Source organism: Nymphaea colorata, chromosome 8 (genome assembly GCF_008831285.2).
Source record: "Nymphaea colorata isolate Beijing-Zhang1983 chromosome 8, ASM883128v2, whole genome shotgun sequence".
Classification (NCBI taxonomy): domain Eukaryota; kingdom Viridiplantae; phylum Streptophyta; class Magnoliopsida; order Nymphaeales; family Nymphaeaceae; genus Nymphaea; species Nymphaea colorata.
This window is the reverse complement of record NC_045145.1, coordinates 16,425,271-16,549,877: the sequence shown is the minus strand read 5'-3', so window position 1 is coordinate 16,549,877 and position 124,607 is coordinate 16,425,271. Positions and strand designations below refer to the sequence as shown.

General features: G+C 39.9%; 9 protein-coding genes and 1 pseudogene across 21 annotated transcripts in view; 3 read left to right on the top strand and 7 right to left on the bottom strand.

The window, feature by feature from the left end:
• The first annotated feature begins 5,726 nt into the window (after positions 1-5,726).
• LOC116258444 (uncharacterized) lies at positions 5,727-7,509 on the top strand (annotated as a pseudogene).
• Positions 7,510-19,104: 11,595 nt separating this feature from the next.
• Positions 19,105-25,491, bottom strand: LOC116259094 (zeaxanthin epoxidase, chloroplastic). Its single transcript, XM_031636728.2, has 16 exons — positions 24,742-25,491; positions 24,469-24,631; positions 23,371-23,445; positions 23,168-23,268; positions 22,941-23,056; positions 22,025-22,236; positions 21,704-21,795; positions 21,452-21,566; positions 21,271-21,374; positions 20,927-20,972; positions 20,776-20,840; positions 20,579-20,668; positions 20,416-20,470; positions 19,880-19,968; positions 19,721-19,808; positions 19,105-19,510 (listed from the first exon to the last, which is right to left on the bottom strand). The coding sequence occupies exons 1-16, from the start codon at positions 25,242-25,244 to the stop codon at positions 19,430-19,432; spliced, it is 1,995 nt and encodes a 664-aa protein (XP_031492588.1). The 5' UTR covers positions 25,245-25,491; the 3' UTR covers positions 19,105-19,429.
• Positions 25,492-37,969: 12,478 nt separating this feature from the next.
• Positions 37,970-43,913, top strand: LOC116258568 (bZIP transcription factor 46). 3 transcript variants are annotated; one of them, XM_031635760.2, is made up of 5 exons: positions 37,970-38,860; positions 39,579-40,727; positions 41,452-41,523; positions 41,638-41,667; positions 43,648-43,913. In XM_031635760.2, the coding sequence occupies exons 1-5, from the start codon at positions 38,702-38,704 to the stop codon at positions 43,720-43,722; spliced, it is 1,485 nt and encodes a 494-aa protein (XP_031491620.1). In that variant the 5' UTR covers positions 37,970-38,701; the 3' UTR covers positions 43,723-43,913. The 3 variants fall into 3 exon arrangements, with proteins under 3 accessions (XP_031491620.1, XP_031491621.1, XP_031491622.1); XM_031635762.2 differs by having other exon boundaries at positions 38,720-38,860; positions 39,409-40,727; XM_031635761.2 differs by having other exon boundaries at positions 38,718-40,727.
• A 1,371-nt stretch (positions 43,914-45,284) lies between these two features.
• LOC116258928 (THO complex subunit 5A) lies at positions 45,285-50,674 on the bottom strand. The gene is made up of 8 exons (XM_031636425.2): positions 50,451-50,674; positions 49,506-49,793; positions 48,536-48,872; positions 48,129-48,466; positions 47,757-48,016; positions 46,796-47,396; positions 46,556-46,714; positions 45,285-46,451 (listed from the first exon to the last, which is right to left on the bottom strand). Exons 1-8 carry the CDS (start codon positions 50,661-50,663, stop codon positions 46,191-46,193), a joined length of 2,457 nt encoding a protein of 818 aa, XP_031492285.1. The 5' UTR covers positions 50,664-50,674; the 3' UTR covers positions 45,285-46,190.
• An 840-nt stretch (positions 50,675-51,514) lies between these two features.
• Positions 51,515-60,418, bottom strand: LOC116258961 (uncharacterized). 4 transcript variants are annotated; one of them, XM_031636495.2, is made up of 11 exons: positions 60,268-60,418; positions 60,071-60,159; positions 59,654-59,739; positions 58,454-59,448; positions 58,127-58,351; positions 57,872-58,056; positions 56,417-56,648; positions 55,574-55,709; positions 53,235-53,329; positions 53,036-53,159; positions 51,515-52,053 (listed from the first exon to the last, which is right to left on the bottom strand). In XM_031636495.2, exons 1-11 carry the CDS (start codon positions 60,345-60,347, stop codon positions 51,991-51,993), a joined length of 2,310 nt encoding a protein of 769 aa, XP_031492355.1. In that variant the 5' UTR covers positions 60,348-60,418; the 3' UTR covers positions 51,515-51,990. The 4 variants fall into 4 exon arrangements, with proteins under 4 accessions (XP_031492355.1, XP_031492357.1, XP_031492358.1 ...); XM_031636497.2 differs by having other exon boundaries at positions 56,417-56,609; XM_031636498.2 differs by lacking the exon at positions 59,654-59,739 and having other exon boundaries at positions 58,454-58,922.
• A 6,122-nt stretch (positions 60,419-66,540) lies between these two features.
• Positions 66,541-73,342, top strand: LOC116259447 (uncharacterized). Of its 2 annotated transcripts, XM_031637275.2 has the most exons (7): positions 66,541-66,795; positions 68,258-68,363; positions 68,578-68,625; positions 69,176-69,808; positions 70,627-70,993; positions 71,599-71,680; positions 72,752-73,342. In XM_031637275.2, the coding sequence occupies exons 1-7, from the start codon at positions 66,607-66,609 to the stop codon at positions 72,962-72,964; spliced, it is 1,638 nt and encodes a 545-aa protein (XP_031493135.1). In that variant the 5' UTR covers positions 66,541-66,606; the 3' UTR covers positions 72,965-73,342. The 2 variants fall into 2 exon arrangements, with proteins under 2 accessions (XP_031493135.1, XP_031493136.1); XM_031637276.2 differs by lacking the exon at positions 68,578-68,625.
• A 1,237-nt stretch (positions 73,343-74,579) lies between these two features.
• LOC116259044 (methylcrotonoyl-CoA carboxylase beta chain, mitochondrial) lies at positions 74,580-83,280 on the bottom strand. Its single transcript, XM_031636642.2, has 10 exons — positions 82,882-83,280; positions 82,613-82,732; positions 81,440-81,874; positions 81,225-81,315; positions 77,254-77,492; positions 76,957-77,121; positions 76,031-76,105; positions 75,626-75,757; positions 75,108-75,164; positions 74,580-75,014 (listed from the first exon to the last, which is right to left on the bottom strand). Exons 1-10 carry the CDS (start codon positions 83,119-83,121, stop codon positions 74,811-74,813), a joined length of 1,758 nt encoding a protein of 585 aa, XP_031492502.1. The 5' UTR covers positions 83,122-83,280; the 3' UTR covers positions 74,580-74,810.
• Positions 83,281-85,371: 2,091 nt separating this feature from the next.
• On the bottom strand, positions 85,372-94,656 carry LOC116258724 (uncharacterized). Of its 5 annotated transcripts, none has more exons than XM_031636064.2 (15): positions 94,403-94,654; positions 94,043-94,131; positions 93,911-93,943; positions 93,726-93,815; positions 92,105-92,170; positions 91,287-91,352; positions 91,074-91,159; positions 90,887-90,932; positions 90,149-90,203; positions 89,209-89,285; positions 88,884-89,019; positions 88,650-88,780; positions 87,289-87,393; positions 86,020-86,160; positions 85,372-85,681 (listed from the first exon to the last, which is right to left on the bottom strand). In XM_031636064.2, exons 3-15 carry the CDS (start codon positions 93,926-93,928, stop codon positions 85,607-85,609), a joined length of 1,092 nt encoding a protein of 363 aa, XP_031491924.1. In that variant the 5' UTR covers positions 93,929-93,943; positions 94,043-94,131; positions 94,403-94,654; the 3' UTR covers positions 85,372-85,606. The 5 variants fall into 5 exon arrangements, with proteins under 5 accessions (XP_031491924.1, XP_031491925.1, XP_031491923.1 ...); XM_031636065.2 differs by having other exon boundaries at positions 94,411-94,654; XM_031636063.2 differs by having other exon boundaries at positions 94,043-94,654.
• A 13,217-nt stretch (positions 94,657-107,873) lies between these two features.
• LOC116259149 (transcription factor HEC2-like) lies at positions 107,874-108,987 on the bottom strand. The gene has a single exon (XM_031636804.2). The coding sequence runs from the start codon at positions 108,984-108,986 to the stop codon at positions 108,117-108,119; it is 870 nt and encodes a 289-aa protein (XP_031492664.2). The 5' UTR covers position 108,987; the 3' UTR covers positions 107,874-108,116.
• Positions 108,988-121,422: 12,435 nt separating this feature from the next.
• The window catches only part of LOC116259707 (probable BOI-related E3 ubiquitin-protein ligase 2), a 4,978-nt gene continuing 1,793 nt past the window's right edge, over positions 121,423-124,607 (bottom strand). For 2 of the 3 annotated variants that reach the window (XM_031637613.2, XM_050079319.1), the window contains 3 exons: positions 123,234-123,331; positions 122,828-123,132; positions 121,423-122,057 (listed from right to left, as the gene is read on the bottom strand). In XM_031637613.2, the coding sequence (XP_031493473.1) occupies positions 121,527-122,057; positions 122,828-123,132; positions 123,234-123,331 (934 nt within the window). In that variant the 3' untranslated portion in view covers positions 121,423-121,526. Of the gene's footprint in view, positions 122,058-122,827; positions 123,133-123,233; positions 123,332-123,479; positions 123,835-124,607 lie in introns of all 3 variants that reach the window. The other variant, XM_031637614.2, reaches the window with a different exon arrangement.

The following is a 124,607-nucleotide window of genomic DNA, read 5'->3' as shown; positions in this document are numbered from 1 at the left end:
CTCACATGTGTATAGAAAAAGAACATCTCATTAAGTTTCTTCATGCCCACTACAAATTAGTTATTTGGGTTTCCTACAAATTGTTTCAACTATAACACCAGCTTGATTTATTGGTTAAAGCAAGATACAACTCATTCAAGATTAGTTGAGTGAACACCAACATGTTAAACTAAGCTGCCAAAACTCTCAACTGAAGAGTAATCTCTCTATTATAGAAGAAAATGATTTAAATGACATAGTTATGCTGTTGTGAGAGCTTGGATAAGGGTTTTTGATTTAAGACCTTCAAGTGGTGAGAGGAAGGTTAAGAAATTGACTAGTGCAGGTGTTCTCATTCATAGGCGGGCAAGGGACTGCCCTATATATCCAGCTTTGCCTTTGAAAGAGAAGGAAGAAACTTGTCCCCACCATTAAAGTGACCAAGGGAGGCTCAAAAAGCTGATCAACTAATTGGATGTCGATATTGAAGTATCGACAAAACTTCAATCCGGCTAATTCGCTTCAGTAAAGCAGATTTCAATGAATTTGAACAGCAATTCGATCTGGCTTCATGTCTTACATCTCACATCTGACTCTAATTGTTATGCAGATAGAGATTGCTGTGGAGTATATATGACAAAACCGATACTTCTAAGTATGAAACTCAATTATTTCTCAACCATATATTTGTTGTTTTTATCAGTGATCATCATCCCCAACCTCCTTGTTCTTGGACATACATATTTTGAAGTGACTGTGGTTTAGACTCTAGATCGGTTCATGAACAAACTCACGAAAGAAATTTCATGTTGAACCGGACGATGTTAAGGCTGCAACTACATGAATGGCGAAAGAGCTCTGCAGTTGTTCAAATCAATGAGGAAGATCCCGAGAAAACAAAAAAATGGGGAATGGCTTCTGTACCTGCGCCTGTTCTTGTCACCGCCCAAACGTGATGAAGCTTCATATACATAGTGCCATGCAATGCGAGGACATGATAATCAATGTCAAACATTTGGTTGTAGTTAAACATTCAATGCTTCTCCGTTGCCATCCTTTCACGACCCCTTTCAGGTCTCACCTTACCAACTTTTCACCGCCTTTCACGTCAGAACCAAGGAAAATCTTTGATATACAAAACCAACTGAACCAGATGTGATTGGGTGGAGAAAATGTGTCCTTTCCTACGTTCTTTTCTTCTCCTCCTTTTCTCCTTCCTTCTTTCAAAATTTTCTGCATATTGGATGAGCATTAAGTTCTGGTGGGTCCTTGCTGTTTCTCTGTAATGCAGTTGGCTGCATTTCCAAAAGCATAGTACGTTACATGTGACAAAATAGCTAATAAAAGTAAAGAACTTTTAGAGAGAGAAAGAGGGAGAGGAGTTTGAAATCACCTCCCCTTTCCCTGCAACATCCACCCATTATTCATTATTCATTATTGTTCTGTCATGGCGTCCATGACACTGCCTTTGGACCTGAGACTTTAATTAATTGTGATTGTTTCACAAAAAAATTGCATTATTTTTCTCTTTAGGAACGAGTACAGGGAAGACTCCACTTTCCAGTGCAACACAACGGATACTACCAATTTTATGATGAAATCATGAGGGCATTTCTTCTTATTTCCATGGATACGCCAAAATAGTCCTTGTGGGTGGGGCTGAGTGTAGGGAACCAGATCAGAGCCAGTTGGCCACAGCGGCCAGACAGAGTTGGTTCAAATTCAAGAGAGATAAATAAATTGTTTAATTAATTAATAAAAAAGGTCTTTCTCAGTGAAAATAAAATAAATGGAAAAAGAAAATGTTAGAAAGAAGGGAGGTGGTGTTTTTTTTTTTTTTGCCGGAAGTCTTGTTCGTTTTAATGTTTACCTAAGGAGAAACCGCTTTCAACATATAAAACCCTCAGTCCATATGTTTTTAAGGTTTTGACTTGCTTCGAGAACCGGGTGGTTCATCATTTAAAATCTTCAACTCCATAATTTAAAACCTTCAACTCCATACTTTTATGCTTTAAGGTTTTGACTTGCGTGAGAAACTGAGTGGACATATTGTCCATCATTTATCATTTAATCTGGGTAAACTTTAATCTGGGTGTTTTGCTTACATCCTTTGCAACTGACATACGAAAAATGACAGTGAGATTTGAACCTCGAATCTTTTAAGTGTGATCCACCTTGCCTCCCTCTTGCACTACACCCGTTGATCCAAAGTATTGCTCTTGATGATTATCAGTTTTACAATAAAGCAGAATTTGCTTGTCCTGAAATTCTGTCGAACAGAAAGACGTACTGAATGGCGATTGTGAAGCTTTTGGGTTCACTTTGGGAGTGACAAGATTCTTCACAGGAAAAGAAGAAATCCATCTTATTTTCTTGCAATTTAGCTGAGATGAAAAAGGTCTTTCCTTCATGAAATTTGAAAATCAAACGAGAGAGAGAGGGAGAGAATTTAGCTCGAAAAAAAAATCTTTCCTCTCGAATTTGAAAATCAAATTACAGAGAGAGAGAGAGAGAGGCTTTTCAGATGAAACCGAGAAATTAAAATTTTCAGATTTGTACAGATTGGAGAAGACTGTCTCGGCAGTTTACTTTCTTAGAAAATTTTACTTGTTCCACGTGTACCCTCGTAGCATGTACGAGGACTCGAGGCCAACATCTTGAAGACAATTTATCTGAACCGGGAGCGTGTGCTAAAGCTGGCATATGAATTTAAATAATGAAACCACACGTTTGATGAGACTTTGTACCAGAATCCCAAAGAACTTTATAAAATTTAAGTCTGTTTATAGCCTGGATCAGAATCTGTAAGGAAATTATCAATAATTTAATGCAAAAATACGTACTAACAGGCCTCTACATGACAAATTCTCTACAGTGGAAGCATATGGGCGATGTCACAACTGATCCTGTGTACAATTTCCTTTTCTATCTATGATATCTGCTATTTCTTGATAATTCATTCCCCTTTCATGGCAACCTTCTTGGTATTCCACCATTCCCATTTTTCCTTTTCCCAGCATATTTCCCGATTCACTATAAAGCACAGGTGAATCGCTTCTCATCCCTTTGTGTTGCTGTCTCTTGTTCACATTCCCTGAAACTCTTCATGGGTATCTTTTTTTTTTTTTCTCATTTTTCCTAATTTCTGGAACATGTACTGAAACAAGCTCAGGAAATCATTCATCTGCAACTGAAGGAAGTGTTTGATGGGAGAGAATAAGTTCATAGCGGACATGCATACATCTCTGTTACCAAACATAGGAAAAAGGTTTTTCCAAAAAATCATTCGCTTCTAGAAAGCATTTTGTACGAAATTTTCTTTCTTTCTTTCTCTCTCGCTCTTTTTCTTCTGCTCCTCACAGCAAAGGTCTGGCTTTTTCTTCAGAAAGACTTTCAAGGCATGTAAGTCAGCAGATCCGACAAGAACAGAAAAAAAATCTTTCTGAAGGACTATTGTATACATCAGCCTCGCGAGTTGAAACTCAAGGTGGGTGTCACTTAGCCAAGCACTGCAGCCTTCTTCGTGGGCAGGAAAGACCTCAAGAGTTTACCAGCAGACATCTCTTAATTCAATTTAGAGAATTCATAGCCCATAACACAAACAAGAAGGAAAATGATTGAAGAACGATGAGGCGTTCATTTGATTATCCGTCCATTTAAAGGAATCTGAAAGTAGGTTTCTGAATCAAGTGGGTTCTGCAAAAGATCTAGATTGGAACAAATTGGAAGCCGACCTGGAAGTGGGTCATTCACAATTTGGTTTCAGAAAATAAGACAATTAAACACCTTGATCGTTCGGACCAATTGCATTCGAATTTGAGATGATTCAAATTGAATCTAACAGTATTGGCTTGCTAGTGGGTTGGATGGAAGCCACTAAAATGTTAATGCTTGTACTTGCAATCATCACTTCGCTTACCTTCAACATTTTCCTTTCCTTTTCTCACTTGCACAGCCAATGAGGGGCTATTGGACCCAACACTATATATATATATATGTGTGTGTGTGATATACTGAAGTTTTTTGTGCTCGTCTTCTCCATCTCAAGAAAATCTTTTAGAGGGAAGCTTCCTCGCAAGATGCCCCACAACCTTTAGGAAGCTTCTTACTTCTTAGGAGGCGTTTTGAGATCCCTTGGCTTTGAGATTCTCGGATTTCCTGTCCAATTAGATCTTTTGTGAATGTGAAACCGAGAAAGCTGTGCAGCTTAAACCAGATTTTGGTTTGATGTGCGATCTAGAACTTGATAAACCTTGGATTTCGGTAGTCATGTAGTGCTGTATCAGATCCCCAGATTTTAAGATCCCAGCTTCTCAAACGCACCACAGTAAACTCCACAGATGCGAGGTGCAGGGCACGTGACACTGCATGTCAGGCGAGACTAAAGAGATTAAAGAATATATATATATATATTTGCTTAGTTTAAATAGTTCTACACTTGGATCATTGGATTGGGTTTCAGTTAAGGTTAGTTTTTTAAAGTTTCTAAACATGCATAAATAACGATTATATCTAGCGAGATTCGAGATTTGAATCGTGTGTTGGTTTAAGAAAATGTTATCCCAATCTCCCTCATCCTTTAAATTAAAGGTTATTTAAAAGATTGGTTGCTTTTGCAAATGCATGCAATGATAGCATGAATCGGCCTAAACTAAACGACCATTAGAATTTAATTTTCATAAGTTATAAAACTTTTATTTTCATTTTTGCAAAATAACGTTATACCGAAGCTTTTCTAAATCCATCTTGAGGGCCGTTTGGCAACAGTGGTGTAACTATTTTATATATCTACTCTAAATATTGATTGGGATACATTTATTAATATTTTGTTATACTATTTGCCCCAATATCAGGTAGGGAGATATGAAATAGTAACATATTGTTACTGTTACCAATCAGCCCGTGAAAATTTAATAGAAAGTCAAACAATTAGAAGAGAATCCGGTTTAGGTCGAGGCCATCGACGTCCATCGAACCAAGTAGCGAGCCCACCTACTACTCCCGGGTCAACTTCCCCTCCGACCTACCCCGAGAAAGGGGAGGCCCGCTTGAGGGGTTATTTCGTAATTGGGCTACCCACGAGTCCACCGCACGAATCACGAATATAACATCGACAAACTTCCCCCGAGAATAAAGCGAACGCCGAAGTGGGTGGTGGCCGCTGAGCATCGAAGGGCATTCCGGTCAGAAAAGAAAGACGCCCGCTAGCGGTCGCCGGTCGGATAAGGATCGGTACCGGAAGAGGTCTGAATCCGAACCCCAACGTTGGGCATCAGCTTCCACAGGTTTGCATGTGGTGCCCGCGGGTCTGAATTGTTCTGGATTTGGGTTTAGATCCAAAAGAGAGTGACCTCAGTACGAATACGGAACTGAAGATCCAAAACGATCCGTCGATATTGGTATCCGTATTTGTCTTACAAAATGTGCTTGGATTTGAAGCCCTTACTATGTTAGTTATGTAAATAAAATATGCGTAGTTTTTCACGTTCTTCGTGGTTGGCCTGATATTTTTAAATGTCTTCTTGATTTCCCAAACCAGATTCCTCGATATATCGCGATATTTTCGTGGACGGGCACTTTTTTTTGGGGGGTCCGGGAACCGGGACTTGTGAAGATCTGCAATATTAATGACCAATCGGGTTCGGATCTTTGAGCAGTTGGTATCCGATCCACTTTTATTCCTAGAAGTGCGCACCTTCTATAAATGCCTTACACACCGTTCTCTGTGCCTTCAGAAGACTCACACTCTCTCTTTTCTGTGTGTGTGAAGAACGGGAGGCGAAGAAGCAAGGGGGAGGTGGAGGAGCGGGGCGGAATCTCCGATCGCCTGTGAAAATCTCTGAAAGCTACAGTTCGAGAGGCCGACTGGGATCATCTTTTATATGTCAGCGATGGTCGACGTAGACCGGAGAACGGCGCTCTCTCACTCGCACGTGGCGGGGCTCCGGCGTCTCTCTGCCCGAGCCAACGGCGCAGGCGGCCCGCCGACGCCGGGACGGGCGGGGCTGGCGTCATTCGCGGAGCTAGCCGGGAAGGTGATCGGGCACCTGCGGAACTCGGGCGTGCCGGTGCAGCCCGGCCTCTCGGGCGACGAGTTCGCGAGGATAGAGGCGGAGCTGGGGTTCACCTTCCCACCGGATCTGCGGGCACTGTTGCAGTGCGGCCTACCGGTAGGCCCGGGATTCCCCGACTGGCGCAACGACGGGGCCCGCCAGCTGCGGATGGCGCTCAACCTTCCGGTCGCCGGAATTTCCTACCAGGTGGCCGCCGGTGCGTTTTGGCTGAAGTCATGGGGCCCGCGCCCGTCCAATCAGGAGGTCGCGGTTCGCACCGCCCGCATGGCCCTTAAGAAGGCGCCTGTCCTCATCCCTCTGTTTGGTCACTGCTACATCCCTTCCGCCCCCTGCCTCGCCGGAAACCCCGTGTTCTTCGTCGATCAAGCCGTCGTCTCCTACTACGGCGTCGACCTCGCAGATTTTTTCGACCGAGAGTCCGTCCACCGCCGTCCGGAGGAGCTACTACGGCGACAGAAGTCTGCTGGCGGCGGTCTGTCGCCGCCGGAGGAGGAAACCTCTGGTTCTGGTGGGACATTAACACGCCACAGCCTCGACGGACGGTACTCGCGCCGAAGGTCGTGGAACCAGTCGGATTCCGGCCAGGAGAGGGCCCCGCGGTGGATCGAGTTCTGGAGTGAGGTGGTCGATCCACGGCGAAACTCTGCAATCGGTTCGCCGGACCGGCTGTTCTCGTTGTCGAAGGTGGACGGAGAGGTCGCAAGGCGACCAGAGAAGCGGCGGGTGCCCCGGTGGGTTCGCGGGTACCTAGGGGAGTTGTCCACCGTCCTGCGGGAGGGAGGGTGGGAGGAAGCGGACATCGAGGATGTGTTCAAGGAGGCGTCATCTCCGACGGTGCCGGGGTTCACGCCGTCGGAGGAAGTGTTCTTCGACAGCCAGGCGGTTCTGGAGGGTCTCCTTCTGAAGGCGGACTACCTCTCCGACTCGTTGAGACGTGCCGGATGGAGCTCTCAGGAGGTCTCGGACGCACTGGGCTTCGACTTCCGGCTCTCGAAACCGAGAAAGCCGGCGAAGAACCTTCCCCAGAGTTCGTCGAGAGAGTCGGGAGATTGGCAGAGTGCGTCGCCATGTCATAAGGAAATGAAGCCATATCCAAACGATTGACTCTGAAACTTAATTGCTCGTTAGCACAGCATTCTACGGGGATAAAAGAAAGGGATGGTGGAAATTTGGTTATTTGTTCTTGTCTTTCCTTCTCTTGGTGGACTCTTCGAGCGCCTTGTATTGAAGGCGCTGCTCATCAGAATACAACAGAAATGGGGACAGGAGGAAAAGGAAGAACAAGGAGTACAGACTTAAAATTGTGCAAATATATGTTTTCAGCATCTACAGATATGTGCACACTTAATGTTAATATATTTGTATATGAAAGGAAAGGTACTTCTCGCACATAGTTCATGTCTCTTCTTTGGTTCGTTTCTGTGCCCTTAACAATGCCGGATTGAGTTTTACATGATGGCTGGATCTTAATTTCTTTCTTTCATCCCTCTCTCTCTCTCTCTCTCTCTCTGTGTTGTTTTTTAGTTCTCTCTGCCAAACAGTACGAGTAATTATCTGTAAAGCTAGTGATTCACGTGTTATTGTTTTACCTTTTTTTTTTTTTTCAAACTCTCTAGGTTAATGGTGCTCACCTATTAGGCACAGGGAAAATTTTAGATAGTGGTGTTGAAGTTTTGCATTGACAGATGCAGAGAGGTAGAAGCCATTGCTTCTTTCTGTTGTACTCTCTCTCTCTCTCTCTCCCTCCTCTGCCTGTCAATGGACAGGGATTCGTTTGCGAGCTGCAACGAAGAAAGATAAGAGATTAGAGATACGGTTGGGGATGCTTGGTGTAGAAGACAAATTTTTCTTGGGGCTCAACTCCATGGTAGAATAATTGTGTTGCCAGTAAATGCACATGGTGTAGAGGTTACCGTTGTTACTAGGCTTAAGGGTTACGAAACCGAGACAAAGAGAGAGAGAGAGAGAGAAGGACAATTAATTAGGAAGCGAACGAAAAATTGATCTTCCAATGGATCCCTTCCTCTCCCTGTTTTTCTTTCTCATGTCCTTCCGAACACATTCAAAACTCATACAGATGTGCCATTTACCAATCGGATCATATGGCTGCATGTAACAAAGTTGTTTTGCATACACAGATCTTTAAAATCTTTTTCTTTTTACAGGAAAGGGTCATCCCTTTATCTTGAAAAAGGGGGTTAAAGCCTTCTGACTTTGTCACTTGTAAAAGACTACATGTCCACGATATTTTTCACTGATTTAGATAGTAGATACTGCTTTTTTAACTAAAACAACTATGATGAGTCCATCTACACAATACCGGAACAAGGTTTCAGGATCTTGTTTACCATTTTCTTAGGAAAAGATTTCCCCGGATGCCGGAACGTACCAAACATGGGATTTTTTACAGATCAACTGAGTTCCGATGCAAACAAGTTGTTGGGCTATAATTTATTACCGTTGGAGAGGGGGTGTCACAGTCGAGGTCGGTAGGAGAATCCAACGCAAGTGGGCCATTCATATGCATCAAGTGAAAGCCCCTAAGCAAAAGGCTATACACAAAAAGGTTCTTTGTACAAAAGTGTACTTCCACAGGTAGGGCTCATAGAGAAGAAAAGTGGAGACCAAGCTAAGCTAACTTAGAGTTGAAGACTGACAAGAAGAAGCATAATAAGGATGCAATCAGAATGCTTAGCCTTTTCTCGCATCTCTCAATACATCCCGTACCTACATACATCCCCATTTAAACTCATCACACACCTGCCAACATGCACGCACACATACACACACATATACACCTGCCAACATGAACGCATGCACACTCACACACACATATACACCTGCCAACATGAACGCATGCACGCTCACATGCTCTCTCTCTCTCTCTCACACACACACACATATGTAAGGTTGTGGATGCTAGTTAAACTTAACCAACCTTGCAAGTTATGGTTGCCTCACATGATGCTTGAGACCAACTTTATTTCTTTCCTCGTTTGATCGTCCAGCTGGTCTTTTTTTGTAGGCACTTGTGGTTTACTTTATAAAAGATATGGACGATAGCTTTTTGAATAGGAAAAGGAATAGCCACTATTCTGTCATCTTCATAATCGATACATGACCTTTTTACCTATTCTTTGAAAAGCGGTACCATAATAAACAAATCAGAAAATTCTAGTCTAAAGCGGTAGTACGGCCTTTTAGCTTAGCCCCAAGAGTGATCCATTTTTTGGAGCTTTGGATCTCTACTACGGTTGGTTACCGGTCCCAGATCTCACAAAAAACGATCCAAAGTAGGTTGCATTCTCAAACCCTTGTAGACTTGGATCCAGACCCAATCCGACTCGAACTTCAAATCCCATTATCGGATACCACGTGACAGTGTCAGCGGCACGGGATCCCCCCGCCGTACTGCCATCTCAGCACCGCCACGTGTTCATCTCAACGGTCTCCGAGACCTCGCCCCTGGAGCGCACCGCCCATGTTGTGGGGCCCAATCCATCGCTCTCGCCCAAATCTCACAATCCGACGTGGCGCCACGTCATCCGCCTCCGCCGGAGAAGGAAGAGGGAGAGGCGACCGTTTCTCGCACGTGCCGGCGCCGCTGTGCCGACTTGAAACTGGATCGCCATCTTCGGGTCGTTCGGAGACCCGAAATCTCTTCCCAACCGCGGCTCCATTTTTTAGGCGTTTCAGTTCGGTGGCTTCATTTATTGCTGATAATTTCAATAGGGCTGCGAAAATTTTCTCCCTTTCAGAGACCTGGCACTTTAGCTTTACTTTTTCCATTTTACCCCCTCCCCAGTCCACCCTTAGGGGTTATGCTAACGGGCTTCATCCAGAGGAATTAATAAAACACCCTTCGGCTCTACGGCTTGACCTGACCGAGCTTTGGCCTGGAGTAGGTAGCCGTAGCCCAGTTGACTTAGACTTTTGGAGCTCAATTTTAAATCTGATCACTTAAAGTGTAAGTCAATTTAGGAATACATAATTTTAAAAAACTTACAGCTAATGCCCTCAATGCCGCTCCGTACAGAAAAGAATCGGCCAATATGTATCGTATCGGCCTCCGACGGATACGATACAAAGCCAATAAGGTTCTTACTTTTTTAAAAAAGAAAATTATATTTGAATTATTTTTAATTTGTGAAATCGACAAATATGATAAGGTGCCATGTTTTACAACATTGCTTACGCCAACGGCTAGAAATAACCAGTCTCACATGCGATGGCTATAAAAATAGCGGATTTATTAATGCGGGATGCTTAAAAAAAAAAGTTTCTTTTTTTACATTTTTTCAAAAATTTCTTTTTATTATTTATTTATTTTAATAAGGATATTTGGTCAATTTTTCATGCGCAGAGTCAGCATTGGGAAAACTTTTTCATGGTGAATAATGACCAGTCTACGATCATCGTGTACTTGACTAACGAGCACATTCATGACCTTATAGAGACCGGACGTCTTACGAGCAAAAATTTAATGTAGCTCATAAATGATCTCTTAACGAAGCTATAAGTCCGCTCACCTTCACTGGCGTATCTTTGACTAATGAAGAGAAAAAAAATCGGAGGAGGGAAAGTGACCAAACCTGCCAAGTTGCACCCACCAACCGGAAATCAACACGATCAGGGCCTGGCTTGTAGCCACAGTCGTCGACATTGAACGGCGAATAAATACCAACCAAGACACAACAAATTAAAACGATAAGTCCTGGTCCAAGTGTTTTACTGGAACTCCTTTTCTACTTGCACTCCATGGTTCAATATATAAATTCATTCGCATTTATTGGTTATGCATTTATATGGTGTTAGTGTTAACTTCCCCCAAATACAACAATGGCAAAGTCCAAAATTGGGGCACATGAAGAAGCTTGGGCTCCACATGACAACTACTACACAAGGAGGCCCATGCCTGCCTTGTCCTAGCTTTTCCTAACACTAGTCCCCCACTTCCCACATCCCCTATCCACAAAATTATCATGCATTATGTTCATGCACAGGCAAGCTGCGCTTTCACTAGCTGGTCCTCCATTTCAATGCCGCTCGCTGTCAAACCTCGCCACCGTCCCCACGAGAATCTGATCTTCGTAGGGTTCTGAGTGCGGCCGAGCCAAAAATTTTTGGTTGAGAGACACTAATATGTGGATCAAGCTTTAAGGCTTTTAGAATACGCCTTAAACCCACCACTGGTTTGGAGTCACGTTACTTGTGTTAAAAGTGACTGATCAAATCATTGTCCAAAAAATGTCTAAATCGGTAAGGTTTTTTTTTTTTTTAAGTTAAAATAATGGAACGTTAGTTGGATCTGGAACTGATTATTTCGGTATCTTCTTTTCTTGATATACCAATCTTAAAAAGGGAAAAAGAAAGATAGGTGCAAGAAAGAGATTAAATAAATTTATAGGTGTGAGAAAGCGAGCGCAAAGAGACCTGATTTTTTCAAGAATCGTAGTAGTTGAATGATGTCTTCGAGTATTTAATTTACATGTATTTCTTTTTTTATTGTTTCAATGCAATGTCATGCTTGATTTACTTCTTCTCCACTTTCAGATTATGCAGTTTATATTTTGTTATTTTCCATGAATTCGCAGGAATTTTTTTTATATATATTAAAGAGCTTCTCATGATTCAAACTTACTCCAGTCCATAATTAAATGGTGAGAATCTTTGAGCAATCCATATCCACTTGCATCAGCTGAATGATTTTGATGCTGCCTTTCTTATTCTACACCTCTTAGTAGACGACTTACTGCATTTGCTTTGGTCGACAATAATGCGGATATATGGATGAATGGCTTTTCATTAATCTTTTTTCCTTTTCTGTAAGACTTTCTTACATAATCACTCACACAATATATATATATATATATATATATATATATATATATATATATATATATATATATATATATATATATATATATATATATATATATATAGAGAGAGAGAGAGAGAGAGAGAGAGAGAGAGAGAGAGAGAGAGAGAGAGAGAGAGAGGGTTGATTTTGATGTCAGTTTAAAAAGTTCGTTTTTGAAGTGACCTTGCTGATAAAGTAGCCTAGAACCTTTCGGTAACAGTAACTGTCAATTGAAGTCCACTTGAATTTTTGCCAGCTGATGGGGACGAAGGCGCAATCGGATTTCTTCTCTCTTTCATAACCCTACTGGCACTCCCAAGACTTGTTGGCAGCACTCGACTACCAGCGCCGCTGGAAGGATAGTGACTATTCCTTTGATTTGCCTTCAACAGCTCCGACCAAGTGACTCGAGGAGCAAGGACCAGCGACCACGGCCCGGCCAAGGTGGTGCCATTTATTAAATACTACGCGCACGCGTGCCACTTTCTGCCTGCCCAATTGCTCCATTTTGAGGGCTTTTCAAGAGACAAAACAAGTTTTTATATAGTTATAAAACTTTCGCTGTTTTTGGGTTGAAATCTTTGCCATGTTTTTTGTAACAGATTTTCAATATTTTTAACCTTCAAGTAACATCTCTCAACAAGTTGATTTCAATATTGTCATCCATTCGCCAAGAATCAACACTTGAAAAGGGTTGAGTGGGTACCGGGGCGGATCCATGACTTTTTTTAGGGACGGACCGAATAGTTCAACTTCTGAATCCAGGTAGAGTTAAATTGAATTTGAATCAATGTAATTTTTTAATTTTTTCAATGTAATTTTTTTTTTCAATTGGTTGTAGTGGAACCATGGCCTAGGTGGCCATCCCCCTCCCTCTGCCCCTAAGTGGGTATTTAGAGTCGAACACATACTTCCCTATTCGGCCCTTCACAATCACTGGGTGACCATGTGGGGGGTTATGTTTTGCATCCATTTAAAATGTTTTTGGTTTTTCTTTTTCAATTTTGTTTAGGAGTTCTTACTTTTTCTTTTGTCATTGAGGTGCCCAAACACTTGGGCGCTTGGGCAATGTTTCTTCGATAATAAGAGCTGATAAAATGAGAATGTATAACAAAATTTAAGGACAAAAGATTTCTTCAACCAAAAGAGAATAACTTTTGTTATCATGAATAGATATGTGCAACTTCTTGCATGATTTTAAGCACCCCTGAATAGATATGTGCAACTTCTTGCATGATTTTAAGCACCCCTCGAAATTACAAAACCAAACACAAACACATAATTTTCAAGTCAAAAAAAGCCAGAAGGCCTCGACAATGACATAATGTGTGAGCACTTGTCTGCATTGGAAACTTATTTTAGCAATATGCTAACGCGAACAATTTCATATGCAAAATTTAGCAACCATAGGTCCATATGACATGGAAATTAGATATTTATATCTACCCTCTTATTTTTGGAATTTTGATTTCAAATGCAGCTTTCGAACTTTTTTTTTCCCCGAAAACTGATCATATGCATGCCCAAAAGTATTGTAATCTAGGCCAAAATGATCTAAAACGTGATGCCGGGGCTTAGTGTTCGGCTAACACATGTGCCGACTGCCCCTTCTATGCCCCTGCTAGTAAGAATGCTCGCAACACGAGCGGAGCTGGGTCAATTTGAACTCGGCTCGAGTGCCTAGAGGCTGCGTTTGAGCTCCGCTCACCTGAAATCTCTAACTGGCAGAAATCTGAAAAGTTTACTTTAAAATTGAATGGATATGCTCAATACCGGAGCTAGGTTTGAAGGCCGCTGCCCACGCCCACCCCTGGAATCATATATTATGGACTAACCTAGACCCATGTTTAACTAGCTCCAGCTACATATGGTGTCCACACCAATCTAAGTCGGTGCTTTGTAACCACTCATCCTCCTAAACAAGATCTCAGTTAATGCTCTTCAATCAAAACTTTTTGGCTCTGCCGCTGGATATGATGAGGTTTGAACCACCAACCTAATCTAATCCGACAAGGTAACCATTGAGATAATATCACATGACTTTTATATATTCTATTTCTACAAGCTTAACCGCGTTTCCTTAACTCAGGTTCGTCATGGTTTCTTAAATGACTTCATTTGGTATCTCAATCTCGACTCATTTTTCCAATGAGTCAAGCTTTTGTCCAGTTGAAGTGGGCGAGGTCAAATTGTGGCTCGACTCGTTGGACACCCTTAATCACAATGTTGGAGGGGAGGGATGTGCAGCCAATCCATATATATATGGCACAGCATCCCCTTGGCCTGCCAGGCCACAACAGGGGAGAGGGTCAGCCCATCGAGCGTCCCCTTGGGGTACCCACATGTATTTTCTATATTTGTTGAAGAGATGCAATTTCATCTAGAGAGAGAGAGAGAGAGAGAGAGAGAGAGAGAGAGAGAGAGAGAGAAAAAACCGATAAAATGAAAATATATAATAAAATTTGGGGACAAAAGGTCCCCTAAATACAAAAACAAAGATGAAATATACAATACAATGCATAGAAAAAGAAGAGAGGTGAGGCAAGAGAGGAAAGACAAAGCGACACAGTCACCCAGCCGCAGATGGACAACGACACCTTAACCGAATGACAAACTAGATACCCCCTGCACAAGACGAGCCACATAATCTGGCGAAGAGGTGCTCCTGAAGACCTTGTTGTTGCGCTCCTCTCAAGTGCGCCACCAAGCAGAAATAAGTCACGACCTCCAAACACTATCCCAGGAAGCAGACATGTAGGGGGAATGACAAAAAAAGGAAAAAAAGACCCTAATTTCAATCCAGTTGACGATAGATCTTTTAAGAAAAATATAAATGAATTAGACAAGAGATGGAGAAAGTGTTACGGTGCACCTAACAAAGTGATGCCAAGACAACAAAAGCATTACGTACATTAAAAATGTAAACCAGGTAAATTTGAAGATTACAAAAATTGATTGGTAACCATACAATCAACTCGACTAATGGCTCAAAACATGTTACATACAAAATTACTTTTCTAAAAAGTAGATATACTTTCATTTAAAGGAATAGCATTACATGTGACACAGATTAGACCTTAAATCAAGTTGATTGATCATTCGCATATTCACTTAATTCATATATATATATATATATATATATATATATATATATATATATATATATATATATGTATGTATCTATGCTGATAATACACAATGGCAGAGACAGAGGGAGAGAGGGATACTTGGTTGTGGGACAATAAAAGTACAGCTGAGCTCCATTATGCCACAGTCATATACTCTTTCATTTAATTTGGGGAAGCGACAGTAAGATTTCTTCCCAGCACAGCAGGGGGTTGCAGTCTCCGTCTAGATGCGTCGGGCATCACTTATTACAAGAATGGGGAACCAGACTGTGCAGCGACTGCAACCCACTTCCTAGCCCCACAACACACACACACACATGGGGTGACAGAGAGAGAGAGTCCCTCGGTTGTGGACAACAAAAGTATAGCTCCACAGAGCCGCAGTCATATACTCCTCGTATGATACAGGGAAGCCACAGTAACACACCCTTCACATAATACAGGGAAGCTTTCTTCTTCCCCATCAGAGAGCTGCAGTCACCAGCTGTGTGTCGGGCATCCCTTTTTATTACAAGAATGGGGGAGCCAGACTGTAACCTATTTTTCTAGCCCACAAATACACTGCTCATAATGCACTGGTCAGATAGAGAGGGAAAGAGTCCCTTGGTCGTAGGACAATCGAAGTACAGCTCCACTGAGCAGCAGTCATACACTCTTCGTGTGATACAGGGAAGCCACAGTCATATTATATACTCTTCATATAATGCAGGGAAGCTTTCTTAATCTTCCCCAGCAGAGGGCTGCAGTCACCAGCTGTGTGTCGGCCATCCCTTCTTATTACAAGAATGGGGGAGCCAGAGTGGATGGTGACTGCAACCCCACTTTTCCATCCCACCATTTTTGTTTTCTGATTCTCATGCACGCTCCTCCTTTGTTTCTGTGTGCCCAATAACTCACAAAAATACTTACCAATATCCTTTCTTTCTTGTGGGCCGTCAGTTGCACTTGTGCATGTGCGAGAGGGGGGCCCCAGAAATTGATGGTCGCTGAGGAAGACGACGCGCCATGTTCCCCCAAGCCCAATCTTCATGGGTTTTGCCATCTTACCAGGGCCTATGATTTTCTTTTGTCATTTTCATTGACCGAATCCAAACAGAGTCATCGGTTTACCATTGAATCCAAATGATTGACTTCATAATTCAGTTGGAAAAATTAAGCTGCATTGGCATATCATCTGTAAGGGTGTGATAGAATTAGGATTCTGCTGTAGAAAAATTGATAAATTCAGTTCTCATTTTCTGTAGATAGTTTAGCTGTACACCTGAGCTTAGGAATCTAAGATAATCCAAGTGAAAAACCTCCAATTAGCTGGTTTGGTAAGGCGCTTGATGTCCCCATCTCCTCCGCCTCAATTTAGCGACAAGGACATATACATCTATCATATCACATGGTTAATCCTTCATTTGCATTCATGGATTTGAACCATAAGACAGAAAGATGACAAAGGGTAGCCCTTGGTTCCCCACTGCAGGTCTTGTTTTATATCAATAATTGGAAATGAAGGATGTTACTTTGCATAACGTATTTGATAATCAGTCATTTGCAGGGCCCAACAAACACACGGCCAAATGCAAGTTGATCATTGGCAGGTGATCCTTATACTCTGCCCAGCTCAAGTCACCAAAAGCAGTCCAACCATGACCCAACTCTATGCCAGTCCACAGTCTCTCTCTCTCTCTCTCACACACACACACACATTTCTGATGGGACTCTATCAATGTCTGGGATCTGCACGTCTGGTGTTGACTGGTTCCTTGGAATCCTGCAGTTCTGGCCATGTTCAGAAAGTGCATGCATCCATGACCCATTAATTTTTTGTTGGCAGCAGTTGGCTGGTAGGTGTGTGCTGTGTATGAATGCAGAAGAAACCATACAACAATTTTTTCTTTTAAATCGCATGAAATGTTCCATCGGTTAGTGAAGCCTCTGCATGAGAGATCCGATTAGAGGAGCAGGGCAAATCAGAAGGAACAGAACTGGTGTTCCATGTGGACGGTCTGGTCGTTTACTACATGATGGATTGTGTGGACAACAAGAAGCGAGGTGATATACAGAGAAGGATGAAGGCACCATTTTTAACAACAGCTAGCTAGACTCATCTTGTCTGGCGTCTTTTTCATAGCTACTAAGTGTTGTTGCGGGGACTGTGGACTACGGGTTTTTTCTAGTTCTCTGTTGTAAACTTCACATTATGCACACTCTCTGCTTAATTTCTGTCTCACCATGGCCAAACTATCGTCGATCGGCCATACCTTTCCTGATTAAATGTTATATCATCTCTCTTTCTCTTTCTCTTTCTCATGTCTGTCAGCATGCACTTTCATGATTTTTTGAGTATTTCTTATGCACTCTTGAAGCCTGGCGGCGCATAGCTAAGTTCATGTACTCAGAAATTTCATTTGTTTTCAAGATCCTAATCAGGGCTGTGATGCCCAAGTGTTTGCTGTACATACTAAAGCGAAGACGCAAAATTTTGTGAACAATGCGGATGGAATGTAAGCACTGGGTTCGGCAATTATGATACTTCCCAACTTTCGGCAATTATGATACATAAAATAACTTTCTATTTGACAGATAATTGTATAAAGTGGAAGATATTTTTAGCCATTGGCATCAAAGCTAGGTTAAAAAAATATATTACGATGGTTTGTGGATTTAGATAATATATACCCATCCCTTTTCTACGATTCAGCAATCCAAGCTTCCATGAAAACCCCCTTTGATTTTGCCAGGAACTTTGAATTCCTTTCATTCAGGCTTGTAAAACGAGCTTCATACTCAGCTGGATAAATTTAACAAGCCTAAATTCGAAGGCATATACAATCAGTTTTTAGTGATTAAATCCTCTTCATTATGAATCCTAATGGGATGTTCAGATTAATCGGATCTGATAAAGAAAACTAAATTGAACTGTCCCCAATCATATTTCCAGGTGAGCGTGAGAAACCCACTGTCTGGCAGAGTGTTGAAGCTCCTAATCAATCTCTTATCATCCTGATTTCCAGAGTTTGGGTTGTGTTTCAACTTGCACATATGTGAATGCATCGGAAGTTGACACCTCTGACATTCAAAATCGAGCCTACCGCCTCTACCCCAAGCCATTGGGTTTACGATTTTGCATCAAAATCCAATTAATGCCCAGTTCAGATCCATTTTCTTGTATTGCCTTTTTCACTTGTGTTATTGCATCCAAGAACCCAACTTTCTGTGAAAGTGAACACGTCGTGTGGGAAAATGATTTCACGGACATTGTAGGAAAGATGTTTTCTTCTCATACGAAAATGTCACCCTTTTGCTAGAAAAGTAGGGGAAGTAACACCTCTTTTAGAATGAAACACATGGAAGAACGACACCAGAGCAAAAGTAAAAGGATTACCATGACACACCCAATTGGATGGTGCTCGACTTTCCTAGTAAATAAGTAAACTTACAAAATCATATTTTAGGTGAGACGGGCTTGAGCAACCTCCTCAACCTGATGGAGTTCAATCAGGGTAAATTCAACTTGAAAAGAAAATATCAGTACGCAATACAGGTTAGTGAACTGTTCAACGTATGCGCTCAGTACTTATAGACAGTTTCTTATCAGAATAAACTGGCTATTCAAATGGAAATCCTAAATATCAATATCCTTAGATAGAGAACACTTCTAACAATATATTCGGTTGACATTCTTAAACAATATATTCACTTGAATGATCCGCCTTTGGATGTACTGCCGACAACCAAAGCCAAGTGATTAGTCTTCAAAGGTTGTGGGATTTTATTTTCTTCTAAGTTTTGGGTAGACCATTGGAAAGCTGGAGTTGAATTCTTGGCATATGTCTAACCATCCTGTAAAATGTCTATACTAAGAACATCATCTCATTGCCTCATTGTCACATCGACGGACAAGCACCTTGAGTATTGAATTCTCAACGCCCTCCAACCTGAAAGCCTTGATCCAATGGACCTAGACAGGCGAGAGGAACCCACTAAACATCTTTAAACGTGCACTGCTTTTGAAGTCTAATGGAATTTCCTAAACAGCCGAGCTAATTGTACATGAAGGAGCAAAAGAAAAGAATTAAAATGTATGCTTTGAAATTTCTGTAACTTAGCTTGTGGTGACACAATGAGCTCTTTAAGGCTCACAATTGCCTGGAATACTGTACAAACATTACAGACTCCCACAGGTTGTAGGGAAGCAAAACAAGCATCCTTCTAACCAACGTTTTCCAATTATGGGGCTTAAGAATCATTTGCAGAAAAATTCTTCCGTTTCCTCCATGCTCAAGTTTTCCTTTACTATGTACGGCAAGGCATGAATATAGAATGCTTTGAAGCTTGAACTAGGGGGTCTTTCTTACAGTTTAATAAACCAGCTTCTCTTTCTTTCAGAGAGATTCTCATACTGTGCTCAGTAACAACTGGTCCTCCGTTTTCCTCTCCACCTGCGAGCCCCTCCATACTTTCACACGGAAGAGCGCCTGCATAGTTGGATACTAGTTTTAAAAGATGGTTGCACTAATTAAATGGGAGACCGCAGTAAATATAGCCCTCTATAGATGCAATGAAGGAGAACATTCTACAGCATCTGATTAGAAGAATCCAGTCATCAGTTTTCATAGGCTCGGACTAGTTAGAAACTGCCATGGAGTTGACAAATAAAAGATGAAGATGCCAAGATATTTCAGTACCTTCCTATCAGAACCAAATTGTATGCTATCAGATGGACGGACACGAACAGGAGAATTTGGCGGCACCCGATAACGTTTCCCCTCAACGCTGAAAGGGAAAGGATATACATGAGTAATGACGGGGATAACCAAACTTTGATTTTGTTACCAGTTACTTACTCAATGATCCATGTACCATGCTGACTCCTCAAATCAGTCAGGTAGAAGGCATTCTCTTTGAATGTGATGCGTGCATGCATTTCAGAGACCTGAAAAAACAAAAGAAGAAAAAGAAGAAGAAAATTATTTAACCAATCACGTTCTATGTTAAGTAGTAGCAATCATTGAAGAACTTGGCGAGTAATTATTTAACTTTTCACAAGTACTATTTTTATATATCATAGAAAAGGGAATTCAATATCCGTAGATAGGCATCCTCATGCTCCCCATATGCATGAGAAAAGCATTTTGGCTAACAGACAAATTAGTGTTCTTAGTCTTCAGTTTCCTAAAGTAAATCATACCATTGCAGCCAAAAACTTTTAACGTGAAATGATGTTATTGTTTGAAGTAGTCTCCAATTTATTGGTTGAACAGCCTTTTTCTTCAAGGAAAAATCAAGGCCTACTACCAAAAACAGTTAATATTACAAACATACTTCAATTTTATGTGTACTAAACTTCAGTTATTGGGAAACAATAGAAGAGAACACTGACCTGTGGAGCACATATTGTTACTGAAGCAACAGATTGGTCAGAATGTGAAGTATTCCTGAAATCGAATGAATCTAAATATCTGAGCTACAAATTACACACAATTTTAAGTAAAATATCATCCAGGCAACTTTAACTTCTGTGCTTATGATTCAACTAGACATACCCAACGATGCAAGGTTTATGCTCATCCCTGCTTAGGCGAATAGGTTGTGGAGACATGTTAGCCCCTTCGCCGCAAGGTAAAAGGTACCATCTGCGTAATCAAGTATAATGACATCAACTTTACCAAAATAAAGAGGCTTTAAATGATTCTAAATCAAATGTAACTCCACAATAAAACCGCATAAATGGAAATCATACTCTCCATTAAGGGCACGTTCTAAAGCGTCATCATCTTCAAACCACTTCCTCAAATGTTCACTTGCCTATGTCATGTTAAAGAAAGATTAGGACATTATGAAATAATGTCATGCATTAATCATAATTCAAAAGATTAGAGGTGCCAAAGTACTTTGTCGGAGATTCTGCAACTTAGTGACCTCCCTTGTAGCTTTGGGCTGCAAAGCAGTTAACTGTCCATCAACCAAGTGTCCCGAGAAAAAGAACAAAAAAATAATTGTTCTAATTCAAGATATGCAACACATGTTCTGATAAGATTTCAAAAAATCTTCTACTTTACATTAAAGTAACCTGTTCATGTACAAAGTTATGCCTTCACCAATCTTAGCAAATGCAGGCTTCATTCCATAGCCATGTTAATAAGGCAATCTATAAAAGCATAACAACGATATATGCACCTTGAATCCATTTCCCTGTTGCATGGCCAAATTTCAAAATTTAGAAGATTTGTCTCACCTATAACCGCCCAAGACCCAGCTCAGCATGAATGGCATTGCAAGCTTGATGAAAACTCTCCCACCCACTCTTCCAGGATGTGGTATTCTCAGGTTGGTTAAAAACTTGAAAAAAGAAAAAGAGTTCAGGTATGTAATTAGATTTCACAAATAATGCTGGCTAATATCACACATGTTCTTACTGATAATGGTCCAAGCCCCACTCCCAGGTATGGCTTGTAAGTAGTTGCCATATTTGCAGCCATACGTGCCATCCCATATATAATAGCAACACGGACCCTTCTTGCTTCCTCATACCTAGCAGTGGTCATGCATCAAGAAGCCACGTTCAGACTAATGCATCGTGCTGCACTAACTACAACTCATGTAAACATAAACAGAAAAAACTTGCGATAGTAAGTGAATCTACACTTTTTACAGGTGGAAGATCTTACCTTTTTAAGGAAGAAGCAATGTCAACTGGCTGGTTGGTTTCACAGCTTTGCTTAAGAGCCTTCTCAAGTTCTAATGCAAGTTGAAAACTATCCTATAAAAGTTCAAAAAAGTCATGTAAGATATCATATGGCAAATTTTCATAGGAGATTGTACAAGATAGAGTAAAACAATGTGATCAGAAAACCATCAATTATAAGCACCTAAAACTTACACAGGAAGACTCAGGAAAGGATGTGAAGGATACTCCAAATTTTTTCATAGACAAACATTATGAGAGAGAAGTACTGGTTCAGAAGAAAACACATATACATGAATTATACCTCAATAGCCATGCATCCTCCCTGACCCAGATTTGGCTGCATAGCATGAATAGAATCACCAAGCAAAGCCACACGACCCTTACTCCAATTAAGAACTGGAACCCTATCATATATGTCACGGCGGAGTATCTCCTCCTCATCTGTTGCAAGGATCAAGTCCACAACTTTGTCACACCAATTCCCAAAAATCTCTAGCAGCCTCTTTTTCTTACCTGCCAAAACAAATGCATTCACCTTCATGAGAATGAAATAAATGATAACTGAATAAGAAGACATTTTGGTAATATTAGTTGAACAACCATGATTACGAAAGTTGAACAGTGTGAGACACATTTGCCTTTTGTGACAATCCCAGGAAACTGCTTATTTACATATTAGTTCACCCTATCTGTTTGCATACTTTATATGCTAATGCCACTTAACCATTTACTTTTTTATATATGGTGCCCCTTCAGGGGACTAAAATTTTTGAACTATAGCTACTGAACCATAAATTCTGGCTCCTCCTCTGTTGCAAGCTCTTTAACTTTGACAGTGTGTACCGTTTAAAATACAGAATATCTGTTCACTAGAACGATAACAAGCATTCCTTACTGCCAGATCACTCTATTAATGCTCCTTTAAAAAAATATTGACTTGTTTACACAACATAAATCATCAGAAGCAGAAACATAATATTCTCTTAAAGAACTACAAAAAGATGTATATACTAGTGATCATACTTATTTTTCTCGAACAAAACAACAATTCTAGGCCATTATATGACGTGATCCTACAATTTCCTGTTCAACATGCTTTGGTCCATAACAATGTTATGCTTGAACTGGAGGAAATGTAAGGAAACCTAAGAGTAAGTATGTGAAATAGCTCTAATTCTGCCAAGCATAGATATAAGAAAAGAAGGAATAAACTTTACCATTGGAAGTGTCAGTGCCACCAGCTGGTTCCTTGTGAAATGCATACCATTGCATCTTTCCAGCACCCACATCTGAGGAAACAAAATACTGTTTGTGACCCAAAAATACACGGTATCTGCAGGAGAAAAAGTGGTCAATATATCAGAGAGAATCTATTTTATCCCGTTACTTTCTGAGATAGAAGAACTGACTTGCCATACCAATACTTCAAGTTCAAGGAACTCACCCCACAGACTCAATATCAGGAGGCACAAAATCTGCAATGCCAGTATAGCACGTGTAGCCAGAGTACATAGCATCTTGGTGTCCAAACAAGATCTTACGCACCTATTCCCAACTGTAATGTTATTACTATGTTATGGAAAGCCAATCATTCTCCATCAGTTCAAACAACCATAAACATCAGAAAATGCATGTAATCTCGACTACCTGAGACCAGATACCATCAGCGCCAACTAAAAGATCCCCTTCATAACGATCACCATTCTCCAGTATTACTGCCACCTAATTTTTTCCACAAAGAAAATGAATCAACTAAATCAAGGGCAGAGAGAAAGAGAAAATCCACTGTGGATTAAAGTAGGAAGGTTTGCCGACTGGAATATATGGTTTCTCAATCAATTTACTATGACTTGAATAGTTGCTTCAAGTCTGAAGCATATAGTTTCATTCTACTCGTCCTATAAAATGAAATGGTCATATGAACAGCAGTTTGCATAACTAAACCGAAATCCACAGAAGCTGGACATATAAATTAGTCTAACTATCCACCAGTACTAGGTAGTTGGATGATAGGACAAATCCTGTTACTAAGCCAGAACAAGGACTAACGTTTTGGACTTGAATATGTTCTGCAGAAAATATGAAAGGCATTTAAAAGAGGCAACACTTCGTTCTGTAAGTCATGCGAGATACAGCAACACGTAACCGCAAGGATGCCAATTTAATGGAATCCGCATCCACTTTCACCGACCAAAGATGCAAGCAACTAACGAGATGAGACCTGAGACCACGTAAGCAAATTTTCTATTCAAGCCCAAGAATTAATAGACCTCTGAAATCGACTGATCATTTTACCAACTTGCTTACATATTGACTAACAAATCCCAGAATTAGAATACCGACAATATTCCCTTAATAACGTTGAACTTAAAATTTTATTATAATAACGACAAAATGCGGTTAATATTTAAAAGCAACGGTCGAATGCATCATTTCAATCCCAACCAGAAAATATCCGTTTAATTTATGTCAAAGTTCCATCTGAACATTCAACATTAAGCGAATGGAACACTTAATTAGCCCATCTACTATCTACGTTGATTCGAAAAACTACACAGAAACACCATCCTCAAATAGAAAGACAAGCACCCAGAACTCCACAGGTACTAAATATGTGGCTTTTACTCTTAAAATGCAAGAAGAGCCCAACAAGGTCCATCCATGATATACTTTCTTAGTTGCAGGTTAGAGATGACAAACTGAATGCAGATAAGCACCAGGACCAAGAAACGTCGAGAATCCTACCTTCTTCCCATCATCCACAAAATCAACAACGTTACTCGCGTTCATGATTAAGTCATCGCCCACTGCGCGAGCCAGGATCTCCTGCAGAGTCATTCTGCTTATGACCCGTGTTACCGGAAGCCCGCGCTCTGCCGCCGGAGTGAAGGTATCGAACTTGATGTACCTGAGGAACAAGAACCCACGTAACATACTCACAGCTTTTATACTGGCCGAACAACACAATAAAAGGACTCGCGAAGGTGGAGCAAAAAAGAAGGCAGCAGGCTTTAGTACCACTCGCCGGAGATCCCATCAACCAAGCCATTGATCCGGTCACCCGTAACGCACGCTTCCCTCATGATCTCGTCGGCCACGTCGGGATCGATGGCCTCCAGTGCCGCTAGGGCATTGCTCTGTATCTGGATCGGCCCTCTATACTTGCCCTCCCCCCTCACCGCGCTCAAGTCCCGCTCGAACACTACGACATCGAATCCCTTTCGTTTAGCGGCGAGAGCGAAGACGAGGCCGCCGATGCCACCGCCAGCAACGAGGACCCGGAGCTTTGGAAGGGTCTGGTTAGCGCGATGCCCATCTCGAGCTGATTCAAGTGGCGGACGATCTACAACCGGAGCAGAAGACAAAGAAGAAGAGGAAGCATGCACACATTTCCGCCTCCCGGCGAGACGGTCCGACTTTCCGGGCTTGTTGGTGAAGAACAATTGGCTTCTGGCAGAGAAAGAGTCAGAGGGCGGCACAGAAGGAAGAAGAGGGGCGAGATACAGAGACTGTGCTGCCATGAGAGACACCTTCCAGATGGAGACTCAAAAACCAAGCAGGAGAAAGACTAGTCCCAGATTGGTTCGACAAAAAACTAACGCAAAACCAGAACCAAGGAATCAAATGAAAGTCAACACAATCATAATTCACGCTCAAAGATTTGCTGGTTCTCTCTCCCGACCTCACTCTCTCCCTAGCTCGCCGTCTGGCAAGGGAACTGGGAAAGCAGCGGAGAGGCAGGATGGCTTTCGGTGCTTAAGTGGACTACGTGGTCCTGTTTCATTGGTTTTGGAGCTTCCACAAAATCGCAGAGGATATGGAAGAGCCACGTGTTTGGTGCCACCGATGGAGAAGAAGACAGAGAGATGAGGCTGAGAATGCCAGTCGCCATGATATTTGCATGCTGGACATGTGGCAACAAAGAAGACCGCCATCCACTCCCCAAACTGTGGGCTCTCTTAGGTGCTTGTGCTTGTGCTTGTCTTGTGGGTACGATTCCAATCGAGCCTCAAATTCTCGACAATTTTAGATGTGGCCTCCCTTTTGTTGAGAACTACCAAACGATGGTCGACCTTTTCAGAGCAAGAGAAAGGGTTACCGTAAGTGCTAAACTGATATTCGAAACCTATCTCACACTACTGATTCAGTGAGGCTGTGAACTGACAAAAGATGTTAATACATTTATCGGAATAAGTGCATAAAAATAATAACGAAAACATTGTGTGGCACATGTCACGTCTTAATATATATATATATATACCATGGCAACTCCCTTTCAATCAATCAATCATCGGAGCTATTTGATTCTCACTGATTTTTGCGACAGTAGTTTGAGAAACAGCGTTTGACCTTCGTGAAAGCAAGGTTCTTTACGCTGTCGATTCAACGAGATACAAGTAAGGAAGTACTCGTGTTTTAGTAAATTAAAAAACCTAATATTTGTTGTCGTTGTTTTTTTTATAAAAGCGAAAAATGCAATTTCAAACTTAAAAAGGGGCAATATCGGAGAACAAAACTATATTCATACAAGTTAGGACACGGACATCGTTTTATAATTTAACTAGGAGTCTTCATACACCAAACATTCTGTCCACGATCAAGCCTATGCTGAAAAACTCAAGAAAGGAAGGCCCATAACGGAATTTTGTATAGAACGTGGACCGACGAACTAAATTCCTTTTAATATGTCAGAATTGTTTATCGTGGATGTGGCGAAGGTGGAGGTGGGGATATTTTCCCCGCGTTCAATTTGTGGTGAGTTTGGTGTTGGTGGCCGCTATGGAAGAGGAGGCGTGGATTTTTCTTCTTTCTGGTCGACGACGAAGGCCCTCCTTCTCCTTGGTCTATATATATATATATATATATATAACAACCCGCCTGGTTGATTTTCATTTTTCTTTGCAGCATGTGGTAAGCATTTGGTTTTCTTTTTATTTAGTAGTGGAAAACTTTCGGTGATGCTTACCTACCGCATTATAGTTATTGATCACGTTATTATCACCAAGATTTGCAGCTACGATCTATGGTTATACTTTAGATATTGCAATCCAAGTAATGCTTTTTCTTTTTGTCCTTCTTTTATCTGACAGTCATCAAAGAATTGATCCGTGTGTACACCAGCAGTCCCTAAACCAAGTGACAAGCTTTCATTTTCACCAACTTCCTCCTCTCTCTCTCTCTCTCTCTCTCGCTCTCAATGGGCAAGCCCAGATATTTGATCTCAAACTTTTTTTTCCCTTAAAAAGGACTATAGACTTGCCACTATGTTATGAGAGAAATGGATACTCGTTATTCTGGTAACGAGAAATCACGTCACCACAGGTAGAGAACAGTCTCACGTAACATCTTTAAGTACAAGTTAGATCTTTTGAATGAAGTAATGAATCTCATAGGGACATTGATAACATTGTTCAAGAAATAGGAGACCGTAGAATGGGCCACCATAACGTACTGCCAAGATTCCAATTAATTTGCCGCCGGCTCACATTGAAGTTTGCATGGGAGTGAGCTGATAAGCAGCCGTTAATCTCTGTTTCAATCTATATCAAACTTTATATGTTCTAAAAATGATGGGCACCAATATGCAACTTGAAACATAGTGAAGACATCATAAAAAGCACCGAAATCAGCCTTAAAAAATGATTGACAAAGGGGAGTGTTGAGTGTGCGTATCAACTCATGGATGTAAGACTAAAGTCTGAACCACGTTAAAAGATTCTGTTGCATTATTCTTCTTTGTTTATGTTTCTCAATGTTATACTAGATCCACATTATGCGGTCTTGCTTCGTACAAGTATTGCAGAGATTCATGGTACTGCATCAAAGCATAGAACCCAAACCAAATGTGATCTTCGCTTTTAGATGTAAGCTTTTGAATATTAAGGAGTTGGTGTATGCAGCAACCCATGTAGTCACGCCACTGGAGACTTTAAATCCGGAAAAGGATGACCACAATCATCTTTGAAGCCTCTGTGTGCATGAGAGAGAGAGAGAGAGAGAGAGAGAGAGAGCCATCTATACTGAGCTTGTTGCATTCATTTCTCCCTAGATCATAGTTAATTTCGTGGTGTCCTTAGTCCTCGGTTTTCTAACTAAATCGTACCGTTGCAGCCAAAAACTGATTAAAAAATCTTTCCGAAACTTTTGAAGTTAATTATTTTTTTCTTGTCAAACGTTTCTTGGTCCTAAATTTATATTCTTCAAAAAGATATTTGAATTTGGTCCGATAATTTAGACAGATATCCTAATTTTCTTTTTGAAAACCAGGTTTGGTCCAAAGGGCCTATCTTAGCAACATTGGTTCAATTTGTTATCGATCGTCGAAACAGAACCAATTTGTCAGCCGGTATGAATTTTTTCCTTCTATTTCAAAGGGCATTGCCGCTGTCATCCTTGAACATTTCTATTGCAAATATTAATGTTCTTCTGCGTTAACTTTCTGGTGTAAAAGGACGTCATATAAGTCAGTAAGGGCAACATTAGGGTGTGTTCGATGATCGAAGTTGATCCAAAATTCCTTTTATGTTGGACTTACAAAATGAACAAACCCCGTTTTTTACTACCATGCAACACAAAGAGGGTTTGAGTATATGGCCAAAACCTCAGGTTTCAAGTTGGATAGGAATAGGGTTCAGCCTCAAATCTTCGGGATCTGAAATCCCCAGTGATTTAGATCTGGCAAATGGCTCCCCTTTCGCGGCGTTTGATAGCCCCAGATTGATCTGAAATCTTACCGTGTATCCCTTTTGAAATCTGAGGTTCTGTCAAACAAGAAATATGAGATCCACAGATTTAAGATCTGTGAAACGCCTGAAATCCGCAGATTTCAAATCGGAGGAGGGAGGAGTCGGATTTCTTTCTTGGATATCAGAGCTGTGTGAAGGCCTTCTGCCCATGATGAACAGTTGTCGGTTGAAACCCTTCATCGGCAAAGAGAGAGAGAGAGAGAGAGAAGTGAGGAGGGAGGCATTGTTGGTGCTATTCTTGGAGGAAGGTTGAGGATCTCCTTGTTCAATTTTAGTGCTAGTGCTTGTAAAGCATTAGTTCAATTCGATGGGGTCTGCACAGCTTCCTGACCCCTTTTGTTCAATCTTGTGGTTACCCAATAGAAGCATCGGCCATTAAAGCCCTCTTATCCATGATGCTATTGTGAGTTCTTATCAGTTTCGCTCAAAGCTGTTCCTCAAAAAGCAAGAAGATAGCTGGAGGAAACTCAAATCTTCCCTTAAAAGTCTTCTCTTTGTTCAATTTGTGTGTCAACATGGAGATGCAAAGGGCATGAGAGTTCTCTGCAGTGAAGAAGCAATAGGCATGGTTATAACTACGCAGAGGTGGTGTCTACCGTCCCCACGATCATGGCAAGAACGCCTTTAACATGTGGGGATTGTCTCTTAACACATGCCATAAACTATGAGGAACACCATGGCAGCCCACATGGATGACCGCTCCTTCGCTTGCTCCTTGCTAGTAGAGATAGAGAAGGAGAGCAGATTGAAACCCTCGACTGGTCGGGGGAAGCTTTCAAAAGAGAGACAGAGATTTAGATGCTCTTTTCACCTGTCAAACTCTAAGATTAGAGGCGCCGTAGATCTTAAAACCTTGGATCTCAAATCCACCTCGGATCTGAAGATAGTATCTTTACAACCAAATTTTAAGGTCAGGTAGGGAATAGCTATTTTTTAAATAAAAAAATGTACAGTTGATCAAATGCAAATGCAAATGCAGAACTCAATCCATCAAAGGGATCGAGTGTGAAATTACGTTGTCATCAAGCCATAACACAGGCGATCGAGATCCAAATCTGATTTTCAGTGGTTGGAACTTAGATCTGTTCTAAAATGGTCTTATGGTTTGAACGTGCACCCTATTTTTTTGGGATCCACGAGACAGACTGCAGAGGTTCGAGGTCTAGTATTCTTTAAGACAAATATGTACATTCGATCATGGTGCTCGGCGGGAAATGACATAAAATACTTACTAAGAACCAAATATCAGCACAATTCTATTTCCCAGACTTACTAAAAACCCAACTTCAACATTTCCCACGAGGATCCAAAATAGAAAACGGACTTAATGATCTTAACAAACGAGGTTAACAACCCATCATTTATATAAAAGAAAAACTGAAGTCTTCAACCCCACCACCATCCCCGTTGGTTCTGGATGGCGTCAAAACCTGGGTTGGATAGTATACACCTGTAAACTGAGTGTCGCAATCTCATCATTTACGGTCTGAAAGAATAGCATCCATGAAAATCAAACCAATCATGTGTTTTCTATATGCCAATTGCTCGATTAGCTATACTACACCTCTTGAAGTGACCAATCTCTTTTATTCTCTTTTATCAAAACATAATACATAATTTTGCGTCCAAGACTAATTGTTCGGATCTCTGATTCTTATATTATGATTCTGAACTAAAAAAATGGACGAATGAAGGAGATGATCAACCAGCCCGCGTTTTATTTGGTGAAGGAAGTGATCAACCTTCTTAGCCAATTCAATCACTCGAAACAAGAGACGTGCACGTCTCGAATTGGCCATAACATCGTGTACGCTTGTCCATGTCTCTGAGAAAAGAGAATTTTCCACTTAAGGGATTGCCCTCTGGCCATGGGCTTCATGTTTTTTTTATCTTATTCGGAAAGCGCTGACTAAAGCTTGATTTCAATGTATTGAAAGAACATAATTTTCAGGTTTATAAAGTTGCCGACCCCACAAGCGAAGAAAGTTATATGTTGTGAGAAATAAAACTTATTTTCATACAATTATGAAAATATCTCCATTACCTTTTTTCAAAATAACAAATATTTTTCCTTGAAACACCGAACACCGGGCCCTGTGCTAGCGTTCGAACAAGCAAGTTGATCTGCCTCATAAGTTGTCAAAAAGTTTTTTTTTTTTTTTAGATTTTAAATAATTTTGAAACTTGAATCACGGTGAGAGAAGCATGTAGAAGCATGGAAAGCATTAATGGATTGAGTGAGGGACTCAACCTTCAGCCGTGCAGCTAAAAACAATGACAGAAAATGTAAAATGGATTTGTCTCGAATATACCAAATACTTGGTCACAATATAGAATCGCATGATGTGACCAAACATTTTCTCTTTCTAAGATTAATGACTTCCACCCACGGCATCATCTATCACTACCGTCCTTCGTAAAGTAGGCGTCCGGAACGGGCGTCCCAGTTATAAAAAGCCGAACATTAATTTGGGGATGATGATGGGTGTCATGTGGTGTGGTTGTTCCGAAAGCAAACAGTCCGTTCTATGTGGCATCATGTGATTGATTCTCCTTCCAGCAAAGTACACAGTGTGACCCAAACTTTATACAAATTCAAACGTATTATTTCGTAAGCCTACGTAAGCCGAGCTTGCAATCCATAGTGGTTTGTTTGGCCTTTGACGGAAGCCAAGCGCATGCCTGACCAGAAAATCAATGTGCCTCCATCGACATTATTGCTTTGTAAGAACTTTTCATGGCTGCCTAGTTCTGCCCTTTGAAGGCAGGTCATAAAAGCTTTATGAGGCGTTTGATAGAGTGAAAAAGTTTCATGGAGCTTTTTTTTTTCTCTTTTCCTTTCAGTCTAACAATCCCGATAAAAGAAATATTTGTCTCACCCATTTAGGGCCAACATCCTTTCCCTGAGCTTTAAACCTTTTGCAACTGTAGGGCTAGTGAAATTTTTTGGAAAACTTTTTGCCAGCCCAAAATATCTCCTTAAGTGCAAACGCGATGTGAGGAAAAAGAAGGATCATGCTAATCAGATACATTGCAATTTGGGTGATCTTTAAGAAGCCGTCAAGAGGCTGTAGAGCATCCCATGATTATAAACATAAAGAAATATTCGTTAGGTTTTTTACGGGGACATTTGGTGTCAGGAACATTGCCTTCTTCGCACTTCAGTGTTTCTACACATGTGGAGTTAGCTGCATAATCGGTGCGTTGGATTAGACTTGGAGCGGTTTGAGACTTGAGGAGGTGGCCCTGCCAGATTCTGCATTCCAGATTTTTGTATTGTTGGTTGGCTTCTGCATGATGGTGATTCCTGTTAGATCCTTATTGAAACGTCCTTGGTTTAATTTTAACTGGAAATTTCTAGTTTATGTTCATGGCCAGTTTCACTTTCTGCTCGTCACGAGAAGGTGCATGTCTCTAGTTTGAGAGTTTGATACTCATCTAGGGAGTGCTGGACGGAAGTTGGCCGGCCAGCGCAGCTCATCAGATTCCGGGAGTGCCGCAAATATATTATCATGTTTGTGACAAGCTGAAAGAAGTTCTAGTTTACAGTGAACTGAAGCTCATGGAAAAGTAAACCCACTCCAATGCATTTCCAAAGAAAAGTTACTATTCCGAGCCCCAAGCTGATCCATGGCTAATTATTTACCAAGCTAAGTTGATACCCACATTAAGGAAATGCATGAACGTGAAACTAGAAGTAGCATGAATCGGATTGAAGTTGATACACCACTGGGGAACTACATGAATATGAGACTACAATTAGAAACCTGTATCATGTTGCTTGATTTTTAATCTACAAGAAATCATGCAAACTAGCTAGAAATAGCACTATGAAGGAAGCAGTTAAGAAATTTCTTCAATATAAACAGTAAGGACATAGTCATGAGCATATTCTTAAGTACATAGAATTATGATCACTTATATGATAGCTCTGGTTCGGAATACCAAGCAAATTATACAAATTGCATGATGGATTACTTCTTTTAGTTGTAAGATAGAGTTAAGATGTTCCTTTTAATTGCAAATTCAATCTACTTGCTCGCTTGTAGCTTACGAAGAGCAATTTATTAACCTAATCGTGAATTTTTCTTTTAGACTGTTGCAATTTGGATTACAAGGCGCAACTGATCAGCTTCCATGGTGCAACAGTATTAGCTGCTACCAGTCAAACGGTGGTGATCACACAAATTCTACGGAGATCTGATCAAGAAGCTTCGTTGTTTTCGTTTGTCAGGAAAGACTTGTTGATTTTCAGAACTGATTAATTTCCTGCTGGATACCAGTCGGTTCCAATCTGACGCTCAACTTATTTAGCTGATCATCAGTGTCTGATCTGTTCACATCGCGAGCGGTGAGTCGCTCCACGCTATGAGATGTTGGCAGCAGCGTTTATTGGGCCAATTGAATATAGAAAGATAGACGTAATTGTCACCATTTACGCGGCATTTATATGATCCACTTTGGGCAGCAACTGAGGTGGAGTGTGAAGTTGACATGCGATTAACATCCAAGTTTTCCGGTAGAACCATAGCCGTCGGCTTTGCCGACCCTAGACTTTCATGCCACATTAAATTCATGCCAGAATCATTCAACAGTAAAAGACCGTTATGAGGGAGAGAGAGCTTTCTTTGTTTAGATTCTTCTACGCGTTGACTCAATATTAATTTTTAACTGATTCTGATTTCAGCTCTACTACCTTCATACTCATTTTTCTCATGAAATTATCTTTTCATGAAAAAAAAAAGTTTAGGGTGTATTTGGATGCATGTTTAAAAAGGTATTTTAGAGGCAAAATGCTGTTTTGCATCCAATATTGCTTTTCTTGACTTGTTTGGGTAGCATGAAAATAGAGTTTTTAAAAAAATTGTTTTTCTTTGTTTTCACAAGAAAAACTACCCCTTTAGGTCATTCATCCAAAACCAATTTTCTTTGCCCACTCAAACATAAAAACGATGTTCTTCGGGTTTTCTGCAAAAATCATTTGTTCAATATGTCATCCAAATGCTACCTTAGTTTTTTTGCTTCCAATATTAGAAAAGGGCATTGCCTTTTTTCGGCCTTGTATCTTAAGGGGACAAGGGGTTGGATGAAACTTTTAGGCGGCAGGATGAAATACTCTTCTTGTTCAACTAAAGATTAAAAGCATGTTTGACAAAAACATTTCCTTTGTATTGTTCAATGGTGTAAACGAACACGGAGCTAAATGTCTCTTTCTTAAAATTTACTTAGTTTTATCTAGAATGATGCCTATGGGCATCTTTGTTTGAGGGCCACTAGACTGTAAGTGAGGTACTTCTCCCTTTTAAGACACAATAAAAACTTCACCAATACACTGAACCTTTGGTGCTGTTTTAAATGAGAAAGGGTGAATACGGAGGTCCTTATTGGCGGAAGACTGAGTTTCATTACTAGGGTTGAGGGACTGAGTTAGGGAACCGCTCTTTATACAAAGAGACAAGAACTTTAATGGAAGGGCCATTATATGACCCCCTGCCTTTGGGACACAAGGCTGTGTTTGATTGGGCAAGAGCCTATATAAGTATTTAATAGGAGGAACTGTATCCATCTTGCATTTGACATTTTATGGAAAGATCTTGATGCGGATGCAAGTGAGACGAGATATCCAGACAAAATTTATTCAACCCAGGCTTTTTTGTTTTTTCTGGCAATCTCATCTTCATTGAGCTTTCTGTGTGTATATATATATATATATATATATATATATATATATATATATATATATATATATATATATATATATATATATATATATATATATATATATATATATATATATATATATATATATATATATTTATTTATTTATTTATTTATTGTTGCAACGACTATTTTTTAGAGGCAGATTTTTGCATCTATATGCTTTGTAGTTTCATAATTTATGTCTTTGGGAATCATATACCGTCCTACATATAACCCTATATGTCCAAGTATCAAACGATATCAACTGTGGTAACCCGATCTAAAGCTGATCTAAATAATTGTGAGTGTACCATAGCTTAATTCTATAGCTAGCTAGCTTCTATTTGTAATTAAAAACTAAGAACAGGAAAACTCTTAAAATTTTTCTCAAAATCATCTTCTCCCACACTGAAATGTTACTACTATTTATAGTTGAGTTGTTGAGCATTTGAAGAGCCGAGCACCAGCCAAACCACAAGCTAGTCCTCTTGTTTAGGGTCATAGGCAAGGGGACCTGGCAGAGGCCTTGGCCCCTTCTCAGATTTTAAAAAATTCAAAAATTTGTATGTGAAGTTAAAAAATTTTAGTTTAACGTATACAAACAATTTGAAAATTTTTATTTTAGCCCTTATTAAAATTTTGAAACTTTAGTGCAACGAAAAATTCTTGGCTTCACCTCCTTTCGTTTACCACCTCTACTTTGAACTTTGCATTATTCTTAAGAGAGAGAGAGAGAGAGAGAGAGACCATCTAACATGGGATCTAGAACTAAGAAAGGTGATATGGCGAAATCAAGGAAGCATCCAATTAATGGCGGACTTGAGGAATTTCATGAAATCCAAACAATACCTCCTAGAAAGACTAAAAAAGCAATTGAAAAAACTTTAAAAAGGTCTATGTCACATGACTTGATAACCGAACTTGGACGTGAGCTTGTCCCACTTTTTCTATGCCAAAAGTAAGTTTCTCCTGATTATAGGCCGGATGTAAGCTATGTTCATTTTGGCTGATTGCATAAAAGCATATAAAATTAGGGTTCCAAACTGTTTAAATTGGGTTGGAATTGATTCGTTGGAGTAAAAAATAACAAACATTCATGACGTCTAACCCATTTATACTCCTACATATAATTCATTAAGGGAATCCCTTTAAGGTGTTGGCCTTCTTGTTAAATGGGCCTCAAATCTACACTTTGGATCTCATATCCACGCTATCCCCTTTCTCTTGTGAGACCTCAAATTCATGCTTTTTTTGTATAAGAGCCGCACAACAGCTACTGACATTCATTGCAAATTCCCTGAAAAACATGGGTGCATCCTGGCTCGAGTATCAGGGGCAGAGCCAAGGTAGGGTGAACTTGGGCTCTGAAAAAATGATATTTCGGCCCTAGTCAAAATTTAGAAACTCTAATTCTGCCCCTCTCATGAAAAATTTCTAGTTCCGCCCCTGCCGAGTATAGAAGAAGTCTACCATGTTTGAACCCATACTAACCTTAATAGTGTTTGACTAAGCTCGAGCTGGTTTTGGTGAAAATTGAGTCAAAACAGACTCATTAAGGCATACATGATTTTTTCGACCCAGACTGACCTGTCCTGACCCAACAGGACCTCACCCAATTTATGTTAATTAAAATTTGGAATTCGAATTTAATTTTGTCAATTGCAATTACATAAACTCTAAGAACTTTTCTTATTAGGGTTGCAAATGGATCCAATGTCTCATTGGAGGGGTTTCGATAATTTCAGTGCTGCTTATGCCTGAAACCAGTCCGACTGGTTACTGATATTTTGGCAGGTCTGGATCCTAACCACCTGCAACCCTACTGTGTGCAAGGACTGAACGGCCAATGTCCCAAAATGGTAAATGAAGATCCCAAAAGTACTTTCTTTGTCTCATTTTTTTGCCTCATAATATTAAGTTTCCCTTTCCTTGCTCCGAATTCTAGGAGCGCTAACTCCTAGATCGATTGCTCATGCTCTAAGTTGGAGACCTCTTCCTATTTTAGTGTCCCTCTCATCAAATGTGCCATTATTTAATCACTTGAAATATTTCTCACACTTTGATATTACATACCATCAATTTTATACTCGTTCTTACTGTTACCTTGTCGCATTACGGGCCAAAAAACTGAGGCGTTCCTGTCATATAACTATTCATTTTCTCCAAGTGTCCCTTGTTTTACTTGATGTCTATCCAGGGAACCAAATGCTGAGAAAAATGCGAGACGAACCCCAAGATTTGCTTTGCAACAAAATCTATGAGGTGCATGTTCAATGAGTAAAAATAAAGAGAAGGAAAAGCCAGAAGAATAAAAGAATAAAGAAATAGTTATGCTATCCTTAATTTTGGCTTTGAATCTTTAGAGAAAACGGGAGTTAATAGCCACTAAATGGATTGTCATGTGGTTGGTTGTTGTGGTTTTCTTTGGGCATCATGGCCCCACATGCAACCGCCCCAACCTTATCTTCTTCTTCACTTGAAAAGTAATGCGACCAAAAGGAAATAATAAATATATAAAGTTCGTCTATGTCCAAGTTTCAAGGCATTGACCTAGATTTCGGTCCCTATGAATGTCTCCCTGCTTGGCATATGAATCTCAGCGCTACCATCATCTTCACCTGCCCCGTCTCTGATCCATATCTGAGTTTTGTTGTCTTCAAGAAACCAACAAAGTTTTACACAATCATTGTGGCAGCTAATTATCATTGTGGGAGCCTCCAAGTGTATAAAGAAAGGTTTCTTAAGGGGGTCTTAATCCATATGATTAATATCCATAAGCATGGTGACGGGTGGTCGATGCGGTACGAGGGGTTGATATGGGTCCCTTAGGAAGTTGTCAGTTGGCTCAAATTAGAACAGATAATCTTCAATACAAGACTAAACTGAAGATTTACAACGTTAGTTGTAAAGCATATCAGTTCCCAGCTATGAAAAATATTTTACCCATAATATGGTAGCTGACCAACTTCCTCACTTCAAAAGTTAAATTACTTTGTTATGGAAAGAAATTGCGTTTGATTATGAGAACCATCGACAAAAGAATGGAAAAGAAAAAAAGATGCGTTTATAGCCCTTTACCAGTTCAAAGGATTGAATTTGATGTCATTAAACAAAAACTAGGCCAGGGGCGAACGTAGGTCACGAAAAGCATACCCACCAAGGAGAAATATTCACACGAGATATGATCTAGATGCGCCCTCTCTACGCATACTTTGGTCCAGGGTTTGCGAGTAATCTGGATTTGACTTGAAGATTTTGTCGATTTCCAGGGTACCGAACCCGATTCCGATCCGAGTTGTGATGCATTTTGCTGTATCGCATCTGATCTGTGGGCGAGGGAGCTTTCTTCCTAAGCATAAATTTTTCGTGTGCCTCTTGGTGTTGGGGAGAAGGCGCCAGCTTTATCATCACTCTGACCGCGGAGAATCGAGATTTTGGATTATAAAGTTCGATAATGGCGTCATAAACAGGAAAGAACTGAGTGGCAGCTCCGAAAAGGGGAGAACAGGTGGGTGGCAATCCTAGAAGAGAAGGTAAAAAAGGTAGAAGACGACAAGCTTTGCAACAATAATTTTTATCTTTGCTGAAGGGTGGAAGGCATGGGCAATGCTCATGGGATTGAATGCGTTGGAGGAGGAGGACACTCTGCAGAATCTGAGTGGCTGCACATCACATCGGAGGGCAAGCAAAGGGGGATGGTTGGTCCAGGTATGACCTTAGAGACCCGTAATTATGGCCATGGTGGTGGTGGGGTTCGAGAGAGAGAGAGAAAAGACGACGATGGTGGGCTCCTTATTAGTGTGGGGGGAGGAGGGATGGGGAAGGGCATCAGAGCACCCAAAAAAATGACCTCTCCCAACATCACCAACAGAGAGACACCTGTCTGATTGCAGAGCCTCCCCGGCAGAGGGACACCATCATTCGCCCTTCCCTCTCTCTCTATCTCACAAATCACGATATTCCGTTTCTGCTCGTCAAGCTCATAGCCGCAGCTCTTTTTCTCCTTCCGGTTGCACCGGATTGCTTCAAGTAATTCATCTGATCTCTCTGTCTCCCTCTGTCTCTTCAAGATTTGAGCTAAACCTCCTCTTTGAATGAGGATTACATGTAACCCGCCTCTGCTTCAGAATCTATCCTTGTCTTTTTCCTCTTGTTAAAACTTAAACCTCTCTCCGAATACTCGATTACTTGAAGCGATTAGTCTGAACCTTAGACCCTCCTTCTACCCTTCCCCGTTTGCTCTTTCAGAGGCCAAGAATTCTTTGTTTGGATTCCTGGCTCCTTTAAGTTAAGACCTGCCCCTCTGTGTCTCCGTCTTTATCTCTCCCTCGTGCAAGCTTAAACCTCTCTCCGATTACATGATTGCTGGAAGTGATTAGCCTGAGCCTAGGACTCTCCTCCTCCCTTTTCCCGGTTCGCTCTTTCAAAGGCTACAGAAGAATTATTTGGTTGTATTCCTCGCTCGCTAACACATACTCTCTCTCTCTTTCACAATAATCAATTCTTTCTCTATCTGTTACTCTATCTAGTTTATGTTGGTTACTGTAGGAGGATTTTGCACAGTTTCCGGGGAAGAAAAATGGTGGACTAAGCCTGTACTGGCGCTTCTTTTTCTTCCATTTGGTTTCTCGAGTGATGAATGCTCAGAGTTGCTGGACCAACGGTGGAGCTTTGAAGTGTTTTTCCAATCGGTTAGTCTTTTTTCGTTCCTGGTGGTCTGGATTTTGAGAAAAGTCAATCGATTAGTCTTTTCTCGTTCCTGGTGGTCTGGATTTTGAGACCAGACCAACGTGACATCGAGTCCGTGTTTTCTTCCGGTTGTCCTGTTCCCTGCCTGGTTCAGTTTGTAAGGTGGTGCAAGCTGGAATTGAACGGGATCGTCGTTAGTAACTGGAGATCTGCATCGGTAGAAATTTGAGTAAACCACTGAGATTCATCCTATGTGTTTCTTCGTGGTGAAGTTGGTCTTATGAGCAAAGTAGATATAGAAGAGTGGTTGGTGGTCAAGTTAAGTCCTTTTTCATTTTCACTATGATGTTCAAGCTACAATAAGCCTTTGGGTATGACTTAAGTTGGGGATTTGATATTTGTTGAGTAGAGGGACACATAAGGAACCTGATCTTGTTCCATCATTTAAATCGTCGGATATTGGGTTCATTAGGAGAATTCTATATCCTTTGGATTGAATAAAGGTCTGCAGCGTGTTCTTGGCAACTTATATTTTTGTCCTAAAGCGCAGAAAGGTGCGGATTTTGCTTTATTTTGGAGATGGGATCCAATTTGAACTTCAAAAATGTGCTTCCACTGGCTGGGGCTGAGAATATTTCCTCATCTGGTCAGAACAGGATGGGAAGCAATTCTTTGCACCGACAACTATCGGTTTACTCACTTACTTTGGATGAGTTTCAGAGTGGCCTTGGGAAGGATTTCGGATCGATGAACATGGACGAATTTCTCAAGAGCGTCTGTTTTGCAGAAGATACTCAGGGGTTTGGCACACCCCTTGATTTACAGGAAGGGAATTCCGGTAGCTTAGGCAGGCAACCCAGTTTGCAGAGACAGGGTTCCCTAACGCTGCCTAGGACTTTGAGCTTGAAGACTGTGGATGAAGTTTTCAAGGACATGTTTAGGGAAAGCGTAGAGCCGAGTGGCAATCTCAACACGCCATTCCCACAGAGACAGCAGACTCTTGGAGAGATGACTTTAGAGGAGTTCCTGGTCAGGGCAGGGGTGGTGAGAGAAGGTATCCAATCTGCTGCTAACAGTGGACTTCTCTTGGGTAACTATGGGACCAGCATGGGCGGAAATAGCGCCACTCCGGTTCAGTCTGATGTTGGCTTAGTTCTTGGATTTGGCCAGTCAGATCAGACTAATGGGAATTTATCAAGCATGGCATATCAAGGAATTGTTGATTCATCTGCCAGTAGTATGGCGACTCTGGAAGGAATAAGATCTCAATCACAGCAGCAGCCTCAGCTACAGCAGCAGCAGCAGCAACTTCCATGGCTCAATAGTCGGTACAACCAAAGTCCTGTCGTTCAACAACCAAAGCCACAAGAGAATCAGCTTTTTCATAAGCAATCTATAATTGGTTTTGCACCACCGGTCCAAATATCCAACAACGTGGACATGAAGAATCCAAGTATTGGAAGTAGTCTCTCCCTATCTCAGGTGGGTGGTATTTCAGGAAATGGTGCTCAAGTTGGATCTGCAGGAGTTGTTGGAATAGCAGATTCAAAAGCAGGTATTGCAGTTGTTTCTTCTTCATGTAATGGATATATGAAAGGTGGTATCCAAGGGGGAGGTGGAATCAGCGTGACTAGCCTAGGAGCTCCAGGAGGTGCAGTGACAACTGCAGCTCGTGCAAGTCCACTTTCTTCTGAAGGCTTGAACAAAAGTGATGGTGATAATTCTTCGTTGTCTCCTGTTCCTTACACATTTGGTGGAGGTCTGAGAGGAAGAAAAGGTGGTGGACCACTGGAGAAAGTTGTTGAGAGGAGGCAAAGGCGTATGATAAAGAACAGGGAATCAGCTGCAAGGTCACGTGCTCGCAAGCAGGTATTTTGTAGCCTTGTGAATTCATTTTCCAACTATGAACTTTCTATGTGCTTTCTAGGGTACCCTTTGTGTAATCTATTTGTAGATGGTTCCTTCCCTGCCTTATTTGCATTCACTGCTTTAGTGCTTTCAGGCTGATTTCAGGCTACTAGAGTAGCATATGCTTTCTCCAGTGAAGGCATTTCTACACAATTTTTTATAACTTTTACTGTTTTATTTCTTATGCTCGAAATGTAAGTTACCAGCCAGATTTGCATCATAAAGTATTGAGGCTTCTAGGATCTTTACAATGAGTGCATATATACAGATAACTTGTAAGTGGTATTATGAGGCCACAGGATATGGGTTAGAGAAAAGAAATACGTATAGCGTTTTGAAAGCTAAGTAGTTGATAAGTTTTCTATAACGAAAGAAGTATACCTTACCATCCAGCTGCAGAATAAAAGCTTCTCAGCAACAAGGTTGGTGTCTGAATAACACTTGATTGGGTTAACCTGCTTCTTCATTAATTGCTGAGTAGGATTCAACTTGATCTTTGTAAACAACATTCTGGATGTGCTCTATATGTTTACTATCCTACGTCCATCTCATTACTAATACAAGAGTCTGCCTATTCAAGTTTTATCATTTAACTTATGCAGTAAAAATTAATGCTTTCCACATTATTTCTTTTAATGTTCTTTTTTTCCTCCATCATTCTCCTTACCAACTGAACTTCCTGTAGGCTTATACCATGGAATTGGAGGCAGAAGTGGCAAAACTCAAAGATGAAAACATGAAATTGCAGAAGAAGCAGGTTATCTTTTTGTGTGTTTTGAGAATTAAAGCCAAATATTACGAATGTTACTATACAATTTGCAGCTTCTACATTCCATTCAAGCTTTGAGTAACAAAAGTTCACTTGCTGCAGGCCGAAATCGTGGAGATGCAAAAGGCTCAGGTATGTCTAGATAGAAAAGTACTTCTTTATTATGTTGTCTGAGGGTGTTGCTGTGTATGTGTTTGTTTTCTTGTTCCAATCTCACTCCTTAAGTATGATGCTTACTTTACCAGCTGAAATAAACATGGTCTGATACATAACAAGTTCTATTTGTGAAGGTGATCAGGAAATTAGGGGTTCTATTTGGTTATTTTAATTTCTTCCTCTTGATATTCAGGCTATGTTTCGGCGGACAAGTTAGTTTGTGAATCATTTTCCAAATTTTGGATTCTATCCGCATAAACTGTTTCTTTAAATTTTCTTGCTCTCCTTTCCTATCAATCTTGGGGTTCCACGATGGGATCTGACCACCAGTTGCCCAACGACTGAGTCAAGATGTTTGAGAATCTCCTTGTTTCCTTCTATATGGTCCTACAAACTCTGGCTCTCACGAGCTATTTGCAAGTCCTATATCTATGGACCCAATAGAGTAAATTTGTTGCCAGTTTAGATCATTAGGAACCTTAGTAACGATCGTCAATCCATCGTTTGCTAATGTGTGTTATGCTGTTCTGTTTAAAATCTGAAGATTCTGACCCAGCAAGTAGGTGTGCTTCCTCAATATTGTGGCTCTTGTGCTTCCTTATCTTGTGGCTCTTATCACCAGTAATGAGCTCCTGAACACTGTGGATGAGGACAGCAAAATGAAATAAGTCTGGATGTTTCCTGTTGCAGTCATAACATGTTACTCCTTGCTTCTTAAGATAATGATTAGTGAAATGACAAAGCCATCCTCATTGGGGAACTAAAGTACGACCACTGACACGAACCATTTACAGTTGGTTTGCGGTCATGGAAGCATATGCATGGTTGGCTTGTAGGTGAGTAGTATTTACATGGGTTGTCTATGAGGTGCAGACTATATGAGGTAGTTGAGCTGTTGTCGGATGCTTTCTGACTCCATCATCTGGAATATCTCTGGATGTCATTCACTGGGCAATGGGCATGCAACCAGTGATACCTTACAGACTGAAGAAAATTAACATGCTTGTAAACGTCTGAAGTTTGACCAGTTAGGCAGAAGCCAAAATTAGGCTTCGGTCATTTGGAACTTCAAAGACAAAGCGAAGGATGTCAATTTTGTGCTAGTAAAATTGCTGGTTATTCAAGGATTTTTGGGATTTTATGGCCGCAGAAGTAAATGGCACAAAAAGCTACCTTTTTCACTGGCTTCCATAACTTTTCTTATGTTAAAGAATTGAGCCTTGAGAATCTTATGACTACTAAAGTCACAATTGTAAGTTTGATACTTGTTCAAGATGTGACGGGCATGTCTGAAATTTATACCATCTTCTGCTTCAAAACGTTCAAACCTTGGAAAAAAACCTGTAAAACAAAGTGTGTTTCAGTAAAGCCTAAGACGCGGGCCAACATAGTAGTTTTCGAAACGTATTTGATTGCTTCGTTGTGAATTGGTTGGAAGTGGCATGCAAGAGAAACTGGCTGCCTTCAACTGCTGGGTTTGGCCTGACAGTTTCAAGTTGGGGTCTTCCTGAACATGATTAGTCCTGTTCAAGCCCTGACAAGTATGTTGTGATATCTTTTGTGCTGCTTTGGTTTATATAATGTCAAATTTGTGGCTTGAATTTCTCTTGAAATGTCTCTGGACCTCAAAATTCCTAAGACCTTGGCATAAATAGCGAACTTTGTGGCTTAAGTTTCTCTTCAGATATCTCCGGACCTCAAAGTTCCGCTGACCTTCTCGACACTCTTATTGGGAGTCTGAGGTTGGTCATCAGTCTAACTAGAAACCAATTCCATATTGAACATGTTGATGAACTTTAAACTTTACCAGTAACAAAATGAAATAACCTATTTGTCTTTCATGGAGTAAAATTTGGTGTTTCGACTTGTTTAATCTATCATATGTACTTGTAAATATAGATAAGTATTTCTGTCTCTGATGTTGACTAACTAGTCTGTTCTGTTGACCTTTCGCAGGTTCTAGAGAAGCTGAGCCAGCAGGCTGCTCCTAAAAAACGATGCCTGCGGAGGACAAGCACTGGCCCTTGGTAAATGTAAATGTACTATAGGAGAAAATGACATCGTTATGTTTTAGGAACGTTGCTGTACATATAAGCAGAGAGGTGATAGAAGAAAGTTACCTGTAATTTGAAAATAGGAAAGATGTTTTTCTGTGCTATTCTAAGACTACTAGCCTAGTATTCTTTTCTCTCTGTGCTTTGCCATCAGAGATGATGACACTAGATTGGATCACCAAAGTAGTTGATTTGTGGTTTGGCTATGTGAATTTCTGCAGAATAATCACGGATGAGGGTCGCAGGAGACCTTGATTCATTGAAATTGTTGAAAAAAAGAAATCATCTATTTGATTGAGAAGATGCTCTTATGGTGCATTACTGGATCGGATATGAACCACAACATGGGACCCAAGTTTGAATTAGTTCCAAGCAAAATCTATTTGCTAAAGTTAAATTTGTTTCCAACTTCGTTCAAGACAAAACGGTCGACGATATGTTTTTGCATGTGGAATCGTCAGTAACGTTTTGGAAGTTGACCCGATTCATAAGAGGTCTGGAATCAATTGCATTTTGCATCTAATCTGCCATCCGAACTCAAGAATGGTGGTCGGATTTGGTCTGCAAGCCTGAAAAACTAGTGCATCTATAGCCCCAGGGTGCTAGAGTACAGCATGGCAAGGTATCAGGCGGAAAGCCATGTGAACAGCAGTGAGGGACCTGCCCCAGTTTGAAAGAAGGCGCTGGAGGGTATCAGGATATGCCCACTATTGTAGATTTAACCTGATCGAGTTATATGTTCGATCTTGAATTTGGTCAGCCAAGTTGGTGCCCTTTTTGATAAAGGGCTACCTGATGAAGGGCCATCGAGTGGAGACATGGAAGTTTTGCCGACTGAAAACCTGCCTACTACACGTCCAGAATTTGGCACCGATAGAAATGCAAAATATGCAATTTCTCCATTGATCTTACATGAAAAAGCACACGTAGACACAAAGTCACAAAGTCATTGTAAGCTACATTCTTTTCTGTGAGTTTTCCTAATTACTGACACCGAAAGTTGGATCTGGACATAGATAACGGGTGTTAGATGCACCAATTCAGGTTAAGTACCATTCTACCAATTCAGTTTAAGTACCATTCTACTTGTTGAAATGTAGAGGTATAACGCCCACAACAATCGAATTAGAAACCTTTTTTTTTTTCTTCTTTGCACTAAAAATAGTTTTTGTGGTAAAGTTTAGAATTGTTACTTACCGATGTGTCATTCAATTGTCCAAAGTTTATAGCGTGTCATCCTTGTAAAGAATAGGCTTGGAGGGTCAATGTTAAAATGAAGGCAAGACGGAGTTATACCCTTTAGCGTTGTTTGGCTGATGGAATGATTATATACTGTGAGCCTACCATATAAAGCGTGTCATCCTTGTAAAGAGTAGGCTCGGAGGGTCAATGCTAAAATGAAGGCAAGACGGAGTTAAACCCTTTAGGGTTGTTTGGCTGATGGAATGATTATATACTGTGAGCCTACCATATAAAGTGGAGCGTCATGGAAAACTTTAAAACTAATGTTTGAAGGATTTATCTCAATTCTGGAGCAAATTCATAAAGAACATATAAATTAAGCATTTGCAAATGTCCCATACATTTGCCCCTCAGATTGAGTTTTGGTTTCAATGTTCTATAAATCTCACTCAATTGCAAAAGGGCAGTAACGACTCCAAAAGGGTCAAACTCCAGTTGGTATCCTGCTGTCACCAGACACGGGAAGCCAATGGTAACTTGGAAGTTCTAAGTTTTCTTAGATAATTTCAAACATTATTCTCATCCTTTTACTGCTTTGGCGTGCTAATCTGGATATTAATTTTTCTTTTTCCCAAGTAACCAAGAAGAAGCCTGGCAGACCTCTACTAAATTATACGCCACGTTTGGTGACCTTTTAGGTAGACGATAATCTTGTAGGCAGATTGAACTCCCCTTCAGATATCATTCAAATACATCAAAATCGTCCAGGGTCCCCAGCTGCGATGGTTAAATAAAATGGAAGGATGATTGCAGAGATCTACTTAGCTGATGATAGAATTAGAATTTGGTTTCCTACTCACAGGCCCATATCCTTTCTCTGCTATCAATCTCTGATGCCGATCTTCCTTAGCAATATGACATAAAAATTCCACTAAGATTCAGTCCTGTACCGTAATAACTACCAGGTTGCCTATCACCCGCTGTCATGCAAAGCAGATGAAAACATGGGAAATGCCGAATGCGTCCAGCAAGCGCATCCCGTGGAATGCCAGTGAAATCTCCAATACCAGGCAAACACCATGTGATAACCAGGGCACCCCCCAGAACCTGCTGAAGGCCCAACGCCTCGCCAGAGACCTGGATGTAGGACTCTGGGTCACGCAGCCAAGCATACTACAGCTCAAGGACCCAAAAAACTTCATCACGTGAAGCCTCAACTTCCTCCTGCAAACAGAACCGCAGAATATGCTAAACAATTGAAAACTAGCAAGGGTAGCCTGAAACGCATCCTCTGTCTTTCCATGAAACCATCCTCCTCCGGTCTCTTCCTCTGAAATACCTTGATAGGATCATGCCATCGACAGGCTTGCATAATCCAACATCTACCACGTGAGTCCCCTTCCTGACAGGCAATGGTACCTGATCCATCAAGAAATCAAACAGCATTGCGAGGCAATGTACTTGGTGTGCCAGGATATCATGTTGGTGGCCCTCAGGAAGCATCTTCAGAATGTGCACATTGACCTGGGCAGTCATAACTTTATGTCACTGTAATGAAAATATATAGCAACTTCCTCAAACCAAAATAACTAAGGACGAAGAAAAGGTTGAAGTTTGACTTGGTCTACCTCAGCCTCAAGAGCTTTAAGCTCATTAAACCATCCAGAGTAGCTTTCACTTCTTAAAGGATGAGGTCTTGATGCATTTGGGTCACAACCAGTTTTATTATCGGAAAGATTCAACAAGAAAAGTGGGGGCCTGAGAGGATACTCCATACTGACTTTGACCTGGAAAAAACCATAGGAGCAAGGCCATCTTAATCATACAACAAATATAGAAACCAAACAAAAGAAGTTCAGAGTAGATACCTTTGCTTCCAACTGTACATTCTTTTCATCATTCGGTATATTCCTACTCAAGACCAGGAGGAACTCTTTGGCGCCATGGTCCTTCCAGAATTTTTTGACCGAACTAGGGTTGGTTGTGGCCATTTCTGTTTCAAGTTCATCACACATGGGTTCATCGTCCTCACTGCCACTCCCAAAAGCAAGTTCGGGATGAGGATCCATTACTTTCAGTTTCCAGGGCATATGACCGTTTGAAGTTCTCTTTGGGGTAATGCTTTTCGATATCAGGTTCAGAGTCCTAGAATGCTCATCACCAGAACCCTTTGAAGGAGGAGTCCTGTTATTGTCTAGAGGAATCGTTAACTGTGTTAGAGATGGAAGCTCCCCATCTTCCCTTGTACTCTCAACTTCATCCTTCAAAAGTTCTGGAACTGCAACCCCACCAAGGTCCATGCGTTTTGAAGCTTCAACTTCATTGGCGTAGATGGAAGGAACCTGGTCAGTAGTGCCTCCTACAGGTGACCAACTTTCCAAATGACATAGAGGATTATGCAGAGCCCATGGGATATTTTTGTATTTCAATTCTGGCCATTTAAGATTCTGCAATGAGTCAAGATGCTCCCTGTGTCATCCAAACTTTCGATTTAAGCCATTAAAATAAAAAAATTAGCATGCAAACATGGATGTGAAAAAAAAGGGGGAAAAAATGCACAATTCAAGTACCTGCCCATCAGGAATAAACACTTTAATGCAACACATGAACAAGCAGTCAAATGTTCATGCAACAAGTTTAACCAAGAAGAAGAAAAGAAAGGAAGACAATAAGAGGAGAACAGCAAATAGGAGGTGGACTCAAAATTTTTAAAAAGTGACATCCCATGACATAAAGCAAACATATATTTGAATAAGAGTACACAGCTCTGTGTATCCTAGAGACTGTAGTACTATTCTCAATGTCAAAAGTCACAAGGCAACGACTCACGCAAGAGCCAATTGAGCCTTCATCCGAGAGCGAATCCTTGCTAAAACAGTCTGCACTCGGTGTTGCTGACGATATTGAGAAAGTCCAGAAAGAACTCCAGCAGTTTTTGGATGATCATCACTTGAAGTTACAGAATCAGTAAGCATAGGTGACACCTCTGGCAAGAAATCTATCCCAGCTAAGTGTTGTGCCCACTTAAATGGGCAAGATGTTTTCTTTTCTTTAAGTATGGCCGCTTCATCAGTAACAAGCTTTGCAGACTGCAAACACATTGAAGAACCATCAGCAGTAATAGACAAAGTAAACTGCATTTTTTCCCTATTTAATCAAATACAAAAAATCAAGACATCCAGGAAAACAAAATAAAAGTACCTGATGTGGAAGTTCAAGGCCAGTATCATCAGGAAAAAGGTTACATAATATGTTACCCCCACATGCTTCGCTTGGTCCCTCAGTTCCAACAAAAACAACATTTAACTTTTGCACGTACTCAAACTTTAGTGTCACAAGCTTTCTAGGTTTGGCGTCTGAACCTACATCATCAAGAATATGAAGAATTACATGTAGTGGATGAGGCAGATGAGCTCCAGTATTGTCCAGATTGTCCTTGGAATAGCTTTTTTTAGGTCTCTTTCTCCTCCTTTGCACATCATCATCATCCTCCGCTGCATCATCCTCCAATCTCACTTCCTCTGTATTTACGGTGCCACCTAAGACACAAACAGGAAATTATATCACTCGTATACCAACTTGAAAATCAATGTATACAAGACACATACCAGTATCCTTGGTTGCCTGTTGTCGTGCAATAACTTGAGCGTCCTTGATGCTTCCTACAATCTCCAAGTCAATGTTATCCCCAAAGGCCTCTTTTTGTGCCATAAACTGAGAAAATACCACGTACAAAGGAGGTGGCAGCAACTCAGCCAAGTGGTGCTGCTTTAGTTTTTTAGTGTGAGAAATGCCTAGCTGCTGCTGCACTGGTAGTGATGCTTTCTTGAGAGACTTCAAATGTGACGGAAGACTTGTAAGGAACTTTTTACGGGTTGCAATGACATCCTGAAGACTTCTCTTGCGCTGTTCAAGTTCCTCCCGCTGTTTACAGAGCTCCTTTCGCTATAAAAAGCATGGGAAAGGAAAAATTGGAAAAGAAAAAAGAACCACAAAATTTAGTTTTCCAAGAATAATGTACTTTTCTTTTGGATTTTTTCTTCCTAAAGAAGCTAGAAAATAAAATCTTATAGAGAATATAAAAAAGGATTCACTAAAGGATCCTCAACTGGTGGTAACATGCCTGCTGATGCTTAAAGGTCAAGATATTCTCTAGAAAATTCGTCCAATGAGGTATAAGATAAGTGCCTTGAAGCTAGTGACCAACGAATTGCATTTGTCACCAGGAAGAAGGGATTCAAGCAAATGGTTAGACTTACAGCTGGAAATACAGTAGCTTCAGGAAAAAGCTGACTCATTTCCAGTAGCATCTCCAAGCCTCATACCTCACCAAAATTAATTTCTCACCACATACCAGAATTCCTTACGAACTAAAGTCTTATATCAAAGGCCAGCCAAGACAAACAACACATGCACTGTGGTTTTCAAATAGTGGCAGCCAATAGTCCAAAACAAAAGAAAGAATTAAGGTTACAGAATAGAATAGCAAATTATTGTGATCACAAATAAGCGCCATCAGACCCATTGTCGAAGATCCCAGTGACAATCGAAATGCAAGGTAAGTGACAAAGATGGTACCTGAAAGAGCTCAAAATCCAGTCTCCGTAGCATCAAATCATGTGCATTTCCATTTGGTTGGTTCCCTTTAATTTCCTCAGGTGCACTTTTGTAAAATTCTTCTTCAGACACCAAAGTTATATCGGGGTGCTTTGACTTGAAATCTTTGCATGCTTTGATGGCCTTCATGTAATGATTTTTCTCATACAAGAAATTGTGCAACTGCAAAGTAGCAAAGTCCACGGGTGCCTTTGCGCTGTCAGTTTCTGATTTCACACGGTCCTCTTCTAGGAGGATGGTCCGATTTGCCTAAAGGAACAAATGAAATGGTAAGCTCAGCAATGATTTCCCTCTTCACATGAGTTTGCTCAAAAAGAATAAATGCAAAAACATTCGTATAAAAAAAAAAAAAAAGCAGCCGAAGCATGTATTCATCAATCCCAAATCCCTCTATTTTACTCCAGGTTCAATATCTCTACTAGCAATTTGGCAGCAATAAATCATCATGTTAAGCACGTTTCATTGTCAATTCCAGAAAGAGGGCGTACACTCCTTTTTGTTTTCGCAACATTTGCTCGAAAGTTTGAGAAACGTCTCCAGACTCTCAAAAATATTATATATTCCCCTAATCCTTCTTCTCCTTCCCAGTCAACCTCCTTTAACGAAACCCTCTCCATTTTCCATTCTGCAATCACTCTCATGGACTGTCTCTCCACACCACAGGGTAGTTTCAGCAAGCAAAATCAGCCAACAGCTAGATTTTCCACAAATCATCGAGACAATTGGTGTCCTGGAAAAAACCTAGAAATCAACAGATACAGCCCAAATAGGCGAACACTACCCAACGCAAAAGCTCTGAAACCAAGAACAAGCAACGACATGAAGCGCCAAAGGATAAGGCGGATAAAAAAGAAAAACCCTTAAATAGAAAAACCAAAGAAGATAAAAGCCTTAGAAAAAGCGCACTTGGCGAAGATTGATGAAGAGAAGGGAAATCTGGGTGACAAGCTCCCTAAGCTCGGTTTTGGACCGGCCTTCCTTCTTGATAAAGAGCATCCTCGCGACGATCTCCTCCATTGACGTCCTTGCCTCCTCCAACAAATCATAGGCGCTTTTCTTATTGTCCTCTTCCTCTCCCTTTTCCTCCTCCGCCATGGCCACCACTTCTCCCTCCTCCATTTCTCGCGCTGTTGCTTGTAGCAACCCCGACTGTGACCATTTATGGTGGTCGGAATCAATCCGGACCGTGCAGAACCGGATCATGTCCTGATCCAGAAGGGGTCCAGGTTGGTCTCTTACCTGGTTGTTTTCCATTGGTTTTAAGATTGTTTGGTTCCGAACCTAGTTTGCTTCAATAGTTTGCAGACCCCGGGTGTATTTTGGACCTTAGACCATAAAAATAAGCTTGGGCTGTCTTTCTTGAAAACACTACTGTCCTACTTGAATCGCTTCGAGGGTTTTGATAAAATGAACACCGCGTTCGAACCGAGACTGGCAACCTAGTCTTGCATCTGGATACAATCCGATTAAAATCCAATTAAAATCCAAATCTGGCTGGGTAGATAAGCTAGATTTTGAGGTCAATGCCCAGACAGCTACCGAATCTGAACGTGGATCCACTTATATTGGAGTCTTTCAGGTCAGAATCTCAGATCAAACGTAAGTGCCTCTCGTTGCCTTCCCATAATGTGAAATTAGAACCTGCTAAACGAAGACCCAAACCGAAATTCCGTCGGCTTCTCCCGTGTGCCTGACCGAAACTTCAGAGTCTCAGACCCTCCAGCTCAGAAAAACCACTGCACACACACCGCGATTATGTCGGTTATTTCAATACTTATTGAAATTTTTTTCTTCCATGACTATCTGGGGTCAGATAGATCTCTTACCAAATCTTATTGATACAAAAAAATTCTTGATTTACAAAAATTGGAAAACTGCCTGACCTAGCGTCTCACCTTCAAGAGAAAAGACGAATTTGCTGGCTTTTCAATTTCTCTTTTTAAATAAACAAACATGTGAAAGAGGTGGCATGTTTTCAATTTGGCTCGAATTTATTAGAAAGCTCTGATCGATGCTTGGTAACAAGAACGACCCATGGAACGAGTGTTCATGAAATAAGTTACTTACAAAACATACAGCCACGTTTTCTCTTGAGTAGTACATTTGTTCTGCCGTTATCCAAATGCATACATGTATAGACTACCCTTTCTTTTTTTTAATAATAAACAAATTTCAAGTTTGCGTGTCGAACCATTACTGCAAATTAGACACGCAGCACTACCAAAGCTAGATTTACACTTCACGGATATTTAAACATTCATGGGGACAATAATTTAAGCAGCACATTTTTCTCATCAACAGAACCTTTGAAAGCCAACTGAAACGTTGCGGCACGCTTCTCCCACTTGCTTTACATAGATTCGTATGCAAGCGGCGTTTCTGCTTTTAGCGGAAAGATTGTTGTTGAATTCCCTCATCGGATACCGTCGAAATTCACTTTTTATATTCAACTGCTCTCAAAATATGCAGTGATTCCCTTCAGCTTACCATTCAAGTAGTTCTTCTCCACCTGAAACAAAAGCAGTCATCAGTGACATCATCCTGTTCCAACATCCTTAGAGCTTAAGCTTTCTAAATGGCTAACGAGGAACAGTACAAATAGAGTTGCGCTACTAGAATAAAACAATTCTAAATTAAGAAGAATTTGAAGTGCTCCACAATTCAAAACGGATAAGACAACAATCCATCGATAAAACTTTTTTTCTCCTGTTTACTACAGCGACCAAAAAATTGCATCTAATATATACGAGATGCTCTTATGTCAGGTAACTGGAGATTTTCCACACCACAACATTAAGAGAAAATCTGAGGGCATCTGGCCCCATTCATGTTGAAATGCATTGAAAGATTGAAGACGGCAACCCAACTACTACAGACATGGGATGTTGTTCCTAAATTCAGACATTTTACAGCAGCTGACATAGAACGCATTGAAACAAAAGGGCCTGTCCATGTCAGGCACAAACCAAAACCTATATGCATTCGACCCAAGAAAAACAAGACGATCAGCTTTATGCACCCAGAGGACAGATTAGAAACTCAGCTTCAAATATAACCCAGTCAGTACAATCAAGCGTCCTATCAAGGTGCACAGAACACCACGGTTCTTTCATTTAATTTCTGTTCTTTTTCTTTTTTGTACACTGGAGTGCCTTTCTGAAAAAATTCATGATATGTTAAATATTGTTTCATGTGTTAACCCTTCATTTTTCATGTGTTACTTGATCCTTCTTAAAACACCATCACCTTGTGTATTCAAACAAACTATATAGATCACATCCAGAAAACCTTTTTTTTGAACGTCTGATCACTTGATATAATTTTGGCATACGGCACATCAGCCTCTCTCTCTCTCTCTCTTCTCTCTCTCTATTTGTGTGTGTGTGTGTATATATATATGGCCTCTCTCTATATATATATACACACACACCCCAAAGATATATACACATATAACACAAAAAAATAATAAAATACTAGAAAATATGAAGTACCTCTAGACTCCATGGAGGATCGGCTAACATCGCTATTTCTGCCAACTGATTAAAGTCTATATTACGTGGCAAGAACATGACAACCTTGCGTGCAATCATCCTCGCAATGTTGAAGAGAGAGGACCTGGAAATTCAAATATGAAGGTAACTAAAAAATTCCAATCTAAACAGTTTAAGAAACAGGCACCAGAACACAGACCCATCACAAGGTTTCAACATGGTTCTGATGTCGTATGTTTCAACCTTAGAATAATCAGGACCTCCCCATGGAGGAGACAAGAAAGCAACATCTGCCTGCCCATAAGAAAAGAAATCACACATTTAGCATCTAAATCTTCCAAATGTCCTAGCATTGAACAAATGCATTATTGGAATGAATAACACAGCAAAGCAGAGAACCAATGCTATTTCGTATTTTGAAGCATCATGGAGGCACTAACTACTTCAATTTTAAAGATGTTGCCATCAAAATGCCATTTACAACTTTATATTTCTGCGTCAGTTAATTTCTTTTGACGCTAACTACTACTGCCATCAATGATGGTCAAGCTTGTCTCCAGTACATCTACATAAACGTTCAGCTTGGAAAACTGAACTGGGTCAAAGACTCAGGTAAACTTGGGCTGTCCTCACATTTCTGAATTCTGCAATACAAGTCATACTTTTGCTACTATTAAGCAGGGGGCCCAATATGAAGTTTGACCATTCAAAAAAATGTGTAATTCTGTATTAGTGCTATTATGTCGTCCCATCTTGTTAAAAGCATCATTTGAACCCGACAAAGAGAAAGGATCTTATGGTCATTCCATTCAACCTGAATTGAAAGGAAAACCTTTGTGCAGGTTAACCTCTACAGGGAGTAAAGAAAAAGAATTAAAAATTGTGAATGGATTTTGATGCATGGTTAAGAAATGAAAAGGGCTGACAGAATTGAAAATAGATTTTCTCTGAAGAATGACTGCAAGAAGTAAGAAAAACATGCTACAAATAAGTTATAGCAAAAGCAGAGAGTGCAAATATCAGTCAAAGTGCCACCTGCAGCACCAATGCTTCTGGAAAATTCACCCTTGTGTGGCCCATCGAAGCAAGAAAAGCAATATGAAGTAAAATTAGGATGGGAAGCCACCAGATAAAAGGTGATAAGGACTAATACTTTAGGGAAATGAGAACTAATCAAAGGCAAAAAAGACGGAAAAAGAATAAATAATAATCTCAAAATGTCGTCTTTGAGATGGCATATGCAATGGTTCATCAATCTTGTGGCCCGACCTTTTTCCAGTCTCTATTCCCAAAGGCGCAAAAACATCAATAAAGGCAAATGTGAGAGTCAATACTATATATACCATGTGCATGAAAACTTAAAAATGACGCAATGGACCATGGTTAGCAGCGATGAGGGAAAAGCCAGTAGTACCAGAAGTCCAGGATTGGCTCAAATATGCAGAATTCACACGCAACTTTGAGCTAATTTAGTTGAAGAAATTTTCTTCCAAGCCCTAGCTCAGGGGCTCAAATTCCCAATAAGCTCAATTAGTGGGCTCATTGAGAATATCACTCTACATCTATGTCACATGGGTGCAGGGTGCGGGTGCTGGTGCCAGTGCCGGATGTGGCAATTTCCAAAAAAGATTGGGTGCGGGTGCGGCAAGAACATACATACATATATATATATATATATATATTATTTGTTATATAAGTAATTTTATTTGTCTACATTTTTAAACTTTTTTTTATCAATGTTACCTTGAATCGATATATCAATGAGAACTTGGCCAAAACATTTTCCAGAACAGCCAAAACTCATTTGACGCCGTGTCTGGCTGCACCTGCACCTATTCAGGTGCGGGTGCGGGTGCACCACTATAGTTGGTGCACCCGTGTGACTTAGCTCTACAAATGTTAGAAGACCAAAGAATGTGAATTAAAGGAAGAGAAAGCAGCATGCATTTCAATGCTGGTTGTTTGACATTCATGTAAGAGCTAGCAAGTTCAAGTCTATGATGTCTCACACCCCTTTAAGTTAATACACATTATAATAAATGTTCAACCACCAAGTGAGCCTAAGGAAGCCTGAACAATCCAGTCCAGCCTCGTCCCAGTCAGAGAGCTATTCAACCTGAAAAGGATTTTGAGCTTCAGTCCAGGTTCAATATAATGTTAGCCAAACAAACCAAGCTAAACAAGTGAAAGCTCAACATGGCCACATTGTTAAGAACACTAACAGCCTAATGAATGTCCAGACCTTTTCAAGATCTTCAACTGCGCAAGGTAGTCCATATCTAAACATGTGTCAAACAGTGGGGAACCCTCGTTAATGCCAGGAAAGTTGACTTTCAAAGGTACCATACAATTCCACAAGTAATTGTCTATACACCAGCTAAGGGACATACATGAGAATCATGCCCCATGAGAAACAAAATCAAATGTCAACAATATAGACAATTCATCATTGAATGCATAATTCACGAGACTAGCAGAGCTTGATGTTCATACTTCCTGCAGGCTACAGCAAAAAGTAGGCAGGATAACAATGAGTACCTTTAAATATGGGGCTACACAAAAGAAATCGGCATTTATGAAGTCTATCTTGTCTGCAACTCCATAAATATCAGCATTGTGCAATGCATAATCAATCTTCTGGGGATCAATATCAATTCCAATAACGTGATGGCTCCTAAAATGGCATTACCACATAAGACCAATGAATCAAAATAAAATGAAAATGATCAAGTAAATCAGTCGAGGTCTCAAGGCATTTTTCAAGATGAGCAATTTGACTACGGTAGAAGTGGGGGAAAAAAGGAACTTGCTTCATTAGAACACCTGTTACTATACCCAGAAAGGGGAAACAAAAGGAAAAAAGGACCCCCTCAATGATTCAAAAGCGGAAATACCATGATATCCTTGACTGCAGCTGACATATAATATCAACAGTTGCTGCTTTTTAACCCCTAAACCAACAGCCACTGGTGAAGGTTTCTTGGAATGTAACACATCAATAGGAAACGTATAAACAATATTTATAAACAAAAATAAGTAGCTCCAATAGTATCTCCTCTTTGTACAATACCAATAATTAAAACCTTGCATGAAAATTCTCCTGTCTTGCAAGCCAACTTTCATGAATCCTCTGTTTTGGTCTTTCTGATGACTCCTTATATCATTTTCCTTCTAATGAAACAGATAATTATTTTATCCAATTCTTTTCGTATGAGATCAGAGGTATTCAGGGACATCAGCTCAAAGCAACACAAAATTTATTTCCTGAAGGCTGTTATTATCAGCAGCCCAATGAAAACAAAGATGATGAGCAATAATAAACATGAAACGATTTAAACCAGACGAGAAAAAAAGTAAACAGAGTGGCAATGGAACACATACTGCCTGGCAAGCTGAATGGCATTTCCACCAACTCCAGTAAAGCAATCAATTATAATGCCACCATGACAACGAGAAGCATGATGCTTTGCAAGAGACTCTGGGGTGACAGAGAACCAGCCTTCCTCATCTAGCTTTATGCCTTCATCAAAACGAGCAAAGAGGGAGTAGCGTTGATGCCAATATTTGGCAATATCTACAAGGTAGCTTTCCATTATCCCTGGAAGTTGTATATCTGTAGAAACACAGTGTTCTACTAAGATCCATCAACTTATCACCTACTGCAGTGACTAAGATGCATCAATTGATAAGCCACTCTAGTGAAGTTCAAACTGATACATTCAAAAGCATGTGTAGGTCGCTACAAGATTCATTAACAATTGGCATCCTTACACACAATATTTTCTAGGCATTGAAGAAGTTGGCAATAAGTATTTCATAACAAGAAGTCAGTGGAACATAATTATACCATTCGGATATTGGGACTATGAAATGAAATACAGCAATAGGTAACTTAGTGAGCTGCTCATGTTCCATTTCAGCTTGGTAAAGATTGGTTTGCCAATTTCCATCTATTTATTAGATAGATATAGTTTGAATCCAGTATCAGAAATCAATCATAACCAAATTGACAAGGTCAGCTCCAATGAAAATTAACTCGACGTTGCATAAATGGACAGGTCATATATGTACAGAACTCAAGTTTCAAACCACACTGTGCAGCAAAAGAAGCATTCATACAGCAGTACAGTAGTTGGGCTTGCATTAGCGAGAACATCAATTCAAGTGACCATTTACACTACCTTCATAACTCAAAGTCATTTTGTTTGACTATGCATAAGCTAAGGCATGTAGGCTTAAGCTTTACATGGCTTCAGTATTGCAAGCTTGAGCATGACTTTCAAGCTCAGTCCCATGAGGGGAGAACCAACAAAACTTGAATAGCTAAGTCCAGACATCAATGATAAATTTGTTATATGGCATACAGGAAGTAAAAGTTTCTATAACGACTTTTTCCCACCAACTTTAGCAACTTATTCATAAAAAAGGCACTCCAAAAAGCCTTGGCTTATATGAAACATAAAATTACTACAAACAACTATGCGTATGGATAATAGCCAACCATCTCTAACAAGTAAAAAGTACAAAGTTACAAACATCATTTTATCCACAAACAATGTTTTTCCCAATAGGAGAAAAAAAGATATCCCTTCATTGCAAGATTTGAACCCTTTTCAATATCTTAACCTTGATTTCACTGAGTAAAATGTTTCACAATGAAAAAAGTCTGAGACGATGGCAAACATAGGTTCTGCTACAGTTGGAATCAGATTCGCCACATTTTACAAAACCCTGTCCCCCATCACAGGCAAAAGATATATAGCAGAAACACAATTTAGAGAGATTAATCAGAAGACAAAGAGTGGTCACTCTGTTGAGTGGCATAAAAATAAGAACCTGTTCTCTCCCAATCTGATGGTATTTTTCTCTGTAGTTGAGGCCATTGAGCTTTTGCTCTCTTTTTTCTTTTGGCATTACCAGGCACATCACAAACATTAAGTTCATCCACCATAGGCTTCAGAAACTTCTGATCAATGTCAGAGAGCTCTTCAGAACCAGCATTAATTGGCATAGCATGCAAACTGCAAGAAAGGCATCAACAATAATGAACAAAACTCATCGAAGAAAGAATATGCATCAAAAGTATCTTACCACGCAATGCCAGTATCATCAGCCAAGAGAGAGCCACAGCAATTTGAATGGACATTTCTGTCACTGTTTTCCATTAACTCCTGAGAAGATTTATCTCCATTTGGTTCATCTGATGGATGGCTGTCCAGTTGCTCATGGCTACGACTTTCATTTTCCTTGGAGTGTATTTGAAGATCATTTCTCCAAACTTCTTCACAATTAAATTCACTAGTTACAGTAGGAGCACTGCCATTAAAATGAACACAAACTTGTAAGCAAAGAAACCATAAGCTCTCTAACTAAAGGCACACCAACCAGAAGGAGAAATAAATATTTGCGTCATATTACCTGCAACTTTCATCAACTATAACTGAAGGACAATTACAAGGAATGGGACTAAAGCATTCTCCACCAACTTCTTTGCAATCTTTTGTGCAGGTTCCATTGAGCTCCTTCATGTGCTTATAGCCATCAACAGGTTCCAATGTCAGCAAACTTGACTTGTGTTCACAAGACAAATGCTCCATCCCAGATGCAACTTTATGGATAGAATCAACATTTTTTTCACCAGGTGTAAGGTCATTTAGTTCATAACATTCATGTGCATTCACAGAATCAGTGCCATGACAAACGCTTCCAAGGCCCACATCTCCAATTGCACCAGCTCCATCAGCAACCACATTGTTCGGTTTAGCTGTAGCATCAGAAAATACTAAATGCTCCATGCCTGAAGGTGGGTACCACGTTGTCTCCAGTGTTTCCACATTATAGAAGTAGTTTCTCTCATAAAATGCATCCCAAATTGCCTCCCAGCGACCTGCAGAACCAGGTACAGTCAATGTATCGGATTCAATGTGCAGGTGTTTTGTGGTTTCAGACGATTCAGGCCAATTCCGCTGTTCTTCACCCACAGGTTTAGCGTGGACTCCATCGACCTCCAGGTAGACAGCAGAGCACAAATCTCCAAGAGTATCATGTACGGCTAGGTTTCCCTCCCTTTTATCCTGAAGCATTCCAGGTGTACTGCTTCTATTTAGCATTTCTTGATATACACCTTCGCATGTTTCACTATCTCTAACTGAAGTTGGATAGCCAACAGAATTACGAAAGCCATTTTCATCTTCATAGCTAACAACTGGTTGGAAGCGGCAGCAGTCTTGAAAGTGATTCTCCGAGTCAGTATGACCCAGGTCTGTGTTTTGGCCATTCTTAGCGCAAGTTGGGGAATCCACAACAGTAGCTTCAGTCCTAGAGGAAAATACATTACAGGATGCTTCCTGATTATTGTTTTCATGTTTTGACTTGTGACCTTTTTTACTTCCTTTTTTTGCCTTGACGTCTCTCTGAGATCATACAAAAGAGTTAAAGACAGAGGATAACATAAATTCAAATATCCAAAGAACCCATCATGTGGATAAAAAGGAAAATGATATAGCATTAGCAGCTTATACCCTTATAGAAAGGTAAAAATCAACCGACCCGCAAAACAAAAGCCATGAGCACACCCTATGGAAATAGGAAATGACAACCGAGAACGAACAGAGCCACCTGATTGTTTGACTGAAAGGCTGTTGGCAGACCTAGGGCGGCCATTTGCCCACATAGTTCGATATCCTCCAGAGACAACGCAATATCTGTTCAGAGATAAGTTTTCAGCGAAAGAAACTACAACTTCACGAGAGAACGTGTTTGAATTGCCTAGAAACCCCTTTCTGAAATTCAAACTCCGCTTATTTTGAGGCTTTGAGGTTAGAGTTCTACTATTCCGCTCAACACGCTAGAAAATTCAAAAGCAATGCTCCAAGGTTCAAACTCCGAACCAAACAAGTTCAAACTCGAAACCTCTACTAAACCTTATAACACACAATTAAGCAGAACTAAAGGCGAAACCAATTAGCAAGATTCGCAAACATAAGCCAAACAAAAAAAGAGGGAGACAGGAACCGAAAAGAAAGGCGCCAAAACCTGCAACAGGCTCCCGGCTAGCACTACCGCTCGAACCGGGCTTCGACATCGGGTACTCCGTAAGTCCGACGAAACCGTCATCGTCGTCCCTGCATGAACAAGATTCGATCCGTAACAAGTGATCCCTAGCTCTTCTGGATACCACTTCTTACCCTATAGAGGAGGACAAGAAGGAGGGGAAGGAGAAGAGAGCTCACCGGAGGAAGACTTCAGTAAGCTTGAAGAGACAACCTAGAGATTCAATCGGCGACGGCCGAGTGTCGGGATCGACAGCCATGGCGAAGCGGCAACACGGACGAGAAGAGAACGCGCTGCTTCCCTTCCTCGAGGGATTAAAGTTTTCCCTCCCTTTTCCACTTCGCGGCAGAATCGACTGATTAAAGGACAGTTTTTCAGTTCCACCCCCGAGTTTCGGCTATAATTACGAAAATGCGCCCCATAGTCCAAATGGCATCTTTTGTTTTGGCTGTTGCCAATGAAACGGAAGTAGAAAAAAAAAAACCCTCGGTAAGTTGGTTTGGGCATCCTGTCGAGTATTCGGTAGATATTCCGTATCTGGTTCCATTTCGAGTCAAAAAAAATTGGTTGGGGTCGGTTCCATAACTTATTGGATTGGCTCCAGTCGACCTGATGGAACTTGATTTGTTTTTTAATATTATTTTTATTATTTAAAATTTGCTATTTTATATTTAAAAAATATTTTTTATTTTAACCAAATCAAACCCAAACTCTAATTTCAAGCATCGAGCCGACCCGATGTCTAAGCCCGGCTAAGCCAGTTGGTAAGTCTGCCCCATGCCCAGGCTTGCTGGTAAACCTAAAAAGGACATGGTTGGTTTAATTTTTATAGGTGTTATTTCTTTTAATTATAAATAATAGACCCGGCTTTTTGATATCACTTCCCCTTCAAAATCTGCAACCGAAGGGGCCTGATATTGGATCGAATATATTTAATCGATATGATTAAGACAGGAATAGATCGATGAGTCGGTGGTGGATCAGAACTTAAACAGTTAATGTATGATGTTGAATCATCTTCATTCATGCCTCACGGGGCTATCTATGCTAACCCGATTGAATTGATTTTTAACGTAATTTCATTACGCGAACCCAAACCAAGGTTATCCATATGGCCATATGGGCCTCTTTGACGGGGCCTACATGGAACTGAATCAAGATTGAAGGAAGTGCCGAGGCGCTCCATATTCGCTCATGGAAACGATTGAAAATATGAATAAGTTAGTTCCATTAGTCTTCCTTTATATGGACTCGTTCACGTATATTCTACATATATCATACATGCTACTTTGTGTTTTTGGGTCCATAGGTTGTACATGTTATTTTATGCGCCTTTTAAATATAGTAGGTATCTAAAAGCAAAAAGCCCACTTCTATTGTTTAGCTCGTTTTTTCACCCTATATATGCTACCGCTGATTGTGGACTCGTAAGCACCAGTTCGTGATCTATAGGAAACTCGTTTTGAAATTAATAAATGTGAAAAAAATAGCATTAAGATAGTGCGGGAGCCACATGCGGTTTGGTGTGGCAACCCGCCCCCACATTATTTTTACATTTCTGCCTTCAAATATTGTATTATTTGCATATCTCTGTGCCCCTCCATCTAAATTTTGACTAAACTGCATTTATTCTAAGGGCACGTGAAATTCATTTATGATACAAAAATAAGGCAACTTATGTGAATGTCGAAATAGGCATACCTATGTGACTGTGCATATTAGACACTATATCCTCAAGGTGTTAGTTGTTATCAGGGACATAAAAGTCTAATCATCATTTTAATTATTGTGGGTGCTTCCTCTAGCTTGACAACATTGGATCCAAGACATTCAAACACCTGACAGTGCAATGGATCATGCTATATATATATATATATATATATATATATATATATATATATATATATATATATATATATATATATATATATATCAAGGAAGTCAACAAAATGCAAAAAGGGTAAAAAAAAAAAACAGCTAAAACGAGGATCCGGCATTTAGCCTACAATTTAGGGCCATGGGTCCCAATTAGGTGGGAAAGAATCCAATCTTGTGGCTGAGCGGTGCAGTTAAGGGGTGAGCAGAAGTTGGTGCAAAAGGGGGTGATGCCGCTCCTCCTTTCTCTTAGCCCCCAAGATTTATAATTGTTTTAGGATATGAGTGAGCGCATGATATACCCATCAACTAAAATGTCACCATGCCAACTCATAAGGAAGATCGGACTCTCACGAGCCCACCAATTGAACCAGCTATACTACAACCCTCAAATCTCAGTTCGAGTTTGACGAGAGATGAGAAATTTCAAATTGGTTCGGACCGTCGGTTCTGCGTGCCAGCTCCACCGTCTGCCAGTGGGTGTCGGGAATCACAATCCAATGCGAACCCAATTTCAAAGTCTGATCATGCCGAGTCCGGACCTCAATAATGCACTGTAGGCCCCGTTTGGATCCACCCGGACGGTCATGACTCACCCCTTTGGTTTGGATGCCGGAGTTTGAATTTTTTTGAAAAATCCAGGAGTCTAGGAATTCGCCATTTTGTTTGATTTTTAACAGCACTATACGTCTCATTGTTTTCTTCCTATCAAATTCAAACAAGAGCCAGTTAATTTGGAACTGAGATTTGCCTGTTATTGCCACGTGGAGCTCGGTTTCAAAGAACTCAGAGTTAAACAGATCCGGCATTTGGACCCTACCTGAGCAGATACAACAACAAGCTTGCCGTACCCACGAAGCGACCAAGGCTTGCAGTATTGCATGTGCTTGGACTGTAGTCCAGATGCTTGTACATGCCACCCCACTTGCTGCAACTTTATGTTTGAATTATTCCACTGGCTTCTGGGGCCGTCGGAAATTGCTTGGATATGATCCTGAATATTCCATATCCAGATCCAATTTTGAAAACCTGGGTTTCAGTGACAGTAAAAACTTGTTCACATTTCTGAAAACACGGTTTTACTAAAAAGCTTAGTCACGTTAAATGTCGACATTTAAAAGTTGGGCCCCAGCTCAGCCCGACTCAAAAACCCGAGTCCCAGTTCGGCTTAAGTCCTTGAATTAAATTTAAAATATATTTTTAAATATAAAATAACACATAAATATAATTAATGATAATAATATATATATAAATTTTAATAAAAATAAAAAAATAAATTACCAAGCCTCAATAAAGCTTTTAGGGCCCGTTCGGGCTGACCCGAGAGCTGAATCGAGTACCTTGTTTTTTGAAACCGAGCCTGAGCCCGAGAGCTGAATCGAGTACCTTGTTTTTCTGAACCCGAGCCTGATCCCGAGTCGGACCGAGTACCGGGTACGCGGCCCGCCCGAGAGGTAAGTTGGAACATCGACTTAACGCTCAACCGAGAGAGCAAGATGCGAGGTGTCCATCAGCGAAAGCGAGGGGGCGGTGGAGCGGCGAGTTAATGCGAATGGCCGGCCATTTCGTGCTTCGTACGCGCAAGGCAAGGCTCGAGGTGCGGTCCTTTTCCTCCGGGTCAAAGATCCACTTTGGGAATGGTGTGCATCCCACTCACTTAACTTCACCTTTGAGGAATTTCCATTTGGAAACCTAATCTTTTCGCAATATTTTTGAAAAAATCATCGTGCTTCTAATTCTCTCGGTATAATTGTTGTTTCCCGGCTCAAGTTTAAGAAAATGCTCTTCACGTCTACATAAGAAAAAAATGCGGAAAGCTCTCAATGCTATTTTCCTTTTTGAATCTTGCCTGACATGTCAACCGGAGTTATATCACAACGTGAACATGCAGACTGAACCTGCCCAATAGTTTACCATGCCTCTTCCGTTTTTGACACAGAACGGCAACGTCAATGGAATAAATTCTCTGAATATTATGTGGGCCAGTGTTTGTATCACTCGGATCCAATGTCCTAAGATTGCATGCATTCGGCCACGGGTCTGAGGCAATTAAATGCATTAAATTGAAAGGCGAAACACTGATATCTGCCCCGATTTGAAATTTGAATCCATCGTGTCTATAAAGATTGCATTGAATTGCCTCTCAAATATGAGGTGATATGGCATCTATTTGCGTTACACCGACATTGATTCTGATACCTACGTGAATCTGACATTCCCTGAATTTATTACCACTTATTTAGAATCCACCTCAAAATTTCTGGTTCTAGCAAATTGTAGACCCGAAGACAGGGCGGAACCATAACAATCAAGAAAGTATAAAGAAAAAAACTATTCCCATTAATCGATTATCAGAGAATACCTCGATTTACAATATCTCGTTTTTCTTATTGCCAACCAGTTCAGGTGATGTACACAGTACAATCTACATATATTTAAACCCAACTGAGATTCTACGTACATTGGCGGGTGCTTTGAAGCTTCCATTCCTTTATCATGGCTCCATGAAACTCGGTTGTATTTGTCGTTTTAATAACATTTTTCGATTAATATTTGGCAAGAGAACGACAACGATATATAAAAACTTGAATAAAGAAGTCTATCTCTATTTATATCAAGCAATGGTTATAATATTCTTATCAGGTTTCAGGTGCGAGCGAAAAGTGTAGATACGTTTAAAATGGTGATTAGCCAAAAGCCTAAAAGACGCAAAGTAGATTTAGATTCCCGCTGCATAAATTCGCAATTAATAGCAACAGTTAATACGGCATAGTAACGTAAGACTTATGGAATTCCTTCCGTCTTGCTGTACAATAAGGCCGATATCGACACTCTTTACTAAAAGGATTGTGGTCAGCAAGAAGATTTATTATTAAGCAATGATGTCTCTAGTGAAGACGCGGTTTCCTTTTGAATGCACTTCTTTTATCTATGGACATATAAAGCAATTCAATACTGTCAAGTGCAGGATATTGCTTAACGACTAAAATTACAAATTTACTTTAAACATTGTTGGAAGATTAAAATTTTAAACATGTACCACTAAAAACAATTGTTAAATTCACATTAGCCATGGTTTATGTTGCAACGACGGTTTATGATGACTTTATAATTATAATTTTAAACTTTTTTCATCTAGCCACTATCCAGTATATTGTATTGACTTATACATATATAGATCTATTAAGTGACAAAACTGTTTGATTGTTTCATTTAGGATATTACCACATGAAGTGTGAACCAATCACTAGTGGAGCTAACCTTGAGTATAGTGCCTATGTGAACATGGTACAATTGACCGGTAAAAGTAAACTTATTTATGATTGTTTAGTGATGCTGCAGATGAAAGGACATGATGCTTAGGGAACAAGTAGCGAGAAAGACAAATATTTTATCGTTTTTTATTAGGCTTTGCATGGATAGGAACAAATTTTTTATTAGAATTGGAAAGGCGTAGTTATACCTTCTGTTTTTTTTTAAAAAAAACTGTAGTACATTAAGATTTTTCCTTTAAGAACATGATCGTGGATTCCTAGTGAACAATCGGCATGATGGGAAAGACGTGCAGCTGTGGATAAGGATCCTATGCATCAAGATCTCGAAGGTGTCGAGGCTATTTGGATTTGGGGGTTTATGGATCTTGAACATGCGAGTGACAGGAACTTATCTTTACTAAATTCACGTATAACTTTTCATATCTCAATACCATTTTATTATTTTGAAGTATCTTTCGTTACAACGTATTTAATAGATTTCAAAACATTTGCGTTAATGAACACATTTTGAATCCTTTTCTAAGTAAAAAAGAAAAAAAAAAGTTAAGAGCTACGAATTTGAATTTGTTATGTTGGCTTGTCCTTGTGACATATGCAGGTTCCCATTGTCACGTACGGTGAAAAAGATAGTTAATGATATGCTTGAAACCACAATCCAGTTCATCATATGTTGAATTAAATATTTTGGCATCATTTGCGACTAATTTGCAGCATATAAAAACCAGTAAGCGTTTTAAGAAGCATAATATAGTTGGTCGAGTTGGTAGATAAATGAATTATCGTTTGTCAATTTAGATGTTATTTTTTAAACAAATATAAGGTCTGCTGCTGCAAACTAATGGACCTTGTCAGTTTGACCGGTAACTTCGATTCGGCTTCTTGGACCAATAGATCCAACATGAACTGGGCCTGGACACGAATCGGGTCAGATCATATTAAAAATATTCGGATCCGTCGGGGCGCGTCTCTCTTAATAATTAATCGACAATGAGCTGGAGCTGCAGCGAATAAGCACGCAGCTGGTAGGACCCACGACCTGTGCCCCCTTCCCTCGGGAATGCTTCTGTCGTGGAGGACGCATAAAAATAAACGGCACCACTCCCCCTTCTCTTATTGCTTTTCTGTGCCTATCCTTTTATGCCCTTAGGATTTTCGTATTATTACATTGACGCCCCAAAATCCCTCGAAGTAACCAGCCCATCCATCTCCCTCCCGAGGTTATACCCGCCATTTTAAGATGCTTGGAACATGCATGTCATTTTTTAAAAAGATGTGGTATAAAGCTCCTGCTGTTGCTCGCAGGGTCGGCCTCGTCCCCGGTGACCACCGACTACTTCGTCCGTCCATCGCTGCGAAGGAGAAGCCGGAATGCTGGGGTTCACGGACGGTAGATCGACGGTCGGATCCGATGCGAAGGGCCGAGATGACAGTCCCGACTCGGTCATCACGCAGGCGGCCAACTTCAGCCTCTTCTCCTCGGCGACGGCAAGCATCGGCCGGTCGTCTTTCGAATCCGACGGCGAGGATCGAGAGTCGATGGTTTCCGATCGCTCCAAGGTACATTCTTCCGCTTCCGTCCTGTTTTTCTTGATGTATCTTGCTGCTGTCCTCTCTCCGAGTTTCTCGCGAATAGCCCGCTTTTTTAAGATCCTTCCGCCCGTGATTTTGTTTCGATCCTTTTTGGAGCGAAGTAGGGCTTTCGCTTCGGCGTTATTATTTGGATTTCTGGAAAAAAGTAGAAGGAGAACGTTCGTGCATAGGCGATCTCGCTTATCGTTTTTACTACTCTGTTTCTATAAAAACTCGGGAAACGCTATCCTTCTTTGTTTAAATCTGATACTGAAGCTATCAGTGTCCTTGGTTACTGCTTACCCGAATCCCCTGTAGTTCAGATATTTAGAAAATGTTCTCCTTTTTCTTTTAAAATGATCTGGAATAGGTCAAGATCTTGAATTGTATCTTATCGTCAGTCCAGAAGAAAGAGAATCTTATCTTCTCTTGCTTAAGGTATTATGAGCTAGAACAAGAGAATAGTTGTAAAAGAGATTGATTCCCTCTTTTCTTGATTTATCTATTAAAGCTCCCAACTTGCGCCGGACTTTTCCATGGAAACTTGCATATTGTTGACCAGTACTGTCAGAGGGAGTAAAGAAGTTCATGCAATGCCTAAATCAGTGTTCTGCTTTTCGATTCACGACCTCTTCTTGTCGGTCCCTGAAGTCTTATTTTAGCAACATACTAGATTTTTCCTGCTTCGTTTAAACCACAGCATATTTGCAACTGAATGGTTAAATTTTAGCCGTATAATCCAAGAGACTAATGTTAAAATATCTTAGGGTGGTTTTACTTTTCTTCGTGGTTGATCGGTTCGAAGTCGGCGAGGACATTTGATCGGTTTGCAACAAATCCCTCGATTGTTCTTGTTTCTAGTCAAGACGACTCTATCGGGCTAAAATTTTACTGCAAAAATCATTTTCTCATTTTCCTAATCAAAATTACGCTGTCTAAATCTGCATGTTGCAATAAAAATGGGGCATATATACAATAATACAAACGCCTCAATTTTCTCAATGTTTTGATCTTGGTCTTCTATAAAAGGAGCTTTTAATTCGCTTTTATTGGATCTTGCACCTGAACCATTCTACATGCCATTGAAGTATTTTTTTCGCTTTTACCTTTCAATAGACTAGTAGAATGCTATTCTTCCCGCACTATGAAATCAACAAAACCACCAGCTCAGAGGCAACAGTTTTCTCATAAACTAGCAAATTTAGGACAGAGCAAAAAACTGAAAAAGGAACTGAAGACAACAAGCAAAATGTGTGAGCATCAATTATACGGAAAGAAGAGAGGAATGGAAAGAAAGAAGAGAGGGCTGATGGAGAGGGGATCCTTTCCTTTTTATGCTTTTGCTGGTTCCTGTTCAGTATTCGTGTCCATGAGTTTTCTATCTGGCTAGGTGGTGTCACTTTTCGAGAAGAAAATTCATAGAGGCATTTGTTTTGAATCTTTGATCCAGAGTTTGGCAGGGCGCGATTACAAAGACATTTCACGTGCTCCAGATCTGGAGGTGATATCAAAAAGCAGGACCAAAGATGCTCGAAACAAGCAGAAAGCAAGAACAGGTAATCAACCACCACTCTTTACTCCAAATAGGTTCCTTTTTGTGTGCTATTGTATGCTGCGGATGTGCCTTTTTCTCTTTCCTTTCTCTGACTCCCACCTTACCGCGTACGATTTAAGACATCTCTTTCAGTCGTATTCCACAAACTGTTTCTCCCCTTTTCCTATATCGTTTCCTTTGTTGTTTTAACTTTTCCCATGTTACTTCTCTCCCAGAGGAAGACGTAGATCCGACCACGTATTCCTTCTCTACAGCTGTGGAAGGTAATCCTTCTGCATCCCTTGTTATTCCTTTCAGTACGACTGGCCGAAGACTGCGATTTCCTGAATTATTAGAGTGAAAATTCGTGTTGTCGTAACCATCGGCCTTACAATTTGCAATGCTTGATCTTGCTGGTGGATCGGAAAAAGTCCTAACTCAACCATAACTAGATTTTTGAAGCTCCTCTTTTTCTCAATTTGGAATTACAGTATTCAACACCCATTTCCGCGGCTAGTATTACGATAAACTATCTAAATTTGTTTCATTGAAGACTGATTCAAGATAGGTAGCAGAATATCAGAATTATGATGTTTCAGTCTTGATACGGTGATTGGCTGTATTTTTTCCAAGCAAAAAAATATACACGTATAAGAATGGTCGATTTGTTTCTAGCAAATTGAATGGAAAACATGTTGAGTTTTGAGAAGTGTACAGTTGTTAGGACCAATAATCAGGCGCTGGATCGCATCTTTCCTTTCCTTTCCATTTTTTTTTTCCCACTGACTTGTTTTCTGGCTGGCGTTTCCGACTCCAAAACATGAAAAAAAAAAGAGTGCCACAAGAGGCGCCTGAGGCCCGAGAAGAAACGGACAACCTCTCTGGATCTAAACAACGCGGGCGATGCTTACGCGTCGTCTCCCAGATTAGCCACGATGACCATGCAGCATCAGCAAAAGATCTCCGCCGCGCGAAAATCCGGAACAGGAAGCGCCTTGGCGAGCCCTGGCACTCCGCCTCTCCGTTCGGGCCTCGCTCAGCAGAGAGGGTGCAGTTCCGAGCGCGTCCCCTTGGTCCACAACTGCGTTCGGCGCCATGTTACTGCCTCGCAGATCTATCCCGGCAAGAGCCTCCCTTCCAAGTGGGAGGACGCAGAAAAGTGGATCTTCAGCCCCGTCAGCAATGACGCCCCGAATAGGCCCGTTCTCCCGCCGCGCAAGCCGAAGTCTAAGAGTGGACCCCTGGCGCTGATCGGATCCGGGTTTCCTCAGGCCGTCCCGGTCCCATGCACGGCAAGGGTCGCTCCGTCGAACTCGTTTCAGTTCTCCCGCGAGGATGGGCACGTGGGCGTGGGCCTTGGTCAAGCCGCGTCTTCGAACCCCGAGGAGTGTATGCTTCGATCTGCAAGCGTCCACGGTTGGTCTGATCTCGTGATACAGGCGCCCGAGTCGCCGGAATCTCTCCCAGGCAAGTTAATAGATCCCTTTTTCTTTCTTAATTGCATTTTGATTTTTTTCGCATCCGGTCTACGTTACAACTTGCAAGCAGGTCGTATAGAGGACGGTAGACAGACTGGTCGCTAAGGCCTCGTAGTTTAGTGTATGCTTGAGGGACCAAACCTATACCTTGACTTTTTGGAGAAATTTTGCCTTCTACATGCCACATGGCCAATAAATTTTCGAGAGGACTTGAGCAATAAGTATTCATGTTAGACTTGTTGGTTTCTTTCTTATTTGTTATATTTCAAATATTGAGGATCTGATATTCATCGATTTAAAAAGAGACTAGCTCCCTTGATCAGATGCCTTGTAAGGACAAACCCATTAAATAGATAACTTTCTGATGGAGACCTGCATCTATTTGCAAGTTCGTGTCAGAGACTCCTCTCTGGAAAATCTCTGATCCCGCCCTAGTATTGACAAATTGATGCGTTGTCTTCTAAGTCGGGAAACCTATCCTATTTTCCACACGAATACTTGATCCTTGCGACATATACTTTGACCATATATTTTTTTCCGTTTACTGTTACTAGAAAAGCTTAGATTTGCATCAGACGATAAAACTGGTGGGAATAGGTTTGCGAATGGAAATTTCCTCATTAAATACAAAAATATGCTTTCATTAGACCACGTGTGGTGGAGTTCTTCCTGTTTCTGGTCGAACTTGGATCTCTTGATCCTCAAGTACTAAAATTATCGTAAACCACATTAAAGAGATTCTAGATTCTTAGCGGAAAATGATCTTGTTCTTTTGAGAGATCTTGATGGAGTCGTGTATTCTCGCAGTTTGCTCGAATGTGAAACCGGATGGCGCGAAGGATGCAGCCACCATGATTTCTCCGGTCGTGTCCAAAAGGGACATGGCAACACAGATGAGCCCGGAAGCTAGTAGTACCGTCTCATCTCCTAGAGAAAGGGACTCATCACCATCATCTCCCCGTCCCCCTCTGACCATCATGGAGTTGCAACGGATTCATCGCCTCTCCAAGCTGGAGATAAGGGACGTGGAATTGGACGACCGGATCACCATGACCAGGCGATCCAAGAGGCTCGTTGATAGGATCTCCCTGGAGGTTGGCGACTGGAAGAAGAAAACCATGGATGCTCACACATCGGCATGGGAAGTTGCAGAGACTGCTAAATGCGTTTCAAAGTAAGCAATTAATTTCTCTTAAAATGCTGTTGCCTTTCGGCTTTTTATATTTTCAGCTGAAAAGGAGCAGCGTTTTCTCGAGTCTATCCCTCGTAAAAATGAATTGTTGATTGCAACAATTTGGCTATTTTTGTTATTCCTTTGCAAGTGCAGGCTTTGATAAATATAAAATTGGATTCTGTGCCTAATTTTTAGAAAACATGGTACCATGGGACTGACATTCATTCTTAGCCTTAGGACATGCATTTGGTGAATCTCACTCATTTTGATGTATGCTTGCTTTTAACACAAAGTTCAGCACAAATGGTTTCTTGATATCTACTGTCACATGGGCATATGTTCATTTTTAGGACCTTTGCTTTTGGTTTACTCTTCCTGACTTCTATTCCAAAGTTTTGAGTTGCATAGTAACGAAAGACCCTGTTCAGCCTAACTGAGCCAGGCTGCCAGCTCATTACCCAACTTGTTTTCTTGACTACTTGCAATTATTTTGTTTGAATGCGTAGCAGACATTGGTTTTTACTACCATTTTCCTGTCCAAAAGAGGCCTTGGGTACCGCGAAGTGTTGATTTCGAATTTCAAAATATCGTCTTGTTTTTGACAGATCTAAAAGAGAGGAAGCCAAGATAGCAGCTTGGGAGAACCTGCAAAAGGCAAAGGCTGAAGCCGAGATCCGAAAACTCGAGGTGAGATCTTTCACTTCAAAATTCCTTTTGAGAAAGAGGAGTCGTTGGACATAAACAAAGGTCAGATTCGGTTTGGGGTAGCCTTTACTTGAATCTGACTTGTCTGGGTCCACTCTAATTCGAATTGGTAAAAAAAGGCATCACTTAATCTGGACCGGATCATTTTAAGTAACTAACCAAGCCTGTCTCTAAATTGGCCTCGGATGGCCATTATTTTAAGCTGTGGCATGGACTTGGATGCAAAATTCCAAGACCGGCAGCCAGACTTTGGTCGGGTATTGGGAGCAAAGCCCAGCCGTCGACATCCCAACGTGGTTCGGAGCTTAGTGGGCATCCATCTCTTCTCTTGAGGTGGGAGTCCCCTCAGTGGTAGTTCCCACCTTGATGGGACCAGGTGATCTAGTTGACCCTGTAAACAACCGTAATCCATGAAAGATTGCGGGGCCGGGGAAAATGTGAAACCCGCTATAGGACTTCTTCCACATGGTTCGATTGATTAGGCGACGGTGGTACTCATGACCTGAAATAAATCAACAACCGGGGCCTTCAATTTGTCTAAACGCAAATTTAATAAATCTTTGAAGCTTGCAGTGCGGTTTGATCGTGCTGTCTGCTGTACGGGATGCCTACATTTGCTAAATTAATATTTGAGCCAATGCTTGGCAATATATGCATGTCAAATATCTAGTTTTACTAAGTGATGGCGGCATTAAATCGCTTCCACTTCCATGAAAAATAGCGTCTACTTTTCAAGTAACAGCATTCAATGAGTGGAAACTCGATGGAGTTCGACACGTTTTTGGGTACAAGAAAGAAGGAGTTTTCTGTCCATGACAGCCTCAACAAAGTGTATTTTTGAATGGTAGATAAGACAGTCTGATAGGCCACACGTACCTGTTCAAATAGTGTGGAGGTCGTCTCCCTCTTTCCCCTATTCGTGGCGCCTTCACCTTTTCATTGAAAATTTAGGAATTTTCCCCCGTCGAACAGGACATCGTAGACCGTCTCTTCCACCTTTTGAGAACGCTTAAACTCAAGCTGTTGCGAACCTTTTCCTGCACCATTTTGCAGGTGAAACTCGAGAAGTTGAGGTCCTCTTCCATGGAGAAGATCATGAATAAATTGAGAGCAGCGCAGAAGAAAGCAAATGCAATGAGGATCTCAGTGAAGGCAATGCATGCACAGCGAGCTGCAAAGACAGCTGAGAGGGCTGCGATCTTTCGTCGAACTGGACATATGGGTGCATTGAGCGGTTGCTTCACCTGCCATGCTGCTGAATGTTAGGAGCAGCGAAGCAATTAATCCATCGATGGGGCATATTTCCGTAGTAGTGACACAGGGCACTGCTTGAACGTGCCTGCTGTAGAGGAAGACTGCCTACATGAGCTAAGCTTCGTCGTTCAGTTGGGCGATAACGATTGTATATGAGAGAATTGGTTTTCTTGTCTGGAAGAATTTCATAAGAGAGCTGTGGTCAACTGGTTACACATCAGTGTTCAACGTTGACTAGAATAGGCGCTGATTATGAGATATAGAAGTGTGTTTCAGTTGGGTGTTTTTTTTCCAAATGTTCCTTCTGAAACTACGTTCCTCTTCGCATTCTTGGACTCATTTTCGAAGGCACCTTGTCCATAATTAACCAATTATGGTGCTTTGCTTACACACATTTTCTCTATTCATGAGCGTTTCAAGTTCTCAATGTTTCCGGTGCACAGGAGTAAATTTGCCTACCGACTGAATGCGTTGCTGCAAGTTGGATTTAGTTTGGAAACTCAAGTTAACCAAACAGGTCAAGTTACGAGTAGAGTTTTGACTCTAGTCCTCCACAATCATCTTATGGTATAGGTATGAATAATAGTTTAGTACACCTAGAAGCAGACTAAACTTGTCGAGTTTGTCTGGTACTGGTTTTTATTTTTATTTTTAATTTTCTGTTTATTATGTATATATATATATATATACATATATTAAAATTATACGAAACCAATATTCCAAGAATTTAGCCGACCCTGAGCTGACATCTTTACTTACAGCCCTATCTGTCGAGCAATGCAGCTAACGAGGCAACGGAGACCAGAGGGGAGGAGAAACCCGTAAGATGGAGAGTTTCTGAAAGTCATAAGGATGCAGCCTTCTCTAAGGAAAAAAAGGAGGCGTGAATTTTCACAGCCCGGTAGTCCGAAGGAAAAGCTAGACAGCATGAACTAATCTCGTTTTTCTCCGGCTTTGGCATCGTCTGTACACTTTTCCCGTTGTAAATGACTGAAGGAACAAGCTTCCTAAGATGAGGTTTTCCGATTTGTAACAAAATCGAGCTTCAGATCGGATAACTTGAAAATCTAGTCGGGCTGATTCAACAACGCCAATTACCCAAACCAACCCATACGCACTACCCAACCACGCGTTGCCTCAGAAGGGAGGAAGGTCGGTGGGGTGCAGCGTACGAACGCAACCTCCGGCCTCCCTCGAAAAATTATTCTGACGAAATTCAGAACACTAGTAGTCCGTGGGTGAATCTCATAGAGAGATGTACCGTCTGCTTACCTCCCTCTGAACCGTATCTTCATCTTCTAGCAGCTTCCCAGTCTACAATCTGGAAAAACTACGAGAACAGGCACAAGCTCAGTACCATGTCAGTTATTAAAACTCAACAAATGCCAAAGGCTAAACTACAACAATCAGGTGGCTGACTCGTTACCTGAACTAATATTATCCTCCGAAGAGTAAGCCTCCAGACTATCTCCCAGTCGGCGACTTTTTACAGCGTTCGTGTCGATAGAGTAATGGAGGGAGGGACTTCTCCTCCTCTATAATTTTGGCTTCATATAACTAGGACGGAAAGGAGTCGGCCAAACCCCAGCATTCTTACTTGGAGAAAAAAAAAAAATGAAAAACCACGAATCTCTAATGTCGACAAATTCAGACGTTTAAAAGCTGGTGGTTCATCGTGCTTTGAAAAAATATAGAAAATACACCGTTTGCCTTTCATTACAGGTAAACTGGGGTTAAGCAGACCCCTGCAAGATTGCTAATAGAAACGCTTCAAGAGTTTTAAACCCTAAAGCTCATTGAGTTCAACCACTTAGGGTAAACGGGGCGCCTGTTGGCAAGCCAATGCATTTATTGGGATTCACATTCTGAATACACCGAATTTTGTATCTTCAGGAACAGGTTTAACGGAAGCAGCAAGACACAGGCCCAAAACCTTTCTGGTGTCCGCTGGGTCTATAATTCCATCATCCCAAAGCCTTGCAGTTGAAAAATAGGGACTCCCTTCCCTTTCATATGCCTCCACAACCTTAACCCTGAAATTCTCCTCTTCCTCCTTGCTCCACTGACAAGAAAATATGTGGCTCGCTCAACCCAGGTAAACATGAAGCCAGATAAACCAAAATCAAAGAGAGTCAAACAGAATAAATGGAGTTACCTCTTTGCCTTGCCGTTTCCTGTTGTTCTTCTCAATCTCAACAAGCACTCCCGCAGCCTTTCAATTAGGTAAACAAAGAATTATGTCACTTCAGCCACAATGTCGGTGAGGCTTTGAAGGGAAGAATGAGGAAGACCAACATATGATGCAGTCAATTCTAAGCTAATTCTCTGGAACTACATGTATATGCCAATGTGATATGAAAATTAGATTATCAAACGTAATATGCAAAAGTTTACATGGCAGATTCTCACACCACCAGTCCTCCCAAGAAAAAGTAATTAAGTATGCTCCCCAACCTTGGCATGGCGCACAAGGTATACCAGCTGGAACACTAGCATTTACCCGATTCACTTAAATGGAAGAATATTCATAGTGGCAGTGAACATGAATATGTTGTCACTGGCAATACAATATTCTTCTGATGTTTTTCTTTTTCCTACTACTGTTACTACTACCACTACTACTAATAATAATATTATTATTATTATTACCAAAGTGAAAGTTGTACCATTTACCTGAGCACCACCCATGACAGAAATTCTTGCCGTAGGCCACAGGAAAAGAAAATTAGGACTATAAGCGCGTCCACACATTCCATAATTTCCAGCACCAAAACTTCCACCCAGAATAATGGTTATTTTAGGCACCTGACACAAATTAGTTTAAGGTTCATCAGCAAATATTACCCATGTTTTCCTATATTTATAAACTGAGGTACATCTTGACTGATTGCTTCTTGAATTTAATGCATAAATTGTCCTGGAGCTAAATAGTAGTAGTGTGCCTAGTGCCAAGCATACAAAGTTCTTTATTAAGCAAAACTAAAGCAAAGAAGCTAATATCATCAAACATAGATATGGAAGATATCCAGATAAGTGGTCATGTTAAAGCCTAGGCATACAATTTAGGAACTGTCTCACCTTAGCACAAGAGACTGCCATAACCATTTTTGCTCCAGCTTTAGCAATTCCACTTGCCTCAGATCTTGAGCCAACCTGCAAAATGAAATCCAAAACACTTATATTCAACTCAAGCACCACTATTTTTTGGGGTAGTGACTACATAAGCTGCAAGCAACACCATGTTCAGAACTCCCAATATAAGATTGTGGACAAATAAATCAAAGTCTCAACTTTAAAGGAAACGAATTGAAAAATATCAAGGTATAAAATATTCTACTCAAGATTAACATAAATGGCAAGTTCAAAGCATAAAAAAACCTTTTACCTTGTCTATAATGCCAGTAAAGAAAACATATAACTTGATATATTCAGTGATGATGAAGTTAGCAAGAAGTTGACCTCTTCCAGTACAAAGGTATTCCATGCTAAAGAAGGCAGGGATGCTAAACTATCACTTTTAATCACATGAATAGAATAGATTTAGGCCAGAAAAGTTAAAAAAACTGAAATACCATATTCTTTCAAGAAATTTGCCGCTTTTGCCTTGTTGTGCATAGGTAGTAGAATATAACGCCAGTTCCATAATGAACATTACTTTGTCTGTGATCTAATTACGGACACTTATATGTATACTTCAAGAAACTTACTTGACAGGTAGAGCAACTAAAATGACTTCTTCACAGTACAGATGAACAGACCTTCCCATTAAATATATATGTTCAGCAAATTATTTATATACGGTAATTGCCATTACTAGATGAGAAAAGTTGAACCTACGGTAGAAAAAGTAGAAATAGATTAAATGAAATCTGCATAATGGTTCAGAACCCTGACATTACTACAAATGCATATGATGAGTTCTGATAAATGGCTGCTGTTGTCAGGGCCCAAAATTATACAAGAACTAAATGGTAGCATGATTCTCAGAAGGACTTATATTATACCATAAATCCAGTAATATTTTGCAAAAATATCAAAGGAATATTTCGCTGTGTGCACAGCTCGATGAAATGTGCCCCCTTAAGAGCAGATTCAGTAAATAAAATGCCATTGTTTCCAATGATGCCCACTGGCTGCCCAAAGATCCTTGCAAATCCAGTCACAAGAGTCTGAAATGAAAAGGCAATTATTCAGAAATTAGTAACAAAATATTGAAAATCACCAGAAAAGAAGAATTAATGAGTCTAACTGTACCATAACATCATAGCTAAAAACTTAACAGATAATGGTTAAATTCTCACCGTGCCATACAACTTCTTAAACTCATCAAATTCACTTCCATCAACAATTCGAGCGATCACATTTCGAACATCAAACGGTTGCTTTTGATCAGTTGGTGCAATAGATCTTAGCTCCTTTACCTCATATAAAGGGTCTCTGTAATCAGACAAAGTTGGAATTGTATTCACCAAACCATTTTTTCCAGCCATATGCAAGTTCTTAACTACATTCCTCCCAATAGCCAATGCATGCAACTCATCTGCAATCAATTTGATATTTTCATTATGGTACATTCAACATTATCACCTTCTCTCACATGAAACACACTTTATGTTGAACCAATCTAACATAAGCTTCCCTTTTCTTCTTTGGTTCTCCAAGGAAATAAGTTTCTTTTAGTGTCAATCTTATTCATATCGTATGATACAAAGCCGTATTGTATTATACAGAGCCGTATCATCCGGTACATATCGTATCATTCGAAAAAGCTATACAATACGGGCACGATATGCAAATTACTGGCACATCAAGCCTGTATCATCTGTATCATATGGGCCTGTTTTTTAAAAGGGCACCCAAAACACGGTTTTGACATATTTAAGTCAAAAGCTCATCATCACTTTCACATCTAGCATTCCTAAGAGCTATGTGAAGAGGCACATTTGCCGTTTTAGAGAGCAATGACCAAGAAATCCTTCATTTAAAGGAGAAATCACCGGTTAGAAGAGAAAATTGTCTATGGGAAGCTCATTCATGATTCATCTTTGGAAAGAGGGTTGTCGGCATTTTTTCTTCTATAAAAGGCATATAATTTCTTATTTTCAAATTTTACCCCATATTTCTATTGATTTCGCAAGTTTGTCATAGGTTTTTATTTGTTTTATGAAGATATGGCTACAGACCCACATGGTAATGGGGAAAGAGAGTGAATCTGAATGACCAGCTAAAGATTAAGGGAGCGTTCGGATGACAGCTTAAAACGAGGTTCTTAACGAAAAACCTGGCTTTGAGTGTGCTTGCTAGCATGAAAAATTTATTTGACCAAAACTCATTTTTTACAAAGACTAGTTTTACAAAAGGAGTGAATAACCTGGAGCCTGGAGGTTATTCACAAAAAAGTGTTTTTTCAGTGTCTTACCCAAACACAAAAATCAATTTTTAAAAACCACTTAAAAATTTGTTTTTTACTAAACCAAGTTTTTTAAAAAACTGAGTTTTCGATGGTGTCATCCAAACACCCCTAAATGTAATTTCTGTGAACAAATAATATCAAGAGAAATCTCTTGTTTCAAGCACCATACCGAAATGTATCACAGTGCAAGGGCTCGCAAAGGAATCATTTGCCACCATATGTCGGACACCAGTGTCAAGAAATAATTATTAATCTGGCAGTAAATATGATTGAAGAAGAAACTCATGACGCATAGATGATTTATTGGGAGCCCTGGGAAGCTGAACAAGAGAATGAAGGTGACGATGAAAACTATAATGGTATTGAAGAAGAGAATGAAGGTGAAGATGAAAACTATAACGGTATTGAAGAAGAGGATGTTGATGCCAGTTTGGAAACCACATTGGATAAAGGGAAGACATCATGCATGAAGGCACCTTCAGATAGAAAGAAAAAAGGTGCACCTCTTGGAGGACATGGTCGTGGGAGGTCCCTTGGCCGTAGTAATGATAAAGTATCTAGTGGGAGATCCAGTACCTTGATCAAGAACTTTTTTCCTGCTTATACTGCTCCAGGTGCTCAACCTGAGAATCATACAACAATGACTTCAAAGGAAATTGTCGAACAGACAAACAATGCAGTGGGAAGATTGTTTTATAATGCATTCATTCCTTTTAATACAGGTAATTCTTCCTATTTTCAGCCTATGATAGATGCGATCACTTCTGTATGTCGACGGTATAAATCAAAAGTTGTGAGGTAAAATTTTTAATGCCGCAGTCCAAAATGTGAAGACATATTGTGATTAATTAAGGCTGAGCAAGAAAGACACAGGTTGCAGTGTGATGGTAGATGTATGGACAGATATAAAAAACAAACATTGGTAAAAACCTTTTTGTATATTGTCCCATGGGTACTACGTTTTTCAAATTTGTTGATTTATTTGATACTCCTAAGACTGTTGATGTCATATATGATATTTTTTATGAAGTTATAAGTAAAGTAAGACTGAGCATATTTTGCAGTTTATTACAGATAATGTGGCAAACTATAAAGCTTCAAGTAAGATGTTAGGAACACAATGAGTCATGATATTGAAGTTCATGTTCTGCTCATTGTGTAAATATGATGCTCCACGATTTTAGTGGAAAAGATGATATGAAATCAACTGTGGCAAGATGTCAAAAAATCATGAAGTTCATTTACAATCATGTTTATGTTTTGAATTTGATAAAGAAATTCACAAATGAGGCAGAATTGATCCAACCTGCACATATAATGTTTTCCATAAATGTTTTGATTCAGTAGGATGTAGTCAAGCGGAGGACTCCTATTAGGCAGATGATCTCTAGTGATGATGGGATGTGTATCTACATGCATATAAAACAAAGGCCAAGGCAGTTTTGGATACTATATTCAACGTTAAATTTTGGGAATCATACGTCAACTTATTGGAGGTTTGTGTATCTTGGTGAAAGCCATCAGTCTGCTTGATAGTTAGGATAAGCCAGACGTGCAGTGCCAATGGATGTGAAAGAAATTGGAGTGTTTTCCAACACATCCCTAGCAAGAAGACAAATAGGCTGAAATACAAACGGCAGACTGACCTTGTCATCATTCGATACAATATGAAGTTAAAATGAAGGTAAATACACTTGAAAGTGGATCCCGCTCTAATAGCTCCGAATAAATCAAATACATGCATTAAGATATGAAGGTTTCTTTTGCAATATAATAATATGTATTTTTAACAATTTGTAAACTTTTTCTCTTGTTACTTTTAGGCAATTAGAAACAACATCTGGAATGAAGCATCATACTCAATTTGTTTCCATGAGACAATATAAGCATATTAGATTCTTGGGTTAACGAAGAACCAGTCGACCTACTTGATGAGGACAATCTTGAGTGGTTGAACATTGAAGAAGTGGAAGTGTTTGGTGAAAAAGGAGAGCCCGCATATGCTGGTGAGGGAATGACATTCCACTAAAAGGTGAGAAGGCAATGAAGCAAATGAGAATGAAGATGCGGATGAAGGTGAAGAAGATGAACACATTATATGTTTTGAATTTTTGATGTGATGTAAAAGACTTTAACGTTTAACCTTTATTATGCTTAATATATTGTTACCATATTATGACTTATGAATGACGAATCATAAATGTTCATTATGTTTGATACTGTGATGAGCTATTTTATATCGAACACAGTTTGTTTTATTTTCTTGATTCGTTCTGATTTTTTTTTATAAATTAAAAAATAATTTTATGCTATACTTACGATATACTACAATATGTGCATAGGTCAGCCCACCCGATATGTGTTAAAGTATGCCTTTTACAACATTGATTGGCTTAACATATTAGACTATAGAACATGATCAGAGATAGATAGGTAATCACTCTTCATTGAAAAGTTCAAGCAGAATTAGCTCAAGATTATTATCATGTGGAATAGGAGCACATGGGAAATCCAATTATGTATGGGAAAGGGATGACAAAGATATCTCATTTGTATCCACACATGCAAGTAGCAGGACAGGATCCTAGAGTCAGTCCTAGAGTAATTATCTATTTCATCAAAATAGGAGATTAAGAAATAAGGAATAGGAAAGAAAAAATACATCCATGCCCCCACTTTATTAAAGTATAATAGGAGACAAATGGCAATAACAGAACTTACTGGCTCTAGCAGTAAAATTAAACTATCTTACAAGCAAAGGAAGGCTGCCCTAGTAAGAAACCACAACCGTAATTGGTGAGGACAGGTCGTAGAAACCTCATAAGATGGAAATTTGAAAGGTTTACGATGAGAAAGTACCATCAGCAAAATGGTCAGCAACCCCCGATATCTTGCAATGCAAAGTGGCCCCACCCAAATCCTCAGCAGAGACCTCCTCACCAGTAGCAGCCTACCAAAATCACTCCTTCAGATAAAACCTAGAATTGAAAACCCAGTTCATATTGAACTTTAAACTAGATTTTGGATGAAAAAGCATAACAAGAATTGCAAAATTTTTCCTCTCGTTAACTAACCTTCACAAGCGGAGGACCAGCCAGAAATATTGTTCCGTTGCCTTTCACTATCACACTTTCATCAGCCATTGCAGGTATGTAAGCCCCTCCAGCAGTGCATGAACCTAAAACTAATGCAATTTGAGGAATGCCATGGGATGACATCTGTGCTTGGTTATAGAAAATTCTTCCAAAGTTGTCTCTATCAGGAAAAACATCAGCTTGCCTGGGAAGATTAGCACCACCACTATCAACCAGATAAATGCATGGCATTCTGCACTGTGCAGCAACCTCTTGAGCCCTCAGGTGCTTCTTGACGGTAATGGGGTAGTAAGTTCCACCTTTAACAGTGGGATCATTGGCTACAAGCATACAGAGGCGCCCATGAATAGCTCCTATTCCGGTAATAATTCCCCCAGATGGTAGTGACTCATCATACAACTCATGTCCTGCAAGCTACCATTGCCAGAAAAACATTCAGAGAGACGTCAGTTAAACAAATCTATAAAGTGAGTCACCAGGAATCCAATCAATGTACGTCTCAGATACAGACTCCTTTTAGCAGGTCAAACAAATGAGTATCCACGTTTGCACTGGGGACGGAGATTTTTGTTCTTTGAAAAAACTAACAGGCGCTTATAAATAGAAGACCTTTATTTTCAGTGTCCAATCAATCATCTAGTAAATGCGGGATAACATGCACGAGAAATTTAAACATAATTTCAAAGACTCAGGCCATAAGAGGATCCGCATTTTCAACAAATATGTGGAGGATACAGAACTACATATTAAGCAACAGACAAGTCAGAGAAGGTCACACGATCATTCAACCGGTAGTTTCTCTCAATTTTGTTTCTCTAACGCTGCTCATATTTATCGATTTTACTTGCATAGGAGAGGACGATATGAAGGCTATGACAGACAGAAGGACAAAGAAGCAAACTCAACAGAAAAAGCCCGCTATAGCCATAACAAATTCAGCATATCTAAACAAAGCGCAATTTAAAAAATTCTCGAACAGATGCTCGAACGACGCATTGTCAAGCAAATTTTCGTAGTGATCATCCATTGGAGTATCATCACAGTGAAGAAAACAAGACAGTGAAACTCGGCAATGAACGAAAAATCCACAGGCAGAAAGCAGAAACCTCAACAGCAAAATCGAAATCTCATGCGAGCAACAAAGATCCGAACCTGCGACAGCTCGAGAAAAGAAGCTCCAGGATCAAGAAGGCGATCAATCCTCTCGCGGGGAAGGAACTTGTTCCGCTCACGGTTCCGCTTCACGGACTGGGCGCCACCTCCAGCAAGCACCTGAACAAGCGCATTAAGACAAATCAAACTCACCGGTCGTGGTCCGATATCAAGCAATTCCAAATCTCCTTCCTCAATCGCTGGAATTGGCTCCTTGTATCTCACAGACCTAGACAGGAGACTGGATAACAGCGACTACGACAGCATACCTTGTTGATCTGAAGCTGAAGATCAGAAAGAAGCTGATCCATGGCCTCGGAATTGCGTCGGAAGGACTCGGCAGACCGATCGATTCCGTCGGGAAGGACGCTCACGCAGAGACATCTCGCGACCGCGTAGGTGGAGTTCCGCCATCTCCACAGCGGAGGCGTTAGCCCTCGTCCAGCTATCCATCCACAGGCGCTCTCACAGGGCTTCCGGAGAGCCCTTCTCGCAAGAAAACCTAGCATCTCTCTCTATCTCTCTATCCCTCTCCCCCTCCCTCTCCACAGAATTAGGAGATAAAGAGTGGCAACTGGCGGGGGAAGTCGCGGGACGGACGACGGCTCTTTGCAAGCGAGCAGAAATACACACGCAACGTGATTAAGGATAAAATCAACGGAATTTGGCTAAAGGACTTCACACTCGCGTAGCATGTACCAGAAAATAATCTTATATATATAGGGGGCCCCATATTGCCGTATACCGGATGTTTGCACAGGCCCTCTGACTTGTCCAAAATTCATTTAAGTGCATAACAATTCACAAATTACCTTTTTCCTTGAATCTTGTACTAAAACTTTTGGCTCTGCCACTAATTGCCAAAATCACGTTTGATGCAACAAAAAGCAATAGAGGTCAAAACGAAATGAAATTCAGTATACTAAAAATGGACAAGCTTAGCAAAAAAAAAATGAAGATAAAGCAAGATGATGAATTTGTTCGAGCGGATGGATTATGCTGCTAGATAGCAAAATGAATCCTTGATCCTCTTCCTCAAGAGCTCTTAGGTTTTCACTGCTGAACTCTTGGGATTTTTAGATAAGATACTCTTTTCCGTTCTGTTTTTGGCTATTTGAGTAAATATGCATAACCCTCAAAATCACAAGTCTTCAGGGCTTATTTAAAATTTCTGGATGAAAAATTATCGTTGGATAAACTTCTGTAATTTTTTTCTAAAAAAATTTCTTTTTCGCTTTTTTTGTACTATTTAAAAATTTATTTACTTCCCCTCTTTATTTTTAAGAATGCATCAGGTACAAGAGAAGAAAGAAAATCAATAATTTAAACATGATTAATAAGAGCTGATGCATATCACCTGATACAGGCCAATGTGGGAACAAGAAATCCGATACTTGCAACATTGATGTTTCTCATTGACAAGGTACAGCTTCCTGATCCCCATTGTTGAGCCAAAATGATTTTTCATTAACCTCAGTATCTTTGATCTTTTATTAATTCGAGTTATGATGTTGAAACAAGATCCATTTTTCTAGTTTTATTGTATATATATTTTTTAATGATCTTAGTAAAACTAAAATTGATTTGGACGTTCCTGATGTTCCCTTTATTTATGTAGCACTTCATTTGTTATATATGCCATATTTTCCAGAGAAAAATGATTCCTTAGAATAAGCTAGAATCTACGGTGCTATAATGCAGTAACTTTCATACTACTATAGTATCTAGCTGCAAGCAAATTAACCACAAGCAGTAACGGAACTAGAACAACATTCAAATCAAGCACCAAGTGAAATAAAGGAGGGAAAAAAGGGATTTATCCTTTCCATTATTTCTGTTTTGCTGATGGTTACCTTAAGCCCATGCTTTCAGACTTGAAAAATGCAAAAGCACCCAGTTTTTACAATACCAACAAACCATGCCGTTATTTCATTTTTCTGGATTTTGATATCCAGAATTCCAACGCCCAGTCACTCTCTCTCTCTCTCTCTCTTTTTTTTTCCATTTGGTGGTGGGGGGCGCATATAAATACTTGTGAGTCACAGGGCTAGGTGTAGCGGCGTCGTTGACCACAGGCAATATAGAATCTCCTAAAACAAATTCTGTGTCAAACCCTTTAATCTTGTGATTGTCGGTCACATATGATACAAGGTGGCTAGTATCTAACATGTTCAAATTGAAAACTCCGATAGATAAAGTAATAGATTAATATTTAAATATTACTGAATTCAAATGCTTACCTCCAGTTCAGTAAACAGGTAACAAAGGATAATCGGACTCCGAAATGTCAAGAAAAACCTATATAAGACCCAAAATTTGGACTGCATCACAATTTCAACCAGTTTTATTATTAAAATGTTGGAAGTTTCAATAGTTCAGCCATTCTTCATATCGGTTGAAAGTTCAATCTCGAGTTTCAATTGTAAAAAGCTGAACACGCTCATGGAAGTATGGAGTTATGCCTCCTTTTTTTCCTTTCCCCAAGCACAAAGCAAAGATAACTTCCTATGCGTCTGAAATACAGAAGAGAAGGTCAGTTTATCCACAAATGGATAAAAACACGTCTGTCCAACCGCCAAAATGTTCTCCTTTCTGCTACTGTATTGCACATAGCGGCGTCAGTGTCAATCATCCAGGTCCTGAAAATTGACGAGAATTGCAGAAAAACAGAGCCAACTGCAGACCCACATACAAGGGAAAGGAAAGGAGGAGGGGGGACAAGAGAGAGAGAGAGAGAGAGAGAGAGAGAGAGAGAGAGAGAGAGGCAAGTCACAAGAGATTAACATACGTTTCCAAACCACTCAGTACAACAGAAAATAAGCTGAAAGTAGTTCGAATTAAGAGTAAAAACTTCATACAAGTTTTCACTTCCACTAAATAGATCAACTTGCGTCACAGCTTCATGGGTACATTTACTTGCAAGAGAGCTGGTTTCACGGCATAGTCTTACTCTGCAGAAGCCAGAACAACAGAACCAAACTCCACTTGATTAATTTAGTATGGCCTGTACCTCCAATCCATCCTAGAAGAACGGACGCCTCCACCACCACCAGTCACATAGCTCCCCCACTAGGAAAAAATATTTGAATCAATCAATCATTGTTGGGGCAGGGAGCAAGCCCTATAATTATCTATCATAGAGGAAAAGAAGATGGCAAAAGTAAAGATTGAGACAAAAGTAAGAAAAAGAAAAACAATTTATATTCATTTGTTTAAACTTGAAAACAAAAGACCACATTACCAGATTTCATTCTTACATGGTATTAGAAATATAAGGCATGTTATTTATCACATGGAGAGAGATTTATATTGTAATAGTTGACTATAAGCTGAAATTCATTAATGTCTTCAAAGTAAAGACATATACATAACATTGTGAAACATGGAAATACAAAGGGTACACTTACATCCTCGAAATCTACATTGCCATAAAGTCGGCTATAACCACGCATTGGCCCACCATATCCTCTCATCTGTTCCATTGCTTCTGCCATGTAACTACTACTTGCACCTCCCTCGTCCAGTGGTGTAGCAGAATCAATAGCAACCTGCATAAGATTATAGCATCAATGATGAGAGGATATAATATTCTGTATGAACATAGTAAAATGTAATTCCAGGGGAAAGGAAAACTCAGACAGTAGAAGACAATAGGGTAAAAAAAAAATGTATGCCACCAGAAAGCCATTAATTATTTAATATAGCTGCAGAACAGAAAGTGAGCCAGAAACGTGTGGCCCAGTAGTTGTTCCTTGGCGTTTGTTCAAGGTCTTGGGAGGCATTCATTCTTTTGTCATTTATTAAGATCCGTATGGGGTTTTAGTATTATTATCCTAGCCTATTGACATCTGGGCAGTACTTTAAGTATCAGCACTTTCAGTAGTAGGCAATATGTGCATTTCCACTGGGATCAATATACCCCTGAGAAATGGAAATCCATTGTCCCCCTCAATTTTAAAATACCCAACTAAAAAAGACAGATGATATATAGCTTTACACATTCAACTTTTAGGACAGCAAGTAGCAAATATAATTGTCATGATCCTCAAACTAAGAATTATGAGCAGATAAGAAAACCTAGTTTCCATTAGTTACACATGAACAACATAATTGAAGAAAAAAACTCCATATGATGTTGTCCTCATATAAGCCTCTAAAGTGTTTGGTAGTATTTATGCATAAACATCACACTTGCAGCAGCACATAATCCAGGAACATCAGATGCAACTAATCCTGACCTCTCTCTCTCACACACACATTAAATGTTGTTTTGGGAGGGAGAGGGGAGGGAGGGGAATAGGTTGAAGAGAGAAATAGAAGTCAGATTGTTTGGATTATGACAAGTCGAAGATCTAATTTTCCCATAATATGCAAGACAAAATTTGTCCACAGCCTGAAGCTATACATAACCGGATGTGCTATACTGGGGAAAATGGCTTGAGAACTGGGAAGCAGTAGAACGGAAAAGATGCAAGAAGTTCATATATTCCTAACAACAGGAAACTTGGGTTTCAACTCAAACCTGGTTACAAATTTTAGTTACACGCTCAAAGACATGGAGAATCAGTTTTAGCAGCAGACTAGGGCATAAAGTTAAAGTTCATCATAACAAAGTAGATTTGAAGAATGATAGTTAGCATACATGATGTAAAAACAACCTGAACACACTTGCATACCTGTTGTCCATGAATTTCATGAGATCGACGGGCTACACGGTCAGCTACACCATCATCTGCAAAAGTAACAAAACCAAACCCTCTATGTCCAGTTCTCTTAGGATCCTGGTCAATATGAACAAGAACATATTTCAATTAGACTTCTTAATTGAACATACAAATCTTGTCCCAATCAAAACTTCCTAATGACAACATGATCAAAATATAAAATGGTGAAGACCATCTGTAGTCATGAAATAACAAGACAAAAAAGTACAAGATACAACCAAAACACCAAAAACAATTAGATTAGCAATATAACATTTTTATGACCAGTCTTACAGTGAAGGATGATTTGGAAAAAGAGAAGCCCCAAAAAATGGAAAAAGACAAAGGAGCAAAAAAACATCAAAAGACCAGCATTTACCATGAACGACAACCTCTCACTCTCAGATATCATATCCATTTTGGATCCCAAGGTTTCTAGTCAATTGTTGATCCCATAGAAATAGGAAACCAGATCCACTAATTTAGAACATCAACATTCCTATAACTTGGGATAGGCCAGCCAAGCAAAGTTAACAATGTTGGCATAGTTGCATCCTCATGCACGTCATTTGCAGAGGAATTAACATGTATTTTCTGCTAGAAAATGTTAGTTGCCAATACTGTGGCATCTTTAATGAAGAAGAAAGAGTTTAACTTAACATAAATAAACAGAGGTATGTAGGAGATACTGAATCAGCTTGTTTCAAGTACGATCTGCCATTATAGAATCCTCAAAAGATAAAACACAAACCTTTGACAAAGTAAAAATAGACATTATAAAGGTGGTATGTACAGAATAATTAGAGAAGAGTGCCAAGTTACTTGCACATCTTCGGTTAATAGACAAACACTTTATAAGTAAGACCAATAGAGTAATTCATTATCTCAACCTGTGATGTTTAACCAGTGGAAACAACAACAAATTGAAACCAAATACTGAATTCAACTTCCTCTTCACACTATCAGCCTATAGATGTTAAGAGTCGTTGTCCATGCTGTTGTGGCATGTTAAAAATTAGGACAAAGTAAATGGCTGTAACTGCTGCCATGCAAGATTAATGCCTTTAACACAGAGAACAGAAAAATCTCATTCATTTGAAGTTGGTCGATTATGATGCAGAATTGCCCAGTAAAAGTTATGTTCTTGTTCTCAGCTTGGCCATGCGAGGAAAGTATGAAAGCTCTTAAGTTGATAAAGCTCAAAACTAAAACTCTTTTGGATCCAAAGTGAATAATCGGCTGGTCATTGTCTTAAAAGTTCACTTGAAACTGGAAATTTTTTTATCGCTTCAGCCATCCTTTAGCTGACAACTACAATAAAATACAAAAATCACCTTTGGGACATAGACATCTAAAATTCGGCCAAATTTTCCAAAATATTCACGCAAATCTTCTGCATTTGCCTCCTGCGGAAGTCTTCCAACAAATATCTTTTTCCCCATTCGACTTGACCCAGAGAAGCCTCCTGCATGACATGAATTTGATAAGATTATTATGCATATAAGATTAAAATAAAAAAAGGAGCTGAAGTACCCAACAATTTACTTTCACAAATCTAATGCACTTACTTCCAAATGAAGAACCTGGATTATCATAAAGTGTTGGGGCTCCTAATGCTGCATACCGAGTGGCTGCAGTAATATAAGCATTATATGCACCATATCCACCTTGCATTACTCTGCTGGGATACCTGAACTCCTCTTCCTGAAGTGCACAACTACTATCACATTTCCTTTCTAGGATGTAAATCAGCTTCCATTTTGGTGGTATGAAAAATCATAGTTTGCCTCATTACCGACTCTCGCCATGCAATAAACAAATGCAACCTCCAGAACAGAAAAAAAAAAGCTTGCAGGAGGATATCACAAATCATAAAAGGGAGAATTGGCTTGCCTTTGGTGTTGCTCGATCAACGACAACTGTTGAACCTTCCAACTCATGAGTTTCAGTCATGAGAGTATCAACTGATTCTGTATTATCACCAAGAGAAAAGATTTTAAGCCTAAAGCAGCCAAGGCACATTATAACTGAACTCATTGCTCATGGTACTAGAAAGTAACAAATAGCAACAGAAAGTAAGATAAGCATCACATAGATCCCTGACTTCCTGACATGATTCAAAAGCAATAGTGGTGAATATACAGAATTGCAGAAAGGAATCCATTATTGTTACACACAAGATCCTACTTCAGTTATATAGAAATGGCGACTCACCCAAAACCCATTTGCATTAAAAAGTTGGGACTTGAAAGCGGATCCAAATTCAGTCACAAGGGAAATTTATCCTTCTCAATTCTTATCATCATTTCATTCTGACGGAGGTATACAAAATGAAACAAGTACTAAGTACAGTACAGCAAAAATACATTAAACTTCTAGACATACGCAGGAAAAATAAAAAATAAAAACACAATTTGAGGTATCCACCCAGTCACTCAAAGGCGATACAAGCTGAACACATTTATGAACACTCTTACTATCATTAGCTGCTGAAAATATGTCACATGACTGCTGTAACTGGGTGCACACTGGTGCGGCTCTTGATAGTCGATGGACACATTATGCTTTATTATTTGTAATGTTGCACATACAAGCTTCTTTTGGGTGATAAAAGCACACACCTAAGTCTCTGAAAAATGGTACGGCTGAATATGCATCCACACCCGCACTCATGTAACATATGGCTCAAACAATAATGTGCTGGTTAATGAAAATATTATGCAAGTAAAAGCAGATGGACATCACAGCATTAATACTTCCCTGATTAAAGTTTCAACAGTATAGCACTGTTCTTTCAGCCTACTTTCTGGACCAGAAGAATGATAAAACTGACCTGCAGTTTGGAAAGTGATAAAGCCAATCCCACGATGTCCTTTTGACACTTGATCCTACAAAAGTCAAACCTTCAGATGAGAAAACATATTAGCCCGGGAGGCACAGACCATGTCCATGGCAGCTGAACTACAATAAGTGGAACCAATAGCTACAGAACTAGACAAGCATACAAAAGTGACAAACTACAATAAGTGGAACCAATAGCTACAGAACTAGACAAGCATACAAAAGTGACAATGATGAATGAGTTTATATACAAAATTCTCACAAGGGTTCCATGATTCCATCAATGCCACACACTGCAAAGACATGCATAAGGCAGATGCTTACGTCCAGGTTGAATAGAATGCTAAGTTTCAACACCTACTTTTAAGAATCTCAATGGCATGCCTCAACTTTGACAATATGCAAAAACCCAATGCACACACATAGAGTTTATAATCAAATAACCATCAGAGAACAAAAAAATTGCCTTCATAATACTGAATCCAAATTGTGTCAAGAGATCGTTAAAAGCAACAAAACCTCCAAGTGTCCTATTTTCCACTATAAATGCATCAAAACTGTCGTAACAATGGATAGACAATAAAGGGAAAATAAAATGAAGAAAGAACAAAGATCAAGAGCTAAAAAGATACAAGAATAAATGAAGGGAAATGATCAAGAACTCAAAATGAACTAGAAGCACTACAGTTACAAGCTTAATGAAAAAAATTGAAAAAAGAAAAAGGCTTACCTTAGGCATGTATAAGTCAGTTATCTCACCATATTTCTCGAAGTAACTGCAGCAAACATTGAGGTGATGTATAGGTAAATTTATTTAGCAATATGAACAATTTTAACAAGTTTACTACCCACAGCTTCTGATACATCTAAACTAAAGGCATAACACTAAGCTAAAAAAAATCCACTTACAGCATTACCTTCTAAACATCTCCTCTGTAACAGAATGTGGAATTCTGGCAACAAATATCCGAGTAGCCCTCTTTAAAGATGACCTCATTTCTTCCTAGAGAATTTTAATTACACTTTGTAATCCATAGTATTACAAAAAATACAATTGAACTAGTTTGTAAGAAAAACACAAAGCTTGAACCAATCTAAATTAGAAGAATAAAAACTTTAACTATGTTTACCTTTGGAGTTGCAATTTTCACCTCCAAGACCCTGCCTCCAAGAATATGTTCACTTTCAAGAGCATTCTGTGTTTATGAGATACAGAGGAAAAAAGATAAGAAGAAAAAGATAATTGGTGGGAGGACAAACACATGTCAGCATGCAAGAGCACATACATAATGCAATTTAAAGAAACTTTCAAGTTCCATCCTTTCTCCTTTAGAGAACACACTCAAACTCCACGTCTCCACATATATTTCCATAGCATACTGTTGATATATTTTGGCAACATTTTCCAAGTATTTCAAATGTAAAAGCATAAGCATAACACAATTCAAAGAAACCTAAAACCCTTCTCCAGTTCTCCTATAGAAACACTTGCAAACTTCATGAGCCTACATAGGGGATACTGGTGTCACATTATGGCAAGATTTTTCCAAGTATTTCATGATAATCTGATACATAACCGTGATCCTTTTATCATCTATTCTGTTTTGTCCTTTGTTTTCTTTGACACCCACAACATCTCAACATCAGAAACTACTTACAAAGAAGCAATGTGGTATTGTGTCTTTAAAGTCAATCGTTAGTCTACATGTACAGCAAATGTCCAAAATGGATCCACAAAAGGAGGACCTTCTAAACAGACTACCTAATGGCCAAGGGCCTTCAACAGAAAACAAACTCGCCCTGGAAGGTGAGTAACAAATGTTGTTGATGTGTTTCAACAAGTTTGACATGGTCTTAGTCCCCAAGAAACGGAAACTGGACATACATAACATCATGACATTTTGCTATATATCCTCATGGTGGAAAACCACAATAGAGCATCCATCACCTTGGCATCTTCTTCTGATGCAAATGTTACATAACCAAAACCACGAGATCGGCCTGTCGACCTTTCCTGAAATTTAAACAAAATATTAAGAACAATCAAAATAGCAGATTCTTAAATTGGAAACCATGCCTATAGTGGAAACTAAGTTGCCCTTCAGTTGACATGACAAGTAGCCGAATCATTAAAATATATCCACACCAACTATTCAAAGATGAGACTCATAACAGAAAGTAAGAAATATGCAGATGGAAAAGAAAAGAACTGAAGGATTCAGATGTCACATAAAAAGTGCTATGAACTGTGAATTCCAAAAAAAGCATCAGATAACAAAGCCAACCTCATGCAGCACCTACACCTAGAGCCACACCCACCTTGCATGAACATGTGTAAGGCAAGCCCATGTTCATGTGATGTTACTCAATGTATTGAGAATTCAACTGCAGTAGACTTCTTGATGTTCAGAACTGACAAAGCCATGTTTCACAATTTCTGTTTGTATTTGCTTCCAGAGTAAAGATAGCACTCTGATAACCAAAGAATCAAGTACCACAGATCCGTTCTTTTGAAAAACTATAATTAATTTGTTGCCCCATGTCAATAGATGACAGATGTTAAAGAAAGTAAAACATTCAAATCACAAAATGAGAATGTGTTGCATTCCTCATAATGCTCCATCCGAACTTGAAAGTGTTGAGTTTCCTTGCTTTCACAAAGGTGGGCATAACCAATGCAAAACCAATCAGCAACTTTACAAGTCCTTGACTCATCACAGAAGAACTAACATGATCGAGGACAAAATACAGGTGACGCCTAATTACCACTTATAGAAAATTATAGATGCAAAATAATCTCCACAGATATTTCAGAGAAAAGTACAAACACTTAAAGCATGGACAAATTAAGTAAGGTCTTATCACAAGAAAATGGCTACAGCAGTATTTGTGTGGTCGGTATCCTAGGTGCATAGCGCCAAAATTTCCGTAGCTATTGCACCTAGAATATGCAAACATGCCAATTATTTTTGAAATAAATAGCAGAAACCATATCAAACTACTAGGATAATAATACAATCTGGAATAACAGAGAGAGAAAAAGGAATGGCAGAGAAAACAAGGCAGTAGGACAACAAAGTACAACGAGTCCATTGACATTATTTCCCAATGCAAACAAACATTCAACCATAACGTGGAAGCGTAATATTGCTGATCGAGATTATCAGAAGAGCTCAGCTGCCCTCTGTACACTTGAAATCTAACTAAAAGGGGGTTCCCCAACCAGGAATCCTGACGCACCACGACCATTCATGCATCATTTCATGGTGTAATTCATTCCTCGGCAAAAAACATCACAATTGGGAGGAACCATTAAAACTACTATTGTAAAGAAACCAAGGCGCTGCCCTCTCTACACCTGAAAATCTAACTAAAAGGGGGTTCACCAACCTGGAATCCTGATGCACCACGACCATTCATGCATCATTTCGCGGTGTAATTCATTCCTCGGAAAAAATCATGGGAACTGGGAGGAACAACTAAAACTACTATCGTAAAGAAACCAAGATGCCATTACGGACACAAATTCTGTCAAATTAAATCAAACCCATAAAATCATCTCAGCTTACCTTCATTACGATAGCATCTTCGATCTCTCCAAACTTGCTCATATACTGCCTTAACCCCTCGGTATCGACATCCCAAGGAATACCCAGCACCTAAATTCAACGTCAAAGCAGAGGAAGATAAACCTCATTAGCAATAATAGTTCCGAAATCATCTACAAAACCGAAAAGAAAGCAAGGATACTAACCACCAGCTTTCTATCCATCTGGATCGACGGTTCCTTCAAAGAACGCAACGCCAACGACGGTAGGCCGATCGAAACGGTGAAAATAAACAAATACTTCAAACGAATGAGAGGATGGGAAGAAATAACACTCACTTTCCCTAGGATGGTGTTAACAAAAACACAATATAATCCTAGAATCGGATCTCCTTTTCCTCACCTCTCACGCTCTCAACCTTCTCTCCCTGCACATACCAAAAACCCTCTTCTCACACTCAATGAATCGCACTCACCCACACACATAAATGCAACATATCAGAAAAACAAGGAACACCAACAGCTCATAGCACAATAAAGACTTCCTGGATCGAACCCTTCCCTTTCCTCTTTCACATTTTTTCCTTTTCCTCTTGGACGGGTAAGGGGAGAAACTCCATTTTTAGAGCGAAAAAGAGAGAGATCAACGAAAGACAAAAAGATCGGCGTGAAATTCATGGCTTCTCGGCGAACACAAACCTTCTTACCCGATGCCTCTCTCTTTATCTCGCTCTCTCCCTCCCTCTCTCTCGATACCTCTATCTCTTCCCCGATGCTCTCCCGATCAATCGACCTCGGTCGAACCCGAAACCCTTTATTGTTGATCCTCGGATCGCCACAGCCTGGGCTTCGTAAACCCTAACGCTCGGGCCACCATCCCATCTCACCTGCTTGTCTGAGCCAGCCAATAAACGAGATTTGAACACGAGACCGGTGATCCAGCACCTTTTTCAGCGCAAGTGGGTTTTTCTTTTCACCGTTTCGATAAAAGAATCGGCGTGTGGCTCTCACCCGAAGCATGGTTTGAAAATTTTTTACCTTCTAAGAATAGTGTCACATTAGGTCATGACTGTAACCATGAGTTTGGTAACATAAACTTCTTCAGCGTGCTGCCCAATACGCTTGAAACAGAAACCCAACATGTTACATAGAACCTTTTAAAATAGACTGTCGTGCTGCCCAGTGCGCTATACCTTTTGAAACAAATATCCAACATGTTAGACCCCTTTATGTTGGATATTGAATGAGTGCTCCCACCAAAAAAAAATTTCTAGCTCCACTAATAGTTTGAAGGGTAATCTTTTCGAAGAAGTGTCAAGACTGCTTTACAGTAAAGTAGTGGTAAAGAGAAGTGAAGTGGCAAACTCAGTCAGAGAGGTGGTGGTCAAGGGCGGAGGTAGGAATTTTTTATTAAAAATATTGAAATATAATTTCAAAAGTTTAACAAAGTCAAAAGTATAATTTTTTAAAATTCTTATATAATGCTAGACGAAAATTTTAAAAGTTGCATGTAACATTTTCTTTTTGAAATTTTCAGGGGGGCCAAGGCCCCTACTTGGCTCCGCCCCTAGTGGTGGCAGCATGAAACACGGTTAGTGGTGGTAGTGGTGGTGATGGCGGTGACAGTGAAAGCAACACTAGTTGTACTACCGAAGGTAGACCCCTTAGTAGGTTGGCCATTGAGCTTCGCCAATGGGTGTGCGTCCTTTGGCTTCACCAACGGGCGTGTCTCCATTGCGACAAAGCCGAAACTGCATGCAGGGGCGGAGGCAGGTGTGGGCATTTATGAATAATTTTTCTCATTTATACATTAGCGCCTTTTAAAAGTTTGAAATTTTATACATAGTGCCCTTTAACTAGAATTTTCTAAGTTCGCCCCTAACTAAGTATACCTGCTCTTAGTAAACTTGATCATATTGGGGTTTGTAAAATGGACGCATCTTTCTCTAATGGTGCTATCTTCTTTTAGAAAATTTTGCCACTTGTGACAGATTACAACATCTAGTTAAGTTTATCGAGGGGACTTCTGATATTTGGACTATCCGATCACTTTTAGCTGGATAGATATATATGAAGCCAGTTCCGTGGAAGTCTAGGTCCGCTTGGGTTTGAAAACAAAGATAGTGGGTCAGATTACGCTATGAGCAGAGATCTTGCCCATTTTACAGGTGCATCTAAGATTTGGATTGGGCCAGATCCATGGGTTTATATCCCGCCTGGGTTAGTCATATCCACCGGGATCCCGTGTTTGTATTGGAAAAAGCTTCTTAAATATTACCTAAAAGCTATTTTCTTATCGAAATTAGCTCAGTCCATGGAAAAGAGGCTGGGCTTGGATCAATTGAGTTTGTGGACATGAATCTGATCTGAGGATCCATACCGGGTTAAGCATAGAAAACTAGAATTTAGTTAGTAAAAAGTCCTTAAAACAAGTCTAATTTTCCTAGAACGAGTCTTTCAAGTGGAAGAAACAACTGGAGCTTCCGATCTTACGGGGGAATTTGATTGCTCTGGATTTGAAATCCACAGATCTGATGTGGATCCGAAGTGGCAAAAATCCATGTTTAAATCCATAGTTTATCAAACAAGGGGTCTTAGGTTAGACCTATGATCCATACTTAAGATCTTTATTTTACTTCTTTGCATTGAGAAAATGTTGGTTTTAAGATCGGGGAGGGAAGGGTCTGATCTTAAATTCACGTCTCTCAAATCCTAAAAATCTCAAATCCGATGTTATCAACACCCCCATAAGGAAAAGCGGGATTAACCTTTGATTGTTGGGTTTAAAAAACATTTATAATCATGTTTATTTCTAAGTGTGTAGCACCTACTAATTATCACATTAGTCGCATCCATAGTCTAAAAAAAGCAAACAAAAACCAAATTTTGGAGTTTAGTTCTGCAAAATATTGTAGATTGCACCACAACCAGAGTCTCTTCATAAATTATAGCATGGATTCTCTTCATTAGGTTTATATCAAACTTTATTCTTTACATGGCGTTGATAAGAAACATGGGCTTTGTTTTACCAAACATTCTCTTAGTAATATTAATGTTTGTTTCTTTAGTTTGTTGACCTAGCTGGATCAGGTACAAACAATTACATTTAAAATTTCAAATTTGCAAACGTGATCTTAATTCAAATCAGCTGATATTGGCATACAAATATGATGTATAAGGATAAAAGATGCTACAATTGAAGTTTTTGTGAAAATTTTAACTTAGAAATTCTCATTGTCACACCCAAAAAAGTCTGGTTCGAGAACGGCACTTTGCATTGTTACTAGTGTAAATTAGATCTGTGTAGGCTTAAAACAAGAAAACCTATTCCAGCGTTTGGATGATACCCTAAAGCCAGGTTCTGTCTTAAAACCTGGTTTTACTTTTAAAACCAATTTTTGGGAGTGTTTGAGTGCGAGAAAACCTGATTTTGTAAACGAGTATGAAAATCCTGACCCCTTAAGATTATTTATGAAAAAACTAAACTTTGAGTGTATCATTGAAACAAATAAACCAAGTTTCTAAAATTCACCATAACACATGGCTTTCGGAAAACCAAAATTTCATAGGTATGGGTTAAATTACATGTAAATTTTAAAAAAAATTTATTTATCTGCATAAAAATTTTGAAAAATTATATTTCATATCTTGCCAAAATTTCAAAACTATAATTCCACCTCCTCATGAGAAATTTCTAACTCTACCTTGCATATGAAGGCCGAATACAAATACAAAGCATATCATATCCCTCCGATCCTTCGTTTAAGTAAAGGAGTAATTTAATTTTTGTTCATCTTCATTTCCTCTTCTTCGTTTTCGGATTCAAGTTTCTAACTGAACGGTAAACCAGGCTGTTTGAATGATGCATGTCATTAAAAACCAGGACTTACCCCTAGAGGGCCGCTCACGTCAATTCCGTCCAAATCTTCTTCCCGTCAGTTCAATGCAATGTAACTAAGGAAGCTATGCACTTGTAAATTTGTAATACTTCCTTTTTTTACGATTTTTAAATATTTAACTTTTTTTGTTTTGATTTTTCCTTTATTTTATTGAAAAATACGCAACAAAATCTTCTGCCAATTCACAACCCAAATCAAAGACTTTTTTTTTTTTCTAAAGTAGCGGAACCGGATGGATGTGGATACATCCAAGCTGCCTTTATTTAATTTTCTTGTGACCACCGAGTCACCGACCGAATGGAATTGTTTTCCTACAAATTAAGTTCAAACAGAAAATAATATCTTAATTCTAGGGAGCTATGCGTCCGGCGCGTTTGCTTTCTTCAGTCTCCATTATATGTAATTAATTATTTTTTGTTTAATAAAAAAAGCTAATGAGCAAGGGGATGTGTGGGTGCGTCACATGTTCTATTTTCATATATTTTGTGATTTTTAACCTTAAAAATTAAAATCAATACACTTTAATTAACATGTATACTATACCTTATCTAAGACTTAATGCAACAAAAACCAAAAAAATGGGGAACACGAAAACCTTCAAGTCTTTTTCAAATGGTGGGTTGCTACTAAGCTTATCCAAAGGTACTCCTCCCTTGGACATAAGATTGCATCAAAATCTAATTAATAAAGGCACACTCACCAAATTCAAACTTGAAGGATACTTACATATTAAAAAAAAAAACTAAAAATCAGCGATAATTTTATATATAAATAAAGTAAAATTGATGAGCTAGTGTGGGCACATGACGATAACTTTAGCTCCGCCACTAATGAGGGTGTGTATTCAAACGAAAAAGTTTATTAAAAAGAAAAATACCATTAAAATATAAAAAAAAAACATCTGTATCGACCATTAAAGTCGCATAGGCTTGCCATTAATTATAACACCGATACAAGGATTACTAATATTTTTTTTTAAAAGCTCCTAATACAAATATTGTATGCACAATTTTTCTTTCTAACAGTTTATAGAAAAAAAAAAACGAAAATAAAAAATGGTTTTCCATGGAAATCCGCAGGAAGGTGCACCAGACTGGTCAATTCCCCACAATTTGATGCACCTCCATTTCACATCAACAGTACCTTCCAAGTCACTTCCATCGACTCCACGTCTCCGCCAACAGCCATCTGAATTGCAACAGTAGTGGGGGCCCTTCTTGTCATCTTCAGGAGACAGACCATTGGAAAGCAGTTTCTCACAGAATGAACCTCAAACAAAAGACATGTCCGAGTGAGGAAAGATCACGCCTTATCCGGACGCACACGAGAGAGAGAGACTTTTAATTCTCCCAACCGAATCTACAGGCTTATAAAGGATACCCAGAAAGGAACATGATCTATATCGTCAGCAGAAGGGTCAAATTGCATACTCGCATACATAACAAAACAAAATCTTTTTTACGACCCATTCCCCGTTGATCAGAAGCCGGGATTTCTTGCCCATTAATGCCGCCATTAAAGCAGTTTAGGCTTAATGTTCTGCTTTTGAATTTCAGAAACCAATGTGAGGGCACTTTTACCAGGTTATGATCCTTCGAACGCTGCCTGTAACCGGTGAGTTTCCATTGAGGCAGATGGTCAATTAGTGTGTGAATGATTTTACTTCATTTCGTGTCATGATTCTGCATCTCAGCTGTGGTCCTTCGGTAGGTGGCAGGTCTGAAAGGTCAGCCTCATGGTTGCGAGGCCTACACAGTAGGCCAGTTCAACGCTCGGCAGTGCCTATTAAACGTATAATTGTCCTTTATTTTTTGAGTCACGGTGATGGTAGGCATTACGATCACCGGTTTTTTCTCCCTTGGGGAGGCTGTTGCAGGAAAGCGAGAAACCAATAAAATAAACCGCAGAATAAAGGGAAAGGAAGAGAATGAACAAAAGAAGTAAAAGCAAGTGAATATTGTTGCATCATGATCCCCTTGAAGAAAAGCGCAAAGGGTTTTTACTGTTCTTGGTCGCATCTGCTGTCTATCTCCTGCGGAGATCGAGAAACATATAAACAGTAAACACTCCTCTCACGGTCAATCTTCTTGCTGGAAGATAATTTCTAAAAGATGAACAAATATTCCAAAGAATTACTACATAATGTGTTTGCGTGCGTTTGAGAGAGAGAGAGAGAGAGAGAGAGAGAGAGAGAGAGTCATGCATCTTGTACCTGGTGGCTTTGAAAAACTTGGTACTTGGTTAAACTAAACTAGGAAGAGTCACGGTCACTTGGAGACAACAGATCTCAGTGTTCCCTGCCATCATTCAAAGAAGCATGTGCCCTGCAACTTAAGGAAGAAAAATGCAGTTTTCTCTGCATGTTAAAAGAAAAAAGGAAGGAACAAAGGTAAAAGAACCCACAAAAAATGACAAGAGGAACCAACCCTCCCCTCTTCTGCTATCATTCAAAGGAGCATGTGCACCTCATTTGTGGTCCTCTCCCTACGTGTTTTGAGCTCCCGGGTGGGTCCGGACCCACTTTTCCCTCGGTACCCACCTTCTTTGGACTAAGACTTTAATGGAGAAATTTTCCAAGATCGGAAGGATTCAATGCATTCTGAATCCCACTAGTCAAAATGGGATTGGATACAAGGAACGGCTTTGTTGTAACTCCACTGTTATCCTATACATCTTGACTAGATGTCTTCAAGGAGAGGAACTAAATTTCACCTCTGTGACCATAACCTCCTTTTGATCTCCAACTTTAGTGCTTGCTGCAACAATGAGCCCCACCTCATGCATTATTGCAGCATTGTTTGGTAGGTTGCCTCTTTCCTTTTATCGAGCATGGTGCCCGTCAGTTCCGTGGTTCTCCCTTATGTTTGTACCTTCTTTCTGCTCGAAAACTCATCACTCAAAGTTGTTTCATGTAAATAAGCAATTGAAGTCAATAAATTTTTGTGGGCAAGGGTGAAAGGAGTAGCAACTCAAGAAAATCAATCGAAAAAGAGTTTCACAGAAGAAACCGGCTGCTGAAATTTGAACGATCAGAGCAACGAGTGCAGAACAGCCCTGCTACAAGGACACAGGAGCGTGCCTGTAACGCCTAGTCATTACATCAGAGAATGCCCTGAAAAGTTAGAGAAGGAATTCAAAAATCAACACACAATGGTTCTATAGCAGTCCAGAATGCAGATTTCCACTAAAAATGAACTTTGCAGATCACACATACATAAAATCAGATCCTCAGAGAGGTACAGAGATGACAGATGACTTTCTCCTATTATTATTTGGAGTTGATCGGGACCAAAATCTCTGCAACCAATTCCATTAATGCACTGAAGGTAACTATGACCTCGTTTCCTACCATGTACAGAAAATTTACCACTGGACGGAGAAGGAACCATGCTACTTGAACGGGAGACGCAAGAGTGCATTCTTAAATGGGCCCTCTTAGTTAACATAGCTGACTATCCTTTGACGAAATTCCATACGAATAAATGAGTCCTTTGGTCAGTGATCATGTGAACGATGAAACATCAGCACCTGTGCTTTATCCCTGCCCACTAGCATTAACATTGAGACGTCCACTTCTTCGTCCTGGATTTGGTGTGCTTTAATGCAATGCACACCGCCCTCCATTATAGATGGGGCGCGTTCCAGGAATGTGCATATATAGAGACAAAACTAGCTTCCCGTCTAATTAATGGGTTTCTCATTAATATAAAGAACTATTTTATTTATATGTTGGGCTGCCTTATGAAAACACCACCTTAACATTATCCTTAGTTTGGAACCCGCGAAGAACTTTCGTAGCCGAATAACTCTAGAGGAGGTAGCTAAGCCGGTTGCAAATGGTTCAACTAAGTATCTTGAAGGTCGGAGTTGGATTAGGTTATGTGCAACTTGAGGCTGGCCAAGGATTGAATGGTGATTGAGAGACTTTGGATATCTTGGCCAACAAAAACATAGATAATCTGCGATGAATCTATGATATGAACGATGATGAAAACAGTTGTGCACCATACCATGAAAGTTCAGTTTGGAGGGTTGGTGCAACAGACGGGGGTAAGTGCTAATAGGTAGCAAATTTTCATTTTGAATTCTTAGGGTGTCAACTTTTTATGCTAAAAAAAAATATGCAAATTAAAGCATAATGAAAACATCACCCTACAACATTGAAAACAGGGTTTCTACCCTCTGAAGAGGGAGGGAGGCGGGGTTGAGACTTCAACCCTTATGTTAGGTGATAGGATGAAATACTCTTTCACTCATCCAACTTAAATAAAGGAAGTTTTCGCTATACTACCAGAATAATGAAAAGAGAGAGAAGTAGGCTTGTCTATGTGATTTGGATAGGGTTGTGATAAGTTCTTCTTTTGCACTCACACACACAAGGGCCCGGTAGCTCAACACCCATTATGCTTCTCATTCATAATTAAGCCAGGATTTGTCTAGCCTCTGTTTGTTGACGCCTGTCAACTCGTGGTGGAAGCATGAATGGTTACAATTAATCTGGCATTTGTCTCCTCTTAGTTTGTTGACGCTGTCAAGTTATCGCGGAGGCACATGTGAGCTGGTGTGGGTAATTAAAAATCACTCTACTTACATATTGAAACATGTGGATGTCCTTCAAAATTTAAAATTTAAATTTAAAGTGTTAGTACTTCTTAATTAAAAATTCTTTGCTATCAGCATGCACAAACAAGGGGAGAGATTTTAACAAAAGTTAATTCCCTAAACTATGGCGACACTTTAGAAGGTCTAAAAGACATGCAGATATGGGCTGTAAAGGCTATTGGCCGATGTGATACGAGGCAGATGTTTAAATTGTTTTATTTTTTAAATCAGTTTAAAATAGCTTAAATTATTTTAGTTACATATAATTGAAAAAATAGGCGATACGGGTTGATATGTAACAATATACATAGGCTGATCATTTGCCATATCGGAAAGCAAACAGACATATATGTATGGGGCGCGCAGGTACCATTTTTTACAATTTTGGATCTAACTTTGGGACCATTTTTTTTTTTTTTTACAACTTTGGATCTGAGGGGTGGTTTGGTTTTCTAATGAAGATGGTTGGATCCGAAGATTGGATCTCAAATCAATGCATCTAAAAATTTATGAAAAAAGACGGTGGGAGGTACATGTTTGGAAGGAGGATTTCCTTTACCTTTGGATCTATCTGTATTGGTTCACCAATGACCATTAGTTCGTCACCAAATGTGAGTAAAACAATAGGAGGGCTCTTCTGCGTCCTGTCGATACATTTACATTTGAACCCCACTTTTTGCATGTAATTCCATAGGGAGGCCCAAGTTTTTTTATGGTCTCTTAGATTGAAGGAAATGGAGGGGCATAAAGGAAACAAAAGAAAAGGAAATGGAAGAAGAAAAGAGGAAATGAACAACTCTTTTCTTTCCATCTCAATTCCTCCAATTTTTAGATTGATTGAATTTACATTAAAAGTTGTTCTTTTCTTTTCCTTGCTTTTATTTCCCTTCCTTTGCAACCAAACATGTTTTTTATTTTTTATTTCTTTTCTTCTTAATTAATCAACCAAACATAGAATTGACTACCCTTTTCATTCCTTTCCATCCAAACAGGCTGTGAGAGAAGAACACTACCGCAACCCGACTTTTGCGAAACATCCATCGATTGGAGATTTCATTTGAATCGAGTCTGGGATTGTCTTTTCAGAAATTTCGAGGAACCATTCGCAACATTAACAACAATAAGAAAGAAGTGGTTCTTCCTACGGAGTTCAGCATCGCTTGTTTTTTTCTCTTTTGGAATTGTGGCAGCCTTGAATTCTAAAATATTGGAGCTCCTTTCCCTTCTGTACTGAGAGCGCCAGTGGGTTTAGTTCCAAGGAAAAGCACCTCTCTGTCAAGAGTCAAAAAAGGAGCCTCTTATATGGCGTTTCTGATAAAGGCCAAATAATTTTGTTGCTTTATTGAAAGCCTTTACGCTGAACATGCAAAGCAATTGGACACAGTAAAGAAATGCTTACGCTTCAGTACTCGCTTGAATCTAGCGGCTTCTGATGTCGATTGAAAATGAGAGTTTGTATTTAATGGGACAAACCTCTATAGTCTTTATACTCACACTGTGAAAGCTACAATAATGGAATATATGTGCACATGGGCCTAGTGAAAAGCGGGTTGAGATGATGAACTTTGACTAACAGATCCAAGAACACCACCAAAAAAATTCTGCATTCGAACAGAAAAATTCTATTCCTGATTATAGATTGACATGATTTGGAGTCGGCTGCTCCTCTAGACCCCCCAACACCTGCCTCTAGATTGGTCAACCTATGATTTTTAAGTTGGAAAAGATGGAGAATTTTGACCACATCCGGGTTTGATCATAATATGATGCGAGCATGCTTAGCCTCAAGTTACCAAAAGTAGGAAAAAAAATGGCTTTATGGTGCTCAAGATCTGACAGATCTCCCAAGGACCATATGGTTGCACTTCACGTGCAAACCAAGACATGGGACCCAGGTCTTGGCCGGCCTTGACTTTGACCTTGACCGGGTGTCCTTCTAAGCTTGGATCTTAGCTGCCCATTTGTTGAGGCTGAAATAACACCTTCTAAGCTAGGAATTTAGCTGCCCATTTGGGGTAAAGTAATCGTTTACAGCCGTTTTGAGGTTTGAGATAAATGGGTTTGTTTGGATTACACTTCCAAACCAGTTTTTGGAGGCAAAACCTAGTTTTACCTCTAAAATAAGGTATTTGGAGTGTTTGAATGTCGTCAAAATCGGGTTTAACGAAAATCTAGTTTTGACAAAACATAACTTTGTAAAAGAAAGTAAAAAACTTGGCCCCCCTTAGGTGATTCAAATAAATACCAGGTTTAGGATGTGTCACCCAAATAAAAAAACTAGGGTTTTAAAGTTCATTTAAAAACTTGGTTTTCACAACACTGGGTTAGATGGAGGGTCATACAAATGCCTCTGAAGGCATGATGCCAGATTTAAAATGCTGATCAGACTACAAGTTATGAAATTGTTTGGTTTTATGAACTGTTGGTAAGAGAAAAACTGTGAAGGATGTCAAGTTGAAACCTTAGATTCAAGCAGAAATTCGGCCTTTTGTTGCCTGAGTTTTTCGGCAACATTACGCTAGGCTTGGAGCATGAAGGTAAGCCTTTTTTTTTTTTTCTCTAAAGGGCTCTTGGCAATAAAAGAAAAGTTTGAAAAAAAAAAACCTTGACATAATTCATTTACTTTTGTGTATTGGATGGTCCCCTCTTTTGCTTTTGGCTGTTTCCTTTCCTTCTTGGCAGTAAACTTTCATGGTGGCAGCCTAGGAATGATTCACCAAACAGTGGACCAACCTACCTCATAGTATAATGAGAATGTTCAATTCCATTAGCTTCTTCCCACCAACCTACCTTTCAACATTTTTACTCCTCTATAAGTTTCCAAATGTCACTCTTGGCAATAACCAAGTAAACACCTTTTTTAAGATTTAGATAGGAAATGCAAACCAAAACAATATATAGATTGAACGATCTCAAGTAGTTTATCTTTTCAAGGAGCTCGTTTTCTTGACAATTTGATCGGAGTAACTTATATCGTTGCAACGACCAGTATAACACCTCAGAAATTTAGTCTCGTATTGAAGATTTTGAGAGATCTTCAAGAGCTTATAAAGAGGAATCATTAATAAGATGATTGTTATGGTTCCTAGCATTTTTGGAGTTGGGTTGTTACACTCAGCCAAAATTCAAATTCAAGCATATTTACTTACAGATAATATCCAGATGGTTCCCTCAAATCAATGTTCATTGATTTCACCAATAACATCATATGATCACCGTATGTTTCGGCCAAAGCGCCATAGATGGCTAGTTATCTAAGAATTCAAAAGAAGAATATACGTGAACATGAAACTTTGTTCTTATTAACTGATCAAAATTTTTGCTCCTTTTTAAATTATTTTTGACATATACACAAAAACAAGCTTGAGATGGGAAACAGGGTCCTGTAAAAGCCTCTTAACTGACATTAACTGACATTATTGGGGACGCCACCGCCAAATGGTGAAAGAGTTAGGGAAAGAAGATCTGATTGGGCACCTCCACGGCAGCCAACCAAGAGTCGACGCATGGCCTGCAGCGCCGTGGCGAGACCGATTTATCCCAGTACAATAGTTATTCGGGTCAGGGCACTAGCCTTCGAGGGGCCACACGGTTCACTCATGGATGCTTGCTCGAGGCGACGAAGCATGTGAACATATCCAGTGAATCCACGCCACCGTTTCAAAATTGTGCGAAAAGGAGCCGTGCCGGCCACCGGGGAGGCCGCAGATTTTTGAGAGACCTGACCTTCTGTCTCCTGTGTGTAGTTAGTGGCCTTGTACGTTCCCGCCCCCACAGGTGATCTCTTCCTACCAGCTTCGGCCCCTCCTTACTTAATTTACCTAGCAGCAGTTTCTAGGTGAGTGATAGAGGCCTTTCACCCGCCCGCCCGAAGGCCCCCGCCCAGCCTCTCTTCTCATTAGGGTACATGGTATGCATTCGAAGTGCCGCCCCTACCAGGTTAAGTCGGTAGCCCCATTTTGCAGCAGAGAGAATTGATGTCTCAAAAATTTAAAATGAATATTGGCTGCCTTTACCTTTACCCCATCAAATTGCACCAACTCCCTTGCAGATAATTTACCGAGAAGCTGGAACTTAAGTGCTTTTCGATCCCAACTACATCTAACATTGGTTCTTTTCGATAGGTCCTCGCGATCAATTGATTATATATCCCTGGTTTGACTTATCTTATGATGAAGATTCAATATGGTTGAGAAGAGAGTACTTCTTCTTCTTGTTCATGAAAAACACTGTGCAGTTATTCTGCCATGATGGTACTCACCTGCACGTTATTCTACTACAATCGCTGGAGAAGAAATCGAGTGCACTGAGATGTAATCCTTAAGACATGATGAAACATCTAAAAGGTTGAGACCAATTTAATAGGCTTCTCATGTGCACTAGGCTCCATGTTAAGAGGGCCAGCATCTTTTGCATTTTGTATTGTTAAAAATAGTGGAGCTTCAGTGTGGCCATAGACGTAGGAAGACTGTTTATCTTTCTAATCTTTGTCTTCTTATGTATCATTGTCTTCTTATGTACTGTTTGCTTCTTTTCTTCTTCTAGATACAAAGAGTGAAAGGGCTCCGTCGTTAATGAAGATATAGCTCGCGTCATATAGAAGAAGCTCGAAGGGTGACCCGTGGCTAGTGGCTTTCCAATTGGATTCCGATTGAGAGGCAAATACTTAATACGATCCAAAAGTGTATAATTAATGAACCAATCTATTTCATGATATAAAAATAAGTTTTGTTAGTTTAAATGCAACTATGTGTTAACCTGATGCTTACCAGTTTATGCGAAGAGACGTAAAACCCGAGCCTTGAATCCTTTCACCTTCTGAGTTCACCTCGGTTTTAAGTCACTCAGTCAGCCGAGAAGTACAATGCCGGATGTGCCCATGCTGTCCGGACGATGTTGTTAACTGTTTGAGTCAAACACGGGCCGAGAAGAATTAGGCGACGGCGGGAGACCAAGCTGAAGTGGCGTGCCACATCGGACAGGTACTGTGGGGTGGGGCCCGAGGGATCATGTGGACGTGGCTTAAGACCACGGGGCAGGTCAGAACTTCACGTGGATTCCCCATGCAGTGTGCCAACCTTCAAAAATGCTTAGACCTCTCAAGACAAGCCGGGACAAAAGCGGCAGAGCTGACGCCCACCCCACGGCCCTCCCTTGTCCCTTTCTTTCAACAAAATTCCCTTTCGCCTCTGCTGCCTCGCGCAGTCGATCGTTCTAATCACTGGGAAAATGGACGGCGAGATTCGGAGCTTGGAATGACCTCAGTTGTTTCATCTTTGCTTTTGTTTGTTATCCCATTTGCTCACTTTGAATCATGCACACGTACTGCATCGTGGCTTGCGTCTTTTATTTACTGTTTTCATGCATTAAAGTTCTCATTGACATGATGTTTTGGGACATTGTCGGAATATATAATATACGTGTTACATAATATTATATCATATATTACTGTCACTGTTTTCAAGAGGTGCCAACCTTCTGTTGTTTCAGAAAATTGAAAGTATAGCAGCGCGATGGAGAAATGAATAGTAAATATCCGATGTTAGAGACATAGGTGTTGTTAGATTTAGCGTTTGAAGACGACGTCCATGCAATTGAAATTTGCAGTTCAGCAATCTAATAAAGTCAGGGGGAGAGAGAGATGAAAAATTCAGTCATATTGATGTGGGAATTACTGCTGGTACTTGGTGCCCCATGTTTCAAGGGAAGGTCCAAATAGAAATGCAGGGAGGGTAGCGGAAGATAGAGAGAAAATCTACAAGTATCAAATTTTCCTCATCTCTTGTACAGTGACGACCTTGAACACTCAAACCTAAAAGGACAGAGAGAGAGAGAGAGAGAGAGCACCCCCATAGACTGAGAATGTACACAGACACGAGCAGAGGAACTCTCCTAACGACACCAGTACAACCTCACAACTCAGCATTGTAGCCAAGCAAATGCGAGGAACTAAAGGCTTGGCCGCTGCCGTAAGCTCTCTGATATGCACTGTAATTATCCGGCACCGCCGCTGCCGCATTCGGGAAGCCGAACCTACCCGCCGGCACGGCGACACCGGCGGTCTGCGATGCGGCGGCCTGCTCGAGAGACTGCACCTCAGTCTTAAGGAATTTCACGTACTGAATTGCCTCGTCCAGCATCGAGGCAGTGTCCATCTTGGTTCCTCCCGGTACCAATCTCTGAAGAATCCTTATCCTCTCGCTTATCCGCTCGCGCCGGTGCCTCGCTGCGACGCTCTGCGGATCCTTCGAGATCTTCACGTTCCTCCTCTTCGGCGGCTTCACCGACTCCGGATCTATATGGATTGGCTGCATAGCCGCGATCCTGAATATCATCTCCCTCATCGTCCCCATCGAATTCATTTTCTGGACATCGTTGGGGTCGTCGTCGGCCGGACCTCTCATGGCCTCCGCCATCCCTCCGGCCGTCGGCGGCAATGTTCCGCCCGGGTAGTTCATGGGGTTAGTGTAGGCACACGGCACAGAGGGAGAAGTGGGGAGAAAGCTACCTGAATTTCCTGCCAGATACTCCGAAAACTCGTTCGGAAGATCTGCGAATTCAGGCATTTTTTCCATCTGCAACATCATTAGCATCATGCCCATTTGGTCATCTGTCAAGTTCTTCATCGCATCGGCATCCATGGCAGGCAAGACCAAAGGGAAAGAGAGAGGAATTAGAGGAGAATGCCGAGAAGAGAAAAGGGAAAATGGAAGAGGGAAAATAAAAAAAAGGGATGTGAGAATGACGGGAACACTCGCAAGCGAAGTGCAACGCACTAGCATATGTATATATAACCGCGAAACCTATCCCTCGATTCTCCATCTCTCTCTCTCTCTCGTTACTTTTTTTGCTTCTTAATTGTTTCACTTTTATATCAGCCTTGTTAAAAATGACTCAGTAAAATGGCTAAAAAAATAAAATAAAAAAAAGGAGAGAAGATTTCAATTAAATCCATTTCAGGTACGTCCATTCTTACGGTGATAATTCTGAAAAGGGGCCTGAGTTTCATTAAATTTTCACAAAAGAGTTTCAGGAAAGTCAATTTTTTTCTGTTGTTGCATGATGAGTTTTCTTCTTTGGACAAATAATTGAGCCCATACAGGGTCGACTTTTTCTGCAAACTAGTTGCGTGCACGCACGAGTATACACCAAAAGAAGGCCAATCGAAGTAATTTTGAAATTTTTATAAAAAATGTTCATTTTAAACTTTTTACATAAACTTTTTTTTGTCCTTTCAAATGTTTTCTTTTTTACTGTGTAAACAAAAGTATTTTGGTCATTGTTCAACCATGTGTAACCCCGACTTTCTCTCATTTTTTTTACAAGTCTCTGAAAATAATCTTTTGCAATTACAGGGTTGGCCCTCGCTTCTTTTTAAAGGTACGGTTAAGTGAAAATTCACTTCTTCGTTTCACCTCTGAGTTGAAAAACTAATTCATTCTTATCCATCTACTCGAATTCAGGCTTATCTTGAGTTGAATGACATTAAGCCAACATGATAAGGGGTTGAAATGTCTTTCTTAAAACATTCGCCGCATTGGTCAAATGACTCAATCTGCAACATATTGGCCCATAGACGAATAAGATATTTTTAGTAACAATTTTATTTTAATACAGAAACTAATTTAAAAATAGATGAAACAGACCCACACCCGCCGATCAGTACAACATTGTCTGCAATAAGAGGGTAGAGATTTAAACTGCGGTGCTTGTTTTCAGTTTTTTAAGATCGGCCTCTATGGAGAAGTTCCAAAAGAAGCGAGGTTCGTTTTGGAATTATGGCTAGAGCGTTGGGACTTGACAGAAAAATTAGCATGAAAAAAAGGGATATGAATATGAGAAAAATATAAAAGGATTTTGCATTTAATATTCTTGTCATTATTGTTGTCGTGTTAAACACAATATTATTACTATTATTTCTTTTTTACCATAAACCCCCACCGTCACATGACATGGTCAGAGGCAGAAGTAGCCCCCCAATGCTAAAGCGGTCTGCCACTGATCAAAATCTCAGACGGTTTTCCAAATGGACTGAAGATACAATTAATGTTGCGGTCTCCAACCCGCCGGAATCCGGCGATGAATCGCCGGAATGTTCAAGAGGCTTTGTTTTTTTTTTTTACTGCCACAGAGGAAGTGGGGAGTAGATAAAAGGGGGTGAGTGCAGAATCTCGGTCGCTCTCCGGTGATGGAATCTGTTGCGGTGCAAGAAAGTCAGGGAACGCTTTTCTAGAAGGATCAGTACTTCACTGCGCTTGTTGGATACCGTTTTTCACCACTAAATTTAATGGCATTGACACTGGAATTTATTGATTTTTTATGATTCTTTATTGAAAGAACACGCTGTAAGAGGCGAGAGCCCTTTTCTGATAAAAATTTGTAAAGATAGTCTTCCTTTAAGGATAAGTGAACTCAGTTTTTCTTTTTAGCATTGTGAATATCAGAATTCTATTGAAACGTGAATCGTTAGAAAGAAGAAGAAGAATGGAAAAGAGAGAGAGAGAAAAAAAGTAGGGCCTGTACCACAGTACCAGCATGATCGAAAAGTCTTTTTTCTTCCTTCTTACTTTAAAATATTAAATGTATTTATTTTATTATTATCATTCTTATTTTAAATAATAAGAGACTGATACGGTCTGGACTAGCTGACTGAGGCGGCATCTTTTCCAACGGGCCAAAATGAATAGATAAAGAGAACAGGATGATTAACATTTGATAATTCATTGTTAAGAATTACCGCTAAAGTCTCCATAAAACATTATAAACAATAGCCAATACCAATTTCACGACTTTTTTTCAGCGAAATTTTTAAAAAATTTAATTATCTGACAACATCCGTCTCATGGCAGCATTGAACTCCCCATATATAGAAGTACATCTAAAATTACAACAATTTTAAGATGACTCGAACGTGATCAAATCCAGCTAATTAGTTTACATTCCAGCAGCCGAGCCAAAAAAATTAAGTTAAGGGGCACTCAGCTGCTAATGAACATAATAAATGAAAAAAAATGCAGCAAAATTTAAATATAATAGAAATTTTAAAAACAAGTGAAAAGTCATATAGCAGGATTACTTGAGCTTTTCTTTTAGTAAATAATGGCGATTGACTTTACTGTAAATTAAAAAAAAAAACTCAGCCTTTGAATAAAAAAAAACCGTTCAATTTCATTTAAAGTGGATTTGTGTCGTCAATCATAGTGTAAGGGGTCTAGCGTGTGAAACCTTCGTTAAGTTTGTAAAAGGAATATAGTGAAAAGTATGTAAAAGCTTAACGCTATTCACAACTTAAAATTTCCATCTGAGTTGAATATTGTTTGAATATTAATCTAAAAAAATCGAAAAATTATTTTGTTTAAGGAACTTCTTATTATTTGAACGATCCAAATGGAGAAGGACACTGACAGTCTATGTCTTTGGATATAACCTTCTGTTTAATTCTTAGCAGGTCACGATAAATGCTCCCCTTGACTTAAATGTGGCTTTCGCCCTTAATTCACACCAATATGTTGAACTTGAACTTATCAATGCTGCTTTCATGTCTAAGACGATTTATACGCTTTTTCTTTTGATGTCTGCATGATAGCAGGACCTCCCAAGGGATTACTGATATGTTCTTAATTTTTGTTTTCTGAGAATTGAGCGTTCAGTTTGCTCATTTGATTTGAGTGATATTCTTTCGATCGATTAATCAATGGCTTCTTTGACACTTCGTCCCATATGAATAATACTAAAACAACAAGAACATATGTGCAACAAATCTCTTCTGAATTTATAAATTCTTGTGTTATGGTGTGTTTGCTTCTGTTATTCTTCTTCATCATATGAGCAGTAGAAGGCCTACTTCTAAACAAAATCCACCTTTTAAGAGCTTTCCTTTTGTTTTTTTTTTTTTTCAGTAGATCTGTGGATGTAGGAAGATTTTGATATTTCGGAACCACATAAATCCCTGTGTTCTTGTGTATTCTTTTCTTTTATGTTTCTTAATCTGGTGAGCAGGAGACGGCCTCGTCCTAAATAGAAGCCACCTTTAAAGGGGGAGAGTTTTCATGTGAGAACTTCTTTCTACCTGCAAGCAGTGCCAAGTTTCTGCACTTCGATCCGATGATCCCTACTTGGCTGGTGGTTTCTTTCCCGTGAAAATGTTTCCCAGCCCATTCATCAAACGAGAGGGAATGCGATGCCCCTTGGGATTTGGTAGTGCAGATAAGGCTACTGTTGATTCGTCATACGTATTAAGTTTATGACGTGACGCCACACGAGTTCGTCGAGTGATTCATTCACAAAATTTTCAGAAACAAAGTATAGAAGTTAACAAAGAATTTCAAATTTAAAAATTCGATTTTATAAACTTTTCTGTTGCACTTTTTTTTTTTTTTTTTTACTAAAGTTCATATAAAATATTATAACTATTGAAAAATATTAAAATAGTATGTATAAAGGTGGCCTGGTCGTGTCAGTCTATCCAGTTCATATCAAGAGGAATGTAGCCAAAAATTGCATCCTTATGGCACAGCTATAGCCTTTGAATTTAGTGACCTATCTGCCAACCGACGCCGTTTTACTTGTTAATTAAAACCCCAATGCATTAAGTTTCAGAACCATTAATGACTTGAATCGTGAAACCATTGTTCACATTATAGTGCACAATGAATGAATTTGTCATCCCCATATTTATGTTTTTCTCAACGGCGCACTACCATTAGGTTGGCAGGTGAACTGAACTAATGGCGGCTCGATATCTTCGAGCTTCGGTCGCTTCTAGCAGCAACATAGGAGGTCAAGGTTATAAAGAAATCAAGTTTTTATTTCTGAATATATATATATATATATTTATTTATTTATTTATTTATTTCAACGGTTGAAGTTACCAAATATATATCAAGGTAACTTCAGTGGGACAGAATATTTCATTTAAGAGCGAACAAACAATTGAATTTAAACTTCAAACCTAATTTTGCATGCATTTGTTTGCATCAGCTGTACAAAACAGTTGTATTTGCTACTGGTTAACAAATCTGAACGAGAATGGCCAATTGGGCAGATGATTGTTTTTCATAATCTGGCTTGGTCAGTTCGTTTTACAAGTTTGAGATAAAGCTTCTCAATCTTTTTTTCCATCCATATTAAGATATGCAGGTGCCAACTTGTTTTCTTCCCTCAAAATTAAGACATCAACTTTCTATGACTTGTCTTGAACGATGGGTTTCTTCATGTGGAAGAGCCAAAATTATGCACCCTTCAAGCACCATTTCATAAAGCTGAAACATAAATGTATATTGCAGTTTTTCAACTGCAGTACATTACATAGAAGAACTTTCCTTGGAACAAGAAAACCACCATTAGGCAATAAAACGCTATGATGTCTACTTAGTTGCCTTACAAATGCATGATCACTTTTACTGATCATCTGATTGAAAAAAGTTTTATAAATTGAAAGTCACTTATAGATTCGGTCCTAAAACACACACGCACGCACGCACAGGTTGGACGAGAAAGCATTGAATACATCATTCAAGGTGAAGCAGAATTCTCCGACTTCCCTTTGTTTCTAGTTTGATTATAGGAATTGCGCTCTGAAGATTCTACATTATTCACATATTTGGTGTGCGTACTTAGGTGTACTGCTGAAGTTTTCTGCTGCTCACAGAAGGGAAATATCATTTATGGGAAGCTTTTTCAAAGTACCATTTTTGGCTTTGTAGAAAGCTGGCCATCATAGAGAAGTACCAATTTCAATTTACATTGGATTAGGAATCTCTCATCATGATCGGTGTAAATATTGGGGAAAAAGTCGGTGAAAGCTGATAAAAGCAAATTTTGATCATCCGTATGCGAGAATAACGTGTTCCGAATTTAAACGGTATGATTCATTTGGCAGTGATTTCCTGTACTTTGCATGGTTGGGGAGGGGAAAAAGATTAAAGAAAAACCAAAAGAAAAAGATCGTGCTGTTAGTGAATGCTACATTCCCAACAAAAGTCATCTCTCTCTCTCTCTCTCTCTCTCTCTCTCCATATATATATATATATATATATAATATATATATATATTATTCCTACTCTGCTTTCATTATGATTGCTTATTTTATTACTGAGATATGGAAAGGGATGTTAGCTGTAGAGAGGTGGAGGGATTCATTAAAAAAGGACACTTTGTCAGGAAACACTTTTTGGCAAAATTGCAAGGGTTGTCCTGTATGAACAATTCAAAGTGTAAGGAAAACCGGGATCAAGTTCAACAGAGCCGTAAGGGAGGATCTGAGTTGGATAGATTCTTGAACTAGCATTTCCTCCACAGTAGACTTTGAAGATTTCAATAGGGACTGCGTTTTCAAACGATGCATTAATACTCTAACCATTACAAGCCCTTCCTGAAAATTCTCAAAGTAGATACAGAATGTGGGTACCAACAAAAATACACCAACCTTTTGTGTAAAAACACGCTCAAATTCTTTACATGTGTTTCTCTCCATTAAGTTTACACTAGATGAGCGTTAGAATTTAGGTTTCCTCGAGAATTAGAATATGGGTGCCAACAAAAATACACCCATCTTTTGTGACTACTTTGAATTTTTAGGTTTTCTCGTTGGGAAAAAATCGGGATATTCAACCATGAAAAGGAACATAAAAACAATAAATATTGTCGAGATAACATCACACTATAAGAGCATGAAATTTGCAAAAACAAGTGATGTTTAAAAAGTAATGGCTTTAGCCTGGCATTTTCGGCCTTCAAGGAAAGCAAATGATGTTTTCGAATAAAGCTGGTATCTTGTCACTGCAATTGAATGAACAGAGGCCAGTAAATGCGCTTGGTATATGGCTAGTAAACCAGCTTGTCGGTGCACTGCACAGCGGGCGACTTATCCTTTCTCCTCTCTCCCTCTCGAAAATGAAGAAGGCTTTTCATTAAAGAAGGATAGCAAAATACAGAGGAAGGTGACAGGAAGCTACCGCCTAGAAGGGTTTCATTGGGAATTGAAGAGAGGCAAACATATACGTCAAACAAGAGAGAACAGAAATAAATGAACGCCAAGCCAGAATTGCTTTTGGTCCCCCACTTCTCTGTTTCCAATTTTCTTTTCAACCATTCAATTGAGAGTTCATTCCGGTTAATATTGTTGTTCTACACATGCCTTCATTGCCTTCCTCTTGCCTCCCATCCTCTTCCTTCCACTTCTGCTCTGCTGAACTGCTGGCTCATCTTTGGCAAGAAACTATTAGTGCATTATCCCCTTCCTCTTTCATCATCTACATCGCCATCTCTGTTTAGTGTATTCATTTCTCAGAGGCATTGGAGAGGAAGAAAGATGAGTTACAACATGAATCACCAAGCAGTAATCCCATTAGGCATTCGCAACAAAAGCTGGGGACAAGAATGATCTTGTGAGCTCAGAAGTTTCAGTGAGTGGCAGAGGAACACAGATTTTGCAGAGGAACCCAGATGCCATAATGCTGAACTCTGGTGAAGGGACCACCTATGACTCGTCTTCTGTCTTCTGTCAAGTGTGGTGAGAGCAACAGAACAATCTGAGATGTGATGGAGGCGCTTATTAAATTGTGAAAAGGAAATTGTCTCTTTAACCACCTCGGGCGGTGGCACAGTCACAGCGCTCTGCCATGTGATCCTGCTGCACTTGGATTAGCTAAACTGGCCTCTCTATCACACACACAGACACACACACGGTAGATTAAACTTACCAAGGATTCACCCGCGTAATTATCAATGTTAAATTAGCAAGACACAGATAAAGAGCACAGATGAACTTTAAACGTTAAAGGGCACAGATGAACTTTAAAGATGGGGTAATGATCATATTCTTTACAAGTTTCTGGGGAGGCGCCTGTTCATATTTTTTACAAACAGAACAGCAATCTGAGTTTCAAATTTTTATGAATTCTAAGAGATCTGTCACTGCCCTCATTTGGGGAGATGTTCACCTCTACTGTTCGATGGTCAATTCAAACTTTTCTTTTGGACAAACAAAAGTAAGGCTGCGTAATTTTAGGAAAAAAAGTGCTTTGATCAGGAAGGCTGACTTCTGCATAAGTTCCTGAATGAAAAGAGATTTTGAAAGTTTGTCTTCTGCTCGCAGGCCCTACAGAAGCACCTCATCTGTTCTTCATTAGGTTGACTATAAAAGAGACTTTGATGATTTGCTATTGAATGAGATGCACGTGGTTGCTCTGAATCAACTTTAAAGCCAAAGAAACTTTACTCCATGTCCCCTCGTGAAGGTGTAAAGATGAGGAGTTTGAAAGATTCTTCCATTCTTTGTCGACAACAGAAAAACTAATCTCCAAATAAGAGGCCTGAACTTCCTCATTCTAGTTTCTCTGGAAAGTGGTAGGAGGGAAACGCCAAGATTGTCAAATCAAAGACCTCGGATTAAATTTTGAACTTGGTCATTCTATCGCCTCAGATTTTTCATGTTCTTCCTCCTTTTATCGGTGGGTGGTTGGGACCTGGGGACTCCCAACATCATCTTAAGAAAAAGCTTATGCTCATCCCTCCAATAGCATAAAACTCTGCTCTCGATCATGTGAAACTTTCTCTTGAACGAGCTCACCACGGCAGAATCTCTCTCTCCGTCACTCCAGCAAGAGACTTGATTTCACGCATGCGATTCATTAAAAAATAATAAACAGCGCCTGTACCGCGGTGGCTTTTCACGGTCGATACAGTTCCAATTTAATTCACTTGTTTGGCTTTGGATACCCTAGCCAGCCGAAATCCTTTCACTTCCCTTTAAGCAGGGAGTGGCACATCCCTTAATTAGAGTGCCGTATTGTTTGTAGTCTATAGAAGTATCGACGAAAATCAAATTGGCCATCGGACCTTCACTAACCTGCCAACTCAACTAGCTGTGCTAGATCACTTTACTTCACTTATTTGAAGCCCAAAATCAACATTGTCTATGTGGGTGAAGCTGATCAAAGGCTTTGAGTTCTGAAAATGACATGTTCAAAACCATCTTGCATGCCACCGACTACGAGAAAAAGAAAAGAGACTGGTGGATTTTGATAAAAAGGCGTTTGGTAACAAAAACATTATGTTAGTGTTTTATAGATCTTTATAAATCTGTTCCAAAAATTGAGACAAACAACAAACACCATCCACTATATAGAGGTATTGTAGGTGAAATGTCTTAAGAAGAAAGGCAAAATTAAACTGCATAGTTAGCCGAAGTTGAGGTGAATCGGTTTTTCTATTTTTAATATAGAAAAAGCTTGGACTAATTTAACCAAATAAAAATAGACTGCATCAGCTGTGTCCAATTCTGTGAATTGTGCCCGCATCTGCAAAGAGACAATATGATCGAATCCACCGATACCAGTCGATCTTGGCCAGAGCCAGAACTGGAGTGGATAAAAATCCAGCTGACAACATTCCAGTCCTTGGAAAGCAAAATTGATAGAAAGGGTGCAGCACTTGGCGTTTTAATGTTTTCCCAACTATTGACACCTTGTTGTTTAACGATGTTTTGAATTCGCATAGAATTCTTTCTTGGCTTGTATTATTTTGGGTTGTGTAATTAAATGCAAACTTGAACTTTTTTCAATTCGAAATTGGTTCCAGTTCCTCTGATTCGACCAGGATCTCTTTGAGGAAAATGATTTAATTTCCAACCCATCATTAACAACGTTATTGCTGGAACACTTCGTGTAATTGTTATCCAGCTATTCAGCCTGCTCTCTCTCACTTTCCCCCCCTCTCAAACGCACATACTTGATGTGCTTCACTGCCATCAAATTTTCCATCGTAAATTTCTTAAGTTGTGTTTGAAAGTCTTGGATTTTAGGTCTGAAGCTGCATAAAAAGGTGTGTTTTGAAAGGTCCTCTGTTTAATATTTAAGCATGCATTTAAAAGCCATGCCACATGCGAAAAACCATGAATTTAAAGGTTGAATTGAGAAAGGAGGTTTGGGCTTTCTGAAATCTTAGATCCTAAGAATCTCAGTTCATTGCGGATCTCAGATCCGCTATGAAACAAGCAATAGTGATTTAGAATAATGGCCGTTGTATAATGAAGTGGAAACTCTTGCCATACGAAATCCGAAATTATGTGCGCTGAAAAACTTTAAAAAGGTGTCTGTGCTCTCCGCCTGCCGGTCATTATCTGGAACAGTTAATGACCAGTACATTGATTCATAGACAAGAAGAAACATTTTCAAGTTTTGTATTGAGGGTAGATCTGTTTTCCGCAATAAAATTTTACGCTCCATGTGAAGAATCCTTTATATACCCTTGGTTTCTTTCAAAAACCAAGAATTAGAAAATGTGACCAATGACACGACGTAGAACGAGCGGATGTAAGCCCTTTTTACACCACATGCTTGGATGGTTTTATGCCACCACGTACAAAATCTTCACTCAGTCACACGTATCTGTACATTTTCGCAAAAGGATCACAGAAGGATTATAAGGAATTCGGCCTCGAGATCCAAGGACACAATTTCCATTTACCTATTCCATAGTACCACCACCAGTATGTACCAGTACGAGTGTGCATGTCCAATAATTCATTTGCCGTGATCGTCAGTTCAATAATTTCCTCTTAGATTTCCCTGATCCTCAGTTCAATAATTCCAGGAATCCAAGAATGCAAGGCTGTGGTACATCCTCCACATAGAGACTGACCAAGACTAGCTAGTTTGTTCGTTCTGAAAATCTCCATCACCACCAACCGCATGTTTGCAGGCCTCCAGTTTGTAAACCCTTTAGGCTCTAGGTTACCTGTCTTTCCTACATTTGGCCCGGCGAGTACACCTAGCTTATGCAGAAGAATATCCTGTGCGGTAGCATGTCTGACCTGTCCTACATACTGGTGCATACAGATTCTCTGTAGTTGATCGTGCAAAAGAGGTTATGAAGGCATAGTCTGACATCAAGCAACCTTGGTTTTTACCGGAATGGCAGCCATGACATAACAGATGGCAAGATAAACATGTGGAGATTGGTTCTTCCTAGCCACACGTTTTGGTTTGGCCTTGCTTCTTACTGATGTTATGAAGAGTAAAACTACACTCGATGACTACTAAAACTTACACAGTACAGCATTCACCAGGGCATTTCCTGCTACTTGCAGGTTATGATAAGGTATTTCCTCAAGGCGCGGGAACATTTCAACGAGTTTCCATCAAATTCTGCAAAGGCACCCACTACCGTCATTGAGAGATGCAACTAGGTGAAGCAGACAAATTTTCTCATCAGACATGAGAACATTCAGGGAATTTCAACTTCAATTAATACACATGTAATTAAAAGCTTAGTTTATTTTCAGCTTGTCATAGCAACAGTGCACAGGCACAAGGATTGTGCTAGACATCAATCTCGTTCAACCGGAAATGATCGTCATGTATTGTGTTTAGCAAAAGATCAAATGAAAAAATGAGCAAACAGAAAAAAAACTTCAGAAATCAAAGAAGCAGAAAGGAGACTGGCAAAGCAGAGAGTCCAGTTTCATAAAACCAGATTTATGGAAGGTGTGATTTATTTTACTGTGAGTGCATGACCAGTCCTACCTGCAAAACTCCACCTACAAAATTTACTTTAATAACAAAGTACTCACACCAGTTTTATGTTTTCTTTCACGTTAAAAACTAAATAGATCTAAAGAACCAAGACCTATACTTTCGGTAAAATCACAGGCACAGTGTTGAGTAACAGTTTTATCTAATTATATTCTCCACAGGGTGACAAATTCACAAATTCCACTACCAACTTTTCTAGGTTTTAATCCTTAGGATCAGAATATATGCCTGGTAATAGTATCAAAGTTGTTTCCTCCAAAAGTTCTTTTATGATGACTGACTTTAGAACCAGTTCGCAGCTCATCGTCAAACCTTCCTTTCATCAATTTGTGATGTTTAAAGTGAAAGATATGCCAGATACTGATGGCGTCTTCCTATTAACAGAGCAAACACAAGAAAAGTGGGTAAGACGAGAATGGTTTTCCGATAAAGCAAGTGAACCCTGAACATTGCTAGCACTTGACATGGATACACAGATAGCTGTTCCTGCTGTTATCACTTCTATTAGCTTCTTCAGTCCTGTTGTCTGTTGATTGTGCTTGCATCTATCCTGGCCTATATAGTCAAAAGTGCTACGCAAGAAATTACACAGCGGCCTAGGCAGATCAAAAACAGTAGAAGAAAGAAACAGAGAGGGAAAGAAGAAGAAGAAGAAGGCATAATAAAAGAGAGTATAAGAAGAAGAAGAAAAAATCATTTAACACCTCTTTTAAATTAGGTGGTTAGTTGCTATAGCCTAGCCGAAAAGGTGGCTGCCTAGGCACGCTTTTGACGACATAGATCATAGCATATTTCTTTCACAGTGATAGCAGATTATGAAGAGTTCAGGTTAACTAGGTTGATGCGGGTCTGTGCCAATGACGGTTGTGGACCAGACATTTGGGAGTTGGGACACAATTCTCTGTTGGATCCAGATGGTTCTATAAAACATTCCATATTAGATCCAGACCTACACAGACGAAGGGTTTGTTCCAATCCCAAGGAATGAAGAGCAAGTAATGCACCAATTTTCAAATGGAAATTCCTCATAAGAGACCTTCATCCCTCCTAGAGAAAAGAATCACTGCTAATGGTTTTCAGCAATTGTTTATAATGATATATGTGTCTTGGCATAGGAAGGATCTAATTAGAACCCATGTTCTAGCAAAATCTTTTCATCTATAAAGTTTAATATGGAATCAATTAACAAGGGATCCATCCACCTGGGACCTTCAAGCTGAAGAAGGTCAAAAATTCAACATCCTAGGTGTCTCTACTGGTCCCTAGCTTGCATAAAAGAAACAAAATTCAATATGAATAAATGTTATATGGGTACTTCTAACAGTCTGTCTGCCCTACATGATATTTACGTATTTCTCTTATGGTATACCTGGGAGGAAAAAAACGGTCTGAGACAGACTCTTTGTCTCGTTTTTCAACCCCCATTCAAGCACTGGGGTCGGTGTCTCATGAAACCTTCCACCATTTCTCTCTGTTTTTAAAGGGAATATCTCGAGATTAGATGAAAGTGGTGTGAGACAGGTGTCGTGCAACACCCATCTCCACCATCCAAATGTGCCCTTAGAGTTGTTTGGGTTTCAAACTCGGCACCAGAAGCATCTAATGTTACAATATCATTTTGGAAGTTTAGTTCCTAAGGAACAATCTACGCTTGAAAAGAACATTTCATATAATACTAGTATAAAGAACCATAAAAGAACAAAAACTAACAGTGATCATTAAACAACTAAGGAGGCTAGGCTGATGGTGATTCGGATATTTGATTAGGTATAGTACAGAATCTAATCACATATAGACCTCCATACCGACAAATTTAGAAGACTGGCACAAAGGACAGAAACTTAGCTTGCTCTCACAATCCTTGCAAAGGCAAAGATGCCTACAAGGCAACAAAAGCATACAAACCTTATTTACTCTGCAAACCTTACAATTCATATGTTCTTTCAAATCTTTATTCTCCTTGGAGATCAGGATGTGCATGTCTTCAGGACCACCATCGCAACGAGAAGCAGCATCATTTACCTCACTATCACCACAACCTTCCTTACACTCCTTGCTTTGTGCATAAACCTGCTGTATGTTATACTTGAGCGTTGTAATCATCGACTCGTTGCACTTTGCATGATGTTGCCAGGCAGCAGCTTCAATGTTTAATTGTTTCATCCTCTCCTCAAGATCTGCATTCTTCAGGTTTAACTCATCCACCTTAGCCTCTTGCTCTTGAAGCTTTCTAAGCATTTGTTCCTCGATTAACGACAATATTGAGAGATGCTGAGCTTGCACCTTCTCCACAACTGCCTGCCTCAGTCGCTCACCCTAATGACCACTTAGTAATGTCAGATTGTGCACAGGAGCTCTCAAATTCCTTCAAATTTAAATTTTTAGTTTTTGCTCATTCTTCCCGTAAAAAGCAAAGTCCACCTACGTAAAAACATATTTCCCCTCTCCCAAAAGCAAACAAAAAGAGGTTGTTTCTACAACAATTCCACTATAAACCAATGACTAGACTGAAAATTTCTGCAAAAAACGGGGAAACAAAGATTAAAAATGTTAAAGTTCGCGATTAGCATCTGTTCATGTTTATAATTGTTGATTGGCAGTAGAGACAATAACAGAATGAGTCTTAAGAGTAGTTTTGGCATGAAATTTAAGCTATCAACAAATTACACGATTGCCAAAACGAACTAATAGAAACGCATGACCAGGACTGAAAATCCTATTTAGTTGCTGGATGGCACCATAGTCACCAACACCAAACAGCACATGATTCACACAAACTATTTAATTTGAGGAGACGCCTTCTCAGACGTTCCAAAACCAATTGGAATAAGTCGCCCACACAAATCGAGAATTGTTTGAGCAACTTGTTCACGATAGATAGGCCAGGAGCGTTCTACCAACAGCAGAAGAATCCGAACGCTCCCAAAAGATTCTGAATGCATCAAACTTACCGAACAATAAATCGAGAGGACGCGAAGAAAGTTTACTCATAATCGTAGTACCAACATGATTTTGAAGCACTTTAACCCTAAACAACAACCGAAGTCGCGAACCAAAAAAATAAAAAACCAAAGGAGGATGGGCACCTGTATTTTCAGGAACCGATCAATTTCCGCCTCCTGCCGCTGCAACTCTATGCTGACCTCGTGCTCAAAGAAGCCCAACGGCATCGGGGGAGAATCCCCAGACGACGCCAATTTTCGATCGTCCAGTGCAAGTCCCAATCCCGTGGAGACCGACCCTTGGTGCTGAAGGAAATCGATGGACGATATCTGCGAGTTCTCGAAGAGTTCCTTCTCCCTGGCGTTCCTCCCCCACAGCTGCTGCTGCTGTTGGTCCGCCCCCTCGGCGCCCGCATGTACCTGACCCACCGGCGGCCCCATAAAATGATCTAAAACCCACAAAAACAAAAAGTTCGGCAAATAATCTCATCAATTCCCCAGTTCCTCGGGCAGGGGGAAACAGAGAGAGAGAGAGAGAAAGAAAGATTACAGGAAGGCACGTATTGAGGGTGATCGGTGAAGGAGGCCGGTCCGATGAACGTGATTGGCGTCGGAATCTGATTCTGAGTCTCATCCATCAATAGGTTCCTGTATTGGCGTCCAAAGAACGACAAAGAAAGCTTGATGAACAACCAATCACACCATCATCCCGTAATTCACAGAAAAAGAAAAGGAGAGAGAGAGAGAAAGATTGTTGGCCGGGTTTCCTTTCCAGTGGGGCGGATTCCGCGCGTACCTGAAGGGCTTCGTTTGGAGGTAAGACTGCTGAGGGACGGCCATGGCAATCGATGCGAGAAGAAGGAGAAGGGGGAGGGACGACGAAGAGGGGGGAGGGGGTGGGGAAATGGGATTCCCGTCTTGCTTGTTCTCGAGGGATCGAGGATGCCTCCCCGGTTTTTTAAAACACGTCGTGGGGATGAATGCTCGAATTATGGATGCGCCGCCTCGGGATACTGAAGGCGGAGGTGGATCAGCTCTGCGCTCAGCCACCTGCGTCCTTCCTTGGACCCATTGGGTTCACTGGGGCTCAAGTAGGTCCAGTCCAGCATCCTATGTCCACCGCCCTTCTTGTGAATTTTAAAACAGCATCCCTGATATTAAAAAAAGAGATAAAAAAATAACGACTGAAGAGTAATGATCTCATCGTGGTTTTTTTAAAAAGTTTATATATTCTATTATGTTGGTTGCAGGAATTTTAAAACACAGACCATCGAATGGTGATTGTTTAATGCTGAAACATTTTTCTCTCAAACAAAGGAATAATACGATCAAGTATCGGTCAGTACAGTCCGATACAAAAGATTTTTTTTTTTTGTATGACTTGACAATTTCTTTTTATCTTCCCCGAAATATGCTGAAAGAGAAACCAAAACACTTCTGCGAAAACGTTACACTTCCGAAATCGAATCATTGAGATATAGTTTTGTTGAATAATTTCTTGCAGTTATATGGAGGTGAATCGACCAAGTAATGCAGATTCAAAGAGTTTGGAGTAGCAGTGTGAAGCCGTGTGGGCAACTGCTTACACAAGCCCATCTGTTGTTCCGTTGAGAAGTTTATACTCTTCAAAACCAAACTTCGATTGTGCTTACTCCTTTTTGAGTCATTAAATGCTAAGATATAACCAGAAAACAGTCTATTATGTGACAATGCAGTGGCTCTTCATAGGAAAAATACGTTAGTTCATGAATTATGCACAAAATATATCACTTTTTCTTTTGAAAAATGTATGGTTTTAAAGTTTCCTACATTAACAAATATGCATGATAGGGAAAGAAGTATAGTCCTATATTCTTGTGACAGTCCCTGTATACTTTGTGTATATTTTTTCCAATCAAATTGTAAAGCTATACAAACCAATCAT

Excerpts from the sequence above, each read along its gene's own strand:
- LOC116259094 (XM_031636728.2), bottom strand. The coding sequence starts at position 25,244 with ATGGCAGCACAGTCTCTGTATCTCGCCCCTCTTCTTCCTTCTGTGCCG. Across the intron at positions 21,796-22,024 it reads GAGGATGCATGGCTATTGAG|GATAGTTTTCAACTTGCATT; the intron begins GTATAATTCATG and ends GAACTTTTATAG. Across the intron at positions 20,669-20,775 it reads GAACGTGCCCTTAATGGAGA|ATGGTACCTTTTACCTTGCG; the intron begins GTATGATTTCCA and ends TTGATTACGCAG.
- LOC116258568 (XM_031635760.2), top strand. The coding sequence starts at position 38,702 with ATGTTGGTTACTGTAGGAGGATTTTGCACAGTTTCCGGGGAAGAAAAA. Across the intron at positions 40,728-41,451 it reads GGTCACGTGCTCGCAAGCAG|GCTTATACCATGGAATTGGA; the intron begins GTATTTTGTAGC and ends AACTTCCTGTAG. Across the intron at positions 41,668-43,647 it reads TGGAGATGCAAAAGGCTCAG|GTTCTAGAGAAGCTGAGCCA; the intron begins GTATGTCTAGAT and ends GACCTTTCGCAG.
- LOC116258928 (XM_031636425.2), bottom strand. The coding sequence starts at position 50,663 with ATGGAGGAGGGAGAAGTGGTGGCCATGGCGGAGGAGGAAAAGGGAGAG. Across the intron at positions 48,467-48,535 it reads ACAGGCAACCAAGGATACTG|GTGGCACCGTAAATACAGAG; the intron begins GTATGTGTCTTG and ends TTTGTGTCTTAG. Across the intron at positions 48,017-48,128 it reads GCCTTGAACTTCCACATCAG|TCTGCAAAGCTTGTTACTGA; the intron begins GTACTTTTATTT and ends ATGTGTTTGCAG.
- LOC116258961 (XM_031636495.2), bottom strand. The coding sequence starts at position 60,347 with ATGGCTGTCGATCCCGACACTCGGCCGTCGCCGATTGAATCTCTAGGT. Across the intron at positions 58,057-58,126 it reads GATGATACTGGCATTGCGTG|TTTGCATGCTATGCCAATTA; the intron begins GTAAGATACTTT and ends CCTTTCTTGCAG. Across the intron at positions 56,649-57,871 it reads ATCAGATTGGGAGAGAACAG|ATATACAACTTCCAGGGATA; the intron begins GTTCTTATTTTT and ends GTGTTTCTACAG.
- LOC116259447 (XM_031637275.2), top strand. The coding sequence starts at position 66,607 with ATGCTGGGGTTCACGGACGGTAGATCGACGGTCGGATCCGATGCGAAG. Across the intron at positions 68,364-68,577 it reads CAAGCAGAAAGCAAGAACAG|AGGAAGACGTAGATCCGACC; the intron begins GTAATCAACCAC and ends CTTCTCTCCCAG. Across the intron at positions 69,809-70,626 it reads GTCGCCGGAATCTCTCCCAG|TTTGCTCGAATGTGAAACCG; the intron begins GCAAGTTAATAG and ends GTATTCTCGCAG.
- LOC116259044 (XM_031636642.2), bottom strand. The coding sequence starts at position 83,121 with ATGCTAGGTTTTCTTGCGAGAAGGGCTCTCCGGAAGCCCTGTGAGAGC. Across the intron at positions 77,493-81,224 it reads TGCTGACCATTTTGCTGATG|ATGAGTTGCATGCATTGGCT; the intron begins GTACTTTCTCAT and ends AATTGATTGCAG. Across the intron at positions 75,015-75,107 it reads GGAAACGGCAAGGCAAAGAG|TGGAGCAAGGAGGAAGAGGA; the intron begins GTAACTCCATTT and ends TTTTCTTGTCAG.
- LOC116258724 (XM_031636063.2), bottom strand. Across the intron at positions 91,160-91,286 it reads TGAAAATTGCAACTCCAAAG|GAAGAAATGAGGTCATCTTT; the intron begins GTAAACATAGTT and ends AAAATTCTCTAG. Across the intron at positions 88,781-88,883 it reads TCCAGGTTCTTCATTTGGAA|GAGGCTTCTCTGGGTCAAGT; the intron begins GTAAGTGCATTA and ends CATGTCATGCAG.
- LOC116259149 (XM_031636804.2), bottom strand. The coding sequence starts at position 108,986 with ATGCTAGTGCGTTGCACTTCGCTTGCGAGTGTTCCCGTCATTCTCACA.